Source organism: Mercenaria mercenaria, chromosome 14 (assembly GCF_021730395.1).
Source record: "Mercenaria mercenaria strain notata chromosome 14, MADL_Memer_1, whole genome shotgun sequence".
Taxonomy (NCBI): domain Eukaryota; kingdom Metazoa; phylum Mollusca; class Bivalvia; order Venerida; family Veneridae; genus Mercenaria; species Mercenaria mercenaria.
In genome coordinates this window covers 31817309-31961487 of record NC_069374.1, presented here as the reverse complement: position 1 = coordinate 31961487, position 144179 = coordinate 31817309, and the positions used below count along the sequence as shown (strand labels likewise).

Here is a 144179-nt window from a genome sequence, read left to right as displayed (position 1 = left end):
GACGACCTTTCCACCAGTATATTACATTTGGCATTTGAATATAGATAAGTGTTAGTAAAACGGCAAAAAATTTTGACAAAAAACGAACGAAATGTCAGTTGGACAGATGTGCAAAAATCTTTTGTCATATTGACAGATGCTTGATTATCTAAGCAATTTACTTGCAAAATTCATGTCTACGCTGATCATTGTGACTGAACCTATCGGGCTTTGGGAAAGTCTTATCAGAATGAATTCTGCGGCACACAAAAACAACTCCAACAAATGTATTTCACAGGCAATATATATTTACTTTTGCTACGTAAATTTTCAATATTTATTTACAACATGTGTAACATTCAAATGCGTTTATATTCTATTTCATTGCGTTTAAGATTATATATCGACTTTGCATATTGATTTTTGCAAATTTTAGCTGACGAATGTATGGTCATTTAAATCGACTAAAAGTACAAGGATATAACGAAAATGTTTTATCCACAACAATCTCCGTGGAAACGGTAAATTTGATTCACCGATAAAATGCTTCAACATAACATTTGTTTATTGAAAGGTATACCTATCAACATGAATATAATAACCATAAATAATTAATGAAATATATGTGCAGATCGCCGTTTCTTCTGCAAAAATATATGCTTCACTGAATAAAGTTTGTCTGGCGTTTCTCTGCATAGTAAATTGATTCACCGTCTGTTTCATGTTTCTGAAAAGGGTACATATATATAGATCTTACGCAATAAAGTTCTACGAATGAGTGAAATTATGAAAGTAAACCCCCCCAAAAAAAACAACCTTGTGAAAAAATGCTACGCTCAAACATAACGAACAGCATATCTTAGTGGCATTTTACCCGTATAATCAAGTCATAGTTTCGTTAAATGCAATATTTAGTAATTTGTTCATTACTAATAATGTTCATTGACAGTATGACCGCACGTAGAATATACTGTTCCATATTAGATATCAATGTATGTAAGGTAAGTCGAAAAAATCTGTTAACTGGGCTCCTTAACAGTATCAAGACAACAAGCCCCTACCACTTCTACAAACAAACCAATTTTATGATCAGGGTTTATTGTGAACCTAACGCGACGGCCTTTCCACCAGTATATTACATTTGGCATTTGAATATGGATAAGTGATAGTAAAACGGCAACAAATTGTGATAGAAACGAGTGAAATGTCAGTTGGGCAGATGTGCAAGAATCTTTTGTCATATTGACAGATGCTTGAATATCTAAGCAAGTTTCTTGCAAAATACATGTCTACGCTGATCATTGTGACTGAACATATCGGGCTTGGGTTAAGCCGTATCAGAATGAATTCTTTGGCAGACAAAAACAACTCCAACAAATGTATTTCACAGGCAATATATATTTACTTTTACTACGTAAAATTTCAATTTTCATTTTACAACATGTGTAACATTCAAATGCGTTTGTGTTCTCTTTGACTGCGTTTAAGATTATATACGGACTTTGCAGACTGATTTTTGCAAATTTTAGCTGACGAATGTATGGTCATTTAAATCGACTAAAAGTACAAGGATATAACGTAAATGTTTTAGCCACAACAATCTCAGCGGAAACGGTTAATTTGATTCACCGATACAATGCTTCAACATAACATTTGTTCATCGAAAGGAATACCTATAAACATGAATATAATAACCATAAATAACTAATAAAATATATGCGAAGATCGCCGTTTCAGCTGCAAAATATATGCTTCACTGAATAAAGTTTGTCTTGCGTTTCTCTGCATAGTAAATTGAATCACCGTCAGTTTCGCGTTTCTGAAAAGGGTATATAGACCTTTCGCAGTAAAGTTCTACAAATGAGAGAAATTATGGAAATAAACCAAAAGAAACCCTGTGTTAAAATGCTACGCTTATACATAACGGACAGCATATCTTAGTGTTATATTACCTGTATAATCAAGTGGTAGTATCGTCAAATGCAATTTTTAGTAATTTGTTCATTACCAATAATGTTCACTAACAGTATGACCGCACTTGGATTTAACTGTTCCACATTAAATATCAATGTATGTATGGTAAGTCGAAAAATATCTGTTAACTGTGCTCCTTAACAGTGTCATGACAACAAGCCCCTGCCACTTCTACAAACAAACCAGTTTTATGACCAGGTTGTCATTGTGAACCTAAAGTGACGGCCTTTCCACCAGTATATTACATTTGGCATTTGAATACAGATAAGCGATAGTAAAACGGCAACAAATTATGATGAAAACGAATGAAATGTCAGTTGGACAGATGTGCAAGAATCTTTTGTCATATTGACAAATGCTTGAATATCTAAGCAAGTTACTTGCAAAATTCATATCTACACTGATCATTGTGACTGAACATATCGGGCTTGGGGAAAGCCGTATCAGAATGAATTCTCCGGCAGACAAATACAACCTCAACAAATGTATTTCACAGGCAATATATATTTACTTTTGTTACGCCAAATATATGCATCACTGAATAAAGTTTGTCTTGCGTTTCTCTGCATAGTAAATTGATTCACTGTCAGTTTCTTGTTTCTAAAAGGGGTATATAGATCTTTCGCTGTAAAGTTCTACAAATGAGTGAAATTATGGAAAGTAAAACAAAAGAAACCCTGTGTTAAAATGCTACGCTTATACATAACGAACAGCATATCTTAGTGGTATATTACCTGTATTATCAAGTCAAAGTATCGTTAAATGCAAGATTTAGTAATTTGATCATTACAAATAAGGGTCACTAACAGTATGACCGCACATGAAATGTACTGTTTCATATTAAATATCAATGTATGTAAGGTAAGTCGAAAAAATCTGTTAACTGGGCTCCTTAACAGTGTCATGACAACAAGCCCCTACCACTTCTACAAACAAACCAGTTTTATGACCAGGGTGTCATTGTGAACCTAAAGTGACGGCCGTTCCACCAGTATATTACATTTGGCATTTGAATACAGATAAGCGATAGTAAAACGGCAACAAATTTTGATAAAAACGAGTGAAATGTCAGTTGGACAGATGTGCAAGAATCTTATGTCATATTGACAAATGCTTGAATATCTAAGCAAGTTACTTGCAAAATTCATGTCTACGCTGATCATTGTGACTGAACATATCGGGCTTGGGGAAAGCCGTATCAGAATGAATTCTGCGGCAGACAAAAACAACTCCAACAAATGTATTTCACAGGCAATATATATTTACTTTTGCTACGTAAAATTTCAATTTTTATTTACAACATGTGTAACATTCAAATGCCTTTATGTTCTATTTCATTGCGGTTAAGAATATATATCGACTTTGCAGATTGATTTTTACAAAATTTAGCTGACGAATGTATGGTCATTTAAATAGACTAAAAGTAGAAGGATATTACGTAAATGTTTTAGCCACAACAATCTCAGCGGAACCGGTAAACTTGATTCACCGAAACAATGCTTCAACATAACATTTGTTCATCGAAAGGAATACCTATAAACATGAATATAATAGCCATAAACAACTAATAAAATATATGCGCACATCGCCGTTTCAGCTGCAAAAATATATGCTTCACTGAATAAAGTTTGTCTTGCGTTTCTCTGCATAGTAAATTGATTCACCGTCAGTTTCATGTTTCTGAAAGGGGAATATAGATCTTACGCAGTAAAGTTCTACAAATGAGTGAAATTATGAAAAGTAAACCAAAAGAAACATGATGTTAAGTTGCTACGCTTATTCATAACAAACAGGTTATCTAAGTGGTATATTACCCGTTAAACAAGTCATAGTATCGTTAAATGCAAGATTTAGTAATTTGTTCATTACCAGTAATGTTCACTAACAGTATGACCGCACATGAAATGTACTGTTCCATTTTAAATATCAATGTATGTTAGGTTAGTGGAAACAAAATTTGTAAACTGGGCTCCTGAAAAAGTGTCATGACAGCAAGCCCCTACCACTTCTACAAACAAACCAGTTTTATGATCAGGGTGTCATTGTGAAGATGAAGTGACGGCCGTTCCACCAGTATATTACATTTGGCATTTGAATACAGATAAGCGATAGTAAAACGGCAACAAATTTTGATAGAAACGAATAATGGTAAGTTGGACAGATGTGCAAGAATCTTATGTCATATTGACAGATGCTTGAATATCTAAGCAAGTTACTTGCAAATTTCATGTCTACGCTGATCATTGTGACTGAACATATCGGGCTTGGGGAAAGCCGTATCAGAATGAATTCTGCGGCAGACAAAAACAACTCTAACAAATTTATTTCACTGGCAATATATATTTACTTTTGCTACGTAAAATTCCAATTTTTATTTACAACAGGTGTAACATTCAAATGCGTTTATTTTCTATATCATTGCGGTTAAGAATATATATCGATTTTGCATATTGATTTTTACAAAATTTAGCTGACGAATGTATGGTCATTTAAATCGACTAAAGGTACAAAGATATTACGTATATGTTTTAGCCACAACAATCTCAGAGGAACCGGTAAACTTGATTCACCGAAACTATGGTTCAACATAACATTTATTCATCGAAAGGAATACCTATAAACATGAATATAATCACCATAAACAACTAATAAAATATATGCGCACATCGCCGTTTCAGCTGCAAAAAAATATGCTTCACTGAATAAAGTTTGTCTTGCATTTCTCTGCATAGTAAATTGATTCACCGTCAGTTTCATGTTTCTGAAAGGGGTATATAGATCTTACGCAGTAAAGTTCTACAAATGAGTGAAATTATGAAAAGTAAACCAAAAGAAACATGATGTTAAGATGCTACGCTTATTCATAACGAACAGATTATCTGAGTGGTATATTACCCGTATAAACAAGTCATAATATCGTTAAATGCAAGATTGAGTAATTTGTTCATTAACAGTAATGTTCACTAACAGTATGACCGCACATGAAATGTACTGTTCCATATTAAATATCAATGTATGTAAGGTAAGTCGAAAAAATCTGTTAACTGGGCTCCTGAAAAGTGTCATGACAGCAAGCCCCTACCACTTCTACAAACAAACCAGTTTTATGATCAGGGTGTCATTGTGAAGATGAAGTGACGACCTTTCCACCAGTATATTACATTTGGCATTTGAGTACAGATAAGCGATAGTAAAACGGCAACAAATTTTGATAAAAACGATTGAAATGTCAGTTGGACAGATGTGCAAGAATCTTTTGTCACATTGACAAATCTAAGCAAGTTACTTGCAAAATACATGTCTACGCTGATCATTGTGACTGAACATATCGGGCTTGGGGAAAGCCTTATCAGAATGAATTCTTCGGCAGACAAAAACAACTCCAACAAATGCATTTCACAGGCAATTTATATTTACTTCCGCTACGTAAAATTTCAATGTTTATTTACAACATGTGTAACATTCAAGTGCCTTTATGTTCTATTTCCTTGCGTTTAAGATTATATATCGACTTTGCAGATTGATTTTTACAAATTTTAGCTGACGAATGTATGGTCATTTAAATCGACTAAAAGTACAAGGATATTACGTATATGTTTTAGCCACAACAATCTCAGCGGAACGGTAAATTTGATTCACCGATACAATGCTTCAACATAACATTTATTAATCCAAAGAAATACATATAAACATGAATATAATAACTATAAATAACTAATATAATATATGCGCACATCGCCGTTTTACCTGCAAAAATATATGCTTCACTGAATAAAGTTTGTCTTGCATTTCTCTGCATAGTACATTGATTCACCGTCACTTTCATGTTTCTGAAAGGGTTATATAGATCTTGCGCAATAAAGTTCTACAAATGAGAGAAATTATGGAAAGTAAACCAAAAGAAACCCTGTGTTAAAATTCTACGCTTATTCATAACGAACATCATATCTCAGTGGTATATTACCCTTATAATCAAGTCATAGTATCGTTAAATGCAAAATTCAGTAATTTGTTTATTACCAATAATGTTCACTAACAGTATGACCGCACGTGGAATGTACTGTTCCATATTAAATGTCAATGTATGTAAGGTAAGTCGAAAAAATCTGTTAAATGTGCTCCTGAACAGTGTCATGACAAAAAGGCCCTACCACTTCTACAAACAAACCAGTTTTATGACCAGGGTGTCATTGTGAACCTAAAGTGACGACCTTTCCACCAGTATATTACATTTGGCATTTGAATACAGATAAGGAATAGTAAAACGGCAACAAAATTTGATAGAAACGAATGAAATGTCAGTTGGACAGATGTGCAAGAATCTTTTGTCACATTGACAAATGCTTGAATATCGGGCTTGGGGAAAGCCGTATCAGAATGAATTCTTCGGCAGACAAAAATAACTCCAAGAAATGTATTTCACAGGCAATATATATTTACTTTTGCTACGTAAAATTTCAATTTTTATTTACAGCATGTGTAACATTCAAATGCGTTTATGTTCTATTTCCTTGCGTTTAAGATTATATATCGACTTTGCAGACTGATTATTTTTGCAAATTTTAGCTGACGAGTATATGGTCGTTTAAATCAACTAAAAGTACAAGGATATTACGTAAATATTTTAGCCGCAACAATCTCAGCGGAACCGGTAAATTTGATTCGGGTCTTCCTCCACCATTAAAGCTGGAAAGTCGCCATATGACCTAAAATTGTGTCGGTGCGACAATAAACCCAACAAAAATAAATAAAAATTTGATTCACCGATACAATGCTTCAACATAACATTTGTTCATCGAAAGGAATACCTTTCAACATGAATATTATAATCATAAACAACTAATAAAATATATGCGCAGATCGCCGTTTCAGCTGCAAAAATATATGCTTCACTGAATAAAGTTTGTCTTGTGTTTCTCTGAATAGTAAATTGATTCACCGTCAGTTTCGTGTGTCTTAAAGGGATATATAGATCTTGCGCAATTAAGTTCTACAGATGAGTGAAATTATGGAAAGTAAAAAAAACAAACCCTGCGTTAAAATGCTACGCTTATACATAATGAACAGCATGTCTTAGTGATATATTATCCGCAAAATCAAGTCATAGTATCGTCGTTAAATGCAAGATTTAATAATTTGTTCATTACCAATAATGTTGACTAACAGTTTGACCACGCTTGGAATGTACTGTTCCATATTAAATATCAATGTAGACGTAGAAACCTGTTAAATCCTTTATCGTTTTCACTTAGGTTCTGCATACGTCTATGCCTACTCACAAGCGGCGTATTAAGTAAGCAGCGTTGATATGCAGTAATCTCTGATAAACTTTTGACACATAACACCTTTAAGTGATTTTGCATATTTGAAACAAATATTTTTGTACAGCGTAGAATTTGGTAAACCATATTTTTTTCAAAGCACCAGAAAGAAATTTAGCCAAAAATGTTAGGGTCATGGGCTAAAGGTTTTTTTTATATACCTTTATTGTTATGATAATCTAATAAAATTGTCTTTGATGCTCTTAATTAAATGCTTAATGTATTCAAATGTCACATGTCTCGAAAAATAGTGAAATGTCAGGACATATAGATATAAATACCGTAGATAATGTAGAAAATGACACGACACATTTTATCCGTCTGATTCAATAAAAATAAAGTGATGACATGGTCATAACTTTATCCTTCCCCTGTTTCTGAAGTCGAAACATATCAGCTACAAAACATGCTAGGATTCACGGCTCGAGCAGATGTATTAAGCACTTATGGATTTATTTTTACAAATCAAATATTGTGAATATATTAGTAAATAGCCATTAAATAATCTCTTGTGTAATCTACTAATTATATCAAATTTTAACGAAGATCTGTCGGAAATTACTGACAGACTATATGGAAACACATGAGAACTAGTAGTTTTTACTAATTTTTACATCGGAAATTGAAAAGCGTTTGTAATGCTTCACTCAAGGTAAACTTCTCTAATTATAAATATCTATATTTATCGTTTTTAACGTATTCTTCAATTGCGTATGGGTCAAGACCGCCGGAAAGTTTTTATTGCTGTGGGTTCGATTCCCGACTCGGGCATTTTTTTCTTGATTTGGCATTTTTAAGATAGTTTAGAAACAAAAACTCATGTTCTTATATCCATAATATGATCACATTTTAAAGAAATATTATTTTACCCAAAATCTGGAGGTCAGTGTTTTATTAAGGCGGTCTGTGAGCTATTGATGCGGTCTATTTGTCGGAAGATATGATTTTAACATGTGCAGCTAAACTTTTGTTTTCCATGTAAAATATTGATATATTAATTAGAAACAAACACTATTGTATTAAAACTAGCAGTTACAAAGGTTAGCCCAGACTGCAAACATAAAGAGATTAAGGCATTCAAACGGGCGTACACTTGTTATCCAAACTGTTGCACTTGTGTTTCACTAAGCTATACGTTTCGTGCCCTTTTGAATCTTAAGGTATTCTGTACATATAAATATTTTGATTATATAAATAATAAAAATGAAAGTTCGGAACATCTCATTTACATTGTAAAACTTAACAATTTCTATGCATTCAGAAGATATATCTACTAAATACCATTCGGATCGCCATGACAATGTGGTGATTACTTCTTTCGACATGGTTATGCTTGCTGAACCCAGTTTAGTATAAAAACCTGAAAAGAGGCAGGAAATATTTTCAAGAATTTGCAAGATATTTCATTATGTTTTGATTTGAGCAACCATATTGGACTGATCAAAACACATGGCTTCCTGTGTATCTACCAAACAGTGAATTTAGTTATGTTGTAACAAGATAGCTAAACGTAATCTGTATCAATGAGAATTTCCAGAATATTTATGTGACGTTTTATTAAATAGTGGCATGTGTGAATGTTTCATATTAATGCAGTCTATCTTAAGTATTTTTCTTTCAAGTTTACATTACAAGCATTTGATTGAGATGCTGCAATGGTATATATCATTCTATGACAGCAATGTAGCTGCATAACATTTCAATTAACTAACTATAAGAGCTACACATGTTTCTTTTCAACAGTAATGTGAAGGTAGTAGAAACAAATATAGAGCTGCAGACAATTAAAACAATTACATTTTGTAAGTAGTACAATATCTGGCATGCTTAAAAATCTGTTATGGATGTTGTATGAAAAAAAAAAGATCAGAAAGTTTTATTTGGAAAATACGATTGTGGTATTAAGTATTTAGGGTACTGTTTATTATACTTTTGCTCACTCGTTCAGTGTCAAATTTCAAAAGGCTTAGTGTATTGTAAATGGTATGTGCCAAACCACAAAATGATAGCTTTTATCTGTTTTTTTCTGGTTAATGTTAGTAAGTCGTTGGTTTGTTAGGACCATCCCAGGGTTCATTGCAAAGAAAGATTACGTGTTCGAATTAGGGTAAGAACCGTAATTGTCTATGCACGTATGTATATAGTAATGTATAGGAAATGCCCATTTTGGCATTATATTTAGCGTATTGCTGCTCCCCTATTCAATGTCATTTCAAAAATCATTGTATCGGTGCAAAGTGTGTGTGCAAAGCTACAAGGTGATACCTTTCTATTCGGATCAAAAGTAAATACTTCGTCCTCTAGGCTCCATGAATTGCTGGCCGTTTCAAAGCGTATTGTTTAAAGTAGAACAGAGCTTGGTCATTTAGTATCCAGGTCGGGACTTGTGAAAAAATCGAGTTCGGGGTTAATGTTTCATTCAAGTTTAGAGTTGATGCTTGGCACCCGGATATTTTGCAAGCAATTCATGCTAGGAAGAGCCTAGATGACAAGCAGTTACTTACTTTAAAAAATACGGCCCGGAACTTGACCCTTAATATCGTTTTTTTTCTACCTGTGAAAAATACGAGTTTTGGGGTGCTTTTTGGGGCATGCAATTCATGCCTTGATGGTTCTAGATGCCCAAGCATTTACCTACTTCAAAAAATACGACCCGAAACAGCCGGAATAGACCTTAAAATTGTCATTTCTCTCCAGGCGGACTGTCAAAATCGGTTTTCTGGTTGAATTTGCACCGTATTATTCATTTCATGGTAAGGAAGAAAGTTGGAATGAAAATCTTAATCAGAATTAAGTTGGCTGTAGAAAATGGTCTCTAAATTATATGCTACATCAGTCTATTTGCAAATTGCTAACAGACATAAAGAAGTTGTTGTTTTCATTATCTGTATAGCTTGGAAATACCATGCCATGAAAGAACTGAATAACAACACCAACACATCCTGTTTACTTGAGGCGCAATAAATACCAGTTAAATACCAATTTATTATAAATTGACAATTCGATTAAACAACCGAACGACATTGTCTTATCTGGCACCGCTCTGTTTATTTGGTGTTTTCTTTTTAATATTCAAGTGTATGACTAAATGGCTGAAGAACAGTCCATTTGCTTCTTGGGGCGCAAGTGTAACTGCATAGGGCAAAGAACCTATCGCAAGTCAAAATAAAATATTTAGTGTCTATATACAACGTTATTGTTGAATGAGAAAGCAAACAAATATACAGAAAGACAGTTAAACTTTATAGATGCATTATAAACAAAGATATAATGTATAAATATTTAGTAATCTGAAAACCCCTTTTTATACCCTAAAGTTAGATTAATCTCAAAATGATAAAACAAAACAAAACAAAACGATCAAAGAAAATGACAGTCTATTATGCCAATGCAGTATCCGCTGAATAATCAAAAGAATGTTTTCGACTATGTATGACTGTATAGAAACCTTTGGTACATGTACATGATTCCTCTTCTTTTGAGAATTATTAATCTTAAAAGTCACCTTTCGCCATTCAATCAGTATCTTTTTGGTAAGAACCCCTTTTAACAGTTTATGGTACTCTCCAAATTGAAAGATAGATACATTCATTATAGAAATTTAGCAGGGTAAGGATAAAGATTAGGGAACAGCAAATCATCGTGTATATATTGGAAGGTTCAATTTAGTTCGACTGGAGTACTACCATTTTGAGATTTTGACAAGTAGACGTTTTATAGATATGCAAACGATGGTTAATCGTGCACAAATTTCTTTATTAAGCATGTAAGAATGAGTTCATAATTTAAATCATTTAAAATCACTGGTACATGAATTATTAAGGCGCGGTGGAATATACAGGTGTCACCAGCTCTGCGGTTTAACTAAGGATATTGAAATTATTTTTTCAACTAGTATAAGATAAATTAACTTTAGCGTCTGATCCTATTCATTAATTAAAATATTAAAAAAAGAAAGTACATGCCTCGGCCATGCGTAACCTACCTCGAGAATTTTTAAATTAAAGATAGAGACATAAAAGTCTTAACCGTTGCTTAAACATGCGGAACAAAATTAAGTTTCGGCAAGCCCATGTTCGGGCCCTATTTTTATTGCTTTTTGTTTTGTTGTTATTAGTTTGATGAAAATTGTTTTATAAACTTAAGGTAGTAGTGTTTAACCTTTAGTTTTCCTCCTGGTACATTTTAGGTAATGGCCTAGACATTCTATTCTTGACCATCTTCGTAATTAAGAATTATAGAACCGCTAGAGCATCTATTTGTACTTTTTCTTTGAATTTTCTAATAAATCCATATTTATAAGACAGTAATTTAATTTTCCTTGTAAAACTGTAGATGAACTGCCAAGACGACACATTACTGTATTAAGGATGTTCTTATAATTAATTTATTTTTCAGTATCGGAAAAAAACTTATTACCTGTTAAGTTCATGTCACAAAAATTATATTTCACATAGGAAAATAAAGCGACTCATTTGGGTATTAATAAGACCAATAAATTAAATATCATTTCATTATACTTCAAAAGTTTAATTAAATATTCGCACGCCATTTGCACAGAAATTGTATACTGCGTGGTGGTCTAAAAAAGACCTTTAGACAAAATATTGTTCAACAGCAGATTTATAGCATTTTCAAACGCTTGTGTACTATAGAAACTAAAGCATCAGGTTCCATCAATTCACGTTTCATCAAAGAATACACACAACAGACTAAACATTTCTTTTATCTGAGCAAATAATAAAACAGTTGTTAACATGAAAGTCAAACGTTGTCATTGCAAAAACTCTAGCTTAAAGCATTAAACCGATTATAATTGATAACATGCTATCTATTCAAAACACATTATTCAAGGCTTGCAAACGGAACCCTTTTATAAATGCTTTTTGATAATTTGACTCTCCATCTATTTTTTTTTCTAATTCTACACCTACCTGCAATTAAAGTGAATGAAAATTAAATAGTATACATCCTGAAACTTCCTGGCGTTTTGTGTGGTCTGAAGGCTAATATCAATGGTTTACTTCTGACATTTTTGTTTACATCAGGTAAGTTAAAGCTACTCGCCCACAGTTTTGGTGAAATATTCCAACATGTTCATTTCCACCAAGTTTGGCATAGAGTATTTATATGGCAAGGAGAAATATAATGTGGGTGAAAAGAAAAGTTAGATATAGGTAAAAATGCAAGAAAAATGTAAATTTTCTGCATTCTTTCAAAAACGTTCCAACGGTTTACTACATTCATGCACAATGTATTTTGGTTATTTATAAGAATATCTTGCAAACATCAATAAGTTTGTACCGCGTGTCACTTTTAGAGTACTCACTTTTTATGGATTTTCGAGAGCCTAAAATGTGTGGGTTAGTTCCTTTAATAGCTGAGCAGTAATTGATGCCTAGCAACTGTATGGAAACACGGGGAAAAGATTTAACAACATTACAAAGAATTGAGTACACATTTCAACTTCAATTAAAGGTTCATCCGTCTCAACTCATTCCAAGGCCCGAATCAAGTAATGAACTGACCTAGATTTTTGAATGCTAAATATTCCTTGTACTCTGTTGTTGTTACACATTTTACATAGGCTAAGTAATGTGATTTATTTTTTCACTTTCACATACATGTATATACAATTTATAATTAATCTGATGATTTATCACAGATTTCCGCGTAAACTTAAAATCATGAATGATTTATTTATTTCAAGCAAAATACCTGCATATACATTTAAAAACGTATCACCATACCAGAAACGATTATGACATTTCTAATGAAAGATACTGAAGTGAGAGAGGGTTGGTGGTTCTACCAAGGTGCATACATATTGCCAGGAGGGGATTTTGGGGTCATCCGCAGCCACAAAAGCAGGAAAATTGCCATATGATATAATGTTGGTGTGACCTGACAACAGAAATAAGCATGTATGATTATGAAAACACTGATACAAAGTACTAAAATCACGTGAGCACAAATGCCAATTTCAGAAAACCACATTTATTTAAGGTATCCATCCACTCATCTATACTTTTGACGAGTTTGATTATGTTTAATGTATGGACCTGAATAGTATACCAAAGACATTGAATCGTTTATTACCAATATCTGCAGTCGCCGTGGTTCTGCTGTCACATTTCATCAGAGCAAGTAGTCTGCCTTTGTATGACATGTCAACGACAATACTCCAATAAGTAGACACAAAGACGTAACTGTCACACGTTTTCTATAACAGATAGGCAGATCCTAAAGATTGTAACCACCGATGACAAGAGGTGTCGGGAGCAATACGTCTGCGTTTATAGATTTTATCGCTGTTGCGATTTCTCCTATGTCTATCGGTTGTCAAATCAGATCTCACTAAATATGCAGTGATACAAAACTGGACATCTGCTAAAAAGATATGCAAAACGGGAATCACATTCACTTACTAAACCAGTCATTGTGAAATATTAAATAATAAATGATACGATCTTTTCTCTTAGATCAGCAATATAAAATATTGTTATACATAGAAGAGTGCATTTTTACATACATTTCCATGCACTTTTCTGTGATTTATATACGTTTATTTCATTAATATTACGTGTGAAGGGTACTCATCTGACAGCGGTTAAATTGATTAGCACTGTTCTGTAACTTTGGAGATTAAGACTTAGGTTATATAAACTGTTTGCGCCGAAGGCCGTTCCAAGCCTGAGCCTCATTGTATTCGTTTTTGATCGTTTTGTTTCTTGGCATAATCATTTTTGTATCACTTTGTCTTTGTTCTTTGTTTCTGTATCAATTGTGTACAAATCCATGTACTAGGCATAGCAAATAGAGATCAAAATAATTGCACCTTTACTAATCCTACCTGTTTGTATTACTGAAGTGCTTCTTCTGTGACATTTTGATACAAGCAAAACTGTATTATCTGCACAATAAAGTACTTAATAGTATTCCATTTTATTATCGGCTTGTTAAAACTTAATTTGACAAAAGCATATGAAGCAATTTTAAAGGGTCAATCAAACACATATGAATAAATCCTAAATGTTTTTGTTGTGCAAATAGGTATGGTATTGTGTCTTAAACCGTACTCATTTCCCACTCAATAGTGTAATTGCAAGGGAAGAAAACTAATAGATATCTCTGCTTATAGGTACTGGCCTAAGACAAGAGTTGTCATTCTTTTTCGAGTCGCAGCTTTATATTAAATATAAACTTTTCTGTTATTGATATAATCATGACTATCATAAGTTTCACATTTGTAAAATCATTTTTGGTCATCTCAAGGACTTAGAAGTCAATGTCTAGACTTTATTTAATGTATTTTTATGATTGAAAATTTTATGTTCTATCTTTACATATACATACTACTGTAGGATATCCATTGTATATAAATCCATATAATACTACTGTGGGATATCCATTGTGTACAAATCCATATACATACTACTGTATGATATTCACTGCTTACAAGTCCATATACATACTGCTGTGGGATATCCATTGTGTACAAATCCATATACATACTACTGTGGGATACCCATTGTGTACAAATCCATATACATACAGCTGCAGGATATTCATTGTGTACAAATCCATATATATACTACTGTAGGATATCCATTGTGTACAAATCTATATACATCCCACTGTAGGATATACATCATGTACAAAGCCATGTAAACACTGCTGTAGGATATCCATTGTGTACAAATCCATATAAACAATACTGTACGATATCAACTCTGTACAAATCCATATACACACTACTGATGATATCCACTGTATACAAATCCATATACACACTACTGTAAGATATCTACTGTGTATAATCCATATACACACTACTGTAGGATATCTACTGTGTACAAAACCATATTCACACTACTGTGAGATATCTACTGTGTACAAATCCATATACACACTACTGTAGGATATTCATTGTGTACAAATCCATATACACACTACTGTATGATATTCATTGTGTACAAATCCATATACACACTACTGTAGGATATCCGTTGTGTACAAATCCATAAACACACTACTGTGAGATTTTCAGTCCTCAAAATTTTGTCTTTTTTAACACCAGATCCTAGGTAACTTAAAGATTACCTAGAAACACGCAGACAAATATTTAAATACATTGCGCTGACTGAGACTTATAGTTGAAGTGCAGATATACTTTCAGTCAGGACTGTCTATTATTTCGTTACTGATAGATTGTGGTTTGTAGTAAGATTGAAATATGCTGCGATCTACCTAAGTTGTTCACAGACATGATCGAGATTTTGCCGATGTTGTTTCACATTTAATGTCATACTACATAACAACATAGAGAAAAAGGCAATGAACTTGTATCGTATTTATTCGCGGGAAAAAATAAATATTAAAATTACTGAACAATTCATTAAGTTTGTTAGAACAACAGACGCCATGTAAATCGAAATAGTGGGTGCTTTATGTAGGATCTTAAAATACCTTCAGGCCATTGAAAATATTGATTTCATATTTTCCAAAGCTTGTAAACTTATATTTCATGTTTCATTATTCCACTTTTATCATTTAATGTAATTAAATGACGTCTTCACGTTTTATCTAACATGGTTGCTGCATTCTCGAGTTCGTTCCATTCATCCATATATTGTTTTAGACTAATTGCATACAACTTTAAACAGCAAGTTTACAACCTTTATCATTTGTAAAAAGTTTGCCATCCGAATAAAATATATTTGCTTCTACACTTCTCAATTTTAATTTTATAAAATGCAAAACATAAAATTAATGTTATTCTCATTAATCATACGATCTCTTGATGTTTTATTTGATTAGAAGTTTAATATCATTGGCATTAAATTTTAACAGTGTATTAGTTTGATTAAACTGATCAATATATGATCAACCGCCAATATGAAGTATATGGTCACAAGAATGACTTAAACAAAATTGTTACATAGATGAGAAGACAATTCAGCTTTGATTTAAGGTCAGTCTATCGTCAGGTTCCGCTAGCAGAATATTTGTGGATTTTAAATAGCAACGAAATAATTTAGATTTGGGATGACATTGGAGGCGCTTTTGGGTACTTGCGCACAATCACCGGCTTACTACAAACCACGTACCTATAGTCAAAGAAGTGTTGTATATACTTAATGCCATTTTCATACCACTCTTTATAGAAACATGATTTTTTTTATATCTGAGTTGTTCCATATGATTTGATGACTTGCTTCTTTTTTCGTTCTCATTATCTTTTATGGATTTCTATGCTTAAAATATGTCTTTTAAGAAATAGTATATAGTCCTTGTTTTAAAACAATAAAAATAATCAGGACCACTTCACAGAAACATGAAAGAAAACCATGTTTAAACTGATAAAACATATTAATTTTTAAACATGATGTACTACAGACTTTCAAGCTGTGTATTATGTCTAGAAAGTACTCCGCACCATTAAACAATACGTAACTGAACTAAATTTCTTGTCACTGTACAGTGAAATAATTGCCGAAGAGTGATTATATATAACTATTCACAGGCATTGAATAAAAACATTGCACATAACAATGATAAAGATTTTCAATTTACTTCAACGAAACCGTCCGTTACTGTGTAACAGTGTACATTGTAGGTCTCCCTGGGGAGCATACAGCATTTTTCAACCAACGTAATGTTTTAATGCATTAAGCCAATTTTCTCTTCTTTTAGAATCCAGTTCTGATCATGCCTAAACAACACGTAGAAGCTATGTATTCTGTTGCATTTTTGTTAACATCTGCTTCTTACAGCATTTTTATCTAACCTCTTTGTTGAGTTTGCGAAATTTCCGACGTTCCCCGTCTTCCGCCCGACGGTACCATACGACGTTAATGATACGATCTGAGACATTATGATGTGAATGTAATACGAATAAGTTATTATTTATTATTGTACAATTTTTCACCTTACATTTATGTTTAGAATACAACCGTTGTAACATGGATTTGTCGACAAAAGTGATTTGTATCAATAAAGTTTTGTTTTAGTTTTGTCTCTAGATTTGCTTTTCAGCCTCAGTATAAGGAAACATAATAATGACTAAATCTTTCGAATAAAATGAACGTACATCTGTTTGTAATACATGATAAAACCAAGATAAGTTTGAGTTCCCGGTCAGCGTTCAAGGTCATAGGTAAAAGTCCGATAATATTTGCAAAATGTTTTTTTTTTCCTGAAAATTTCATGCATGGATTTTAAACAGGAATTAATGTTGTTTCACCTCACGAGTAATACTGGCTGGTCCTAAGACTGAGCCAGTTTGTAGTATTGACAAAGATATCCTTATCAAGCACCTCTTCATATACATGCAAATATCGATTCTTGACAGCGAAGATCAGAATATGCTATACTAGTTATGGGTCAGTCACACTACACCGTATAGCGTTAATGGATGTCCAACGTATAACAAAATTTTCAATCCGTTCCTGTCCGTTCGCATGCGTTCCTTTTCCGTTTCTTATTCGGCGCCTGCGCTCCTTGTCTGGCGATGTTCGTTCAGTCTTGTTGAAGGTTTTGAGCATGTTCAAAATTAGAACATTGTTCGTCCTGTATATGTGCTTTGATCTTGCGGTCATTGTGCGTTTTATGCGCCCCATACACCGATAGCGAGAGCACCGAGCAGCAGCGGGGGATGCCTTTCGTCACCGGATAATTTTCTGCCGCAATTGTTCTATACGTTGGGCGTCCGTTAACGTTATACGGTGTAGTGTGACTGACCTATTATGTTTTTAATATACTTCAATTTACTCAGTGCCTCGTGTATTATAAGTTATAGCGCTACAAAGATACTTGTTAAAAGTTTAAAATTTTCAGATGTCTTTTATTAGTCCACTACAATTAATTAATGTTATAAATTGCCGTTAATCATCATTGAACAAATAGTAAATACTTGTAAACATACATTTTAACCGTGTTGAATTGCTGTCATTGTTTTTCTCAGCAAACACCCTTGCTGGGATAACTGCACAGCCTAACAAGAATGTCAGATGACAGCAACGTCGTCTTAACAAGCCTTGACATAGACATAAAAATCATACATGTATGGGCAAACATTTTTGCATCGTTGAACTTTCTCATGTTACGATGCTTAATGAGAAAACAGATTGGATTAATTATTTATGTTAAGGGGTATAACATCACAGATAACGAGTGCCATACGTTTCAATTACTTCAATCAAATGGGTACTTAGACACAAGCATGCAAAGAAAAAACCTAACCTGAAAAAGAGGCTAAAATGCAAAATAAAGTCAAGGGACTTGATCACTGTATGTCGGTTCATTACTGTAAATAAGTGAGTAAAGTTTCAATTCAGTACAATTTGTAAATACTGAGATGTCGGCTTACTTACAAAACGTAACTAAATTGGACGAAGATGCCTCCCCGATGCATAGACGGGTGCAATGTCTCTGCCCATTCTGCGGAAGTTTGACGCTAATAAAATTGAATCTAGTCAAAGCAATTCGATGAAAGTACTTCTGTCGATTTAATAGTGCTTATAATGGTAAAACACCCATCCTCAGTAATGTGTGTTCGGGTTTAACGTCTTTTTCAACAATGTTTCAGTCATATAAACGACGAAGTCTACTTGTAGCAGTGAGCACAATGCCCAACTTTATAGTGATGCCTCACTGGAATATCACGCCGTAGACACGTGGCATGATACCCCACCCAGTCACATTATACTGACACCGGGCTGACCAGTCCTAGCACTATCCCCTTAATGCTGAGCGCCAAGCGAAGAAGCTGCTAGTATCACTTTTTACGTCTTTGGTATGACGCGGCCGGGGATCGAACCCACGACCTCCCACACTCGAAGCGGACGCTCTACCACTAGGCTACCGAGGCGGTCCCATCCTCAGTAATACTTTGTAAAAATATAAGTACACATATTACAAATCCTGATGTTTTGTTCAATATTTAGTTTAATAGTAATGGGATTTAACTCCCCAACATTTCATTAGACTGTTCAAAAGGTGTGAGGTAATTGTTTCCTAGCATCCGTAGAGAGCTGAGGGCCAAACAGGTTTAAAAATAAATAAATAATTGACCAAATATTTCCACTTCAATTAAAGAACTGTCTCTCTTCTTGTATTTCAGGACCCGTTTCTTCCAACGTTGGAAGACAGAAATAAAGTTGCGTTCTGTCAAGTTAAATGCAATTAGCACGGATTCAGGCAAGCGTTCTGTCAAGTTAAATGCAATTAGCACGGATTCAGGCAATACATGACTTAAAGCAACGCGTCTACAATATTTTTCCATTACAGCTTCTTTTTGTTGTGGGCCTACTTTGCGATGCATGGCCCTATGGCTGTGTCAAGGGTGCTCTGTGCTTCCAGGAAATCTACCCTTACCTTTTATCTTTTAAGTTCAGTACATGTATGTTAACGGTGTTGGTTGCAAAAGTAGCTGTTTAAATCTGCCAAACAGATTTTGTAGTTCGTCACTGTGTATTGTGCCGTGACTGCACTTGAAAATATAGGATATTCCTTGTTACATTTGTATCGATGTGTCAGGAAAATGTAAGTAAATGTAATTACACATGTATAAGAAATTATAATCGACAAAATGCATCGTTCGATAGCTCAGTTTTACAAGTACAATCACATAGCATACAAACTAAACATATTGGTCCATGTTTCAAATCCAGTTCTGCTTGTTAGATTTTTAATATTTGTTTTGGATTTTGCACCAACTGGTTATGTTTTCGAAATGGCTTATAAGAAACTGATGTTGTTGTGTAGAAGAAACTGAAACTGGTTGAAAATATGCGCACTGTTGAAAACAACTACAACGTTGAAAATATTCCTTTTAGACCAAATTCAACAGACTGTGAACATAACTTTGAAAACTATTTGGAGACAAATACAGCAAGCAAAATCGAAATGTAGTCTCGAGAACAATCGGTCGTAATATAAAATGGATCTAGAAATGCCATCAATAAAGATTTTCTCAAAAGACAGAAAATATAAAAGTAATTCCAAACTATGAAGATTGAAAACGAAAATATACCGTATATTTGAAAGTACTGAAAAGAAAATAGAGTAAAATTCATCAATAAGGGATTCAAATCAGTTTTGTATATATCCGAAACCATATCATTTAACTTGCTGAGTTCCAGTAACTGCTTATTTTAAGGATACCGTGTTTTACATACAAAGTATGACAGTCAGTCCGAATATATGACTTTTCGTTCAAAATAAACTCGTCTAAAGGTCAAACTCAGAGGTCAGTGACGAACATTAAGTAAATGCTTTTTTCTCACCTAATTAAAGAAATATGACACAAAACAGCCCTGCACTACACCCTTAAAATTGTCATTTCTTTCCAGAGGGGAAAAATTTGAGTTTTGGAGTTAATTTTGGCACCGGAATATTATGCATGCAATTCATGCTAGGATGGTCCTAGATGACAAAGCATTGAACTTCTTTAAGAATACTTACTGTTGTATCTTATTGTAAGTAAGTCCTTGGTTTTTAGGACAATCTCAGTGTTGACTGCAATGAAAATATTCAAGAAAAGAAACATTGCTTTCTATGCACATATGTATTTAATTATGTATCAGAAATATCCGTTTTGGCAACACACAAGTTTTGATTGCAAGAAAACGTCCGGGTCCCGACTTGAGGTAAAAAAACCCAGATCGTTTTACGTACATATGCATATAATTATATATCAGAATTGACAGCATTTTGCAATATCTTTAGTGTAATGTTTAGTGTATACTGATGCTCACTCGTTCAGGGTCAAATTTCAAAAGGCTTAGTGTATTGCAAATGGTAAGTGTCAAGCCACAAAATGATATCTTTCATTTGTTTTTCTGCAAATAACAAGCTCCAAAAGACTTTGCTAAAGAATTGTCGGTACTATATTTATTTTTCTACAGCTTCCCCATTCAAAAGAGAAGGCGCTGGTTTTCTAGGACTATCCCAGCGTTCATTGCAAAGAAAACGTACGTGTCCTGAATTCAGGTCCATAACTTCCTATGTATGTCCGCCAATAACAAGGCCCAGGAGAACCGCATGCGTACAAAGAATTGAATTTATTGATTTTTTGGATTTTTTGTAAAAAAATTAATGCTAGGATGGTCCTAGGCGACCAAACACTGGTATATTTTAAAGAGTATATACCACTTCTGATTTATAAAATAACAAATAGAAAGTAATGATATTGTAGCTTGGGATATACATTAAGCAACAACACCAATACCTATGAGTTTTGACATTGAACGAGGGAGCTGCAGTGGATTATATATAATGCCAAAAGCGGACATTTTCTTAACAATTATATACATATATGCATAAAAAATTAGCTGTTTTCAACCCTTATTCTGAGTCCACAATATTTAATTGCGATGAACACTAGAATTATCCTAGAGGACCAAGTACTTACTTCCGTTCCGACCTGACAATATCAAGCCACTCCCCTGGGTGCTCCCATTTCTTCTGATAAAATTCAAACCTTGCTTGTATATTTCTTTGCTCATGGGCCTTGTAATTGGTGGAAATACAATAGAAAGGTATCATATTGTAGCTAGGCACACACACCGTGCACGAATATAATGACGTTTGAAATGAAACATTGAATCGAGGACCATCAGTTCTTTAAAAAGGAATCTCCTGTCCCGTCGTCCGTCCCACAAGGTCGTTGCCTCGGGAACCTCAGTCGGGTGGCTCCTGGAGGGGAACCGGTACCCCTCTGCTCGGACTGTCTCGGACTGAGAAGATTCGAGATCGCGCCGTGCGACCACCGCGCGTGTGGGTCGATGATGCCCATTAAGGGCAAAGATAACACAGGGTAGAAGCGGACTTTCAGAACTATTCAATATTGTCTTCCATATGTCTTGTCATTGCTGATCCAAGGGAAAAATCTTATCACATATGATTTAGTATTTCAAAATAGCTGGTATAGTAGGAGAATGTGATTCCTGTTTAGAATGTCTTACATCAGCGATATATTGTTCCCGACACCTCTTGTCATCAGTGGTTACAATCTTTGGGATCTGCATATTAGTTATAGAAGACCTGTGACAGTTACGTCTTTATTTCTACTTATTAGAGAACTGTCGTTGACTTTTCATACAAAGGCTGACTACTCGCTGTGATGAAATGTGACAACAGTACCACAGCGACTGCAGATATTGGTGATAAATATTTCAGTGTCCTTGGTATACTATTCCGGTCCAAGCATTAAACATAATCAAACTCATCAGAAGTATAGATGAGTGGATCGACACCTTAAATAAATGTGGTTTTCTGGAATTGGCATTTGTGCTCACATGATTATAGTACTTTCATCAGTGTGTCCATAATCAAACATGGTATAGGCTGCTTGTTTTTTTTTTTCTGTTCTCAGGTCACACCAACACAATGTCAGGTCATATGGCGACTTTCCTGCATTTAAAGGCTGCGGATGACCCCAAAATCCCCTCCTAGCAATATCCATGCACCTGGGTAAAACCACAAACCTTCAGTTTGTTAACCGCAAGTTAGTTTTCGGATCCTGCAAAGATCATATGATCTTGAAGACAGCGACTTTAACTTCTCGGCCATTAAGGCCCGACACTGATCTCTTGCAGTAACTATAATATCTTTCATTAGAAATATCATAATTGTTTTCTAGGATGGGATATGTAATTAAATGTAAATGCATGTATGGTATTTTTCTTGAAATAGATGAATACTAGTAATTTAAGATTTTTAGTTAACGTGGAAATTTGTGACAAATCATCAGATCAAATGCATATTGCATATATTTGAATTGAACAAAAACAACAGATTACTTAGCCGGTGTAAAATATGTAACAATAACAGAGTACAAGGACAATTTAGCATTTTAAAATCTAGGTCAGTCCATTACTTGATGCGGGCCTAAGAATGAAATGAGACAGATGGACCTTTAAGTTGAAAAAGTGTGCTCAGTTCTTTGTAATGTTGTTTAATCTCCACACTGGTGTTAGGCATAAATTACCGCTCAGCTATTAAAGGAACTAAGCCACATATGTTAGGCTCTCAAAAATCCATAAAAGTGAATGCTCTAAAAGAGACTAATGGTACAAACGTATTGACAGAATATTTTTTTTAAGATATTCTGATAAATAACCGAAATACATTGTGCAAAATGTAGTAAATTGTCGAAGTTAAACCATTAATATTAGCCTTTAGACCACACAAAATGCAGTAAGTTTCAGGATGTATACTATTTCATTTTCATTAACTTTAATTGCAGGTAGGTGTAGAATTGGAAAACAATAGATGGAGTGTCAAATTTAAAAAAAAAGAACATTTATGGTTCCGTTTGCAAGCCTTGAATAATGTGTTTTGAATAGATAGCATGTTATCAGTTGTAATCGGGTTAATTATTTAAGCTAGAGTGTTTGCAATGACAATGTTTGAGCACAGTTGACTTTCATGTTAACAAATGTTTTATCATTTGCTCAGATAAAAGAAATGTCAGTCGTATGTGTTCTTTGATGAACGTGAATTGATGGAACCTGATACTTCAGTTTCCCTAGAGTACACAAGCTTTTGAAAATGCAATATATCTACTGTCCAACAATATTTTATCTAAAGGTCTTTTTTAAACCATTACGCAGTAAACAAGTTCTTTGTAAATGGTGTGCGAATATTATATTTTAAACTTTTGAATTCTAATGAAATGGTATTTAATTTATTGGTTGTTTTAATACCCAAGCAAAAACAGGATACAAATTAGAGTGGAGATCATGGTCAGCCTGCATTTTTGTCGTGTTGAGCGAACTGTGGAGTTTCCACTTTTTTCTATTTGATGTCATGATCCCAAACTAGTCATTTTCTGACCACAGACAATTAACTAATATAGTTGTAAAATTTTCTGTAATTCATATGAATGTGATTCTCGATGTCAGTGTTTTCTTCGTCTATAACCTAACAACACTGCAAACGACAGGAGTCATTCACTGCCCATATGCAATCGTCCTATCTATTTTTTTATTTAGCGTAAACCGTTTTCAGCTACATTGACTTTTATGGTTAATAATTCTAAAAAGAATGGGAATCATGTACATGTACCAAAGGTTACTATACTATCAGAGACGAAAACATTATTTGATTATTCAGCGAAAAATGCATCTTATGTTTAGTAGGCAAAATAGATTGTCATTTTGTTTGATTGTTTTGTTTTGTTTTATCATTTTGAGACTAATCTAACTTAAGGATATAAAAGGGGTTTTAAGATTACTAAATATTGATACATTATATCTCTGTTTATAATGCAATTATACTATTTAAATGTCTCTTTCTGTTAATTTTCTTTGCATTCTTATTCAGCAATAACGTTGTGTATAGATATCAAGTATTTTACTTTGACTTGCAATAGGTCGTTTCTTCTATGAAGTTACACGTGCGCTTCTAGACTTCTTCAGCTATTTAGTCATACACTTATATATTTATAATAAATATTTTAAAAATCCACCAAATAAACAGAGCGTTGCCAGATGAGATAATTCCCTCATATTGAAGTCGAAATGTCTGCTAAATTATTTAATATTTTAGCCTTTGACATATATGGGTGCTAGATAAACAATTATCTCAACGTTATTGACCAATAAAGTGAAATCAACAAACTTTTAAAGTTTGCACCAATCAATATCTAACTTAAGATCAAACAAAACAGGATGTTGTATGATGTATGTGATAATACCATCATCTGCATTTTACTAAATTAGGATGGATGATAAGTGTAGAATCAATACTTCATGAAAAGCTCGATAATGGTCACGAAAGCATTTACATATTTATTTAACAAAATCAAAAAAAAATCATTTACATAATTAAGCGGAAATTCGAAACCATTCACATAAGTCAGCACAGTTTTAAAAGCATATAGATAAACATTGAGCCAAAAAAAGAGTCGGAAATGTCGAGTTCGCCTGAATCATTTTATAAGAATAGTTTAATTGTGTTAACCGGTGCAATTCCAAAACAATTTATTAAATCTCGTGCTTTTAATGAATGTCTGAACAAATGACACTATTAATATTATTTCTTGATTATTGACAGGTAGCAAGCATGTTTAACAAGTGTTTTAATATTTGCTTAGCTAAACATAAAGTCAATCAATGACATTCATTAATTAAAGTGGATTAATGAAACTTGATCTCAACCCTCCAAGTAGAGCACAAGCTTTTCATTAAATCATAGCTCTTTGATAAGGGTAATTTTAATTGCCCAACTTTTCAATTGATTCTGCCGCGTCTTTATGAATGTCGTTCGGTAGTTTAATTTTATTGTCAATTTGTAATAAATTGGTATTTAACTGGTATTTATTGCTCATGCAAGAAAACAGGATTCGTTGGTGTTGTTATTCAGTTCTTTTATGGCATAGCATTTCCAAGCTTTATAGATATTGAAAATGAAAACAATGCCTGAAAACAACAACTTCATTATGTCTGTTAGCAATTTGTAAATGGATTTATGTAGCATATAATAAAGAAACGATTTTCCACAGCCTACTTATAATTGATCAAGATTTTCATTCCAGCTTGTTTAATTTTAGCTTATTTTAACTTATTGCAAAAGTGCACCGGTACCCCTCCAAGAGAATCCAAGCCATTCATGACAAATAATGACCTTAAATTGGAACGTACGAAATAACTCAAATTTGGATATTGGTCAATGCATAGGTGAGTAAAACGACCTATGCAAACTAAATATTTTAGTATTATTATTTCATGATATTAAGTTTTTAATTGAAATAAAACCTTGAATTATATTTTGATAAATGCATCGTTTTAAACAATCTTTCTACAATGTAAATATACACCTTTTCGGAAAATATTTTCGCATCTGTATGGCAACTTGGTTCTCTCTACGGGTACGTCATTCATGTTTTGGTTATCCAGTGAGTTTTGTAACCAGAACTCCATTATAATAAATGTTTAACATACGCAATGATGACACCAAAAAGAAAATAGAGAAAATTTACAGCAGCATATTTTGCTTCTGAACAGTGTGAAGGAAAAGGAAAGTACCTACATATTGAAAAATAAACATAAGCTAAATCTTAAAGCAACAGCCGGTACATGTACATAGAGAAAGATAAAAAGAACAAAAATCGCCATCACTATACAAACCACTGCAAACGCGGATATTCATGAAACACGAGGCAGGCCATGTTTTCGAAGATTTTATTATAACAAATATAAATATAAATCAATCTGAGCTGCGGCTAGACTGGAGCAGGATATAATAAAAGCTTGTTTCATGAATATCCATACGAAAATGAATGTATTGACTGGTAATAACAAACCTATCAGCCAATTTTTTACCCTGAAATTATGCAAGTACATGGATGACAGTAATAACACTAATTTACTGTAAACATGTTATGATGTATTCATTAGATTATGTAAAGCATACGCAGGTGTTTCTTTTTCAATTCTTAGGGAGCTCTATCTACATGCATAATACGATCGTGGATCTGGTACAAGAAACTGCTAAATCAGAACCACTGCTGGGGTTAAGTGCCCACCTCTACAATGTGCAATCGGTCACAATAAATCAGGTGTGATCTATTTTATAACTAAATGATTAAATCAAATCAAATTTCTCCTTGTCTAAATAAAAACAATATGAAAACAAAGAAATCTAGAACGTTCAAAAAAACATTAGCATCACAATCCATTGTTCCCGTTGTGAATATCCTAATTTATCTGTCAAATATAACAATTGAAACTGTCCTGTAAAGTATGCAATATAAGCTTAATTAATATCTGAATGTCTTACAATTTCAATACATATTCCAAAATTTCAGATTCCATGATGGCCATGCTGAGAGTGTGCAATTTTCAAAGCAGTGTATTAACCACTGCCTTCAGCAACATCGTTATATGTCCTAGTTTATGCCCAAATCCCAACTCGCCATATAAAGATACTCACGTGTCACAAAGATGAAACAAGCCTTAAGACATATACCGGATTGGATACACTGATAACAACATGAAATAACTCAGATTTCGTCAACTGACAAACCACAGTCTTCATCGAGGCGAAGGGAAGGTACAGTCTGTGCATCATATGATCAAGAAAATGTGCCTCAACAGTGTCAAACTCGTGCAGATGGCATAACCTTTCAGACATTTTAGTAGTTCCATTGACTGATCCATCACACGCGTATTCTGTGATGGAAAATGTTTCAGACACAGACTTTGATGACTTTATTGCCACACTATCAGACTCACTCAACTTTACAGAACAGAGACAGTTCTGCAAAGTCTATGGCTTTTGTTAATGTGCACAATAGATAATTTGCGTGCAATTGCCGTTTAGCAAATCTGATATGACCATAGTCAGTTATAAGTGACAATTAACCACATAACTCAGTAGAAAAATGTACGTTCGGGAGAAGCGTCTATGTGATATTATCTAGAAACACTTTTAAATATTATTTCTTAACTTTAAATGTTTTTTATTTTTGTCTGTCAAATTTTCGTCCTACTATTGTGCCAAACAAGGAACTTTGAAATAATAAAGCAGTTTCTGAAGTAATGTAACCTGTTAAATAGGTATCTTGGAGGAAGTTTTGGCTCCAATTTCTGTGCCTATCCCATTAATGTTAGAAGGGAGATTGTGTTGATTAACAAACACAAATCTTGATACAGGTTGAGAAAATAGGATACAAACATCGTATTTTTTATAATATCGTGTACGTATAATACATTTTCATGCACCGGACACTTACTAGCCTGAAACAATTTTTATTACAATTCATAGTCCACATATTCTCAGATTAGAATTTTGAGATCCCTTCATTTTCACGATTTTGTAAGTATCATTGCAGGTAATCCAATATGGCAATTATTACTAATAGAACCATCCGTTTTGCAGATTTTCATATACATAATTATACGAAGTACAGTAAGTAACATATCAAAATGAGATATCATCATGTATCTAACTTCTAAAAGATTAACAAAATCTTTTTTAACTATTTGCTAAGATTTATCAACGTATGAATCACATCCAAATTGATATGAAATAGATATTCATATCTTACGATTTCAAAATATTTTTGAGACATTATCAAGGATCGTTCGTTTTTATAATGTATACATTTCCGGTCTTTGGAGACTAATTTTATATGTCTATCAGTAACGTAATTACCTACAATTCCTGCTAGAATCGTAAAATATATTGTTTAAAGTAAGACGATAAGGAGCTTGCATAAGGGAATTATTTAACACAAATCCGAGTTGCTTTAATTGGTTAGTTTTTTGTTTTCAATCGATCATTTTTTAAATTGTAGTCATTTACAAACGCATGTTTTAGCAGTTGATTTTGGGAAATCACCATGTCTGTGTTTGCTTGCATCGCTAAAATAAATATTTGTTTTGAAGGTTCCCCCCTTTTTCAGATGTCTGTGCTGAAAATTCAGTGATTGTTTTTGTAATATTTGAAACCGATACGCTATATTTTCGTGAAAATTTCAATCACTGTTTCTGCTACTGTTATCTACGACAAAAGTCAGTACTTAATACAACCGAGCTGCGGTGGCATAATGGAAGGTTCGATCCCTGTCAGAGGCGGGCTTTGTTACTGAAGAGAGGCCGTTGGTGACCCGCCAGCTAGTTGAGTAATAGTTACCGATTGCCTACCTGCCTGGTGCCTAGCATTAAAAAATAGGAATCGGGAAGTACTGCTGTTTAATGAATATAGGTGTCTCATAAGCCAACTTGGCCCTTTCATTAGGGGTGACACTATCATAAACAAACACTTTACTTTACTTTACAACATTTCGTATTTTCGAAATAAAACTTTATGATTTTTTTCATGAAACAATCAAATCAGAAAAATATCGTGCTTTTGCAAACATGCCAGATCCTTTTTATAATGCACTACTTACCAAACCTAATGATTTTAATGGTATGTAGCTCTATATTTGTTTCTATTACCTTCACATTATTGTTGAAAAGAAACGTGTGTAGCTCTTATAGTTAGTTAATTTAAATGTTATACGGCTACATCGCTGTCATAAAATGATATGTGACATTGCAGACTCTCAATCAAATGCTTATAATGTAAACTTGAAAGAAAAATACTTCAGACAGACTGCATTAATGTGGAACATTCACACATGTCACTATTTAATAAAACGTCACATAAATATTCTGGAAATTCTCATTGTTACAGATTACGTTTAGTTTTCTTGTTACAACATAACTAAATTCACTGTTAGGAAGCCATGTGTTTTGATGAGTCAAATATGGCTGCTCAAATCAAAACATAATGGAATATCGTGCAAGTTCCTGAATATATTTCCTACGTCTTTTTAAGGTTTTGTTGCCAAGCTGGGTTCAGCAAGCATGATAATGTCCAACGAAGTAATCGTCACATTGACATGGAGATCCGAATGTTATTTAGTACAAATATGTCTTCTAAATGCATAGAAATTGTTCAAATATGTGTCAGATGTTCCGAACTTTCATTTTTAAATCATTATTAATATAATCAAAATATTTCGACTTATTGGGTGTAAATATACATCAAAATTATCACTAGTGTAAATATTTATACAGTATGATATGTACAATAACTTAAGATTCAAAAGAACATGAAACGTATGGCATAGTGAAACACGCATGCAACGGTTTGGATAACAAGTGTACACCAATTTGGATGACTTAATCTCTTTTTGTTTGCAGTTTGGGCTAAACTTTGTTACTGCTAATTTTCATTCAATAATGCTTGTTTCTAAGTAATGTTTCAATAACTTTACGTGGAAAACAAATGGTTTTGCTGCACATGTTAAAATTACACCTTCCGACAAATAAATCGCATCAATAGCTCACAGACCGCCTTATTAAGGTATTGGACCCGTAATAGAGTATCTCCTTTTTGAAGAGTATTCAATTCCTACCATAAACCTACTTTGACTGCAATTTTCATGGGGGCGTAGGTTCAAACCCCACTGGGACCAAATTTTTTTCTCCATATTTTCATTTTTTTCTAGTAAGATTTTACTTCTTTCAAGACTAATTATGGATGAATTGTACAAAAGTGGATAATTTTCATTTTATAAGCGATTTTTGCTGTTAAATGTAAATTTACCACTGAATCAGGAGGGGTAGAGTTAGACATCTTTAAAAATACTGAGTTAAGTGTGGTAAAAGTTTTCTATTTTGCCTTCATTCGTTAGATTACATGTTGTGGAAGAAATGCAGGTAGGTTTTGATATTGCCCCAAGGTTATTTTTGAATAAAGTGAGCAAAATTCAAAACAGACCCACCGGATTCGACCTTAATTTTTCAATGTTGGAGTTAGAATTCTGTCTCATTAAATCTGTTTATTTGAGGCACCCTAGACTAAAATGATTTTTAATGTTTTATTTTGTGTTTTATAATTGTTTAACAATAGTTTGATGCACCTTTTATCAAAATTAATGTTGTAATGAATTCTCTGCAAGCGTTTTAGATAGTGGTCATCACATTGAATTTTGTCTCTTCTTGAGCGTGAGGAAATACCATATCTTATACAACTTTTACAAAAAACGGCACGGTGAAAGTTGTTTAAAATTTGCAACACAGTGTGAAACATGGTCAACTGTAAGAATATACCAAGCAAATGCCATTTTTAAATCATCACTATTACGGGTCCAATACCTTAAAGACACTGACCTCCAGATTTTGGGTAAAATGATATTTCTTTAAAATTGAAGTTTGATCATATTATGGACATAAGAACATAAGTTTCTGTTTCATGCTTTTCATGGAATTACACACTAATGTATCATTGAAGGTTCCATGTGCACCGCCGTGTCAAGACATCTGCGGATGTCTCTAGATTGTATTTGGTATTTGTAGCATTTGTAAATGTTGAGTTTTGCTCAACCCGAGGCTAAAGGGCATGAACCGTGGCATGCACTCCAACTACCGTCCATGAACAAGCTCAATCAAACGGAGAATGTAACATTTTCATTTTGTCGTGTTGAGCGACCTGTGGAGTTGCTACTTTTTCTATTTTGATGTCATGATCCCAAACTAGTGATTTCCTTCAAGTTTGGGTGATGTTGAGGACCGGAATAATGTGCATGCATGCTAGGATGGTCCTAGATGACCAAGCATTGAACTTCATTAAGAATACTCACAGAAACGGGCTTAATGTTGTATCTTATTAAGTATGTCCTTGGTTTTTCGGATAATCCCAGCGTTGATTGCAAGGAAATATTTAGGTAAAACCTGTTGCCTTCTATACACATATGTATTATATTATGTAGAAAATAAACAAGAACGGATTGAATTTAATAAAAAAAACTAGGAGCACCCTTAGGAGTGGCTTAATACTGTGATGTCGAAACGAAAGTAAATACTTGGTACTTCAGGACCATCCTAGTGTTATTCCCAATCAAATATTGCGGGCTCAGAATAAGTGTTGAAAACAGGTACTTTTTACGCATACATGCATATAATACACCGAAACGTATTATATTGCAGTTAGGCTAATACACTTTGCAACGACATTAAGACCTATGAAATGTGACATTCAACGGGGGAGCAGCAATACACCTCTCCTAGAGCTTGTACCTGGTAGAAATAAAAAGGAAAAATATCATACTGTGGCTTGGCACATGCACTTTTCGACGAGCCTAAGCCTTTTGGAATGTTATATTGAATGGGGCAGAACCTGTATACTAGAAATAGTGGACACTTTTATGCATAATCATAAACGTACGTAGAACGTGGCCGTTTATTCACCCGTAGATTTTGGGTGTTGTTTGGCACGCGGATATTATGTAAGCAATTCAGTCTAGGATAATCCTAGATGACTAAACAATTACGGATAACGGGTCTTTGTATGTACATGTGTATATAATAATGTATGGGAAATGTCCATTTTAGGACAATATTTAGGGTACTGCTGCTCCCCCATTTAGCTCTGTTTCAGGGCCTTCCTCTTTCAGTATTTAATTTTCTTTGGTAAAATTCCATCCGTGCTAGAATATTTCGGAATTCATCAATTCTCTCCAGGTCGAGACGTATAAAAAATTCGAGTTTTGGCTTGATGTTTGGCACCCGGATATTTTGTAAGCAATTCATGCTAGTATGGTCTTTAGTAACGCTTACTTTAAAAGATACGCATGAAACGGCCCGGAACTTGACCCTTAAAAATCATGTTTTTCTTTAGGTCGGGTCCTGTGACAAATTGGAGTGTTTGGGTGAATTTTTGCATACGAATATTATGTATGCCACGCATGCTAGGGATGAAAGGATGAAAGCTGGAACGAAAATCTTGATCAGATATAAGTAGGCTGTGAAAAATGGTCTCTAAATTATATGCTACATAAATCCATTTACAAATTGCTAACAGACATAACGAAGTTGTTGTTTTCAGACATTGTTTATATTTTCAATATCTGTAAAGCTTTGAAATGCCATGCCATAAAAGAACTGAATAACAACACCAACACATCCTGTTTAATTGCAGGAGCAATAAAGACCAGTTAAATACCAATTTATTATAAACTGACAATTCGATTAAACAATCGAACGACATTCATAAAGACGCTGCAGAATTAATAGCCCATTTTGGCAATTAAAATTACTCTTATCAAAGTGTTATTATTTAATGAAAAGCTTCATTAATCCACTTTTATTAATGAATGTCATTGATTGACTTTATGTTTAGCTAAACAAATATTAAAACACTTGTTAAACATGCTTCCTACCTGTCAATAATCAAGAAATAATATTAATAACTTTCAATAAAAGCACCAGTTTTAATAAATTGTTTTGGAATTGCACCGGTTATCACTTAAAACACAATTAAAATGATTCAGGCGTACTCGATATTTCCGACTCCTTTGTGCTCAATATTTATGTAAATGCTTTTGAAACTGTGATGACTTAGGTGAATGGTTTTGAATTAAAATGCAGATGGTGTTATTATCATATGCATCCTACAACATTCTGAAGTTTTGTTTGATCTTAAGTTAAATACTGAAATGGATAAGCACTATAGAAGTTTGTTAATTTCATTATATTGATCAATAAAGTTGAGATAATTGTTTATTAAGCACCGATATAGCGTCAAAGGCTAGAATATTAAAAAATAGACAGTTAGATTTCTTTGGGATCAATGAATCCATTCAACATATGTGTAAAATTTCCGACTAAGCCGGTGCAAAGGGACGTGAGAGATTTTGCACATTTCATTACCTCTCAAGAACAGACTCAATCAAACCGAGTCTGCTATTATTCTTCTTTGTTGCATTATTTGCTTCCAAGGATCTTTTTGCTGATTCTATTCAATATGATTGTCTCATCTGGCAACGCTCTGTTTATTGGTGGATGTTTAAAAATATATGTGTATGACTAAATAGCTGAAAAAGAGCCCATGTGCCTCTAGAAGCGTGCGTGTAACTTCATAGAAGAAACAACCTATTGCAAGTCAAAGCAAAATACTTAATATATATATATACAACATTATTGTTGAATGACAATGCAAAGAAAATATAGAGAAAGAGACAGTTAAACGGTATAGATGCTTTTTAAACAAAGATATAATGTATAAATATTTAGTAATCTTAAAACCCCTTTTATATCCTTAAGTTAGATTAGTCTCAAAATGATGAAACAAAACAAAACAATCAAACAAAGTGACAATTTATTATGCCCTCTAAGAATAAGATGCAGGTTCCGCTGAATAATCAAATAATGTTTTCGTCTATGACAGTATAGTAACCTTTAATACATATACATGATTCTTGTTCTTTTGAGAATTATTAACCGCAAAAGTCAATGTAGCTGAAAACGGTTTACGCTAAATAAATAAATAAATGAATAGGACGATTGCATATGGGCAGTGAATGACTCCTATTGTTTACAGTGTTGTTAGGTTACAGACGAAGAAAACACTGACATCGAGAATCACATTCATATAATTTACATACAAAATTAGTTAATTGTCTGTGGTTGGAAACTCCACATGTCGCTAAGCAAGACAAAAATGAAAATGTTGCAGGCTCAACATTTACAAATGTTGCAAAATTTAAATTTAATACCAAATACAATTTAGAGACATCCACAGATGTCTTCATACTACGGTGAACATGGAACTTTCAATGATAAACTAGTGTGTAATTCAATGAAATGCAGCGTATGGTTCCTTGTTAAAATAATGGGCTTGAAGTTATGTAAATAAAAAATAGAACTGAGGAGAATGTTTTGCGTACGGGCATTCTTTTAATTCTTTTAGCAATGTGGATCTGGTGTCGTCAAATCTATTTGCTATATCATGAGTCGCTTTAACCAAATTCTCCGTTTTTGCATCAAAGTGTATATTCAACTTGATCCGGTAATGGAGCAGAGTAAATTGATTAACTTCGTCTTTGGTGTTTAGAAAGTGCTGTATTGTGTTCGTACGTGTGATATGGATACAGAAAGATAGAAAGGTTGCCGCAAACATATTTTTTCGACGAATGCCGTACTAAGAACGAATTCATGACCTGGACCGACCCATGTCACGTGACTTATGTTTGCAAATCAGACTACTTCATAATGCATTATAGATATTTTATCAAAATGACAGATTTATGCAACACTCTGCCTGTTTGGAAGAGTGTCTATTTTTCCACTTTGCTGATTGTGCAACGCTGAGTGAAATGTCAGACAAAACGAATACCCTTAATGACGCTGTTTATACCTCCTTTCAGCATATTTCACAAGAATATTGATATATCTAAACAAGAGCACCGCCTACGGGTGCCATCGTTCGTCTGCAAGTGCTGGTCAGTATGTAAGTAAAGTGTTATAGTTCAGAATTTCTAGGTACAAAAGGGCCATGATTCTGACAAAATGCAGGTTAGAGTTATGGTTCTTGGCCTACAAAGTCAACTTATGATGATAAACAAATGTGCAAAGTTTCAAGCTGAAGCTCTTATAGTGTTTGAGAAAAGGTGGACCTAAACAAAAAATTTAACCAAGAAACTCAAATTTTCTAAGTACAAATAGGTCCATAATTCTGACAAAATGCATATCAGAGCTACGGTTTCTGGCCTACACAGTCACCTAATAATGACTAATAAGTATGCAAAGTTTCAAAGCTGTAGCTCTTATGGTTTTATCAGAAAACGTGGACCTAACCAACGCCGGCGCCGACGTGACGACAATACCTCGTAGGGTTTTTTCAAAAATCAGACGAGCTAAAATGATAAGTAAGTTTGATAATTAAGGTGGTTCGCGGGGTTCCTACCAAAATTTCGAAGTATGAGATATAAGACTGATATTAGGTATGTATGTACTAACATCTCCTGTCTTTCATTTGGAGGAAAAAGAAAATCGTTCCGAGTCCACATTTCCTTTGAAGAGCGCCACCTGGCGGCATATATATTTTTCAAGGGAAAACGCCGTTTTACTGTAATAATCTCATTAAAATTAATGTTATTACATTCTTTCAAACTCAGGAATATAGCTAAATTCAATGTTATTGTGTATATGTTGCGTTTTGTAAATTATTTCATTTGGAAAATGCTTAGATAAAGAGATATCCGTAGTACGGGTGGGGAAAAATAGCGAAAATATTCAATGTATTTCATGGCCGTTTAGCCGAAATAAAATAAAACGGAACGGTCAAAGTTCTTGATTTTTAAATATATTCTTCTTTAATCATTTCTGAACCAGAAAATAAAATAAAAATAGGGGGTTTCACGGCAGATTTTTTGTAAATTTACTTTTTATTTGTTTTGGTAATGTAAAATTTGTAACGTTGATACACAATGACGGCGTTTACGTCGCGCAAACGCTGATTTCATTATGTCTTTCATTGATATAAACAGGACCTTCAGAATTTACAAAAATCTTTAGAATCTTTTTTATTTGAATATATTCACATGATGCACATTGTTGCGTATTTTGCAGTCAAAGTATATTATCTAGGAATATATATCAGAGTCAGTTAAAGCTACTTGCCCACAGTTTCGGTGAAATTATTCAACATGTTCATGTTCACAAGTGGTTGAATTTTTTATGAAAATGTTTAATCTTGCATAACTCGCGTATCTGACTCCGTATTTAAGGGTTAGTGAAGTATTGGGGACGGGGGTGGAGGTGTAGAAAAAAATCTTATCAGTTTATCCGCTATGAATTAAAACGGAGTCACAATTCTTTATTTTCAAACATAGGTTTCTTTAATTATTCCTCGACAAGAAAATAGAAAAAAAAGTGTGATTTGCAAATTTACATTGAGCCGCGCCATGTGAAAACCAACATAGTGGCTTTGCGACCAGCATAGATCCGGACTCCAGGCTGTTCGCTTTCAAAGCCTATTGCAAATAGAGAAACTGTTAGCGAACAGCATGGATCCCGACCAGACTGCGCGGATGCAAAACCATTTTGTTGGTTTTCTCATGGCGCGGCTCATTTTACCTTTTGTATGAAATGTTTAAGTGCGAAATTGAACGACACTCCTTATTGTTTCAATATTTCAAGTGACTAGCTAACAACAAAGATACACGATACGAAATGTGGTGAAACTGTTTTCCAGACAAAAATGAAATACATTTTTAACGAAAAAGAACATTTTGAACGGTGGCTAAAACATCAATATGTTTCTTTTTTGTTATGATATGTAACTTTATTTAGAGGTTTTGATTTTCATTATAATTCTAATTGTGTATTATATTTATTGCTTTTAAAACCTATATTGAATATTTTCAATAAATAAAATCATGGAATCTTAAGCAGATGATGGATACATGAGATAATGCCTCTTACGGTAAAAATGTACTTCTGTCTGTGAACTTGAAACCGTTACTTGAATAAAGCTCATTTTGGTCAACGTGAATGCACAATGCAAACCGTATTGAGGGAAAACTTGCTTCAAAATGACACAACAAAAATTAAAACTCTAACTCATTTCGCTTCAAAACATTCAGAAAATAATATAAAACAGATACAGTCGACGCAGACGATATTTTAGGATGGAAAGATGGAAGAAGTGTGGTTTAACTGAGGCTGCTCTTGCGAAAGGTTTAGAGGCATGCGTTCATTGTTCAGACCCGCTGTTTCTGTCAGATGTTTTCAAGGAAACGCACATTCGACATGGTTCACTGTTGTACATACAAAAAGTTTCGATTATAGAATTTTGGCGGCAAATTGGGATCATTCTTATTTGATAAAGGTTTTATTCCAAAATCGAAGTATGGTATTCCAGTGCTGAATGTAATATCAAAAAAGTAACCACTATGATTTCATCTCGTGCATTTCTTTTGGTGTTTCAAAAATTTTAAAAGACGGATAAAACTTAGAAACAAATAAAACCACCATTTACATGTACTTTGAAATGTTATCGCCAGAATGCTGAAAACAACAAAATATTTGACTGGTATTTAGTGTAAAAGTGCATTTTGACGCAGATGCGAATAAATTCGGATATTTCAGGACTGCAACTCACTGCAACTGTAGACCTGGAACACCTGTATAAATTACAGACTCCGGTATATACCGGATTCAAGCAGTTTGAATGAAAATTATCTTTAATGTATATATTTTGTGACCATTGTAATACTAACCCTAACCTTTTGTCAGTATATTATACATATTATACACTAAATGCATGCTGTCGTACAATAATTTGCGTATTTTTGCCGTGCGCTCCGATTGATAATCAGTTCAGGACATGCGCAGAAGACCGCTCCAGCTGTGACAGACTGCAATGAGCAACACCGCATAAAGAATGTCCGTGACACTGAGCGCAAAGTGAACAGAAGTTACGATATGCAAGCATCAAATGGGGATTTTACATTTATGCGTTTTGAAGCGCCTTGTCAGATTTTTCTGTTGATTTTATTTTCACAGTTTTGCATATCATAGATCATAATTGTATCATAATTAAAATGATTATAGTGAAGTATACAAGCAACCACCGACTGGATATATTCCTTAATGAATTACTGTGATCATTGCGTGTGAGATCCATGGCTTAAAAATATACCATGAATTGATTGCAGTGAAGTCTTCATGCATTAAGTCAGCTCTAAAACTGTTTCAAAAATGGATAAAACAATTTAGCAGATGCGTATTGGTTGCACGCGATGTAATTACGACGTCAGTATTCAGAAATCTATGTGAATGTAGGCTCTGTTCTTTCAGACAGCTAGTCTAATAGAATTTGAGACGGGCTGGAATTTTAATACCCTGACAGAAACGGCAAGGGTGTCCGTGGTCATCATTTTTAAATGACATTTTACATAATAATATAAACAAAATAATTAACGTTTTTAAGGAAATTGTTGAACTGTCATGAAAGTATATTTCTAGATGATATACTTAAATTGTAAATTACCTAACACTGTGAATCTATTTAGTAAAAATATTTCATTTTTGTGTACTTTCATCATCCTGCGTATACAAAAATGTATCCTTAAAGGACATAATGAACAAAACGTTTGTGTGACGTTAACACCATAAAAGACGTATCAACGTCACAATATTTACATTACCAAAACAAATAAAAAAGTAAATTTACAAAAAATCTGCCGTGAAGACCCCCTTTTTTATTTTATCTTTTTGTTCAGAAATGATTAAAGAAGAATATATTTGAAAATCAAGAACTTTGACCGTTCCGTTTTAATTTATTTCGGCTAAACGGCCATGAAACACATTGAATATTTTCGCCATTTTTCCCCACCCGTACTACGGATATCTCTTTATTTAAGCATTTTCTAAATGAACTAATTTACAAAATGCAACTTCTAAACAATAACATTGAATTTAGCTATATTCTTGAGTTTGAAAAAATGTAATAACGTTAACTTTAATGCGATTATTACAGAAAAACGGCGTTTTCCCTTGAAAAATACATGTGCCGCTAGGTGGCGCTCTTCAAAGGAAATGTGGACTCGGAACGATATTCTTTTTTCTCCAAATGAAAGACAGGATTTGTTAGTACATACAGACTTAATATCAGTCTTATATCTATACTTCGAAATTTTGGTAGGAACCCCGCGAACCACCTTAAATATAATAAAAACCTGTTCAAATATCAACATATATCAATTTACAGAAGAGCCGAATGCGATCTTCGTATCATATGAATAAATGTGTGATTAGCTGATCGATTAAAGTCTTCTAGGTAGAGAAGTGTCTTCCAGACCACTGCTGTAATTATTCCCACAATTTTATATATTTTAGAAGTCACCGTAACAGTCAGTCAAATACACGATGATATCTCATTTTGATATCTTGCTTACTGTACTTTGTACATGTATATGAAAATCTGCAAGACGGTATGGTTCTATTTGTAAAACTGGCCATATTGGATTAGCTGCAATGATACTTATCAAATCGTGAAAATGAAGGGATCCCAAAATTATCATCTGAGAATATGTGGACTTTTTGAATTCTAATAGAAATTGTTTCAGGCTAGTTAGTGTCCGGTGTAAATGTAGTATACGTTCATAATATCCTGAGAATACAATTTTGTAATCTATTTGTTCAAGCTGTATCAAGATTTGTGTTTGTTAATCAACACTACCCGTTGTCACGCTATTGTGATACGCCACAACATTAACACAAAATTTCCTCCTAGATACTATGTACCCATATGACAGATTACATTACTTCAAAAAACAGTTTTATTATTTCAAAGTTCCTTTTCTAGCTAAATTGTAGGAAGAAGATTTGACAGATAAAAATAGTTTAAAAACCTAATAACTCGGGGAACAACCATAGGTAGTTCAATTTCAAACATGCGACAGCTGACAAATATTCATAAAAATAATATTGCAAAGTGCTTCTTGATATCACGTAGACGATTCTTAAGAATGCACTATTATTCTTCTGAATTATGTCGTTAATTGTCACTTGAGCATATTGGACAGTTATAACTGACTGTGGTCATATCTGATTTGCTAAACGGTAATTGCACGCACGTTGTCTATTGGACGCATTAACAGAAACCACTAAATATGCAGAACTGTCTCTGTTCTGTAAAGTTTAGCAAGTCTGGTAGTGTGGTAATAAAGTCTTCAAAGTCTGTGTCTTGAACATTTTCCAACCCAGAGCATACATGTGATAAATTAGTCAACAGAACTACTGAACTATCTAAACTTTTATGCCATCTGTACTGGTTTGACACTGTGAAGGCACATTTTCTTGATCATATGATGCACAGACTGTATCTACTCTTCGCCCCCATTAGGACTGGGGTTTGTTAGTTGGCGAATTGATTGTTTGTGGTCTGGCCATTTCATATTGTTATCAGTGTATCCAGTGTATTACTTAAGGCTTGTTTCATCCTTGACCCATGAACATGAATATATGGCGAGTTGGGATTTTGGCATATACAAGGACAAATACCGATGTTGCTGAAGGCAGTGGTTAGTACACTGTTTTGAAAATTGGCACTTTACCTCTCAGCATGACCATCATGGAACCTGAAATTTTGGAATATGTATTGAAATTGTAAGACGTTCAGATATTAATTAAGCTTGTACTTTACAGGACAGTTTAAATTGTTATATTTGACAGATAAATTAGGATATTCACAACGGAAACAATGGATTGTGATGCTAATGTTGAACGTTCTAGATTTCTTTGTTTTAATATTGTTTTTATTTAACAAGGAGAAATTTGATTTGATTTAATCATTTTGTTATGAAATAGATCATACCTGATTTATTGTGACCGATTGCGCCTCCTAGAATGGGCACTGAACCCCAGCAGAGATTCTGATTTAGCAGTTTCTTGTACCAGGTGCACGATCGTATTGGGCGTGTAGAGTTTCCTAAGAATTGAAAGAAACACCGGCTTTACATAATCTAATGAATACATCATAACATGTTTACAGTAAATTAGCGTTATTACTGTCATCCATGTACTTGCATACTTTCAGGATAAAAATTGGTTGATTGCATTGTTATGACCAGTCAATACATTCATTCTCGTACGGATATTCATGAAACAAGCTTTTACTTATATCCTGTTCCAGTCTAGCCGCAGCTCTGATTTATATTTATATTTGTTATTTGTCATGAACGGCTTGGATTTCTCTTAGAGGGGCACCGTTGCACTTTTGCAATTTATTAAAATTGAACAAGCTGGAATGAAAAAAAAATTGATCAGTTATAAGTAGGCAGCCTGTGGAAAATAGTCTCTTTATTATATGCTACATAATTCCATTTACAAATTGCTAACAGACAAAAAGAAGTTGTTGTTTTCAGACATTGTTTATATTTTCAATATCTGTAAAGCTTGGAAATGTCATGCCATAAAAGAACTGAGTAACAACACCAACACATCCTGTTTTCTTGCAGGAGCAATAAAGACCAGTTAAATACCAATTTATTTTAAACTGACAATTCGATTAAACAACTGAATGACATTCACAAAGACTCGGCATAATATATAGCCCATTTTGGCAATTAAAATTACTCTTATCAAAGAGTAATTATTTAATGAAAAGCTTGTGCTCTACTGCGAGTCTTGAGATCAAATTTCATTAATCCACATTTATTAATGAATGTCATTGATTGACTTTATGTTTAGCTAAGCAAATATTAAAACACTTGTTAAACATGCTTGCTACCTGTCAATAATCAAGATATAAATAAATATTAATAGCATCCTTTGTTCAGACTTTCATTAGAAGCACAAGTTTTAATGAATTGTTTTGGAATTGCACCGGTTATCACTTAAAACATAATTAAACTATTCTGATAAAATAATTCAGGCAAACTCGATATTTCCGACTCATTTTTTGTTCAATATTTATGTAAATGCTTTTGAAACTGTGTTGACGTATGTGAATGGTTTTGAACTTGTGCTGAATTATGTAAATGTTTTTGAGATTGTGTTCGATACTTCTGTTAATACTTTCAAAACTTTTATTGGACTTTTCATGAAGTATTGATTCTACACTTATCATCAATCCTAATTTAGTAAAATGCAGATGATGTTATTATCACATACATCCTACAACATTCTGAAGTTTTGTTTAATCTTAAGCTAGATATTGATCACAGGAAACTTAAAAAGTTTGCTAATTTCATTATACTGATTAATAACGTTGATAATAATGCTTAAGAGTCAAAACAGAACGGTCTTGATAAATATATCCAAATAAATTAAAGAAGCTATGTCATTAAGAAACGCAATTTTGAATTCCCAATAGAGTATACATAACTAATTACTCAGCCTCAGTTCCAGTTCATTGTGTGTGGGTTTTTTTTTTTGTGTTTTGTTGTATTTGTTCATTTGCCCTGTACATATTCACGTGATTATAATTACTATATATATTGTATGCAGACATCACAATGTAATTATGCATAAGTCTGGAATAAAATATTCTGTTCAAAAAGATAATTGTTTATCTAGCACACATATAGCATCAACGGCTAAAATTTAAATGATTAGCAGGCAGTTCGACTGCAATATGAAGGCGTTTTCTCATCTGGCAACGCTCTGTTTATTTGGTGGATTTTTAAAAATATTTAAGTGTATGACTAAATGGCTCAAGAAGAGCCCATGTACCTCTAGGAGAGCACGTAAAACTGCATAGAAGAAACGACCTATCGCAGTCAAAGTAAAATACTTAATATCTATCTACAACGTTATTGTTGAATGAGAATGCAAAGAAAATATACATAAAGAGACAGTTAAACATTATAAACAAAGATATAATGTATAAATATTTAGTAATCTTAAACTCCCTTTTATATCCTTAATTTAGATTCGTCTCAAAATGACAAAACAAAACAAAACAAACAAAATGACAATCAATTCTGTCCTCTAAGAATAAGAAGCAGTCTCCGCTGAATATTTAAAGAACGTTTTCGTCTATAAGAGAATAGTAACCTTTGGTACATGTACATGATTCCTGTTCTTTTGAGAATTATTAACCACAAAAGTCAATGTAGCTGAAAACGGTTTGCGCTAAATAAATAGATAGATAGGACGGTGAATGACTCCTATTGTTTACAGTATTGTTAGGTTATAGACGAAGAAAACACTGATATCGAGAATCACATTCATATAAATTACAGAATATTCTACAAAAATATTAATTAATTGTCTGCGGTCAGGAAATGACTAGTTTGGGATCACGACGTCAAAATACATGTAGAAAACGCGGAAACCTGCTCAACACGACAAAAATGAAAATGTTGCAGGCTCGGTTTGAGCCTGTTCATGGACGGTACTTGCATGCTACATGCTCTAGCCGAAATCAACATTTACACATACTACAAGTACAACTTAGAGACATCCGCAGATGTCTTCATACGGCGGTGCACATGGAACCTTCAATGGTACGCTAGGTAAAAATAATAAATAAAAATAAAAATGTGGTGTCTTAATCAATAAAAATAAAGTGGTGATGCGGTCATAACTTCATCCTTCCCCTGTTTCTAAAGTCAAAATATATCAGTTACAAAACATGCTAAGATCCCCAGCTCGAGCAGATATATAAAGCACTTATGGATTTATTTTACAAATCAAATATTGTAAATATACTTAGTAAATAGCCGTTAAATAATCGTTTGTGTAATCTATTAATTGTATCAACGTTTAACGAAGATCTATTGGGAATTACAACCATTTGAAATTTGACAAAGACATCGATTCTGACATAAATTCATGAAGACCTGAAAAAAATGTAGCCTTCATATTTATGGTAGCCATACTTTTTACAGATATCAACTTTGTAATGCCTGTTATAATGTCTATACTTCTATAAAACAGAGCGTGTGTTAAAGTACTTTCATTTGTGACATAATGAAAATATACAATGAAATAAAACTAAATAAAACTAGATATAAATCGATTTTTATACAATAGAACATATCGCCAATGATACTTCAGTAAAACAGAGGAAATGGTTGCTATCAACTTGCAAGGGAAATGAATAAAAATTAAATACCAATTGATCAAAGTTGACATGTCTGATTAACACCAGATACAAAAGACCAGTAGGCCGCAATGGATTTTCAAAAGATCTCTAGGCAAATAAAACATTGTTATTAAACAGTTATGTTTTATTAAAAGCTCCTGTACACTAGGGATACTGGGATAATCAACCATTATCGATGAATGCGATGACGTGGCTAAACGAATAGTAAAACATACAAAAAATACCACAGCTATTTATTTGTAAAGAGTATTCAATGTTAAATGATCGTTCTGTTCATTCTTGTTTAGTTTTATGTTACACTGGCACAATGTTAACTTTGAATGACGAGGACAAATCCAGATTTCCCATCCTTGTATAATTTAGACACGTATGTAGTAGCAGTGCTGTAAAAGTGTATTGTTTTGACTTAATAAATAGAAATTATAATTGATTCAAAGCAAAATAAAAGGTGAGAACAGAACAGAACAGAACAGAACAAAACACATACTTTATTCAGACTTGTACGTAGTACATCGACTACAATTCACATTATTCACATATATAATGTTTACTGTCAACGTGTAAATAAACATGAAATAAAGGACATATTTCAAACAATAATTATAAAATGAATACAAATAAATAAATACAATGTTGATTTGATGGAGTATGAATTTGAAAAAAAATAAAGTTCAACATTTACAAGTTCATTTTTAATAGTAAGTGGTTCTTTAAAATATCTGGCTAGCTGTAAAAGTTCTGCTTTGTTTTTAGGAGTTTATCATCAAAACACAGAAATATTTGATATGGAAACAACATCATTGCCAACAATATACCTGACCATTACATGTACTGCCATACTGTCCCGTACGATGGATACTTAACTTATTCTGAAAAAGTTGTCCCGCTTTAAAAATGACTGTAATTTTTAAAGAAATGAAAAGAAACAATTGCTGAAAACTACATTCCACCTAGTTATGTAAATGCATCAAAACGAACATATTTAACAGTTTTTTGAAAATGGTGAGTTTTTAAAGCGTTGAACTGTTCAAAAGTGTGGTCCTTTTATGCAGTTCTTTTCCAGAATTCAATGTATATATCAGTACACTGACAATTGTTCTGTACAGTAACATACATGTTTGTACGCTGTTCAATTTTCATGTGAAACAACCCTTTCTTTTTATGATTTGGTGGGGTTTTGAAATTGTTTTCTCGAAATGTAAGACTATACATTAACAGTTGTATGATATGTACTCGAGGATGTCTAATGTAATAAACTTTAAAATATTTCTTTTTTATATCGGCGTAACATCTTCAGATACAAATAAAATGGTATTCATCTTCAATGTCTTTCCTCGCGATAAGACTAGATTCCCTGACAATAACGTGCAGAGCAAACAGTCAGAGGCTAATATTTCAAAGTAAACCAACCATAAATAGAAACTGTAGTGGAGGGTTGCAAAAACAAATACATTTTAATCGTTTGAAAGGAATAGAAATAAGGATTTGGTAAAAAGAGGGAAGGATAAGAAAAAAAAGGGAGGGTAGCACCTCCAACATACAAAACAATATACAAATAAACACGGACAAAAAAGCAAGAAGAAAATAGGGACACGTTCTAGGAAAGGTCAGTAACCTTTGTAATGGAAACTCGGGATTAACAAGCGTTTGGCGCATGTGGAACCCATACCTATCCTATGTTTTACTAGTTTTAAGGCACAAAACACATTTACAACGTGTATGGAAAGTTTAGTCCAATCGGAGAAATCATTACCTATTCGTTGAAAGAACAAGGAAATTAAGACATATATATTTTTTTCAGACATAGTAGATGCTGATATGTTTGTTTAATTTCAGATTGTCTTATTTAAGAAAATACAATCTATTCTATCTACTAAATTTAGAAAATATTAAGTGCTGGAAATAAACAAAAGATAATAGGTAAGGGTAGATTTCTCGAAAGCATAGAGCACCACAAAACATTACTTCTTTAATTGATTCTTCCAACACCAATATTTTAAAAAGTAATGTAAAGTGTTTGTTTAATATAGTGTCGGCCAGCCAAGTTGGCTTATGAGACACCTAAATACATTGAACAGCATTTTATGTCAGATCTTTCAATATTCTACACTTTTCACAATACAAGCTCAACTGCTTTAATGTAAAACGAAACGAGTCATTTCTAAATATATTACAACTTTTTGTTAAGACTGCAAAAAAAAAACTTACTCCCAAGGACATTTAGTGAAAAATGACATTTTTCTACAACTTTGCATGAAAAAAGCAAACATCGAATTGTCACACATTCATCTGAATTTGTCCAGCTTTAAAACTCCAAAGCTTTCTTTTCACCTGATTAGATAATTATTTCATTTTCTAGTACAATTTTGAAATAATCAAACATACGAATGAAATGCTGAAAGTGATATTTCATCATGCATTTGACATAATAATTATACTACATGTATGATATCCTTTCAAATGTTATTTTAAGAGACATTGCTCCTTCTTGTCTGCTTTTCTCTCTATAAAATGCAAGGTTCGGGAATGTTGTTTACATAGTTTTGCAGGTTTTTTTTGTAATAACAATGCTTATATTGACGGTGTATGAATATAAATGAAATTCACTTGATTTACGTGATTCGTTTGAATCAGAGACAGATTAAGGAGAAATATAAGAAAAACAACATTCCTGATTTATGGAGCCAGAGAAACGGGCGACAAATACCATTACCATTTCCGCATGATTCATAACATAAAGTATTAATTCCGCAATTAAATAAGCAAAACTTTAGGACCAAAACAAGGAGATAAGCCATAGAATGGCCCTCTGGAGCCAGTAAAACGAACAAAACATATAATTTACTTTTTCACATGATTGAACTTGACTGAATTATTATTTTTTTACTTTTCGATCGTTACATCTGAAGAAAGATTTTCATAAGTTACGTTCAATGACTTTGACCTACTGCTCATATTTCAATTGCCCATCTATAAAAAGCATTATTTTTGATATACCACACCAGAAGCAAAACATTGACTGAATGTATTGATAATAATAATATACACTTATATCTCAGTCAGTAGTCAAAACTGCTGCCCAAGGTCCGGAAGACGGAGGTCAGAAGTTTTGACTATTGGCCGGCAAGACATTTAGTAGGTGTCTTATTACATGCCATCAGAAATTGATTTTCAGTTTTCCTTAAATTTTGAATTATTAGACCAGTTAAAATTTGTTGACTATAATAGGTCGGTCATCTAGCAAAGAATGGACCGGCAACGTGTGTAAAAAGGAATCATATAGATTCTTTCTATTCGAATTATTTATTTTGCTAGTATTGATATAATAAATTTTTGCTCATTACTTTCTTTTAAACTATTAAAGGTTCGAGCCTTACTCGGGGCGTTGAATTCTTCATGTGAGGACACCCTCCAACTGGCTTATGGAAGGTCGTTGGTTGTACCAAAGTGCCCGTTCATGTGGAATAATGAATAATGAATAATGATTATATGACCTATAAATGTGTCGGTGCGACGTTAAAACAAACATATCAAAAAATTTATACTGTGCGACAGTTTGAAATTCCATTGAAGGATAATGTGTGATGTAATCCTGAGCATAATACTTTTCGTCTTATCTCAAAACCACGGGAGAAATTTTCACACACTAGCATCGATGATATGATAGAGAAGTGTATTGATCTCGACTTTCCAGTATAAAAACTATTTCTTATCCGCTTATCCGTTGATGTATGAGTTTAAAAGGTAATATTATAGAATATATTTGCATACATTGATGTAAATACCTTTTTCAGTGTTACAAAAAACATAACTGAGACTGGATTAAAATACAAAGGACCGCCATGAAAACGTTTAAGATAGCAGACAATGAAGAATGTTTCAAAATTTTCAAGCAAAATGTGATTAGAATCTTACGTAACATTAAGTTTACCTCACAAGATCGAGATAACTCTAGTAACATTAAAACAAATAGGTTATGTATCAGTGATTATTCATAATAATTTATTAGGACATATTGAAGATGCTGAAATAAACAAGGATTTTGATGAAAAAAAAATCGTGTTTTAACGTGGTGCCCGACGCTTTCAGAAATTTCATTTGCTGAAATTAGCAAATGAAACTAGAAAGTAATCAACTATCAATTATTGATATTTCAAATGTTAATCTCGCGATTCATGATCACGAAGTCCAATATCTTACCATTAAGACTTTCAAACACTTTTTTTTTTTCAAACCAAGTAACTATGTATCATTGGTTTATATACAACCCCGCCTTGAGCTCTACCTACACAAAAAGTGTTAGGAACTAACAAAAGTTAACAACAGGACCATTTTTATAATATATTTGGATTATAAGTAATATTTGAATTTTTGATTTTGGTTTGAGAAATTAACAGCGAATTCAATTTTACGGTCGCTATAACTGTTTCTCTTTCTTGCTGCTTACATCATTTCTTTTCATTTACTGTAGGGATAAATTGTAACTTTATTTAAAAGCATGCTAAATCCAAGCATTCATCTATATATAGTATATTCTGACGTCTCGTACATTCTGCCGCCTCATATCATTATTAAGAAACCTTAAAGACAGAAATCAAGGAACAAAATACATTTCTGGTTAATGGTCATAAAGACCTTGTTAATTTTCAAAAAGATACGTCATCCTTTGAAAATGCATATTTCATATTATGTAGAAGCAGTACGTAAAAGGTTAAATAGTAATAATCTGATAAAAGCTGGTAGTTTTTTTTTCAGAAATGGCCAACCGGGTAGGAGTGTAGGAGTAGAAGAAAAATGTCTACCTCGGCCGTAATAGTTTATGATACATTCTGTCGCCTCTTATAATTATACCTGATACATTTTGCCGCCTCTTATAATTATATATGATATATTCTGTCGCCTTTTATAATTATATCTGATGCATTTTGTCGCCTCTTATGGTTATCCATGATACAACCAGCTGCTTTTATGATTATATGTGATATATTCAGTTGTCTCTTATATTTTTGTATTATAATTCTGTGTATTTTAGTATATTAATCTTAGATTTAAAATTTGAGACTTTAAACTACAGGAATCTATCCTCAACAGTAGTAACAAACCGAAATACAAGGACGGATGCATTTATGTTAAACTTCAATTTGCATATACGTAAAGATTAGACACATATAATAAGTTATGTTGCATAAAGCATATCTGATTCCTAGTCGTGTCTGAAAAGGAGCATTGAAGTAAACGTGTATGTACATACACATGTAGATAAGAGACACTCCTTGCAAAATATTTGGTAGTTAGCAGGAAATTTTAATGCTAAAGGTATGATATAACTTGCCTTTGTATCACTGACGCTAATGTTTCTTTGAACTTATCTACTGAGAATATTGATTTTTTTCTTCCGATTTTTTATCAATCACTGCAAAGGTGTGTCGGTTACATTATAGGAGCAGGTGTTCTAGTGAATCCTACTTTGGATTAGTTTGCGTGTAATTCGAGGGGTGAATGCGAATGATGTATAGGTGCTTCTTTATTGTTCGCATTCACTCATCGAGTTTTCAAATAAAATTTTCAAGACAAAAGTGTTGTGACAAAGATAATTTAGTTATTCAATTCAGTTATATTAAATATAACAAAACAGCTGCGCTAGATTATTAATTTACATATTACATTGAAATAAATTGCACACCTGTACCATTGTCTTAGGGCAAAATCCTCACAAAGAGAAACAGTAGATGTTAAAAGACTGACTATATCTACAAAAGAAATTGTATTACCTTTATATTATAACACGCTAAATTGTATATGGCACTGAGACTAGCCCAGAATGTTTGGTTTTCATAATCTTAGATAAACAATTTTTTAACATTACACCATTGAAAGGATCAGACAAGTTATAGAAAGAGCAGCATTATGACATAATTGTATCGGCGTGACGTTAAAACAACATGTCCTTCACATTTCGGTGTTCCCTACGTTCGAAGCAGTTAGAGTTTATAAAAATTGATCCCTGCATTTATCATAAGCCCTTCGAATGCCGTTTTACGGAATTTTGAGAGGTCTTAGAAATTTAAACGATTTGGATTTGTAACAAATTCTAGTAGGAAATAGAAACATAATACGCCTGCCTCTCATACCGGTATACTGTGACTGAATGTAGTTTGCCCATGCCGCCTAAGGTAGTTCTTTATGTTTGAGAAACAAATATTTTTCTGCAATTTTAGAATTTTAGTAAACTATAATATTTCAAGTCGTCATTGTATCCGAAGAAAATTTAGCCACTACAAATAGAGTTGTGTGCTTAATTTTGTGTTAGACAGATTTAAAAATGTTGATCTTCCAGTCAGTTTTCACAATAGGCTTCATCAGACCCTTTTATCTACCCCTTACCACCCAAGCCCCATTTTTCTGTATTTTGCATATATTTATATTAGATAATAATGTTCTTGTTGTTGGATTTTTGAAGCAACACATCTTCAATATTTTTCCGTTACAGCTTCTTTTTTGTTGTAGGCCTACACTGCGATGCATGGGTCTATGGCTGTGTTTGGGGTTCTATGTGCTTCCGGGAAATCTACCCTTACCTTTTATCTTCTAAGGGAAATTCGCATTTATAATGCCATTTTCGCATATAAGAAAACTTTCATAATAAGGTTCTAGATATACAGATTTTCAATCAAATGGCCAAATAAAATTCGTGTTCCAGTCTATCAATATTAATTGGAGTGCTTATTTTATGTGATCATTTTGAAACTATTTCACATCAAAACTCACCTATTATCAAAATTAATCCTAAAGTTTATGCAGCAGTTACCAAACAACACCTACACAACAAACTTTACTTCAAGTGCTGCTGGCTCATGAAATTGATTATAAGTAACTGCAGATTTTGGCCAACTGTGTAGGCTGCCGATACATTACCTTGCGAAACAAGTGTTTACTGATTGACGGTAATGATATGACAGGTTAATTTGCATTTTAACTATGACATACAGACACAGGTGTATATACCAGGATATTTATAGGCTTGTACAAAAACATAATCTAATGCACACTTCCGTGATATACGTTTCTCATGGTTCATTTCCGTCAAACTAAAGTTGAAACAAGTGCTTAAAATATTATTCGTTGAGAATATTATTCGATGACGCAGTTTCACTTCCTCATTTTGACATGTCACTTTCAATACTTTTGTAAAACTCATTCTCTTGCACTGACTGCCCGTCTGTTAATAATACCTGAAAAGGAAGTTAAACAGTAGCTGAAGATAGATAGATGAATGAATGAATGGATGGATGGATGACTGGCTGGATGAATGGATGGATAGATCGATCGGTAGAGACAGAAAGACTGACAGACAGACAGACTGTGTATTGATGCTAATGTTTCGTAATTATTACATATTTTTATTTGTTGCGATCTATGTGTGCAAAAAGGTAATTGTGCTAGACAATTCTGATTTGCTCTCAGTTATTAAGTTTTCATTTGACTATGAATTGAAATTTAATTATAAGTTTTATGTCGGTAAAAAGATGCTTTGAAAGCACAGAATATAAGTCATTCTTGTTGTCTGATAAGGCTCGTTCGATATTGTCTGCAACATTACGTTTAATAATACTTCAGATTTATATGCGTTGAAATGACTTTAAGTTTGTTCTTTGTCTTTTTTTTTGGTATTTATATCACTGTATGCAATGTTTACGTTGTGGAGGATATTAAATAAAAAATAATAATGATAAAATATATTAACGAATATCGGATACTCTTATTGTAGGTTTATACTGCATGCCTATTTAGTGATATATGCGTAATGGATATGTACAACAATACATTTATATATAAAATAAATAATTCATGAGGGGACAAAACAAACAAGAAACATAAGCATATACAGTTTGTATCTTTGTCATAGACAGTGGGTCAATCTATCAGAATCGTCAGAAGCAAAATGCCAGAAACATGTAAATCGGCTAAGAGTGATGACCTCAGTCCCTATCCTTATTTCATTTCAAAGTTACACAGCAGTGTAAATAAAAGTTACTCCCTTAAGATGATTTCAAGAACAATCTACAGTGATATCTCTTGGAAACATATACTGCCACCACATTGTGAAAAATGCAAAATTGCTCATGTAACAGACGTTTGGATCCTTTATAATGCACATTTTGCCATAACTCTGGTCTCTCTGAGTGAAATGCCAGCAAAATTCTAGTTACAAATTTTCAGATGCTGAATGATATAATTATGGCTGATAACCTAAAACCAAGTACTATTTGAGATATGCATGGCACGGACAGATCGATAACAGAGAAATTTTATCCCCCCCCCCCCCCCCCCCCCCCCCAAAAAAAAAAAAACATAGTTGGGCCAAAAATGTGGAACAACCATGGTAATCGGGAACGGCACATGATTAGCTTTGTGACAGAATCTTATACGCATTGTATGCAATGACTTTGCAGGTGACAGAACACCAAACGATATACCGAAAAATAGTTCGACGAAACAGTACGTGCGGCAATCATCGAGGCAACTCAGTCCCCGTGGGCTTAAATGACTGCCTATCAAAGAGTTTCGACATGTCCTGTCAGACACAAAGAAAGAAGAAAACGCAACGTCTGTCTTTTAAATGGTTGAATACAAATCATGCAATGTGTCTTTAAATGATCGGGACAGAAATATCATATTATTTTACATTGCTATGACCAAGAAGTTTACGATGATTTTAAATAAGTCAAGTAATGATATACCTTGCTTGTGTTATCTGCTACTTTTTCTAAAATCGATCTGAATTACGATGGTCCTGTTTGATAAAATATTTAGCACTCTTTAAGCCTTGTTAAAAGAGGTTTACGTTTATTAAATTCTACACCACGACTACATCAAGTTTAGTCGAATGTGGTTAAACAGGCATTAATGTTTAAACGCTTCAATGACATGAACATATTTCATTTACTGATAAGTGCCCTTAAACAGCTAACAACATTGTTTACCATACGAAACTCAGATTAGATCGTTGGCATATGTCTGCGACAATACTGAAATATTAAGAAATTGAGACATACTTGTCATATATGTTTTAGAAGAAGACACGCATCCCTAACAGACAGTAACCATTCATGAAGTTTTGTCTGGTTTAATAAAAGTATGGTCATTCACTTCTCTCTTATACATTTTTCTAAACAAAATATACAACCAACAACCATCATTATGTTTCCATAAATATCTGATTCTGGTGAAACAATGTTACTTGAAAGACAACATGAAGTTATCGCATATATAAAACAATATCGTTTAGAAGATTACCTCTAATTGTCTGTACAAAAGTGACATTTTAACGTTTTGCACAGGTGCACAGGTAAATTATCAACCCAACCTTAGTTTGATAGTCCCTAAATTCATATGCAAAAACAAATTGAACATAGATTGAAAGAAATGCCGATTAAATTTCCTCAAGATAGAAGCATAAATTATTGTAACAGTTGTTAAAGGTGGTTCAACTAATGTTTTGTTCTGATCATCTACACTTACTTGTGTTCAATGAGTTCTTAATACATGTTATATTTTCATTGGATGTATTTCTAAATTTGATTTTTTTATGATGGTTTTAGCATATTAAGTATAAATTTAATAAACATGTTTTCTAAGGAATTATATGATATAAGCACTGTTGTATTAAATCTGTCAAATATTTGCATTGACAAGTATTGGCAAAGTTCATTAGAAATGCAGGGTTATCAAATTATTATTATCTCTCTTTGTCTATCTCGGTTGCGCAACCATGATAGGATGAAAATAGAAAAAATCCGAAGCTACACCTGTTTGAAAAAAAACGTGCCTTTTGTTTCAGGTAGTTGAAATATCCTAATATTTATCAAATGCAAATGTAAAACTACAAAATTTTTAATTATACTGAAATCTAAAGACACAGTCCATTTTTAAATGTTTTTATATTAAAGGAAGGTATTTATAAGATTTCATGAAAAGTAATAGGATATGCATTTCCAGTATGGATCTAACTCTATGCAGTGTGTCTTTTTGCTCCTTAAATAAACCTCTGAGAGAGTAAAACTGAAACATGCCATACAATTTTGCTCAAATGTGATTTACCACTTTTAATGAACACAGTAGTTGTTTTTGTAAATGTTACTTGAAAACCACACAATTTTGCTCAGATGTGATTTACCACCTTTAATGAACACAGTAGTTGTTTTTGAAAATGTTACTTGAAAAGACTGACATAGGACACGTTGTATTTCAAACCAAATATTCAATGATTTATGTCATTAAAAAGAGGGGTTTTAGCGTACATTCTGCAAAACACAAAGAAGGAATCGTGATAAATGAAAAGACGTGTTATTTGCTGAATTGATTTCTGAAAATGTCTGACTGTGTTTGCTTACGTTTGTGAATAAATAACTCTACAGAAAATATCAAAGACAGATGCCATTTATATTTACATTCAGATCAAACAAAACAGCAGGAAAAAGTTTGAGGTACAATCCTCCCATTTAATAGTGTTGAAACTGGGGACTGGCATGTGTTCATTACCGGTTCATAACAAAATCTTAACAAAACCGCATTTTGATTTCCATGTACATTAAACAGCAGATACAAGTTGCAGCAATTTCGGTTTCCCCTCTTTAATCCTTTAAAAGGATAAAACATGTCTACATGACAACATTTAAACTGTTTTTTTTCTGCTTGTGCCTTTCATATTTACAACGGAATTCAATCTTGAGTATTGGAGTACAGTTTGAACGCCTGTTTGCAGTTAATCGTTACTATTTGTTTATATAACACCAAAGCCAATTAATTGCATTCATTAATAAAAAGCGGATTAACGAAACCTAAAACCATAGCCTTCCAAGAGAGCAATGTAATTAAATATAATATATCTCTTTCATAACAATGTTTGTAATTGCCTAGCACTCTATTGAATATCAACAGACGCCCTACTGGTTGTTTATTTACGACGTTCTTTTTATCAAACTTGTCAAATTGCATTAATTTGATAGTCAATAGTTCTATATTTTCCCGCCAAAAAAAAGAACATATGTATTATGAGTTTTGTTGTATTGAAGTATACTATAACGGTTAATATGATTTAGAGGTATACATGTATTAAGTTTTCAAAAGCAGGGATTGGAACGAGAAAGTCCGAGATAAATAAAAGCTAAAAGGAATCGTACAGCACCCACGATTTCATGTGTGCACAACATAACAAATATTGTTTTTACTGTACATCTAAACTTCAAAGTATATTTCATAGACTACCTAACGAATGTATACATATGCTTTTGTCATTTATTTGTAAGCATGGTGTGTTACTATAAGTATGAATCAGAGGGACTGTAACGTAGAAGGCTTTTCGTCGTAAACTGAATATAGAATTACGTCTCTACATTTACAGCATGTATAATATTAATGTTCTCAGCCGACTTTGTTATAAATGCCCTTAAAATAAAATGTATCACCTTTTATCATCAATTCCATATCCATAAAATATCTGCTTTGTATTGTACATAATTATGATAAGTGTGTTACTGAACTAAAAGAACACTTGCCGTAACATTACATTGTGGTGATCTCTTGAGACCCAATCTGATGAAACCATTTTGACAAGGCAAGAGGTCAAGGCAAATAGATATCGGGAATAGCAAGACAAACAATAATGAAGTTAAAATAAAATAAAGATTTATAGCACCATTGTCTGCTCAGACGAAAACATTGTTTGTTCAAATCAGCACACTATGTCTACATTAACCAACATTGTGATCAATACTATACCACTGCATAGTAAACCTTGTAAGTAAAATTTACAGATGTTTTTTGATAAACATGTTGAATAGTATTTGATTATTATAAAATATGTAACACCATTATCAATACACATATCAATCAAACGATCATTTTAATATCAAGTTATTAACAAGCACAATCCACTTTGATGTCTATCTTGTTCGAACTTGTTCGAAACGAAAAAGACAAGAAAGAAATGTGGGACCGCTGGCCCTGAGGGATAGTTAAGCTCGAACCCTTTCAGTCCGAGGTTGCCGTGGAATTTGTCTCTGTATTTTTCGATATGGGGAATCAGCTCAGCAGGTATCCCAAAACCAACGGTTCCAACAGTGAGTTATGTGTTACTCTGCTAAAAGTATTAGCAGAGTGGGTTTGTGGCAGTGAGTTTACAAACACAGTTTCCAGTTTCAATATTTCTATTTTGTTATAAATCCAAATTCTCAAAATGAAACAAAGTCCAAATACAAGTTAAAGTTATACTAGTAAGTAAAATCCAATGCTGACTGCCAAATTAAATATTTTCAGAACACATTGACAAAGATGTCTTTTCAGTCTCTTCTTTTTCTTAGTACTGACTTAATTTCTTAAAACATGTTCATTTTACAAAAAGAATCTACCAATGAAATTTATTTAGTAATTAATAGTTTTGACCAATAAAAATAATTGTAACAAATATGCAAATATTAAATTTCTAAGTATTTTCTCTAGTTATGACAGATTTTTGGCATCTCACTTAATCTAATCAGGAAATAATCACCTTTAATCAAATAAGAAAGCTGTTGAAACCCTTTTAGGAAATTGCTTTCTGTTCAATCGTTTGTCTAAATACTTTAACAAAAGATACGTCAAAATGTGAGAATGCTCTCAGCAATTACTTCAGACTAAATTCTAAAAATGTAAAGTAATGATATGATTTCAAATTATAGAAATTCTACAATAACTACAATAACAAAGATGATGTTGTAATACCGGTAGACTATTTCGACAGCGTCGCATTACGGTTAGACGTGTGAAAAGGAAAATGAATATCGTGTATACATATCGAGTTGAAAAGTCGTGGTACTTTATGGAATCGGTGTTGTTCGGGTTTCTTTATTAATCAATCGGAGTCGTTAGACGCTTGCTGTTTACGGATGATAAAAGCGTCTCGCCTACGGTTTTGAACATTGAATAAAAATGTAAATGAGCGTTGGACGATAAGAAATTAGCGCTAAATATTTTTTCTACGTAGAAAAAAAAACAACATTTTCAATGTGAAACGTTTTACGTCACACTGCCGTAACTGAAATTTATCATATAAACATATGTTTGTACTTATGACGTCATAGTTCCACTGTGGTCTAATGGTTGACGTGTTCGCTTTGCAATCCAGAGGTCGGGAGTTCGATCCTCACCATAACCAGACTTTTTTTATTTCTTTTTCTTATATATATATATATATATCACTAGCTCTTTTTTATTGTATTTATCATGAATTTAGAAAATATTGTAACAAAAGTCAATCATGTGAAAATTTGACAAGCGTTTTGTTTTGATGTCAGGTTCCAATGTACTGCCTGTACAGCAGATATAACTTTTTAAAAATGTTTTGGGGTCAAACAGGCATTGAACTTTGAAAAGCACATATTGCTCTTCTCCCCTTTCACATATATTTCATCCTCTAACTTAAAAATCACTGACCAGAGATTAACACTTGGAAAAAAGTATTGGCTATACAAAGTGATGAGAATTATCAATAAACATCAAAAAGTTTCCTACTACCACCCCTACCCTAAAAGATTAACCTTAAACAAGCCATAGACTGTGAACTTAGCAGTTCAGTAAATTTTATTTACACTATCTCTTATGTAATAATAGCTTCCAAACTTGCAAGATAATCTTAAGATATTATATTTTGATGAACACAATTGTTATAATGTCGTCCTCCGTGAAAAAGAATCTTAGGTTACGTTGACATATCGTACGTCGCTTGAAAATATACCAACTAATAAATGCGTTTCAATTTATTCAGTTTCGTATAATTTAACTCTATGCAAACTATTTATTGAGAAATAAAGATAGAATCAAGTGCCGCCGATGAACTAAAAGACACCTTTGAGCATTCTTTGTACCTAACGACAACAATGTTTAAATTTTACTTATAACATTGTAGCTAAAATGATCATTTAGCTAACAATAATCATCTTTAATTGTAACGTCTGTTTAATCTTATTTAATAAATTGATGCTTCATATTCTGCAAGAAAACAAGTCTTATAGTCTCAAAGGTATAATGATCTGTTTTAGAAACGCAAGAAATGGAAATCCTTGTTTAAAATAATTGATTAAAATAAATAATCTACAGAATATATATTAAAGATAAAATGTTTTATTATATTTTTACCAGATATCCAAATTTTACTGACTCCATAGTTCCAAATCATCATTTGAAGCTCCTTACTCTGATCTTGATGAATAGAAAGAAAAGTCAGTATGCAAATCTAAGTGAAGAGTATATTTTAAAACTTAGCGACCTTGTGGTACATTTTGTCCCATAATTAATTTACTCTGCTTCAAAATGCTGTAAAATAATGCAGGTTATGTTATAGAGGTTACATAATCGTCAAATGATAAGATATTTAAGATGTTGTTGTAGCAACATTCATGGTATGTTTGCTTAAAGTGGAATTTTGGACATGTTTCAAGTACAAATCCGCCTGAAATAGGTGTGTGTGTAAAAGGGGTTAAGGAAATTATAGCTTTTAACCCAATAAACCAAAATCTTCCTGTAACTAGTAAGAAATTATAACTTTCCAAATATGACTTTTCTTATTTTGACTGGGGCAGTCTTATTAAGAAAAGTCAAACTGCACGCAGGAGTTGCTTCCCTTCAACTTCAGAAATCTCTACCTATAGGTAAGGGAGATCACTGCGTAGAAGATTGAAGAAAAAGACCATTATTTTATCAGTCCAATTTCTAAAGTATCAACTTCAAATACTTATGCGACATCATCGTTAATTTAACACATTTAATTGCACAGCCACGGAAAATTGTTTTTATAAAACATTCATCAAAAACACACTATGTGCAGTAAGATGCGCATAATGCCACTTTAAATCTGTAGAATACATGTTAGAAAATTATTAATTAATGTAATCTGCAATAACATTCAGATACTAGTTAGGTATTCGAATTCCCATCACTCGCAATACTATTTGAATTTGCATTGAATTAAAATAAGATTGCAATTTATTCCAGTTTGTCAGATTCATCTTTTCCATAGAATTTTAAGATTAATTCAATTTCTTTTGTTTATATTTTTCTCCATAAAACGACGAATAAACAATATTTGACACTCGTACATAACTGACAAACTGAATGTTTGTTTTCTTTTTCGACTTGAATTATAAATATACTACCCAGTTGGTGTATCGTTTATTGTGTTTTTAAATTACTTTTATAGTTGCAATAGTTGTGTTGAGACATATAGCAGTAGAAAAATAGTTAAACATTTACAATCATAGTCTCTTAGTTTTCACTATGCACCTTTTAATTCCGCCAGTCACTGAAATTCTCCACAATTCTCCATATAGCAAAATTTGATGCAACTACAAATAAAATATGGAATGAATCACTATAATCAGCAAGTCATAAAAAATCAGGTAATGGGTGGGAAATACACACATATAACAAATATAATCAGATGGCATGTGAATACTGAAGTAAACTGTCAAACAGTGCATTAGAAAGTGATCGGTAAACCATGTAATAACTAGATTAATAGTTTTATCAGGGTTATCAGGGGAATAGCATTTGAACATGTCCATGTTGTAATATCGATCCTATGCTTTTTGTGCTTTTTTGCCTGTCATGGGGAATATGTACCGCAATGCATTGTTCTTATGTGACATTTATACGAACAAAATTGTGTGCACTTGCAATTGATATTCTTATGAATCATAAAAAAACTGAAATTAGGTTCATTATCTAGGTTTATGTCAACGCCTTGAAGTTTGAGTAAATATATAGGATGTGTGGTTCGTTTCCATGGTAACTATTATTAAGTTCACGATATCACTTTTCTTAATAAAACATAAACAAGTTTAATTAAGAATGTGTACACAAATAACAGAATATCAATCAATATATTATATGACAATGGCCTAGTTTATTTACTTCGGGCTTGCTTATCTTCCCATTAAAGTCTGTCGTCAGTGACGTACAAGCATTTTATACAGGATATACGCCATTTTGAAAAATATTTCTTTGAATATTTGCTTTCAAACAAACATTATGCAGAAAAAATGCTAAATCATAAAAATATGGCTAATAATGTGCCATTTAAACATACATATTCTATTTATTGCAAAAAAAAAATGACCCTTATATTTGGCGGAATTTGTCTTGATTTGATGTCAGATACAAAATGGGATAGGGGTCGGTATTCAAGTTAAAAAGGTCTGGTTCTGATATGTTTTCTAACTGAGATATATAGCAATAAGTTACAATTAAAATAAATATTTTAGCATAACACTTTATATTATCTAGAAAATATCATTCAACAAAACAAGAACTACAAATATCAAAATTCACCAGTTTTTGCAGTTTTTTTTTTCAAATATATTTCTTAGATGCACGGTGATCCCAACCGTTTTCTTTCCAATTTAAAGCTTATTTGTATGTCATTAAAACAGAAAAATATTTTTAAAATCTTAACTGTACAACTGTGCAGTTTTAAATGCGTTTTTCCATGACAAAGTTGATGTGGGTAATTCTGTCAACAGAGAGTTGTTAGTGACATTTATGCTCTTTATTTAATAATGTATTCATACTGAACTGTCAGATCTGAAGTCTTTATAACATCAAGTGGGACATTATGTGTTTTGAAAAGTAACTACATTTGATTTTCAGTTGTGCTTAATTTCAAAAAGCCTAAACAGTAGGTGAAGAAAACGCCCTCTGAAATAAGAATGAATGCGAGGACCTGTGCTTCGTTGCCCATATATGTCTCAAATACTAATGTTCTTGAAGCTTATAAAGTATGAAAAAATCCTTAAATGTAGAAAAAAATCTCATACTTCCTTAAATAAATAGTTCTTCCATTTCAAATGTCAATCCAATCACTGTACCTAAAAGATGTAACATTTTATTAAAACGGAAGATTCATTAAAATATTTCAGCAAATCATTCCTGTAGATTATTACTTAAAAAACAACGACTGTTCGAAATCACGTACTTCTACGATTAAAAATGCTGTTACAATTACGTGCGATTACCAACGCGTAACGTCATGACGTCATTTTAATGCAATAATGTTCTGCATTGTTCCTATGGTAACTTATATTTCTGCATTATTCATCCACCAAGCATCAAATCGCTGACAAGTTAACAAGATTGTCGAGTAAACAAGGCATATACAAACATATTTCGTGTATGGTTAATGTTGTCTTAAATTTTCTATATCTGTCTCCGGTTGCACATGTGCATATTCAAATTTAGATGTGAACTTCATCCTTAAATCTCTAAGCACGCATTTTAGCACAGTAGGTCAACGGAAAAACGGTTTTGTCTGAATTATTTACTTTGAACGGAATACAAGTTCTCCCTGATAACTAGTAAAGCTATTTCACCAAGTGATCTATAATTGAAAGCTTGAACAAATACAGTGCGTAAATATTAGTGTATGATATTGGGGGAATTGGGACAATAAACATGCATTTTTAACCATGTGTTTTACTATTTGCTTAACTAACAGAAAAGTCAATTAATCAATTAAAATGAACAAGTGTATTAATGAAGCTTCCCAAGAGACCACGGAACGTTAATGAAATATTACACTTTAATAACAATGTTTATAATTGCCAAGTTGTCGTTTAGGAAACCACATAGGGCATTCTGTTTGTAAATAACATTCGTATTTAATCAAACTTATAAATTTATATGTGTTACTGATTACCACCGCGTCATTATAGGGAATATGATGATTCATTCTCTGGGTTATCGGAAGTACAGGTCAATTATGTTTTATCGTTCTCGAGGTGATTATACCATAACTCTTCATCGACATATGAGCCGCACCATGAGAAAACCAACATAGTGCATTTGCGACCAGCATGGATCCAGATCTGCGCAGTCTGGTCAGGATCCATGCTGTTTGCTGACGGTTTCTCTAATTGCAATAGGCTTTGAAATCGAACAGTATGGATCCTGACCATATAGCGCGGATGCGCAGGCTGGTCTGGATCCATGCTGGCCGCAAATGCACTATGTTCAACTTGGTTTTCTCATGGTGCGGCTCAATTATAATGAACAATCTAGCCCTTGTAACGAACATTTCACTATGATAATTATTATTAATTTGTATGATGCTAAAAGACGTAGCATAAAATACTAGAAGAACTTGGAATGCCCTGTTCTTGCTAAAAAAAAAGTCAGAAAGGATAGAACCGACACGTACTTTTTTATGCGATCAGATAAAAAAATTAGATTAAATACTGGAAGACGACCTTCCAAACATAAGTCGTCAGGGTCATTCATAACACACTATTTCCACGTTGTATCGTAAGCTTTTTCTAAATACAAGATGTTCTTTTTTGACAAATGCAACATGTATAAAAAAAAGTTTCCAGTCTGACAAGATGGTCAGTTCTGCTACGATGTTTGCGAAATTTTAATTAGGCCTTAAGATTTTAGATACCAGTCTTATTTAGACTTTATCATACGATATAGTGTTTTACATACTAGTATTAGATACGAGAGGCTCCACTGAACAACAAAAATGCATTCATAAGAAGGTAAAATACTGCAAATGATAACTGAAGATGTAGTCGTTTATATAAAATAAAGAATGAAATTAATTAGTATGATGAGTGAGGGTAGGGAAGGTAGAGTAGGGTAGGGTTGGGTAGGTAGGTGTGTGTGTGTGTGTGTGTGTGTGTGTGTGTGTGTGTGGTGGGTAGGTAGGTAGGTAGGTAGGTAGGGTAGGGTAGGGTAGAGTAGGGTAGGGTAGGGTAGGTAGAGTTAGATCCGCTACATGAATGATCTGTATATTTTCTTGCCGAACCCCTAACGGCCGGGTCGAAATCTGAAAAATTGAGATACTGCTCCTTGGATAATCAAATGTACATATAAAATGCATTTATGTTGATGCTGTTACTCTTATGTACTTGGCAAAGCCTAAAATGTAATCACGTTTAATAGTTACAAAATTTGATATATATAGCTTATTGGCATATTTTGCCCTGATGGTTGATTCATTAGGAGCAATCATCGTTTGTACTTTCACTTGGTTTTATTTCATTTGTTCCTTGTATTCATTTTGAACATTATCTCACCTTGCCATTTGCCATAAAAGAATAGTTACATATTCTCACTAAAGTGTGTTTCAGTTTTTATATGACTGTGCTTACGAAGTTATGACGGGCAGATAAATATATAAAGACAGAAGTTTACTCGTGTGCTACTGTTAATAGTTATATTCCTCTGAAACGAGAATATTGTATTTCTCAATAATAGCGTTTGCGTTTGTCTTATAGCTACCTGCTGTCGGTAAGCTGCTGCTATATCTACGATGCTACCACATACCAGCTTTTTTCCACTTGAAAGTATTATTTTGTTCTCAAATATACAAAGTGTATGAAATTTTTAAACATTCAAAAGAAAATTCATTGAAATGCATTTAATTGTTGGTTTGAATTTTTAAACTAAATGTTAATCAAGTGTGGATTGTATCTTGCTTTGAAGGAACACCTTCATTGATAGCACACGGATGCAATTCAACATGTCGCAAAGATCACGATTATTTTGGCGGCAACTGGTTTTATTAGAGTCAATTATAAATATCGGCATTTTGCATTATGCACTTTAATTTTAAAAAGCCTTCTTGTCTTTATTGTTTCCCATTAAATGAAATAACGTTCATGCTAGTTAATATTTAGCGCCCAGCTGTCTCTTAAGAGAGTACGAATAATTTTATAAAAAGATTTCTTCATTGCCATATTCTAATATCTTAATAGAAGGGAAATAGTGCTGTGTTGCTGAATTTAAAGTATGTTTCTGTTTACAAAGAAAACTATTTAGATAATAGGAATTTTAATTAAAGTTGGATGGCGATTGTATTGCAAATTATATAAAATTAGTTTCAAAGTTTTAATGCTGTAATAGAAAATTCTTCATCTGGGGCCGTGTTCATAAAGCATCTTAAGTATAAGTTTTGACTTAAGTTTAAGATTTTACTTAAGTTGGTGGTGATTTCAGCTTAAGTCTAAGTAAACACTTAAGTCCTATTCATAAAACAGCTTAAACTTAAGATACGTAAGAAATGACTTAAGTCAGAAAACAAAATAGCGTCGTGAGTACGATTAAAGTGTTGTTTTTCATATAAAAGCACTTTAAACATAATTGTGCATGTTGTATCTGTCTGAAATTAATGCTGTTTTTTAAATGTTTTCGTCCACAATAAAAGCCAAGAATGACTTCCTAAATTGTTTTATGAATAACAAATATACTTAAGTAAAATAAATTTCTTACTTAAGTAATACTTAAGTAAATAATCAATTTCTCATACTTATACTTAAGATGCTTTATGAATACGGCCCCTGGTCTTTCATATTTCTTTCAAGAAAGGTTTATATGTTGTTTTACTTTTCTTTTTTTTTTTTTTTTTTTTTTTTTTTGGTAAATGTAACTGTTTTTATATTTGAAATCATGTAAACTGAGATTCTAATAATCCTATCTTATCTTGAGTATGAATGTTGTATGAACATTGTATTTCTCAGGCTAGAATTTTCATTGAAATTTATACCTTTGGATTTTTCACGGTAGATGACACTATAATGATATTATGTTTTAGCAATCTCGATTATAAAAATGCTCTAGAGAGAGGAATCTCATCGAAATACACTGTGGCGTCAGATACATTTTGTGACGGCGGGTTTTAACATAGGCCGTTTATATACAGGTTAGACGAAATGTACACACGACAAGTCTAGATGTAATGTATAAGGTTGGAGGACAGATATAAATGGCGAAACATGGATGCAATGTTAGTGACAGATATACACGGTTAAGCCTGGGTGTAATGTATAGGTTAGATGACAGATATACACGGCAAAACCTGGGTGAAATGTAGACAGATAAACAAGACAAAGTTTAGACGTATAGTATAGGTTAGAGGCAAAATATACACTACAAAGCCTATATGTTATGTATGTATGTAATGAAGGACAGATATACCTGACAAGCATACAAATACAGGTAAATACATAAGGTTATAGGACAGATATAAACGGATACGCCTTGATGCATTGTACAGGTATGAGAAAAATATACACGACAGAACCAGATATAACTTAGAGGCTTGACGACCAATATACACAATGAAGCCTGGATGTAATGTATTGTTAGGGGGCAAATGTACACGGCAAACCCACGATAAATGTATAGTCTAGAGGACCGATATACGCGACAAAGCTTGGATAATGTATAGGCTAGAGGACCGATATACACGACAAAGCCTGGATAATGTATAGGATGAAGGACTGATATACACGGATGTATAGGAAAATGAACTGATATACGGGAATGTCTGGATGTAATGCATAGGATAGAGGACTTATACACAAGGCAAAACCTAGATGCAGCGTGTAGGATAGAGGAGGTCAGACATACATGGCAAGCATAGATGCAATTGATAGGTTAGGGAACAGATAATTTCTATACACGAAAATGACACTCGTTTTAATTAAAATAGCGGGCGAAATAAATACAGGCTTGTTTCTGTTTATATTCATGTACGTATTGTTCTAACAAGGTTTATTATCAAGGTTTTAATCAAATAAGCTAACTGTAGGAAGGTTTATATAAAACATCAATTTTAAATCAACTTTAGTTTCTTAGCATTTTTAACAACCTTATACATGTCGTGTGTGACAATGTATTGACTTTACCTCATAAAGTCCCAATATAGTCTAGTCAACATGACCCACGCCCAGACATTTAGAAAGGGGAATAAATTACTTATGATTATCGTTCATCGGGCATGGATTCCTATTTGAAAGAGATTCAGTATTGGAAAATTTAAGAATAATGAAACATCGCTTCAACAGCTTCAAAACATGGGCCGTTCAATGACTTTGAAAGCGATTAGATTTCGATTGAATGTCGGAAAAGTTTAGATATGGCTACCAAGGGTCAAACAATTTCAAATCTGGATGTTGTCCTTATATCAGAAATATATAATATCAAAACATAAGAAAAAGGAGAAATCGAATAGAATTGGTGATAATTTGCAACATTCATGCACATATTTCTGACATATTTACTGACAATAAACCACCTTTACAGGGCGTTTTGCACTTTACTGTACATGTGTAGATGTTATGATAATATATATACATTTTGTTATCATTTTAATATGAATAATTGGCGCTCAGTTTAACAGGCGATGAGGTTTAGAAGTCCTTCTTAAGTGTATTTGAAAAAAAAGCTGTACGAAATATGGACAACGAAAATACTTAAATTAAACATTATTCAACGATGCTACAAAAAATTTAAACCACAGATGAACTGTTCTTTAAATGGTCACTTCTGCTCTTTAGGTCAAGAATACCAATTACCTACCGGTGAAGTGTCAAATCAAATTGGATGCCTCTATGGTCATAATTACAGTGTTAGAAATAGTCTGAAATAAATATCTGTTCTATCTTTTAGATCTAATCATTTTTCCTCTCAATATAAATGTCTTTTAATCTCTTTTACAGTACTTGAATGTAATACATATATGTTTAGGTCTTCAAGAATCGTAATGGGAACATTTCTAAGTCTTTAAGAATCATCTCTTTATTTTCGCTTGATATATTACATTATAATTGTCAGCAACTTGCGAAAATGAATGTCTCCACATTGTATATACAGTTAAAGGTTAAAGAAGCTCTGGTAATAATCAGAACAAGTATTTGATATTTGATTGCATCAAATATGCTACTTCATTCATACTTAAGGTTGTAGATTCGTAATGAAATTCAGAAAAGTACGAATTATCCGTATGCGACTCAGGCATTTCGTTTAGGTTTTTCTTTTTCTTTTTTAAAGTTATGTGCACATTGAGCTTTTTGCATCCAAAAAATAACTGCCGAATTACCTGACGAGAGTAATATAATCATATGCATACTGCTGAGTGTCATTACTGGTCCACAAACTTGATACATGTACTTCCGAATGTATAAAAAATGACGAGGTCTTCATGTCTTAGAAATAATGACCCCAGACTAGAAAAATTGATAACAGAAATGCTAGTCTCTCTTTTTGAAAAATATGATAGTCTCTTTATTATTAGATTGCTCTGATAATTACTACTGTTTGCAGATCAAATTGCCCCTTTAACTTGTTTGAAATCGATAGAGTTGCACGTTTACGTCACAAAAACGGTGAAGCTCAAGCTAGTTTTGGAGTAATCCTGACAGGTTAACACCGCCTCATCAAGAACAAAAAATTATTTATTCACCTTGTCGTGAAACTTTTTTTCTTTATTTTGACGTCACACAAAGCGTGCGCTCTGACTGTATCTTTGAAGTATCGCCGTACATGCATACATTGTAAAGTGCAATAAGGTGATAATAGATTATGTTGTTTTAAAAGTAGAATATAGAATATTTCAACTACGTTCAAATGAAAACAGCGTTTTTTGTGTTTGTTATGACACTTATTATCGACGAATTTCCAATCCCGCATGGTATACAATTTTTATAGAAAGGTATCATAGTTTTTTATTTCCTTTTTTTATGTGGGGTTTACGTGTAGGTGAATTTATCTAGATCTACTACCCGGTATTGCCCGCCCGCTTAGCTCAGTAGGTAAGAGCGTTGGTCTACGGATCGCGGGGTCGCGAGTTCGATCCTCGGGCGGGGCGTATGTTCTCCGTGACTATTTGATAAACGACATTGTGTCTGAAATCATTAGTCCTCCACCTCTGATAATTCATGTGGGGAAGTTGGCAGTTACTTGCGGAGAACAGGTTTGTACTGGTACAGAATCCAGGAACACTGGTTAGGTTAACTGCCCGCCGTTATATGACTGAAATACTGTTGAAAAACGGCGTTAAACCCAAAACAAACAAACAAACAAACTACCCGGTATTTATTTGAAGTCGTTTAAACACTTTTTCAGTTATCTACATACAGGCAGTTGATACGCCTTACATGTCTGCGTTCATGGAAAGAACCAGTTATAGACAAACATAAGGCAAATTAATTCGACGTTTAGTTCGTTTTATATTTGTCTACATAAAGGGGATATCGACCAGTCAAAAAATATAACGATATTCAACTCTTGAGTAGATTATTTGGACTACCTTTTGATACATGTAAGTTTTATTTGAATTTATCTACATATTCGCAACAAAATCATCATTCAAACCCAAATCTAGCGATGACAATTTCTTTCGAGTGGAGAAAATAACTCGTGGGATCGCGTCAAATTAGTTAGACTAAGACTCACATATTCCGTAAGAAATTGCCGACTTTTTTCAGCTAAAGAGGCATGGTCGGTTCCGGGGAATTATGCCCTTCAATCAATGGTGAGCGAATCCAACAACTCGAGTCAGTCGCGTTTTATAATTATTATGAAAACTAAACACGAGATACATTATTTAAAAGAAAAGTCTGCAGCAAAAGGTACTGAAATTTAGGCACAAAAAGGCCTGTAATGTATAAGAGGGTGTCTTTTTTTCACATCCACGCTACTAAAATGTAGTCTGCATTTTGGCAAGTTTCATTTAAATTTTAAATGATGAGTAGATCTAGTACATCTGTTACAATCCGGTTAAACATCCGTTCCAACAGTATTTAAATCAGCATTTCTCGGTCATGTACCCAATGTAACAAGTTCATTCGGTATTTTTTTTTACTCGTATCGGAAAGGCGGAGTTACCTGTATAGACGAGATCCAAAAATAGCTTCAGCATCGCTGCTTTTGTGACGTAAAGTTACAAGTCTATCGATTTAAAAAAAGGCGAAAGGGCAATTTGATCTGCAAACAGTAGTATGCTAAAAATGAACATAAAGACTACTTTTAGAAGTTGTGTTTGCTATCTTTGTATAGATTTTACCTGGCAGGGAATGATAATTATATTCAAACTACCTTTAATTTATGGCAAGTATGAGTGAGGTTTGTATAACCACTCTAATCTCCTCGGTGTTAGGACTTGCTCTAATCCTTTATTTGCTTGAATTCGATTTGTTTTTGCGTTGTCTATCTAATGTTTTTAGTAAATACACAACTTGCATGCATTATGTAGATCTATGTATTAAAGCTGAATGACGTCCCAGAAATGGTATATTATAAATCTATTTTATAGATCTTCCATGGGTGTAAAACAACAGTAGACAATTTCATGTTTCTGAAATAAGACCCCTGCAATAATAAATTGTAAATAAACTGTTTTTAATAAAATCTGTTAAAAGATCTTTTGGAAGCACAGAATGCAACCAAGCAAATTAATAGCACACTCGGATTTATGGAGTTTGTTCATGAGAGGTAATGAAATGTGCAACACCTCTCACACCCACTAGCACAGCCTTAAGCGGAATTCTTTTACACATCTATTGATTAGATTCCATAATCCCGAACGCCATAAAATAGAATAACACTTAATCCAAGTCATCCCGCTTAAGACAAAGTAATGCTGAAGGTGTCTTTGATCCAGAATACGGACGTTGCCGTTGCAGACTTGTAATGTCTCTTTATTTACTCAAAGCAACAGCCCATTGTTGTGTAGTTTTCTGTAGATAATATATTGGTGGTTGTAAGTTGTTTTCAGTATTAGCATGAAAAATACATGTTAAATTTTAACTTTTGGTCATTTTTTTCTTGACAATTAATGTAAAACCGTTGTTTTTGTGCGAATGTTTGGCCACCACTTTCCGCTGTTTTCTTGGCATTTGACTGCACAGAGGCATTGTATTACCATTGTTAATTTGATAAATTGATATCAATTTTACACCATTTGTATCAACAAATTAAGAACTATCACATAATTTTCCAGGGATATATGTTTTATAGGGTTTGTTTGTTTTATACAAATGTTGGTATTCTAGTTGAAAAATTCCACTAGTGTATATGCAAATCGATATAATTCATAAAATAATGACATTTTATTGTATCTACATATTCCCGAACGAAACTTATGCGCGAAAAAAGATATAGTGTTCCAAGGCATATAAACCAATTATCAACGTTTGTCAATGTTTTGTTCATTTCAATACACTTAATTCTCCCTGTCCAAATTTAAGCTATATGTAGTCTTAATCTATAAAACACCATATCACCAACAATTGCGTGAAAATTGAGTCCATCAAACTTTATATGTATATAATCATTATAATGTTTGCGTTACAATGAATACCACAGATGCATAATATTTCATAATTTGCATGCCGAAATGATTTCGTTCCATTTTTCGCTGCTACAGAGAAAACACCGTTGTCACACATTCTTTATCATAACTTAGTGGAAAACATTTAACATTTTACAAATTTCTCCTAGTTTACACATAATCTTAAACATTTTATAACAGAAGAGCCATTTCTTCACGGCTGTAACATTGTCAATATATCTACGCCACTTAAAGTGCTAAAGCTTTTAAGTTAAATAAATGTTTTTCACAAATTCTTGTCCAAACGAGGTCGCCGTTACTCTAGAGCATCTTTATTTTCTTTTCAAAATATTGATCCGTCGCCATCATATGAAACAAGTTCAATGCAACCGATTTTTATTGATGAAGATATTGGTATCACGCCCTTTATAGACCTCTATAGTACATTCTTGGTTCAACAAGCCCTTTGAAGACTCCTTATAAATCCTCAGTCCATAATGTGTGCTATATGAATATAGTTTAGTTTAGCTTAGATTTTCTTCCTTTAGAAACTTTAGGCCTTTATACATACTTGTATGTCAAAACTGTATGCCTAAAAGGGCCCAAAATTGGCGAATAATAGTTATTCTATTCTATTCTATTCTATGATCGGTCTGTATTTAACACATGCATATTGGGCTTATATCTCAAATATCTAAAAATAAAACTGAAAATCAATTTCTGATATAATGTAATAAAAAAACTCACAGAATGAGCTTGGACTCCGGGCAATAGTTTAGACTATTGACCGGAAGTTCATTCAATAACTGAATACTATCTTATATTTGTTGATTTTTATACTATTGTATTTTAAATGCATTGACTATGTAAAAAGCTGTGATTGTATGAAAGTAGTTTTCTTTTTAACATTTATTTAGCGTTGAATTTATGATATCAAACCCCCTCATTTATGTCCTAAAAATAACACTTGCAACACTTATGCGAACATTTTATATCAATAGATGTACATGTATCTAAAAATCATTCTCATATTTCTTTGATTCGAATAATCTAATGCATGATAATGCTTTACACAAACAAACAAAACATACCAAATACGCCCGAAACAAACTGATGGTGTATGACTAGGGTCCTATACGTTTTTAAGTTATACCCGGACATGAACGAAAATACCTCCTAAAAAATTGGTGCACCCAAATTTGAACGCATGTAAGCCTGGCCAATCTTATAATGAGAAATGGAAAGTATACATGTAGCTGTAAAATGAAAGTGATCTTGGAAGTCTGTTTACGAAGTCTTTATGATTTTTGTCCCATAATACCCCGATCGACGTAATATCTCGATACGAAGCTATAAAGGAATCGCCAGGAAGTTGTAGGTGTTCTATTACTTCAATATTATCAGTTTGGAAATAAAATAGTTAATAACAGACAATAAATCTCTTTGTACAATTAGTCTATTAGGCCTCCGGATCTGCTGGAACTGTTTGATAACATTATTCCGTTTTTTAAACTAAAGCTTTTTCAAAACGTAAATGGAAAATTAAACAAGTACAACGACTGTACACAGTTTTATGATCAATGGAAACTTGGGAAAATTCCCATGCATATTTACCATGTGGTATATGATTTGTTCAACCAACAAATAGGCCTTTCAATGAATAAAAGTTGATTAAGGATACCTGATACCTCAACGGAAATTTAATAAAATGGAATCTTAAGAACAATTACAATTGTCACGTCGTCGTTTTAAACACACATTCGGCCAACTGTTTGTATTTGCATTCGTTTTCAATTAAACTTATCAAAATTTGATGAATTCATATTGACTTTATCATCAGCAATGTAACCAATATTATCACACAACTTGATGATTCACCGAAATTGGTACTGTTTCCAGCAGTATTGGCCTAAACTGGATGTCTGGGGAGGTATATATAACACCTGCCTTGGGCTTTCTTCAGACTGCCGTTTCAGAAAGGAAATTAGCAAAACTACCGCTACAGTTTGCTTTAACCATTTTCTGTCGTGATCGTCTCGAACCCACAAAGCGGTAGCAATATTTCCGCTGTTTTAGCCAAACCGAGCTTGCAATATTTTATTTCTGTCGTGTTGGGCTTCTACTTTTCAATGTTATTAGCTACGTAAGCAAAGTTTTGGTATGATACGGTGATTAAGAACAACGACGCCCCAGTTCAAATGACAGCAAAGTCTCGTTCTGTTCACGTGACCATAAATTTGCATATTTGTATTCATACACTTGGTTATTTTAAATAAAACGCAGACTTCAGTGCATGTTGTTTAAGTTGCCGAATTAGCAATAAAATGTTTCTTAAGGAATGCCTGATGGCACTGCATATCTTCAGGTTGTGGAAATAAATGTCATGTCTTGTAGAAAGCCTGCAACTATCTTCATGGCAGTTGTAAGGATGGTTTTAAGAACTGATAGGTATATCAATATTAGTAGATTTTTGAAGCAACCCGTCTACTATATTTAAGAAATAATAAGTTCCCAATCGTGGCATTTCGTAGAATAACCCGTGTCTTGAGTTCTGATGCGTAAGAATATATTACGAAGGGCGTAGGCCTGAGTGATATATTGTTTCGCATAAGAACGAAATACTCGGGTTATTCTACGATAAATCACATTTGGGAACTTGTTATTTCGATTCTAACAGTATCAACAGAAAAAAAATCTGGATCCGGCCTGATATGTCTGGAGAATAGAAAAAAATGGAAACTACTTTTTACGACCATGCTACGCACTTGGATCGGATGACGTCATTGCACGCGCGTGGGTTATTGCAGAATAACCCGAGATAGATTTTGATCTACATGTATGTAGGTTATTTGCTAGTCGTGTTAGAATTTTCTGTTACAGCTTCTTCTGTTGTGGCCCTACTTTGCGATGCATGGGTCTATGGCCGAGTTTGGGGTGCTCTGTGCTTCCGGGAAATCTACCTTTTATCTTTTTATTTTTTATTATTTGACAATGGTAGCAGCAGCCACGAATAAATAAAGGCGCTAAGTTTCTTGTATACATAGCTAAATTTTGGTGTTTCAAATCTTTTATTCACTTATCGTAACCTTTTATTTTGCTACATCATTGTCAGTTTGTTTTACAGAGACGCTCGCACTATTGTTTTAAAACTCGGAATTAAGGAATGTAATAGCATACCTCCTTTTTGAAAAGTATTCAATTTCTACAAAAAAACCTAGGTTGACTTGAATTTTTTCAGGGGGCGTAGGTTCAAGCCCCACTGGGACCAATTTTTTTCCCTTATATTCCTTTTTCTTTTAAGGTTTTACCTTATTTCAAGATTTATTTATGTTATTGTACAAAAGTGAAAAATGTTCATTTGATAAGCGATTTCTTGCTGTACAAAGTGAATTTACCTCTGAAACAGAATGGGGTTGAGTTAGATATCTTTAAAATTACTATACTTAGATACATGCGGTAAAAGTTCTCTATTTTGCCTTTACTCTTAAGATTACGTATTGTGGAAGAAATGTAGGAAGGTTTTATTTCTGTCCCAATGTTATTTTTGAATGAAGTGTGCAAAATTTAAAACAGTCCCACAGGACTCAACGTTAATTTTTCAATGTTCGAGTTCTGTCTCATTAAATCCTTTTACTTGAGGCACCCTAGAAAAAAATGGTATTCACAGTTTTATTTTGTGTTTTATAATTGTTTACCAATAGCTTGACGTTTCTTTCATCAAAATTAACTGCATAATGAATTTTCTGCAAACGTTTTGGACAGTGGCGATCACTTCGAAATTTGTCCCTTCTTGAGCTTGAAGAAATATCATGAATTATAAACAATTTATAAAAAAAACGGCACAGTAAAAGTTGTTTAAATTTTGCATACAAGTCTCTTACTGGATACAGTATATTGCTGTAACATCGTTTTGAACATTTGAAATATTCACCATTACCTTAATTCTGTTGCAGTAGCAATTCTAATTACTGGCAACACACCTGTAAATGATAGAACTTCAAATGTGTATGTTATGTTTTTGATTTGCCAAGATCTATTGCACATCAAATGTTTAAATATATTTGAGCCGCACGCATGAGAAAACCAACATAGAGCATTTGCGACCAACATGAATCCAGACCTCAGGATCTATACTATTCGCTAACAGTTTCTCTAATTGCAATAGGGTTTAAAAGCGGGCAGTATGGATGCTGACCAGACTGCGCTGATGCGCAAGCTGTTCTGGATCCATGCTGGTCGCAAATGCACTATGTTGGTTTTCTCATGGTGCGGCTCATATTTTGTTTTCGACCGCTCCAAAGCGGTGCATTTCGTTCCTGAATGTTTGTTTTAGTCGTGTTGTTTGTCTATTTAGTTAGTTGTATATGTCTATTTAGTTAGGTGTTTATGTCTATTAAGTTATGTGTATATGTCTATTTAATCGGGTGCATATGTCTATCGCTTACACTGTTTTATGGAATGCTTCTGTGTGTGTGTATGTGTTCGGGTTTTAACGTCTTTTTCAACATTTTTTCAGTCATATAAACGACGGTGTCTACTTGTAGCAGTAAGCACTATGCCTAACTTTATAGTGCTGCTTCACTGGAATATCACACCGTAGACACGTGGCATGATACCCCACTAAGTCACATTATACTGATACCGGACGGACTAGTCCTAGCACTACCCCTTAATGCTGAGCGCCAAGCGAGGAAGCTACTAGTACCATTGTTTACGTCTTTGGTATGATGCGGCAAGGGATCGAACCCACGACATCCCGCACTCGAAGCGGGCGCTCTACCACTAGACTACCGAGGCGGTGGAATGCTTCTGGGAGGCAGCGTTCTTTCAACGTGACTAATCCAATTGGATCTTTGTCCTGTATTTTTTGTAATCTTGATTTAGTACCTAGTGGTAAACATACTTTGTCTTAACACCTTGTTTATTGAATACCCACGCAATGTTCAACAAGCTCTTTTGCGTAGTCTGTTTAAAATCTGACAAAACAGAGCAAGGGCAAATTCTGATCAAGTTTCCCATGAACATTTGCAAATTAATTAGAAAACACGATTAAATCGTTCATGTTTTACATATTAATAGTGCGTTTGATTTGTATTTCTTGCTACTGGTTTTGCTATGCTATTTAAAGTTATGGAAATAAAACTAGAAATTACTCTATAAACATTTGTTTGACACGCTGTCTCAGCAGACTAAGGTGTCATTTTTAGGAAACCTGACTTCTCTTCAGATTTTCGCTTTAATTTTGACTATCGGAACAGCTTGAAGACTACAGAAGGCAGTTCTTGAAGCCTTTTGAGACTGATATTCTTTGAAAGTCTGGCCTATTGATGAGCCTTTAATGATGTTTCTCTTACTGGTCTACCTGTTGCAAAGGCATTCAAAATGGCATTAAGTCCTTGAAGCTCGTTGTGATAGGTTTTTATGATTGTTATATGAGCCGTGCCATGAGAAAACCAACATAGTGGCTTTGCGACCAGCATGGATCCAGACCAGCCTGCGCATCCGCGCAGTCTGGTCAGGATCCATGCTGCTCGCTTTCAAAGCTTATTGCTATTAGAGAAAATGTTAGCGAAAAGCATGGATCCTGACCAGACTGCGCGGATGCGCAGGCTGGTCTGGATCCATGCTGGTCGCAAACCCACTATGTTGATTTTCTCATGGCGCGGCTAAATTATAATCTTGCCTTTTGTTACTTATTCATAAGTGATATTCCCATCTACATCTTCAGCCAATGACTATTTTAAGATTATGGTGTTTTCACAACTGACTGGTGTTTTCTCCACTAACTAAATCAAAATGCATCGCGGTATTCTTTGATCCTTTTATCTACATTATTGTTTACTTTGCTAATAAAAGTATGTATTTCTATGTAAATATCAATCATTTCCATATCAATACAATCATACCGTACTGGAGGTTATCGTTAGGGAGAGGCTTCGGTACTGGAAAGTGGCTATTCTTTTTTGAATATGTGCACTTGTTTTCAGTACCGTGTATCTTGTTACCATTATTTGTGTTATGAATTAACCTGGTGGGGATATCCTTTATTTACACTGTCATATAACTTTTGACCATGGTAGAGGTCAGACAGTAAGGTTTAAGCCCATTAAAACTCCACAGTGATGTTGCATCACTGACCGCTCCATGGCGTCGCTCCTCTATTTTCCTATATTCCTGCTGTCTTCGTTATCTACATGTTTTATGTTGTCTATGTATTTCTGTACATATTTTAAAACGCACACCTCCATACACACCTCCAGACATATCAGGCCCGGATCCAGACATATTTGATTGAGGGGGCACCAGTTTAGGACGAAGGCGTCACCGGCGAGGCGCATAGCACCCAGCAGAGGTATGCACGGGAGGGGACAATACGCTTGTGTTAAGATGGTCAGGGGGTCTCCCCTGAAATTTTTGAATTATAAGTGGCCTCTTCTGCTTTTTGTATCAAAATCTGAGGTATGGGAGGGGATACTTCCATTATTTTAGGGGGTCAGATGTCTCCCCTAGACATTTTTGAAATATAGGTAAAAATGGTGACCTCTGGTGCAATTTTCCCCCGAAAGATTTGAAAAACAGGTATGAAGTGGTGAACTCTGGTGCACTTTGGGATCTGAATTTTGAAACAATATTGTTTTTTTGCTAAAATAGTTGGGTGCAACTTTGACGAGTATAGGTCACTCCTCAGCCATCTGGGGGGTCACGGACCCCTAAGCCCGGCCTTGGATCCGGGCCTGCATATAATGCAGTAGAGATTTAATTTAGAGTTTGAATTTTCCTATTTGATATTCTTCCTGGTTTTCACAGATGTATGACGTAATAATACAATTACAGATAAATCAAATTCCTTCTATTGGATTAAAGAGGTTAATCCTTTTAAGATATTGTTATCAACTTCAGGATGACTGGGATCGTCGACGGAACGAGTGTCAATGTTTCAGGCTTAGGGTGGTGAACTATTATTTGAGGTAGACAGCTTCTTAAACCTTAGCTGATTTCCATTAGAATAAAGCAACAAACAGAAGTATTTTCCAGTTCTCTTGTTTATTAATTTAACACATGAAGAAAAATATGTCTTTTCAAAACAACAGCTTTCAAATTTAAAATAAACTTATTTTATAACCAATATCAGATTTCATTCCTAAAGCAAAAAAATGCATGACGACACAAAACACACAAACGCATTTCTTTATCAAACTAGTTGATAAAGTTTGCAAGTAATAAAACCCTACATCGGAACAGAATGACATTATCTACATATTGTTGGTGATACAAGTTCATGTAATTATCACTTTAGACATTAATCAAAAAGACAAGAAGTCGAAAAAGAAAGACGTAAGTCACACTTTGGTGATACAAACTCATACCACACTAGTTTATGAAGTGAGCCAGTAATAATTAAGGATTTGACATCGGAAAGAGAAATCTAAGCCACACTCGGGTGATACAATTATATTACGATACCACTTTATGAAGTAAATAAGCAATTAAATGTTTCTCGACACACTTGACGTCGGAAAAAGATGACCCAGGTTATATTTTTGTGATGATGTTCTAGGTAACAAAAATTTAATTTATCGCTAGTTTGTGAAATTGACCTTTGTAAGAGAAAGTAATAATTGTCATCTGAGTCTTATACACATATATCCGACTTTTTAATATATGCAAAGTATTATTTTGTATATAAATATGGAAAATGTTTCCTTCAACTTTGAATAAATCCTCTAAAGAAGAAAGAGTTGTAGCTAATTGTGAATTTGTTAACCACTGTTTAAGTATTATTTCAAAAGATACAATAATTTTGACGGTCGTTCCTGTTGTTTCCACTCATTTCTAATTTAATAACTATTAGTGTTACTGTGAAAACTGAATATTATACAATTTTACAAACTTGAGTTTCAATATTATACTTTTGTTGAAATGAATGATTCCTTTAATTGTAAATATATTCTCTTAAACGTCAAAATTCACACACAAAAAAAAAAACAAATCACAATAATCAATTCCATTATAACCTCTATGTTTTAGAATAATTGCAGCTCGCCGTAATTTGTTTTAATATGCAAATAATAAACACTCACTCATCAATTTAATCAGGTAAGATAATGAAAAATAACTCTAATAACTTCTAAATAGTAATTGTTGTTTTTAATGATGAAAGTCTAAAAATATTACATAGACATTTATCGAAATTCAATGTAGTCCTTAAAAGTTTTCAAGTGTCTTACCGTTCTGTGATCAGTCAGAATATTCGCACAGTGACAGATATATTAAAATTGTTTTTAGAAAATGAATACTTAGTTTAATACTGAAAAAAAATGAAATGATAACAATTTTGTTTCTTTTAAGTATTGCTTTACTGTTTAATATTGTAAGCTGCTTCTAGATTCTCAAATGATATGAATATATTGAATGAGCCATGCATAGTGTCAAACAGACGAGAGAGAAAATTGTCACAGTTCTTATAATGATGTCATCGTCACAGGTCTAGTAGTGACGTCATCATATTTTGGATGCTCTTTCTTCATTCGTCATCAATATATGCTCTAATTTTGTCTAAGCCACTTTCCTGAAAAGATTGAAATGTAAAAATAAATGTTAAAAAGTCATGTGAAATTTCGAAAAAAAACAAAAACACGCCAAAAATGGCATCCAAATACGAATCCAGACTGCGACAGCAAAGTAATAAATAACATATATCAGAAGTTGTAACGTAATCTACAGTTGAAATAGATATCCCATCATAAAAAAAATGACAAAATATATGTTCACCAGCTGACTATTGCCATACTGACTGAAAAATGTATTGTTTTGCTAATTCTATTCTTACCTCGGCACATTCGGTTATAACGATATCTTTGTAAACTTTCGTTTGTTCAACAAAGCCTGGACAGCATGTCTTCTCATTTCCACAAATTTCTATACTTCCTTTTCCTACTGTAAAGACTCTGCGAACACCCTCTTCACAACAGTAGGCAGACTTTGAACTATCTTCACCTGAACGCCCCATTCGCGGGAAGTAGAAACTCTGAAAAGAGTAACAATTTAACGTTCATTTATATGACGAACCTTTCACCGAGCCACCAAAACTGTAAAGTGTTAAATTAAATCTGACAAAACATGATTTTAAAGTTAGAAAATATTCATTTATATCTATAACTTGTATAAACAAATTCAGATACTGTATACCTATTCATGTCTGCATATTAAGATATCTTCAGTTTGTGTGTTGATTTACAAAACGCGCTTTCAGGTTCATAAAAGCAATGTATATACTGTTTTATATGTAAATAATGAATCAAAGTACGTAAGAATACAGTATAACCAGCCTTAATGGCTACCTGTATTAAGCAACCACTTGTGTTAAGCGTTCAGTCAGCTAACTTCTCAAAATAACTATTTGTTCTAATTTCAACTTGTCTAAAGCAGCCACCTGCCTTAAGCATTTTCTTTTATGACAGACTACAACTGTTTTACTGTTCATCAAAGGCACCGGCCTCCAGATCGTACAACAACAAAAAAAGTGAAAATTTTCAGGAATTTATGCTACATTTCTTAAGAAAGCTTTGAAACTTAATAACTGACATGAGAATTAGTTGTTTTACTATTTTTTACATTGAAAATTTAAAAGCGTTCGTAACGCTTTACTCAAGGTGAACTGTCGTGATTATAAATATCTATATTTAACAAACGTTATATACGTATTCCTCCGTGGTGTATAGGTAAAAACTGCTGGAACGAATTTTTTGCCGCGGTGGCACGGGTTCGATTCCCGACTCTAGCATTTTTTTTCTTGGTTAGGTATGTTTAGATAGTTTTGAAACAAAACCTCATATTCTTATATTCATAATATGACCAAACTTCAATTTTAAGGAAAGATCATTTTTAGCCAAATCTGGAGGTAAGTGCCTTTAAATTGATAAATATATACACACCATTGCTCGTCCTTGTCTTGGAAAGGCAAAATATGCCTGAAAAAAAACCACACATCTAATAACAATTATTCAATTATTTTTCAGTATGTTTAAACATTTATTCATAAATATTATAGTTAGTTATTTATTTTAATTTTCAACCTATTTGTCGGCTACACTATTTTTTAGAAACTGGAAACCATACTTTTTGCTGAAGAGTAACATAATAAGAGATTGTTAAGAAGTTACATAATTCAGTATTGAAATGTTAACAAAATAGTAATAAGTAATGAAATGTAATACAATAGTATACAAGGCTGAAAAAAAGATTATTAAATTAATGCCAGTTTTCACTGTTACAGCGATTCTCCCTATAAACGGGTAATGTCCTTTCCAAGATTGACCGGACCATGCATCAGTGAAGACACTAAAGTAGCACTGTTAACAAACAATTTTGATTTGTTGCTTTGCATGGATAGAATGATTTGTTTATTTTAAAAGCAACTACAGCTCAACTTCTGTTGGTAAATAATTAGATTATCAGGCAAAATATTTTATTATCATTTTTAATAACAACTAAAATCCTGCCTGTAAGAAAAGAACTGAAGGATTAAAATCCTTCTAATGACATCAATGAATTTATTATTCTAATATGATTTTTGAGACATTTTCTAGCAACGAAATCATAAGAACGTAGTAAGCGTTTTAAACATATGCAAAAGGCTTTGAAAATATTCAGCATCTATTTGTATGCCACCCTTTGTATCTGCACGTACAACTGCTTTCTCAAATTTCTGGAAGATATAAATCAATAGGTACACTGAAAAAATAGAATGGATATTAATATACAAGTTGTTTTAGAAAAGCCGTGCGTAAATTCGTACTGTAACCAACACCGAAGAGTGATACCTGGTTAAATAATAAAACTATATTTTAGATAGTACTTGTGAATCCTCCTGTAAATTCTTTTAACATTCTTTGACCGTCTACCAAACATGCTAAACTGTATATAAAATATATAAACATGTAATATGTAAAAATAGATGACTGATTTACATCTACAGTTGAATATAACTTACATACAAACATATGAATATAAAAACAACAGTGACACAGAACTGACTTTTTAACATCAGACAATAAACAGCTGTGACATAGAACTGATCTATTCATAATGTCATTCGCCATTTTAAAGAAAAAAAATCTAGCATATGCCTTAATCAGCAAGAGCACACTTCAACAAAGAAATGTGGTGGCAGAGACTTAACAATAGTTGCGTTGTGTTTTCCAGGAAAGGAGGTTTTAAGATATGTTATGATACTGACATCATATAACTCTCAAACGTATGCTTCTACGTGTTCATAAATAATAAAGTAAGATTACAATTGGTCTAATATTGGACTGACAATTTATACAACTAACACAATTAATGCATTTACACAAAGAGATTAGTTTTTAAAGACCAAGCGCTAAAATTCGAATGTATACGTTAGACTGATCACAACTAACGCTTTAAACACTTAGCTAATATCTCGTTATTATTTTTTCTGTGAAAGCTATTGGAAATACTTATATACACAAATCCTCCAATATTGTAATATGTTACATATCAAAATAGAAAAGTCGGAAAACCACAGATCGCCCAACACGACATAAATGAAAATGTTGCAGGCTCGATGTGATTGAACCATTTTCTAATGAAATCATTTCATAACCAAATAGTTTCAATATATACTTAGTACGTAATACTATAGTGTCCTCCTCAGTCAGCAATGGTTATATCTTTGTGTTGTGTTAAAAAGTCACTCAGCATAAATATATATTGACTATACTGGACAATGAAACCAACTGTATGAATGACATACAAACATGTTGTACCATCTTTTTTGAAAGTTACATGGTTTCTTACATTAGAACGATAAAGAGAAGAGGACATACAAATAAGGAATAGGTTTACATATATTTCATTTTCAGTGATAAGAAATGCATATAATTATGAGAACATTCATATTTTACATGCTGTAGAAGTTGAAATATATAGTTCTATATCGATTTTACGACGATAATCGTTCTGCGCATGCGTTGACTCACGTCGTCATCTACATCTTCCTGACTGCCATCCAATATATCCGGATGTCTTTCCATGTATTCTAATAATAAGTCTTTATTTGCCATGAGTAGTTGAAGTTCTTCAGGTGTTAGGCCGTTCGAGTTTTCCTGCATTGCACAAAAAAAACCATATCAGTTCACAAATGAATGACCACAATATGTGCACGTTGTAATGCAGAATATGGCGTACACCTTTAACCTCAGGTGTACTGTGCGAAAATATACTTGTTATGGTGTGATGCTGAGCAAACCTGTTTAGCGTTTCTGAGAACTTGGCTTTTTCATCTGGATACATATCCTTGTTCTCACTCTTAAAAAGGCAATATATCTAATGATACCTTTTGTCTGTAATGACAAAGATCAGTATAACAAAAATCTCACCATATAGTTCCTGTTAGGTCGCAGGAGAAAGAAATAACAATTAAATACCTATTCATTAAAACTGACAAGTTTGATTGAAAAGAACGCCGTTTATAACCGATCAGTAGGGTGTCTCTTGGTTTTCAAAAGAATGCTAGGCAAACAAAACTTTGTTATTTAAGAGATTATATCTTATTAAAGTGTATTGCTCTCTTGGGAAGCTGTAGTTTCAGGTTTTATTAGTCCACGTTTTGTTAACGAATGTAATGTATTGATGTTATTGTTACCCAACCAAATAGAAAAGGTTACTGTAAATACCCGTGTTAACTGTTCCCTAATAACAAAGGAAAATGTTTTCAATCGCGTAAACTGATGAGGACACTATTACAAGAAAAGCTTTAAAAGGTACCATAAAGAAATTCAATCCAGTCTGGAAACCTAATTTTCTGCCCCTTGTGTTTGTCATGTAAATATATTTTAAAGCTTTATTGTGGTGTTCGATATTTATTTTTTTTATCCATAATGATTTTCAGTTATCTTAAATGTCAGTCATATTCAGTTAAGGTTAATCCACCTACAACTTCATACATTTTTGTTTGATATAAAGTTTAATGTCAATAATATTAAAATTGACATTTTGTAGAGGAGTAATTGTTTATCTTACAAACGTAGCAGACACAATCTGGACATGTTCTGCATACAACTGGGGAGAGCCTTCAGCTTTCATTCAACAGCATTTTGTTTTTGTATTTTAGATGATGTTTAGGAAGTCTGACAGTAGATAAAATGTCTAGAAACATTCAAATAGCCCTGTGCATACTTCTACTATTAATATTATTTGTCTTTGTATTTTCGGTTGGGTTCTATAATATAAAAATAGTAATCTTTAAAACAAATTTCATTCACTGAGGTGCATGTTTCTAAGACTGTAGTGTTACTTGGCTCTGTCGATATTTGTGCGATTAGGTGTTCTTCTTTCCCAATGAACAAGAAGGAATAAAAGACGAATAGAATAGTATCCATTTTCTCTGACCAAAAATGGCTCATTTGCGTATATGACAGGAAAATGCATAAATAGTTTTCGCATAAACCTGATTTGAATCTTCCGCATTAATTAAAAGGCTTGCATAAGGCAAGCTTTGACTTACTGTACACGAACTTATATATTTTGCCACAGGAATAGTGTTCATTCAATGACTAAAACATGTAAAGCAATATTAGTTTGTCATTACCTTATCTATTTTGAAACCCGCAGATCAGAATATATTTTCCTGTTACTTTTAGAACTTATGAACAAATCAAGGGGGACCGAATTAATTTACTAGGCTCATGTTTTGGAGTGCGATAAGCACAAAGAGTTGGTTGCCGTTACCAGTGTGACCAAGCTTTCACATGTAGTTTGATATTGTACAGCTAAATATCAGACAGATATCTTTAAAGAAATGAGCGAAATCGTCTGTTTTATAAAATGGTGTCATCTTTTTATAAAAATATATACATTGATTTTATTGAACTTTGATTTTTTACATAACTATAATCATAAAGCAAATTAATATCTTTGCTAAACAAACGCTTTTCATTTTAAAAATAAATTGTACCTTGAATATAAATTGTACACCAAATAGGGCCACAACACAGACACCTTACCTTATTGAAGGCCCCTATTATACGTTTCCCTATTCGGAGTCCCTGTAATATGAATATTGCAAACTTATGTCTGTTGCGATATGCAGCAAAAGTCATTTAACTATTAAAGAAAAAAATGATTGTCGGCTTTTGTTCTATTGATATTACTATATTTAGAACATGTTTGAGCTATTTGCGGACTCGAAGCCGCCTCGGCACAGCGACTGCTCCTAGCTATGGCCATTCAAACCACGCTGCAAACTACGTTTTACCGCTACATCAACAAATTGTGATAATCGTGTAGCTTTCAGTTCGATCCACATGTCATAATAAACGTATAAATATATCTTGATAAATAAATATGTTTAAAGCAAAACGAAATTGTTAAATAAGTTAGAACATGCTGAAAACTGCAGGTACCAAGCATAAAAATAAGTAGCATACTTGTTGCAAGACACAACCCGTATGGTTCTTTAATACTGTCTTGATTAACAAAATTATTCAACAATTTCATTTCTTCTAGTTCGAAAGATTGGCCGATATTTCTGGACTAAGTTAGCAATATATATTTATTTTGCTGAAGTTTTGTAGAACTCTCCATAACTGTAAGTTCTTATGATGATTTAATTCAATCCAGAAATCTGATAAAGATAAAGCAAGCAGAAACTTTTGCAGTTTCACTATTAAAATATTTATGAATACAGGCTCTGTTAATATTTTACCAACGATGGATTCGAGCATTTTTATTGCCTATAAATTTTCACAGAGCACATAAAGACTTTCTGTCCTATATTATGTCACTTAACTACTGCAGTTATGTTTAATTAAACAATTTATGTCTACCACGATGCCTTTAGATATTGTCCCAGTAGGATAGAATTCTTTTGTGAGCTTACCCGTTTTCCCATGTCGCCGCCAGTATCAATTTCCACACCGGTCTTCCATAATTCATGAAAAACAGTGTTTATCATGTTAGAATCTACTGTAATACAATTCTGGAGAACATTATATGCTCTTAGAATGTCTTAATCTCTGGAGAATTTTGGAATTGATATGCTAATTAATTTTTCACTTGGAGAGAGATAAGCACAACAAACTGATTTGCGTTACCACATTGTCAAAGTTTTTATTTCTATGGTAATACATGTAAGAGAACCGAGAGAATATCGTTCACCTAAATATCGGAGAGATTTCTTAATCTCGCTCTGTAAATGACAATGTTATTAAATGAGGTCATCTATCCTATCTCCGAAATATATATATTGCTATCAATACTTTTATATGATCCAGCCTGATTAACAACATATCAATTATTTGTATGTCACTAAGTTTTATATGTAAAGTATTTGGTAACACCATGTATATGTCCATATTACTTAAAAATATTAAGAACAGCTTGTAAAGTGGTCGTTGTCTTGGAAACGTATATATTTTGCCGAATGAAATATTTTATTTGATTGCTCATGACATATTTCTTAGAAGACATCAAATTCTCGTTCAAATATATTTTGATCGTTTATATACAGTATGCTTATATAATATATTTAACAAGATACATACTTTGCGGAAAAGGTATCAAAACTGTTGTAACCACTGACAGTCAAAGAAGATGATTTTAACGACAAAAGTATTTGCAATACTCAGCCGGTGTTCGTTAGCTTTGTTGTACACATTGATAAACATGTTATAAATGACAAAGGTCAGGAATTAACATTTACGAAATAGTTATCTGAGGGGAGGGAGATAACAAACAGTTAATATGAATCCAAATGTTCTAAGAAATGATTGTTCTTCAACTTAATGCATTTTTTGGGTAAGGTAAATGTGTTGATTGGGTTATTGTTCTTCAATGATATGTAACTGATTGGCAATTTAAAGATGCAAAACAGGTGTATAAGACATGCCGTTGCTTTTTCAATAAATAAAATGTTGATTAGCAACTTGTATGATTTATACGAGAATCGCGAAAAAACCTATCAAATATAAATTGGAGCTTTGAGTTACAGTTACTGATTACATTGCTCGAACTGCAATAATCACTTTACGAATAAAGGTTTGTCTGAGATAAGACGACATTTTGATTTTATTTTCGACCTAGTAATATGTAGGTCTAAATTAATCAAGCATGTATACATTTATTGTGTTTGAAAATATCATACATAAAACTATGCAGAAATGTAAACATAAAATAAGTGACAGCGTTTAGTCGGAAGATACATTCATTTCGTAATATCTGTCAATGATTTTCAAACAAATTGTCAATTCATAGACAATATCATCTTCAAGCTTAACTGGATCATTTTACGTCATCATTCATTCAGAAGAAGAAATCAAGATATAAGTAAGCAGTAAGTACTCACCATAGAATTTTCATTACTTGAACCATCCGTCGTTTCTAAGGGGTCTTCATTTGTCATTTCATTTGAACGTCCGATTCTTAAAAATGTCTGCAATTCATATCAGTTATATACATTTAAAATCAAATAGACATATATCTATCTTCTAAATTTTCTTCTTTATTCATATCGTAACAATTTTCATCACTGTGCTCTTTGAATACATTTGCCATATCTATTTTAGCGAAGTTGAACGGAACAGTATCTTGTTTAACATCAGAGTTCCTTGAAGTGACGGTTAGAACCCATTGATAACATTTGCCCACCTTAATGTATATGAGCATCCAAAATTATTTATTTTTAACTTCAGTTTGAATGAATTTAAATATGAAGAAAGAATTTACGAGCTATAAGAATGTACACATTTTATTATTGATTCAATAATTATACATACTTTTAAAATTTTCAGATAAAAGGTATCGAAGTCAATGACAAGATGAAGGAACAAAACTTTAAACCTGACGTTAGTGATAAGCTTAAGTGCAATTTCAATAATGAACGATAGGTATTCTGTACGCGAGCTAGTTTGCAAAAAGATGCCATCACAAACTGGATTCATTAATATCTACATCTTTGAAATCCTCTTTACCTGGTCAGTTGGTGCTCTTCCAATTCTGAGAAAGGTCTGACGAAAGACAAAAAAAAAAACAGAAATAAGTAAAGATATGAAACAGTATATCATTACAGTATTATTCAGTGAATCCTTTTTAAACAACAGGAGAAAGTTTGAAGCACAAATATTCGATGCAAAATGCTTTGAGCTTTGATTACTATATCATTAATTTGGACAAAGAGATGACTGATACTTTTGATATATGCAAAGTAAACATCCTGCTTTGAGAGTGCACATGATGGTTAGACTAATTCTTCATAATATTGATAACATTGTGATCTTTGTGTTACTATTTTTATCACTGTGAAATTTGTATTCTGTACTGGAAATGGTCATACAGAAAAAAGACAAATACACCACCAAAATGACGAGGTATTTTATCAAAAGAGTTGTGTTATTACCTTATCAGGTCGTCCGATACGAAGGAAACCTCGCTTTGTAAAATAGGAAGAAAAACAACAAATTTTAGAGTAGAGTCTAACAGAGAAAAAGAGAAAATCTAGTTGCTTATCAGAAACTTTAGGTTGAAAGAAGTGACATGATCTGTTAAATTAGAAGGCATTAGACAAATCAGAATATTTTACGAAACACGGCTAAAATTATAGAGAAAGAAGCAGGTAAAAGAACATAAGGCCTTCGATTATAAGTAAATGTTGTACAAGACATAAAAATCATACCGTATGTTCTAAAAATGTATTGCTTTACCTTGTCAGAATTGCGTCCAATGCGAAGAAAACCCTTGGGAAAAGAAAAGAAAATACTGGTATTTTCAGTGTAGACTGTCACAGAAAAGCAGATAATATACAAGACTTAGTGTAGTATTTCTTTTGACAAGTTTGTTTGTTTGTTTTGGGTTTAACGCCGTTTTTCAACAGTATTTCAGTCATGTAACGGCGGGCAGTTAACCTAACCAGTGTTCCTGGATTCTGTACCAGTACAGACCTGTTATCCGTAAGTAACTGCCAACTTCCCCACATGAATCAGTGGTGGAGGACTAATGATTTCAGACAAAATGTCGTTTATCAAATAGTCACGTGGAACATACGCCCCGCCCGAGGATCGAACTCACGACCCCGCGATCCGTAGACCAATGCTCTACCGACTCAGCTAAGCAGGCGGGCTCTCTTTTGACAAGAATTAACCAAGGTCATTGCAGATAGACACTCCAGTTCTTTTAGCGTGCATGGTACACGTGGTACAGTTCTTTTAGCGTGCGCCTATACACGTGAAACCCTCTTTAGTGGGAAGAACAAGTACTGGTCACATAGTTAAGCAGTAGAGCATTTCAGAAATGCGCTATGTTTCGACAATGTTAACCATTGTCGAAGCATAGCGCATTTCTGAAATGCTCTACTGCTTAACTATGTGACCAGTACTTGTTCTTCCCACCATTGTCGAAACATAGCGCATTTCTGAAATGCTCTACGGCTTAACTATGTGACCAGTACTTGTTCTTCCCACGAAAGAGGGTTTCACGTGTATAGGCGCACGCTAAAAGAACTGTACCACGTGTACCAAGTACGCTAAAAGAACTGGAGTGTCTATCTACAATGACCTTGGTTAATTTAGCCGTACATAGCCATAACGAAATAATTTCTTTTCTCCCTGTTCTGAAGGATTTCTCTCGCTTTTCCCAATTTCATAAAAAAGAATTGAAATAAATTATAGTAGAACCATGTTTCAATATATTGAAATCCTTACAATCGGTTATATGCCACGTTTATAAATTCAGTGAAATTATGCCGCATGCGTATAGCCTTTCCTTCGTGTTTAAATATTTTAAAACATGGTTCTGCTTTATATTATTTTTGATACATTGCTATGAATATTAACTGCAAATATATTTTCATTAAACTGATTGTCTTAATGTCGCAATATTCGACATTATGCTTGAAACCTGATTTCCTGAAGTTTTGTAAATAGAATGTAATAAATATGCGTATTACCCTGTGCAAGTTTGATCGCGTTTATAATTCAGCTTGTATCCAAAAACAAAATTATAATTTTACAGTAACTTAATAACCACTATAATTACATGGTGTGATGAAAATCGCAATTTCACGTAGTAAAATCATATTATTAAGCAGATAATTGAATATAAACCGGGCTATGTAGATTTACTGAGCAATTGTGAGCGTTTTTACACTGATATAAACTTCATTTATTTTGAAATGTGCTTAAATGAAACGCATTTACTTTTTTAAACTTATTCCAAATACTCTTAGAAAAAGTATCTATTGTCATTAACCTTGTTTGCATTGATTGAAAAATTAAAGCATTTTAACAGGAAGCCGCACAATTAAATTCGAAGATACGGTGACGGCAATTGGTTTTATTAGGAACGATGACTTGCTGTCTTGCATAATGCGTTTATATAAAGCATTTTGTGCTTAATTAATTCGAATTAACCAAAATCACCCCCGTGTAAATCGGCCTTTATAGTTCCCCTGTGTTTCTAAGAGAATGATTATTTTCATAAAAATTCGAATATTTCTTCTTTGTATTCATTTGAAAAGAAAGATTTTCTTTGCGCTCTCTGGAGACGTCTTTGAAATGTGTAATACTTCGTGTTTTGTGTCACGTTTCGATTTAATCAGACTCATAAGAATTTTTATAATCCAATTGAGAACAAATTTTGATGTGAAATGTTATTAATTAATGTGGATAAAAGGAGTAAATGTACTTTTTCCCCCGCGTATTTGTATTTATTTACTCGTTTCAAGATTGTTTTACAAAGAACGTATGAAAGGAGTCAAAATGCTTGTGTTTTGGACGTTATAACTCCTGGAAGCTATAAAACATTACACCAGACAAATGAATTGACCGAGACTGTTTAAGACCCCACAATCAGTTGCTTTGATGATTAGGCAATATAAAGAGATTATTTGGGCTTAATTTGAATTTGATTGAGATCTGAACGGTAAGATTTCAGCTTTGGCTGTTTACCGAAAGTAATTGAAAAGAACTGTTGCGAATATATGTAGTATTGGTTGGCTGCATTACTACGACGTTTTCTAAATTTGCAAAACAAAATGCCTTACAAGAGCACAGAAAATTATTACACATTTGGTGGTACATGTAGTTTGAAGAAGCGGATTCCATTGGTGAGAAGAGATGATGATAAGAATTTTCAGAGATGTTCATGTTCATGTTTAAATAAATAATCAAAATAGTCACTGTAGATATTATCACACATCAATAGTTTGACACTGAATGAATTTTACTCTCACTTTCAGAAACCTGTGTCTATATGAGCCGCGCCATGAGAAAACCAACATAGTGGCTTTGCGACCAGCATGGATCCAGACCAGCGCAGGATCCATGCTTTTCGCTTTCATAGCCTATTGCTATCAGAGAAACTGTTAGCGAACAGCATGTATCTTGACCAGACTGCGCGGATGCGCAGGCTGGTCTGGATCCATGCTGGTCGCAAAGCCACTATGTTGGTTTTCTCATGGCGCGGCTCATGTGTGTTTTATGATAAAAACACTATATTTTGACTATTTTGTTTCATATTGTTATATTTATCTCAATCATTTTATACAATAAGAAGTTTTACCTATCAAGTCTCTTTTTGGAGCAATTCAAGTTAAGGATTTGGTGTATTCTGAAGAAAGCATATATTTGACGGTAAAGTTGGTAACTGTCTATGATAATTTTAAGACATTCTCATTATTCAGTGTCATTTGAAAGTGTGTTGTGCAAGCTTAAAGAAAAGGCGGAAAGAACAAAAATATGTTATGACAACCATATATTACCTGATCATTAGATCTTTTATCTGTATCCCTGTCGTGCTAAAATGCAAAGAAAAATGTGTGTACTAGCCGATGTCAATTTGAATGACTTTTGATATACTACAATATAGAAAGAGAATGTCTGCACTATTGCTAATTTATTCCTTCCATAGAAACGACTTAGATTTATTTAGTATTGCTTGAATGTGAAGTCCTTTCAATTTTTCTTACAGTGTTAAATGTCTCTCAGTTCTGATGGATTACCTAGTTAATACACATTTTCTGGGTTCCATCAGTGTGAGACAAAGCTTACATAAACGTCAAATTAACGCAGTACATATTTCAATCTTGTGCAACTCCTAAAGTGATCACATACATTTTGTCACTTGTATCAGATATTTGATTTCGTTACATTATCATTATTTACTCTGCTTAGTATACTTACGAATAATCTAAGGAAAGGGGACCTTCCAATGCGGAGAAACGGTGACCTCCCTATGCGTAGAAATGGTGACCGCCCTATGCGCAGAAATGGTGATCTCCCAATTCTGAGGAAAGGCGATCTCCCGATGCGGAGAAATGGTGCTCTTCCTATTCTTAGAAAACCCTGAAAATCAAAAATATGGAAATATATACCTTCGTAATCGGTTTTAACAAGATCAGTTTTAAAGTTAAATGTGGATTATGTAAATTTCGCTATGTACTGTTTTATCTTGAAAAGAATAATAAAATGTTGGGAATTGGTTGAAATGAAATCTTGATATAACGATACACAAACGAGAAAACACTTAAGAACTGTCTGGAGAATAAATCATGAATAACTTACTGAATCTGAAGGTGACCTTCCAATTCTCAAGAAAGTCTGACAAAAAAGAAATATGTACTCGTTTATTTGTTATTAAAAGTTTTTTTTCATGCTCTTATTGACAAGAAAATTGCCTGCAATAGTAGAGTTCTATACTCAATACAGACCAGTTTCATAGACTTAAAAGTTCATTTTATTTCTTAATTATAATCTTTATCAAACATATTTTAAAACAACGACTTTGTAGATATTATAGATCTTGTGAATGAAAATACAAAACTAACCAGTTATTTGCAATTATATGTTGTAGAGCCTGTGTAAGCAGTTTATATAACGATTGCATTGTAGACTTATTCCCATGTGGTTCTGGGACGATCTATGTATGAAAAGAATTAGAACCACTGCCTTACCCTTGCATGATCGTAAGAGGCGACTAATAGGGTCTTAACACTTGGTTTTGCTGTATCTCTGTGATTCCAGCAGGTATGCAAATTTTGATTCCATACCTCATGTTTTTATTTCGATGTAAATGAGATGTGAAACCAAACTTTGTAGTCCTGTTTGGCGCCACATAACCTTCACTGTGTTGGTGCGCCGTAAAACCCAAATAAATAAATAAATAAAAACCTACCTTATCTCCATGTGCTCTTTCCATACGAATATATGGCTGTAATGTAAAAATTAATCAAGGTAATAAAATCTGAAAAGTTTGAAATACATAATACACATATAGTTGAGATATAATCTGGTGCAATTTGAGAAGAAACCCGATTTTCTTAAGTTTTGTAATGGACCATGAATTCTAATGTAGAAATGTAAAAAAAAATCAAGAAGCTTGGGAACGTTAAAACCCCTTTGAGATGAGTCTTGCTTAATAAAGAGTGGTTATCTCGAACTGTGCTTATTTCGAACTGTCAAATTTGTGCAACCAGTTTATCAGTCCGCGGATCGTATACCGATAGACCATTTTGTATTCAAGTTCAGTGTGTCATACTTTAAAAACATAGCAGAAAATTGCATCTTGTCTCCATCCAGATCATTACAATAACTGTCCAAATATTTTATGTCCATTTTCACATTTCTCACTTGATTAATAGCTGCACTGATCTTTTTGGTTTTTATATCCTTTGCAATTATCTGTAACATTTGTTAGGTTGCATTTGATAAATTGCTACAATATGGTTATAATTGATACAGTTCTAGAATAGTTGGCATCTGATACGAGGAAATACAACCGAATTCAATTGCACGATCCCTGTAATTGTTTCTTTCACAAAATCTCATTTCATTCTGTTTCTCTCAGTCTCTTGGGACATCTGGTAATCATATTGAAGCTCTTTCAACATATTTAATTAATTTCAGAATAAAATATTATTTTTATGGAAAGACCAACGAATTTGTCGTGAAAGTGAGAAGTACGAACTATTAATGTCACATACAGGAATTAAAGTCAATCAAATGCATGTTTTAGCTTGTTGTAAAGATAAACTTTGCAGGGAAGATGCTGACGAATGAAATTGTTGACGTTGTCAAAGGCAGGTGTAATAGATCATAAGGTTATTCTTATTAATAAATACAGGGTGTGGTGATTTGCTCCAATAGTCAACTACAAAGGCCATCGTATTCATGAATGTGGCAATGGGCAGACTGACACCTTGTTAAGTAATTTAAAAAAAATATTCCTATCAGTATATAACATGTTTCTTTTTATTTGATTATTGGAAAGTATCAGTTTGTCAGTATTGTTGATAACATGGGAGAATTATACTCATCGCCAGAGTGTGCGGAATAAAAGCAGCTATCGCAATGTTATTTCTTTTAAGTTCTAGTAAAAACATACAAAGTAAAATCATATTACTTACATTTATTTTGTCTTCCTCGTCAAGTATCTGGTCTTCTTCTGGCACCTTGGTAAATTCAACATTTCGAGAACAATGAAATACACCGAAATTCTCAACAGAGTAATGAGTGTCGATTGTTTCTACTTTCTCGTTTGAGTATTATTATAATTATTTATAGTATATATATATGTGTATTGTTTAAAACAAGTTCTGATAACTATATTATGTCGTTTTACTATTAACGATATTAATTCTTTATTTAACTTTGAAGACAAAGAAATAATAACTAAACAAGGAAACAAAATCAAAAGGTAGAGAGATAACAAAAGACGTTAATTATTGATTACATAATGCATACATTTTCCTTTATATTCACAATAGCCAATGGATTACTTCTGGTGTCTTAGACCCAATTAGAACAGAATATGCTTTGCTCTGGGTTCAATTAGAACAGAACATGCTTTGCTTTGGACCCAATGAGGACAACAGACATTTATAAGTAAATTGAACTATAACAATTTATTGCCTGATTTAAATAATTAAGGCTTGTATCAAAAAGCTACGCATTTTACCCGCACTTGTTTTCATACATTTATCTCCATAGTTTTGAGCCAACGGAGAGATTTAAACTTACCCCATAAATTCGACTTAAGATATGATCAACTGTTTTCATTTTAAACAAAATACACAAGAAAGTTCAGTAATTTTTATCGCGTTTATGACTAATATTTTTCCAAACCTATAGTTTTTCATTTGCGTGCAATAAAAAAGGGCAGTCTGAGAGTAGTTTGAGTGTTAGCACTTTCTTGAAACCTTAACCACTTACTTGGATACACAAATACACAAAACTACAAATCTAACAGTAATTACAAAAACAAATTATATACTGTATTCATGAAGTGTTATAGGTATTATTCCGTATTGCTGATGGATTGGTTTATAGTATATTAGCATGATGATCATTTCTGTTTTTAGTTCAATTTAAACCTTCTTTAAAATATCAGTCAAAGAGATTGAAGTTTCAACTTTTTTGCGACTTTGTCTGACAATAATGCTTTATTAAGCCAGATTTAGTACGAGGGTTGATGTTCAGGTAGCGACGAGAATTTTAGAAAAATCCACCACACGATAGGTATTAATTTATAAATAATATGAAAGAATAGTTCAATGTGATTTAATTATATATCTTGCAAATATATGTCATTGTTAAAAGAGATATGATAAAAAAATGCACTAGAGATGCACGTGATGTAGTGCCTAAATGTTTGTATTCAAATATCTTTTCTTATTTTGCTAACTATTCCAGAGTGCATAAATTGTGTGTCCTGTAATGAGTTACAGTGAAAGCAATCAAAACAGAAATGTCTTCACCTGACACTTGAACGTTCATTACTATTCCTCCTTCAGAATGTTGCCCGCTCAATACTTCGGTCGTTTTTTTATTAAGTACAACTATAATATTTCTTATCTCTTTTACGAAAATGTTTTTCATTTATACAATTATACAAATTCTAATGCACTTTAATTATGACATCATAGCATGCGAGTCAAGAGATCACAACACATTCCGTCTCCATGGTTATACAAAGAATGTATGTATATTTTAGGTTTTGCGCATATAAATATGAGTAAATTATGTATGTTGGTACATATATTTATTACATATGACACAACTCGATTATATGTTCAGCATGCTGTTTTATACCGATTGTGTTTCTAGCGGCATAGATCTACCAATCCGCAGTCGAGACTGGAAAATAACATAAAAAACAAAAATAAATACAAACAATAGATAATTCTGAAAAGCAAAAGCTATAAATGAAACGTAATAAAAAAAGTTAAATCATTAATTGTAATAATAAAAGTGAACAAAATGTACATCAGCTGTCATAAGATAAACAAAATCCAATAGTTGTAAATTTAAATAAACTTCAATGAAAAAAGAAACAAATAAAGTTTGATTTACCGATTCCGTACCAGCTTTTACCATGAACCTTTTACTTATTCTTGCTAATTATGTAAAATCAAAATGTAAGTAATACATCTTTCTAAAGTTTTAAAGTAGGTAGTAAATGTTAGATGTATCTATTTGTGACATGTTATAAAATTTGTGTAAGTATTCGAATTTTTCCTTGTGTAAATTAAAGCTTGTGAGATTTTCAAAAGTTTAGCTCATTTTGATATGGACAATCTTTCAGGCTGAATTAAAATTTGATCTGAATCCTACAATTTCAGCCGCAAATGTAATTTTAAAAAGAACTTCTCTCAAAAGAGATGGCAATTTAAAAATAAAGCAATATCAACATGATTTTCAAGATATACTGAAAGACATATTCAGAATTATTTTAACTATCCTTTTAAGTTCTTCATCATGATCTTTAATATACAATATTATGATCAGATTGAAAACAGGAATTTACGAAATACATCTGTAACGGAATGGGTAAATCCAAGATTTAAATTTCGAAAGCATTACACACACAACATGCAGATTTGTAATCGGTGAAATGATTGACTAACAAGAAAAGACGTTTTCCTTTCAGGAAAAATGTGGTTTCCAATCTTAATGGAAGGCATATGTTTGTTTATGCATATGAGCCGCGTCATGAGAAAACCATCATAGTGGCTCTGCGACCAGCATGGATCCAGACCAGCCTGCGCATCCGCGCAGTCTGGTCAGGATCCATGCTGTTCGCTAACAGTTTCTCTAATTCCAATATAGGCTTTGAAAGCGAACAGCATGGATCCTGACCAGACTGCGCGGATGCGCAGGCTGGTCTGGATCCATGCTGGTCGCAAAGCCACTATGTTGGTTTTCTCATGGCACGGTTCATATATTTAAGGTAAATTAAAATTGCTAAAACGAAAAAGAGGCTGGTTCCCAGCAGACAAAGATATTATTGTCTGGTTCTGATATATAGCTGAAGTAAAAAGTATTCATACAGACAATAACCAAATTAATACAGAACAATAGAATGCTTTTAGGTCGTAAACTCCGTTTAATGGGCACGTAACAGGAGCCAGCTATTGCAAATTCAATTACATTTAATGGAACCCGGGACGCGATATCAGTCAATTACAATCCGCAATGATAGTGAGTTAACAATTCAATCCTTAAAAATTAAATACGAACGAGAGGAAATAAATTGAGCATGTTACAGGAGACATTGATGGTATAACACAATAAATACACCAACAAAAGGGAAATAGATGCTCATTTTACTGCATTGGCAAAGGTAAAATCAGATATCCGCCACAATGATGCATGCCATTTTCAAATAATGATGGCAAATGAAATCATTTCATCCACTTGTAAAAATGTGAAATGAAACTGCTGAAATGTAAATACGATACTTGCAGAAAATGAGGGAATTTTGAGTGATCGCTCAGTCATTTCCATATTATTTCAGTTAATATTTGTTGAAATATGCTTTCATTAGCCTTGCTTTAATAGCAGTGTTTTCAAATTTTGATATGACTATGTATATTTTTAAAAATTTCAGTTTCGTCCATACTGCTTATTTTTGTTCTGTTAAATTAAATGTTTGACATTGAAATCATGGTTTAATTTGGTAATAGAAATCTGCCAGTAATGACGTGCATTATATGTTCTATTTTCTTACAGTTAAGAAATGCAGCAACAAGTTCAGCAATCTCATATCAATTATTGTTGAAGTATTTCAATTTGTTTATTCATTCTATAATTCATAAAATAGGGTATCTCAGGAAATATCCGGCTCCATGGTAACTGTTTTGGTGATAAGAGCATCGTAAACGCTAAAACAGTAACCATTAACCAGGATATTCGCAACCTGTGACAAATTCTTATCATATTATCATGAAAGATTATTCAGTAAATGGTTACATAAATAAACATAAAATGGTATATTCATAAAATATCTGTTGTGTACATAAAGTTTTAGACACATGTATATCTAAGAACACACTATTAGTACACGTACATTTGCCATGTTTTGTATGATTGGAATTTGTCATGCCATATGTTTCGCTACATTGCTCTGAGGCCCCTTTTGATATTGGATAAAAGGTTTGATATACAAATTTGGATTACACTACCAGTAATTACATAACATGAAAGGGTAGGATTTGGAAGATAAACCACAATAAATTATATGAAAGAGTAGGATTCACCTGCACAACGCCACTAGCGTTTAGACATGACAAAATGTAGAGTCTTCAGTAATTATATACCACGAAAGGGTTTGATTTGGTGGACAAAGCCGCAATTAAATATTTATCATAAACATCGCGAATATCACATAAAGCTAGATTTGCCTGGATAACGCCACCAGTACATACCTATCAAGGAAGGATAGGATTCGATGGAAAAAGCAACAAGGTTTGGACATTGCAAACGGGTAGTATTTGCCTGGAAAAGTTACACTTAGCGGAAACAAAACAATTTAAACAGATGTAGTAAAACATTATTTTGAAACATTGTATTTTACCGAATCTTTTGCCAGGCCTTGGGGCTCTAAATATGTATTCATCATCTGTCTTATAAGTTGTTGAATTAGACAAAAATAGATATAAATATTGAACAATTGTTGAATTAGACATAAAAATGCCGGAAAGTAAAAGGCAATTTACTTAAGATAAAAAGATATTTAAATATTACTTATCTTCTAAAAAAGCATTATTTCAGGGATTTTTTTTAAAAAAATTCAGTTATTGTAACAATAAGGTGAGAAAATTTAAATTTTGAAATAGGAAGATATAAAAAGATATTTAAAATCAGTGTACCGCTTCATCTACCCGTTTTCCCCTTGGTGCAGCAAAATTTCTCTAAACAGAAATTTAAAAAAGTTTGTTAAAATCACGAAACTATGTGTAATTGTGTTAGTTTTATTTAACCTTTCATTAAATACCTTTAATGTTTGTGTTAAAACAAGACTGTCTATATCGAGAAAAACACTATTGTTGGTATTTACACGCACATCTGATTTTAATAGAGTGTTATTAATGATTTATAGTAAAAGTAAAATGTTCAGTATTAATAGCAAAATTTAAGTATCGTTCTTTGCAAATTAGCTTGAAAGTAAATGTGCAGAAGTCGAACCTGTTTGTAGGAAGGTCTTCGTCTTTTGGGTTGTGGATATAACACATAATTATAGTCCTTAAATAAATATAAAATAATTGAACAAAACCTTTTAAGTAAAATGAAATAATTATAAAGATGTTTAAAGCTACTCAAAACAACTATTATTTTTCCGTTGCGTATTTCATTAAAAAATGAATTCATATTTTGAAGGCAATTACCGGATGGTCTGTGGCAGCAGCAACTTTACATCTGAGTTGAAATTCGTATTTACTGTTCAACCATCATTATAGAACTGAGTATTGTACGCTTTCAGTAAATGTCTTTATACATCATATGGTTTGGAAATCAACAGAATTATGAGACAGTCACAAAAGAAAATGACGTTATGATATGTAAATTATATAAATACGAATGTCACCTCAGATTTAAGTTTTATGACGCAGTTTTATATTTATGGTTTGAAATTGGATTGAACCGTCGTTTTCACTGTTAATATTATACATAAGTATTTCTATATGTTTATATTTGTAATGTTCTCTAGTAGGTAGTATTTGCAAGTCTTTGCAACCGAAAAGAGTATATGCATGTCTATGTCAACGCTGACTGATGCATAAGGGGCATTAGATCAAACTTAAGCGTATACCAAAATACAGTAACCTCCCACCATGGTATTTACGGGTGTTTATGAATGCCATTCTCGTCAAAAGAATTACCCACCGTTAATGATCTTTTGTCCTCGATGAGTGCGTCATTCCATACTCCTTCCTGCAGTTTCACAAGTACAAAAATTGCAAATTAAAATACTTATAAAGTAAAAGAAATCACAAATGAAGATAACAAATTTAGAAAGATATTTAACTATTCAACATATGTAGAGTAATGAAAATGAAAATTTATTTCGTTTTCTTGGAGAATATGAATGTATGTATATAAAATGAACACAAGTTTTCCAATAAATAATAAAGCTATGTCTACAAAACAGAAATAATACCGTAAATTATATTTGAAATATAATTTGAATACTTTCAGTGAAGTTAAAAACGAAATACTTTAAACAAAAAATAATATTAAACGCAACATTTTACAGGCATGCATTATTTCGAAATGAAAATATAAGAAGCAAACGTAAATATATTTATTCCCTTTCATAAACACGTTTTAAAGTATTGCTTTATAATGTTTAAATAACTTTGAAGAAGTCTTGTGTTACATTTAAACTTTATTACTGAATCAAATACATGTACAATATTATATAGCACACATAATATTTTAGACATGCATAAATTGCATAACAACCCTTCACAATTCCGGGAGTTTATGTTGTACATTCAAAAGATCTCTGATATACAATGTACGTGTATTTTTAGATACATGTATATCTAAGAACACACTAATACTAGTAGTACACGTACATTCGACCTGTTTTGTTTGACTGGAATTGGTCATGCTATATTTTTCGCTACATTGCTCTGAGGTCCCTTTGGATATTGGAAAAAAAGGTTTGATAGCATGTACATATATACAAATTTACATAACATATACATACAGACAAACGAACAGATAGACCATAGATTACAGAACATTATAGATAGCCACAATGACAAAGATCAATATATCATGATGATATAATATACACGTTTGTTCGGACAGATAAGGATATATATTGCCGGTTGTTAAAGGGAAGACTGAAAGTTATTAAATGTTATATGGGATACTGAAAGATATAGAATGTGTGACACGTTTTTCTCATGCACAATACCGGATCATCGGATTCCTTTCCATATCCTATAGAAAAACCCTGTAAAAATGATAAAAATCATTGTATATGATATAAAACATATCAACAAATCAATTCAACCTTCTATTAATTAAGTTTTAATCGAAGTTGTATACTAATATATATTATGTACGACGACAACTTCAGAAGACTTCTCCTGTTGAAAACATCATCAGTTTCGAAATTCTGGACAAATTATTGTGCAACTATAACAATGAATTAATTACATTGTAATTAAAAAACAAGGTTTGGTACCAAAGTGAATTATGTAAAAACTCTTTATTCTAAGAGAAATCTTCTGAACTTGCAATGATACTAGCATCAGTGACATTTTACGTCAGGAAAACCCCAGATGGTTAACGTTAAACATATTTCCTGAAAAGAAATGGCGACAATTATAATTACGTTAAAGCTATAACAATAATGTCTGTGCTGTATGTACATTGTAGAACTAATACAAAAGAAAGGGTTTCAGGAGTTGCTATCTTTTGACCAATAAAACATTAATCAAGTGAGGCCTCGGTGGCAGTTTGAACTTAGCCATTGTGCTAGAACATATTGAAAACGCTTTTACCTGGCATGAATTCTAATTAAAGTAATAATCGAATTGCCGGTACTAAGTGTATCAACCTCTGTATTAATGTAAAAACTTTTGCTTTTGTGTATGTCAAAGAAGAAAAAGCATCCATTCTGTATAAATATTGATTTGTACACTGTATTAATTAGGGAATCCCTTGAATGAAGAACGCTGTTAATGACTATTGACAACTTTATTGACGTTACAACCTAACTCAGAAAAAAAGCTACTTAAATTTGACCGACCGTAAATTTCAAACGTTTAAATTATTAATGCGGTAATCATATATGGATAATAGATAGTTAAGTGTATGTAAATAACAGCTAATTTAATGATTCGACAATTACTGCAGAATGTTATAAAAGTGTTTTTTGTACTGTTTTATCCTTAAAAGCTCCGTGGGAAACCTCACAGTTGGCAAATGGCGTGGGCAATTTTTTTATACCAAGTCATAGTACCATTTAGAAATCCGTTCCAGTTTTACTGGTTATTTAGTTGAGAATAGGTGAAAACTAAACGTTCTAGATAACGTAATTAAAACAGGTCAGCAACATTTCCTGACGAATCATTATGTTCAAACGCCTACCCACGTCGGGGTTTCCTGTCCGTTGAAAAAAAATATTTTAAAAAGTGTTATAATACTAACACGCGAAGATAACAAATGCTTTATTTTCTAAAAGCTTAAAGTTACTTTAGCAAATTGACAGTTAGGAATATGAGGCGCTGGTCGTTTGCAAGGAGACAAGTATGTAGCTGTATAATTATCTAGCTAATTTCGGCTAATGGTAGAATGGAACAACGGAGAAAAACATAAGGTTAGAAATACGAGGCTGTTTTGTAAGAACGTGAGGTTGTAAAAGGCATATGATAACCTTGTAAAATAAAATTTGAGCAAAGGCTATTATCTTCTGCATGTCTTTAGCAAATTTCATTACCCGCAATCGCAGCACAAATGATATGAAAAAGAGGTTTCAGATTCTTAACAGAAAGTGAGATATGAAATGATTACGGACTGTCAGCGAAAAACGTTTATCTTAATATGTTTGCTGGTCAGATTGTATTTTAACAAGAAATATTTGACTTTACAACGGAATCTGTTGTTTTATGATATATTTTAGCAAAGAATTTTAAGAAACTGTTTCTTTTAAAAGGAGAAAATATCGCGTAGTTTTGTCATTGCTTATAAGAAAAGAGTTTAACAATGGATCTATGCAATTACAAAAACTTAGATACGCATCGTATTCTAAGATACAATTATACATTTCTGGCTTAGGCACTATGCTTCCGAGTGTATAGATTGGTCTCAAACACCTTACTCTCTTTATTAAATTTTTAGATTGTTCACAGAAACATGATAATTTCGGAAGTTCTGAGACCATATCCTTAGCTTCGTTTTATAATCTGGAACAAAGTCGGCCTTAAGTAACTGCTTCATAGTCTTCAGCGCAGGCTAATCTTATCATCATCATCTTTGGTAATCGTCTCACTCTAAAAGTCTACTCTCCCGATTTCAATCTGGACTAATATTTAAGAATGCAAAATATTTGACTTTCTGTTATAGTAAAATGTGCAACGTATAAATTTTGGTGAAATTTACCATAATTGTTTACAGTTCCAATAGTTACATTCGGCTAATTTTGAGTAGCTCAATTAATTATATATTTATATTCGATTAGCAACGGTTACCTGGATTTAGTAGTAATATGAATAGATATGTTTTATATGTAAGTATCGTGTTATTCTGATAAAAACGTTTATATACAATGTGCTGATAATACAAATTTTGTAATGACATTTTGCTGTTTAGACCGAAATAAATAATAGTATGAAAAGGTTAAGCAAATTATATGTCTTATTTTCTAATAATTGTCCGATTAGTGACATAATTGCTTTTAAATGGGCGTATAGACTTTATCGGATACGAATGTCACTTTTATGTAGGTGGTTTGATGGGGTTGTCAGAATATTCCCCAAAATGTCTCCAAAATTATATTTCCTATGAAAGGTGTCTGTCAATGTCTTCAAACAGTATGTCACTGTCATTTTCTAAATTCCATTATAATTTTGTAATTATTACCATAAAGTGCAGCTTAGTAGCAACAACAAAACCATCGCGTTATTATATAACAATAATTGCACATGACACCTTGCAGTAAATTGAAAACGTAAGCTGACAATAACGTGAGTTATATAAGTATATTAAGTATATATTCAAGAACTTTATCCATATGGGAGAACAGACAAATGCCATGACTGACTAAATGCTGATGGTGGGCACTATTTTATTTGAGAATCGATGGATGATAATTGTGATTAATAGCATATTTTGCCACCACAGAACAAAATAAGTGATAATTTGCATTGGCATAAGAGACAGTTAACCATCTTTTGTGATGAGATGACGCTATGTTACGAAATGAAACGGACGTTGTTTCACTGTCAATAGGGTTCAAACTACCAACGTCTGATTTTTACCTATGCAGTTATCTTGCAAAATGTATTGTGTTGATGTATCACCTACACCTTAATACACAAGAATTCCACCCTGGCATGTCCTTAGGCTTTCGGGCAAAACGAAACAAAAAAAACAGAAAGATAAATGATGAAAGTTACAACAATTGAACCAAAGATTGCTATCATTCTTCTTCATTTATAAGTCCATCAGCACACATTGTTCATGCTCACATATTTACTAGAAAAAATAACCAACATTTATACGTTTTAAGTTTATTTGCATTTCTTTGGGTCAATATGATATCTAAGAAACTTTTATATTAAAAGTAAATAACAGAAATGTATGTTAAACAGAATGTCTAATCAGTTTGTATTGTGCATGTCTGAATTATTGACATAGGCATCATGAAGTTACAAGACAGAACTATTTGAGAAGCGATTTGTCTGGCATTTCAATAACTACTGACAAATAAATTACAAAGCAGACATTACAGAAATTACATGAACATAAGACTAGCTCTCATATCATATAAATATTCCTACGATGCAAATACTGGTGTTGTTTAATAGTCTTTGATAAAAGGATGATTCGTTGAACAATCAAACTTTATAATCATTAGGAAATAAATAATCTTAGACTGGATGGACATTTCACTTCGGGTTATCTTTATATAATCTACACTTCAAAAAAAAGTATCCATTTATGGCACAGAACGAGGTGACCGATATTATTCATGGCACAACTTAAGTAGTTCATGAAAGACTTAATCGGATGCCCAAGTGATCGCCAATTCGCTGAAATGCAATACCTTCGCTTCACAATGAAGAAGCAAGTGCCAACACATGTCAGCGGAATACAAGGTTATGGACGTGTATTGATGTTTATACGATAATTCACGAGTCTGAAATTCAACGGAAGAATCTACGTAAGCTGTCCTTGCAGAACATAAAAATTTGCGCTGAAGGAACTCCCAGGGAAGGAGTATGATGAAAGCGGTGCCTGTCAAAATATTATTTTAAACATTTTAAAGATTAGAATTTCTGTAATTTTGAAAGCACAACGTAAAAACTAATGATTTAAAAACCCTAAACAAACATGCATTATCCTCTGGATAGCCATAAAATGTCCACTATACCATTTACATGACGAATATAAAGAGTCTGGTACCATAAAGAGCATCATCAAAAACTTTATACATTCTCTCTGCGTTTTTCTAAATGAAAATGACACGTTACGGCAGGTAGCTTGGTATTGGTTGGACAGATTTTGTTAAAAAAAACGTATTTGTACGAAACTTTTTATCGAATTATTCACAATTTTAGTTCACTACATTAGAGTTTTATTGATGGTATTTTTAAAATCTGACTTTCCTATCCTTGTTGTCCATCTTAGATAGGGTTATTTTAGCATATGTATAAATTTGATAAACATACTTTGCCTAAAGAATGATATAAATACAAAATCCGATTTGTACGATATTGGTCACAGTTTGTATTAAAAAACTATATATTTTGTTGACAATCATTAGAAATGCATGTTTGAACAAGCCATGTTTCCTTCCTTTGCCTCTTTGGTCATTTGCGCAAAGAACGAAGATGGATTGGAAATAAATTATTTCAAAAGAGCTCAGATTGCAGAACTGTCTTTATTCAGATTGCAGAACTATCTTTATTCAGATTGCAGAACTGTCTTTATTCAGATTGCAGAACTGTCTTTATTCAGATTGCGGAAATATCTCGTTTTCTACCAGATGTAGAAGTAGAAGTAGATATTAAATTAAAATAGAATAAATGAGCTTCTCAAATACTTCAGTATTAATTTAACGGAGAGTAAAATGTTGTTTAAATGTGATTTGCCATTTTTAACGACAGAACATTCAACTATATTTCAATATCAAAATCATAAAATGTTCTGATAGCTACTTTGTACTCGAATCCAAAGCTCTAATCAAATAAAACAAAAGAAAGTGGAAGCATAAATTGGTGCTGTTTCACATCTAAATTCTGCTTAATAATCTCTACGTCTTTGATCATACGCAATCAAAAAGTAGGTTAGACCTCATATTGTTGTTTAAAATTCTGATGAACCTAAGTTTGTCTGTCCGTTTAACCTTCGGATCCTTACCCTATCGGCACGTAATACCCAAGACCCATTATATTCTACAAAAGAAATTCAACTTAAATAGCAGTTTCCTGCTAAAATCAAGAGATTTCAATATTAGTTGTCTCACTTGTATTAATTATTTCAAACATATTACAAAAAAAAAGAAAAAAACTCCATCTTTTACAACTGCGACCTTAACAAAAAGAAGACCGTGTAAAACTTTTCCTATTTTCCTATTTTACTTGTTTCTTCATCACTGACATAAAAGGCTTTACATAATGTTCGCCGAACTATGTATCCCCATTTACAGCAGGCTTTGGTATATATTTTCCTACATTAAGAAAAAAACATAGGGACTTAATTCTTGACTGAATTTATACAATATTACCCTTGCATTTTTCATAGATAGATGTCCCAAAAGGTAAAAGCAGCACCAAATTAAGTACATGCTTGTTAAAGAAATCACCCCAAGGATTTAGTCTATCAATAAGCAAAGATCAGTCCTAATGCTCTATTAGAAGGCTGTGCAATTAGAAGACTGTGCAATTAGAAGACTGTGCATTTACTTCAATTACTACTGCATGATCCAAGTGTCCGGTAAGAAATTGTGTTGTGGAACATAACCCAATGGTTAATTCTCATTGACACCTTTCAACAGATTAATATTTTAAGTGTAAAACATTAGATTTACTACAGCCCCTACACGTATCGTTTATTTTGCACCATACATAAAGTTCGTTTAGCATACTCTGTAGGTCATCGATATTTTCAGCTAATAAAGCTATAGCGTCTGCACAAAAGTAAAATAGACAGAATCTGGATTTTAAGTTTTTACAACTTTTCCAAAGCACGAATGTCTGTTGTGTGTTAAAAAGCATTGGAGACAATGAACAGCCTGGTAGTATATTTTTTATTCTGTGATTATTTAGCTCAATATAATGCGTGCCATCTAAGGATGTCATTAAATCAAAGTTCAACATCAATTACAAAAATAAATTATATATCAAAATCACGCAATCATCCAATTACATAAAAGCCCCGACACTTAGGTAACGACTTTTGACTTTGATACAGTAAATGCTACTCCTTCGCAGATGGATTTAACATTTTCAGTATCATTATATAGGAAACAAAAGTGTACCTTACATGGAGACTCTGAACAGATAGAAATATACGTAGATACCAAAAGGTCGAATGAACATTTTCAATATTAATATCTAGTCATATTACGATACAAAAAAGGTGTATCTTACTTGAAGAATTAACACTAAACTCTGAACCGATAGAAATATACGTAGATACCAAAAGGTCGAATGAACATTTTCAATATTAATATCTAGTCATATTACGATACAAAAAAGGTGTATCTTACTTGAAGAATTAACACTAAACTCTGAACCGATAGAAATATACGTAGATACCAAAAGGTCGAATGAACATTTTCAATATTAATATCTAGTCATATTACGATACAAAAAAGGTGTATCTTACTTGAAGAATTAACACTAAACTCTGAACCGATAGAAATATACGTAGATACCATCTTACTTGAAGAATTAACACTAAACTCTGAACCGATAGAAATATACGTAGATACCAAAAGGTCGAATGAACATTTTCAATATTAATATCTAGTCATATTACGATACAAAAAAGGTGTATCTTACTTGAAGAATTAACACTAAACTCTGAACCGATAGAAATATACGTAGATACCAAAAGGTCGAATGAACATTTTCAATATTAATATCTAGTCATATTACGATACAAAAAAGGTGTATCTTACTTGAAGAATTAGCACTAAACTCTGAACCGATAGAAATATACGTAGATACCAAAAGGTCGAATGAACATTTTCAATATTAATATCTAGTCATATTACGATACAAAAAAGGTGTATCTTACTTGAAGAATTAACACTAAACTCTGAATTGATAAAAATAGTTACCAAAACGTAGAGAGAATATTTAATTCCATACCTGTCTTTCGATATTAAGAGGAAAACTAACTTTAAACGATTAAACCGGTAAATTATGTAAGTTTGAAAAGTTTATTCTGTCAGACCTATGAGAACATTGTGCTACGTAATATGAAGGCATATATAAACATATGTAGATATCCAAAGATAGAGTGAATAGTTTCTATATATCATTGTATACTCCTGCCTCAAGTAAAATGTCTCCTCCTTGGAAAATTAATGTAATGAATATGTAGATAGTCAACGATCCCATATTCAGTTTCAGTATGATTATATATCCATATTTCGGTGAAATTGTTTGCCGACCAAATCATTTCACAGAAAAATGATATAAATACGAGTAAACAGCCATATCAAATGTGTTGTTTTATTTCAGAACCCAACACAAAAACGTTGTATTGAATGTAAACTTTTTAAACCGCAGATTCCTGGGATATTTTGGAATTATTTATCAATTAATGTCGAAAAAGTTATAATTCACATGTTTCCAAAAATGTGAAAAGGACCAACTTTAAAACTGCTGTCCTATCTCAGACATATGAGCCGTGCCATGAGAAAACCAACATAGTGGGTGTGCGACCAGCATGGATCCAGACCAGCCTGCGCATCCGCGCAGTCTGGTCAGGCTCCATGCTGTTCGCTTTTAAAGCCTATTGGAATTGGAGAAACTGTTAGCGAACAGCATGGATCCTGACCAGACTGCGCGGATGCGCAGGCTGGTCTGGATCCATGCTGGTCGCACAAGCCACTATGTTGGTTTTCTCCATGGCACGGCTCAAATTCAGTGAAACCTAACAAATGGATCGTTTAATAACAGTGAATACACAGCGTAAAAATATAACATAATGATAAAAAATTACTCTTGAAATCAAAATATTTCTTGGCAGTGCACAACACACGATAAACAATATAACACCATAAATATAAAAATAAATTACCATTCTTTAAAAAGAAATGATATTTTTCGAATGCAAGAATATGATAATTTTGTTATTTTGTTTCATTACAGATCCCATATTCTTTCCAGATGGGATTTAAACAAATGTTTTAATATATGAATATCTGTACAACATTGTGTCGTGAGATAACAAAATGTCTTACTTTATCTATTTAACACTCTCACTCCTGTGCTAGTGAGCACGTGACTATTACGTAATCTTACTTCGTACATGAAAACGCATATACACAACAAAACTCATAGCCAATGCCGCCCAAAGTCATGTTTCATGTGTACCGATTCCATTTTTTGCATGTATTCTTTTCCAAATCTCATTATGTCCCGGAAAACAGATACAGCGTACAAACACATTATCCGTTAAGGCAAAGTTGTAAATTAATTTATCCATTTCAGTACGGATATAATGACATTACAACTGCTGATGGAGAAGATAATGTAATTCTAAAACAAGATAAGAGGATTTTATTATACCATTTACCATTAGTGAAAACATGTATTGCCTTGACTTTTTGGCACATTTCCAGTGTTCAAAATTTTATTCAAGATGTAATTTGTTGTTTTTAAGACTCACCTACAAAATCAAAACGTAAAGATAGAATCTCGGCAAACATCGAACTCACCAAAAGCTTCAAGAGCCGCACAGTTCAAGTAGAGCCTAATAGGTGTTGAAGTTGTAATGGCTTGTCTTTGATTTTTGTTGAGCATAGAGTCACATCGACGTAACATTTCAGTCATATGGCAACTTTTTTAGCTTCGGATAAAACAATACCACATGTGCCCCTCCGAGCATTGTTTAAGGCGTGGGTAGGCGCCGAGGGAATTCTACACCCAATGTGATGTTTTTGGTAAAGTATGCTCGAGGCTGAGAATGCATAGCACAGGATTGTTGAGCTGCAGTCATGCTCTTGATCGAAATGCATACAAATCGATGTGCCTTGTTTGCCAAAATTACGGAACATATTAGCAAAGTTATATAGTGGATTTTTATAGTATATGACGAAACAACAAAAACAGTATCTTGAAAAATGGTATCTTTACTTAACCGTTTACGAAATGTTTATAGATCAAAGAAAGTAACACAACTAAACCTGTCTTAGTGGCCACTCATGTTTAGCAGTCACTTGCCGCAAGCAGCTTGTCACCTGACTTCCTATTATTTTATAATTTCCACCTGTCGCAAGCAGCCGTCTGCCTTAAAAAGTCACATTGTGTCAATCGCTTGACTGACCGCTTAATACAGGTTTGACTGTATTTCTACTAAGCATGCATTTGTGTATGATATTTCTTATTACTGGTTTACATAAAAATATCTTATCTTGCAACGAAGTTTTCACGAAAACAAATCTTATACAGCAAATGATTCTTTTAATTGTTACTTTCAATAGGATATAAATATTTTAATGATGAAGATAAATATATGAACTATTATTTATTAAATGTCATTGCCTGTTATTTTCTACAGCATTGTAGTTTACAGCAGACATATAATAGGAACATAGTGCATTTTAATAGCACGTAAAGTTGTCCCATAGGAAATTACAGAATGTAATGCATCTTCCGTTTACAGTAAAAATGTAAGAAAACAAGCAAATACGTACAAAAACAACACTTTATGGCAGAATTATGATATTAATTTGGAATTCAATGCCTTGAGGCATTTCAAATGCGATATTAAATCTTGATTTCCAGGGAAATTTCTTTTTAATGTATATTGGCTTTTGTAATGAGTTATTTCCCACTACAACAAAGCATAAATAAATTTAAATCGATGTTTAGTTTTATGACACTGTACGTATAGGTATGCAATCAAAGTTCTTCCTTATGCCGTGGTAATTTCGTTGATCTGATGCTTGAGCTCATATTAAAATTTTGAGCCGCGCCATGAGAAAACCAACAAAGTGGCTTTGTGACCAGCATGGATCCAGTCTGGTCAGGATCCATGCTGTTCACTAACGGTTTCTCTAATAGTAATAGGCTTTGAAAGCGAACAGCATGGATCCTGACCAGACGCGCAGTCTGGTCTGGATCCATGCTGGGCGCAAAGCCACTATGTTGGTTTTCTCATGGCGTGGCTCAAGTCTTGAAATGCGTACCACACTATGTTCTTTTAATCTTTATTTATTTTAGAAAATCAAGCCTACAAATGAGATGATTACGGTTATTGCTAAGCAATGAAAAGTCAATTGGAATAATAAAGTGACTTTTAAGTGCGCAAATAAGCACAAATTCAACGGACTGCACTGTTTTCAAACAGCTATTACTGATATAAAACAAGAAAATTGTTTGTCTTTTGCAAAACTGTTGAAATTACAACGTGTGTCATTGACATGTCTTTTACAAATGTTTCGACCAAGATTATATTTTGTTCATATATTTGTTGTTCATATATTTGTTTATTTATTCTTACTATTATAACTGATGGCATTCCGTTCGATTCACTGTGTTGCTTTTCATCATTACAGTGCGTATTTGTTTATTTCAATTTATCACCAAGGAGTACTGAATAGAACAAAAATATGCGATGCAAAAGATTATCTATCTGCCTGTTTTTGTCGAACCCTTGCGGGGCCCTGTATCGCTTCAGCTTGCGCATATGCAGCCGTAATTCATATAACTTCTGATACAAAAGGTAAATAAACACAAACCTTATCAAAACACACGCAAACAATAATTGAAATATAAAACTTTTTAAACTTAAAGAATTAGCAATTATTGTTATTGAACTATTGTAATGGCATTTGGTTTTTGTTTGGCTACAGTAACAAATTACACCAATATTTTCATACCAGATATTGTTAAGTCGGTCCTCAATTGCAAGGAAAACAACAGAAGAAATTTACACAACTAATACTTCAAGATTGATTAAGAAGTATACTGACAGAAAGCAAATACATGTAGCGTAATTGCCTGATGTTTTCTCCACTGTTGCTATTTTAGTATTATGACTTCTTTTTGTTAAACACCTGTCACAAAAAAATAATAAAGCGGGTTATTGTCTCGTCACATGACAAATTATACGCCAAGTTGTTATTTGTAATTTTGTTGTATTTGTTGATACTTACAAGAAATGGTAAATTACTTTTTATCATAAACGTACAACCGATGTTAATAGAGAGTAATGTAATGGAACAAAATCAAATTAGTTTTTGCTTCAGTAAAAATGACAACAATAACTACAACGAACATCATTTAGTTCTCAATACAGATAACTGCTGACAATTACAAGATTGAAATTGATAAAAAAAAACATATGACAAAAAATAAATCATATAAATGGTCATATATTTTCCCTTCTACATAGGCAATATTAATTTCTAGATAACTGATATTTACTAGTCATTCAGGATAACGTGCCAGTTGTGCAGATCCGGTGGTCTAGTGGTAACACGTTTGACTGTCAATCCAGAGTTCTGGGGTTCCAATCCCGGTCCAGGCACTAGAAATTTCTGAGATGGCCTTGAGTGTCTCTCACCTAAGTATGAGGCCAGTACTGGTTCTTCCCAGGAAAGACGGCTTCGTGTGTATCGGTGTTATACACCGGGTAGGTTAAACTAGACTGTCTATTCGCAAATTCTAAGTTAGCCAGACAGGCCTGTATCTAAAAGATTTATACATCTCTCTCTTTCTCTCTCTCTCTCTTCTGGTGGCTTTTTCTCACTCTGTCCCTCTGGTCAGATATCTCTGTATCTGAACAAGTTGAAGATGACTTTGGCGCCCTAAATGACTGTCATGTAAAGCGCCTTTGAACGTGTTTATCATGAAAAGGGCGCTATATAAATCTGGTAAATCTGGTATAACAAACACGTCTTATCAAGAAATTATTAACATTTTCTTTAGAGGCAAATCACAGCCGTACGTTCACCCGTCCCAAATGTCAAATAATAAACATATTTATATTAATCTTCTCAAGTGACATGTTAGCCTAAGTGATTGGTAATTATTTGTACTTTGACGCTGTTTTTTCCAGGGATCAACATATTTCACTGACTAACCGTCTGCATTTTCAAAGTCCGCAGATGAAAAGACCTTCCATGTCATTTATTTCATTAACACCATTTAGTAAAGCTTCATCAAATGTTACAATCATGGATAATAGACTAAATTCAGTTCCATATTTGCTGTTATTCATTTGATCGATTGAATGTTTGTTTGAAGTATGAGAAAATAAAGTTCAGTTACAAGGTGATCTTGTCGGTACATTCACATGTCAGTGTTCATTATAGTAGGTTTTCTAAACATCCACAATATATTTCACGCACACAATTATATGGCAATAATTCTAGAATGTTAAATATGGCTCTAATTTACTAAACTTGTGTGTGCATATGGACTACAAATTCTTGTAATGGAATGATACAAATTGCCTACAATCCTGGCCTAGGAATATGTTTAACAAAAATGAATCTAACTGAATGCCTGACCGGTATTCATACAAGTTATTTCATCATTAAAATGATCCAATTTCTAGTATACCTTGTATACCTTTTCTACACTAAAAAATAAGAAAACAATATATGTTACGTTTAGACAAACATTAAATCATTCGTTGCTTTTTGTCCTGAACTGTCTGTTACAATAATGAAATACTGTGTTAACTGTTTGACAATGATTTTGAATGTTTTTACAATATAATGCGATATGATAATATCTTCAAACGCTACAGTAATAAATCTTGTTTAGACAGGAACTATTCATGATGGATGGATGGGGAAATAATTTAAATGTATTTTAAATTGCTTCTGCAATATCCCCACAGGGAGCTTAATGTTTGCGTCCAAGTCCTTGATATGTGTGTTTGTACAGGGTAAAGATCTACCACTCCTGAATAATTCATTTTAAACTAGAGCTATCAGTAATGCGATTAATAACCCCAGAATTGAAATTGAAATGTTGTGATCATTACTTGGTTATATAAAGCGGTTAAAAACAAATAGAGCGGACACGACGGACGGACGGACGGACAAACGAAAGGCCTAACTCCAATATGGTCCCCACAGACCTTGTATTTAAGAGCAAAATAATATATTTTGATAACAAAATTTTTTAGGTCTCCGTCTCGGTTCAACCAATGATAAAAAAACTGAAAGTGTATCTTTTAGCAAATTAGAGTCAATATATGTAGCCCATCTAGAAAGATTGATCTTATCTAAAAATCAAGCGTTAGAATTGAAAGTGGATTCAGAATAGTAAGGCCTTTGTATTTATACTGTGAAATCGTTTAATTTCGTGAGTATGAAATTACCTGGTTTTGGCCAAATCGGTTTTTTTTTTCATGGGGATTTGAAGCCATGGATTTCAAATTTTGAAAATAAAATGAATAGGTATTTTTATGTTCGCTGGATTTTGATGTCGTGAGTTGACACAAAATCCACGAAAATCAATTTATGGTTTTACACTATGCACAGTGCCAAGTCACGTAAGACAATTGTTACAATACAATTTTAAAGTCACTGGAAGAAAAGGGAAACCTTTGCACTCAAATGGTGAATGAAAGATGATATTTCTTTAAGTAAATGGCACAGTTAATGATTTAAGTTCAATGTGTGTTATTTTTATACTATATCACAATAAGAAGTATTATTTCAATATATTATTGTAAGAAAATATAAAGAAATTTATGATATATGAAGTGTTTCCTGTGGGAAATTATGGAAAGTAACGTTTCATACTTCTGAAGTTAAAACTATAAAATCCACAACTTAGTACAATAATGTTAACTTTACAAACTAATTGAGAAGGTATAAACTTGAGAATTGTTGCTTTGAGACATATAACACGCTATACTTAATCTAAACGTATGAGAACATATAGGAATAATAAAATGAAACCAGTGTTGCAATATATTTATGTAAAATCAAATTGTCTGCAGTCTGCTGTGGTAAATTTGGTTTATATGATATATTACAGAATGTTATATTTTGCATTGAGCAATAACATAAGTTCTGTTTTATTAGATTTATTTTTGTTTAAAGCATTCGATACAATTTATCTCGTTTGTACATATTTATTTCAATATTCTGAAAATGTATGTGATCTTATAATAGAATATAACTCACTTTACATTTCAGCTGTAGTACTTTATACTTTTTAAAGTACTTATATAAACAATTGAAATTCCAAGTTATAAAGATAAGCACGTGGTTTAGATTCTCTTTTTTTTGTGGTACAGAGTGTTCTATAAACTTAAGATACTGAGTTCTGCTAGAAGAAGGAATATATTTAAGAAATAATTTATAGCAAAAGAGTGTTTTATCACTATTTATGCACGATGGGCGGTTATACGTCGGGCGTAATAATTTCATTAGTGCGCAGCCCGAGTGAAATTATTTGTATGACTTATTACCACCCGAGTGTATAAATAATGTTAAAGCACTCGTTTGCTATAAACTATTTCGACTCTAATATGCCCTTAATCTAAAACAATAGTCTCTTTCTTGGTCGCAACAAAAACTGTGACGTCACCGCACGTTAACGTGACGTCATTCTAGCGTAAGCGTGTTTTAACAGAGACAAGCATATTAGAATAAAATGTAAAACATTACGAAATACACAGCCTTATATTAAGGTTTTTTATAAGAAAAAATAAGCGAAATCAACTGTTCTCAGATGCATAGATAAGAACGATGGTAATAGTAGTTCTTGCAGTAATTATGAAACATACAGCTAGAACTTGACAACTTTGGCTATTTCTATGTTGTTTTTGAACTTGTTTCTGTTTTATGTTGTAACATAGAAAACAATATTTTAAAAAAGAACGACAGACGCTTCAGAACAGTGACAGCTAAAGTTAGGACATCCATCTTGTTCTGCATAAACGTTTGAATAAGTGGTTGTTCCTTTTCTAGTTTATGAGGTTTCTGCTCAAACAGTTAATTAAATAATCAGTAAAACACTTTTACATTTTATCCAGTCCAATTATCTAAGTTCGGGTTCACTTACAAACAGCGTTAAACTAGCGTTAGAATAGCCTGTTTCCCAATGCTTTAAAAAGCAAAAAAAAAAAAAGAAGCTGTGATGTAACATTTTTGCATGTACTCTATGAGTACATTGTATTTTTCTTGTGCACTCTAGTCTTGACTTTCCTTGTCGCACCCATTAAGAAGCCGGAGTACAGTACGTGTCAATCAAACACATAATGGATATTGAATAAGACACTAATTGCAGATTCTTCCTTCCTTCCTCATGAAAATTAGTGTTTTAGTAGAAGCCTAAGACCTTTTGTATGCTTAGATTTTTATAGAGCAATCCTGTCAGTTCAAAGAGGGGAGACTGTTTTATTCTATAAGAAAACTGTCTTGTTCTTAACTTGAATGTTTGGTTATTTCTAATAGTTTCCTCAGAGAAATTAAGTTGCCATAACCTAAAAACCATGTTCTTATCCATTCGGTTAAAAATTGCATTAAACTGATAAAAGGATTCAATTGAGAAAAGCCAAAATTTCAAACTTAATACACTAATTATGTACATACAAGAAATCATAACATTAATTTTATAGAAATCCGAAATATAACTGAATCAACATTATAATAACACTGTAAAAATATTTCCAATGCATTAAACGTAAAAAGATACTGTTTCTTGACCAAATAGCTGTATGGATTCAACCTTGACTGTACTGTAAGAAAAAATAGGTTTTAGCTATAATTAATGACGTCAGATCCCGGAGAGGGTCGAGTTAACATTATTGCACCAATACCATTTATACGAAAATAAACGTATTTCTCTTTCTATACAAAATGCATTGAGAAAGTTAATATTTAACACAGAATCAATCATGTAGTTTGAAACACACGAAACAATTACCTAAGTCCAATGTAAGTTGAAAAGACACAAACCAGTTCGTTCTAACATACTACAAAAGATTTAAGCTTTGACCGATTCAGTCGAAATAACCTTCTCCCCATTGAAATCATCATATCACTTAACCCTTAGCATGCTAGATAAATTGTCGTCTGCTGGAAATGTCATCTGCTAAAATAGTAAAGTTCATTCAATTTGCTCTAGAATTGGAAGAAATATTGTCAGAGTAGCAAACAGCTTGGAACCTGATCAGACGCCGATTTAATCGGCGTCTGATCTGGTTCCAAGCTGTTTGCAAAGGCTGTTAAATTCGCCTGCAGCAGGCTAAGGGTAAACAGCCCATTCAAGTAACAAAGGCTTACTAATGTTTTAACTATGCATTGTATATTCAGGTATTGATTGAAAGCCAAACAGAAGCAGAAATTAGGTAATTAATATTTAACACAGTTATGAAAACAAGACATATAAATTATTTGTATTTATCACGAAAGCCATAACTAATAGAAACAAACACCTTTGATGATAGGTTATAGCCAAATAGAAGGTCGATTGAAAAAAAATCGCTGAGCTAAAGTCAAAATTTGAAGAAAACAATTATGAAAATATATTCCTGATGTCCTCCGGACCTCCGGCAATACATTTTTACTATCGACCGGCAAGCCATCCAGTAAGAATTAGTATATAATAGCAAAATATAGTAGACAAAATACCACCAAACACGAAAAACTATTACATTTTTTATATAATAGTACAGTAACTCTAATTGATGCCTTTCAAAGTTAGTTTTTAAACATCTTCCACACAATACTATCCACTTACTGCATTTTTACCGCTATACTATAACCAATTAAATTTCATTCTTTGTTTACTTTCATTCGTTTGATTGATTACCTGTTTTCTTGAAGCATTAACGATATGCGAGGCAATATTTTTGATTTATTCAAACTCCAAATTGCCAATGCGCCTTAAAATTAGACACCCACTATGACCGTCGTTCATTACAGCATTATATATCTACTTCGACCGAGTTGGTATTGAATGTACCGTGTAGGTATATCGTAAGCCTCTAAAACATTCAAGTAATGTTCGAAGTAGGTTTTTTTCATATATCTGAAATGTGTTGAAGAATCGGTGATACTTAAAGCATTAGTCCGTGTCTAAAATCGTCAAAATTTATTATAGTTATGTCATTATAGCAAACTAATTAGTGTTTTATTTGCGCTTTTTGTACAGTAACTGCTTACAAAATACCAAAGTACAACATCAGCTTACCTGACCATAGTTATTAAGACATGCATAAATTAAATAACTCAACCAAAAAGACAATTTTATTGGTATTCAGAAATGTTTACTTTACTGTTAAAAAGGGAAGTGGTGTATATTTACTGCTCTCTCTCAGAAAAAAGGTATATATAATTTTTTCTGTATATATTTAGACACTCTCCAAATAAATATTGGCAGTTGATAAAATTTTTTCCCAAACTGGATGTTGCAACATTTATAAATGTCTGAATAGCCGTTTATTTCGACATAAAAGACACAGAAAAGCCAGGACTAGACGATATCCAAACTATTTCTTCACATTTTGGGATTATGCCATTCATAATAAGCATTAACTGCAATTTAAAAGACATAACTGTATCGGACAATTTGCCGAAAAGTCATTGGTCTAGACCGTACAGACAAGACATAAATAAAGCATACGTGATGGATGGCCAACATTTTAATAGGGCTGCCACAAAAGCCCTATAGTTTGTTTATACATTTGGAAAGAATATTCCAAAATAAATTGTGCTTGTTTTGCAGGGTTCATCAACATTTCGGTCTGTAGGTAGTTAACCTTCCGCCATTCCTGGATTCAAAGCAGCACTAACATGTCCTGCCAAAGCAATCTAAATCTTCTTAATATAAAACACAGACCTTAAATGTATTATTCGTATTATTATGCGATCACGGGATTGCTATCTACGCCTTACATACTAGAAAAAGGACTTAGATCCACTAGAAAAAGCCGCATTTCTGAGGCGCAGATGATATGCCATGAACTTCAAATGTACTAAGCTTGATGACCATTGCCTAACTGGACCCGTGTTGTCACATATTCGAAACGTTAAAAGAATACACTTTTTTTCGGAAGCACATTTATGCCTACCTGAATCTTAAATATATCTATTGTGTTTAACCATTAATGCATTTAAACGTAACTTTCTTTTTTTTTTCAAGTGTAATAACATGCAGTTTTGAGACTGAAGCGCTAAGACCTGGAAGTTTTTGGTAACAAATGACTGTTGTACATGCTTTTTAGTTGTAAGGTGGTTCTGCGCGTTTGATTAACTAGAAGCGACAATGTAACGTCCTTTATCTGAAAATGATTTAACAAAAAGTCCAGCACACGACCCTTTCTTTTCTATCGGCCAAATTTTCTTCGGGTAAAAAATGATGCTTTAAACAAATACGGTTTGATAAAACTTCTACACCATTAAACAATATTTGTTTTAAACGTGCGGAACTATCTTAATAGGTATCTTCTACATTTTAAGTTAGTACCGAAAAATGAACTGTTTTTGTAAAATTTGCACACTGAATAAATCTAAACAAATTGAACATGCAAGACATATTGTTGATTACGAACTACTAAAATGTCGCTTACTAATGGATTATTTATTATCAGGCCATGAATTATATGCCTCTGGTAATCAAAATCGTTAAATTAGAATTGAAGTTGACAAAAGCAAACAAGGTTATCAATAACACATAAAGTGTCAACATGAAATGTGATAGGCAGGAATTACCAATTCATCTAATATGCAGTCATGCATAAAGATTACTAAGGTTTCAAATAACCGTTGGAAGATACAATGCGTTTTTGAGTCATTTAGTAGGCCATTCAATAAATACAAGAATAGGCTTGTCAAAATCCAATTTGAATGCGGAATGTTCATTATGGTATCGACACGTTACGGTTTTTGTTTAGGAAGCAATCTAACTCTGTATAGTGAATCCAAACAAATGGGAGTAAAATGAAGGCGAGTTAAATTTATAATGCAATATCCTCATTGTCGGGAAATAATGGTCTGAGCATTATTTAACTGTATGAGATTTTTAGATTGTTATCAGTGTTATCATTCCACAATCTTACTTGACATTTTTCAATAAAAATATATCCGTTGTGCTCTAGGACGACAAGTTAGAACGCCCATATGGTCTATTTCATTTATGTGAGTTACGGCATGAATAGCTGGCTTTGTTGTAGGCTGAACGAATGTTGCGTTGGTTTGTTTGTTATCAGCGATATACAATTCGGTATTCGTTAAGTAGTTCATGGTTTGGACCAAGGAGACCTACTCCCTAGGTATTCTGTAATGACGACAAGTATGACAGGTATGACATTAGTTACATATGACCTGTTTCGGTACAGTCCAAGAACAGTTTATACGAACTCAAATAAGTTTACACAAAATACAGATTATAAATTTAAAACAAAAATACAAACGAGCATTTTTAAAGCACGGTTTGAGGCCGACTAAAAATTCCACCACACCGTTCGAGATTCAATCACAAAGAAGCCAGAGTTTCTCAAGAGGATCACGTTCAACTGATTGCTACTAACCAACTTATCTGAAAGGTTCCGAATAATGCAATAATCGTCATAAACCGCTCTTCAAATGAGACGTAAACACGAGTTTTAGAGGGTCATTATTGCCATAGATACCGTTTCTATATTTGATGCTTTAAGCCGGAGAAAGTAGCATTTATAGGATAATAAAAAAACTCTCAAAATATTTTGGCTCCACAATCAGACAACTATGCTAATAAGTCCATTGAAAATGTTTCTCGGGTGTGCAGGAGTGATACAAATTTACTCACATGAATACTTATCTTAATTTAATTGCATTAATATGAATAGAAATAAAAGCTAAAACGGTACCAATATTGAATGAGGTACGTTCAGGTCATTTTCAAAATTTAACTACATAGCTATTTCTTTAATACAAACGATACTTTTTCGCATACCACTATTAGATTGCTGAACGAACTACTGACTAGTGTTAAATTTCAGACAGATCATTATTTTATATATATGTAATTCTTACGATCTTTATATAGTGAGCAGACTTCAACATTTTCTTATGCTCATCATTGTTTAAAAGGACTTTTTTTCAGTTTGTCATATACGGCTTGGCATTTACGTTTGTGTCAAGAACTGGCGTAATTCGTACTATTTTCAGCGTCAAATCTCGCTTAGAAGTTATAGGTGTGAGGTGTAAATGACGTAATAAACCATTAGAACAAGTCACACAAATAACCATTTTAAACGTTATCATTTTAATAACCATAAAGAGCTTTAATTAACATTAAAACTATTTTGCAACATAGGAATCCTCATATAGTTACTGACTGCAAATACAATTTATACGACCATTTGTCCCATACTGACATAGAACTTCTTTTCATGGTCTACATGGTATTATTTTATATCACAAAAAAATGTTATATTAAGCAGAACTGTAAGTATCCACTGTGAATATCAAATATAATATAACCGACATCTGTGACAATGAAAAATAATAAATTTGATGAAAACAAAAGTTAGATATTGATAAAAATACAAGAAGAATGTAAATTTTCTGTATTATTTCAAAAGCGTCGGAACGGTTTACTACCTTCTGCACAATATTTTTGGTTATTTATAAGAATATTTTACAAACATCTTATGTCAGTAAGTTTGTACCACTAGTCACTTTCAGAGTAATCATTCTTTATGGATTTTTTTAGAGAAACTATTTTTCACCAAAAATGTTTGGGCAAGTCCCTTTAACTGTTTATTTGAAAATAAGAGCCAAAATGTCAAACAAGCGAAATTTCCAAATTGTTATTGGCTCAGTCTATATTGATTGCACGTAACTGAAATTTAAAGGCATGATATCACGATTTTCAATATGTTGTCTAGACTGTCAATATATGAAGTGAATGAAGGATAAGTAACGGGTGCCCGAAACAAACGCTTCTTCTTTTCTTTGGTCCGCTATGCGATTTCTAAAACTTCTACATTATGAATATAAAATAATGCCTTTCTTGAGTACGCTTTAGAACTATTGTGACATGTAAACTTATGTTTCATGCGTTAAAAGATGTTACAAGCAAACAGTCACTTTATGGACTTATTGTTTGTTTCTTTTTATTCTTGTACAAAATATCTTAATATTTGATGCAGGTCAAATACTATTATCGGATCTGAAAACCTTTACGCGAAGTTTTACATGAGTGACAGAAATACTGGATAAACTAATGTTTACTGGAAATTAGAAATTGAACTGAAATGAAAATCTGAATTTGACTGTGTTAGTCCTTTTCGTATTTGTTCAGGGAATCAACCGAGTTTGATTGCTATACATAATACCTTTTAATAATATAACTAGTCCGAAATACCAATTTGTTAAATTCTTAGTTGGGTAAACGTTCAGAACCACTGACTGCGACTATGTCTAATGAATGTACAGTCTACAAATCGTCTGATAATAATGACCAAAAATAGCAATTATCGATGTACCACGTACCACAGTTTCAGATATTGTTTCCTAATATAGCAATAAATATTACTTGGCTTTCAGAAATTTTGGCAATCTGTACACTTGTCTGAAATACTGCTATCTCGTTTTACCATCATTTTATTTATGTATTGGCAGCCTAAGGGACCATTCATGAAAATAGAGTTAAGTTTACAAGTCGAAGTTTCCTTACACAAGGAATGTTGTTGTGACACGTTTCGTAGAAAAGAAAACAGTACACAATTGGAAAATTATTACTGTACATCAAGGTTGTTGAAACACTACATCAGGATAATAGCGCTTTACTGACACTACATGCAGTTTTGTAAAAACAAGACAGACGAATGCAATGTAATAGTTTTAGTTTCGTAGACATTCGAATATTTCAATAGATCACGAGACGAGCATAGTGAACATTTTACTCTTGCAAATATTACTATTGACCAACGACATTATTTTGTCCACAAGTCTAATAGAAGGAAATGAATCAATTACAATTATCGTGCGTAAATTCAAGACAATCACATGTATATAATAGTCTCTAGGCACTAGATGAAACGGTCTTAATGAATCTCATTTCTCTCTATTTAGTCTGCGAGTAAAACGGCAAAAGAAAACCGATTTGTGGAAGCTAACGTTCAAAATTGAGTTAACACCGGCCCAGCAGTTGAACTGAATGCTGTTAATAGGTGACAAAATAATCTATTTCCCTATTGCCTGTGAAAATACAGAATAATGTATATGATTAAATGTTCGATATAAAGACGGAATATTAAGGACTTAATTCTTTATCCACTCTAACGTTTAAATATTCCCGAGACATTTCTGATGTATTTCAATTTAGATCTAACATAGTGCAAACCTCATACCCTACCCCTGTATGTAACATACCGTTAAATTTCTGATTTAGATCTAACATAGTGCACACATCATACCCTACCCCTATAATGTAATACACCGATGCATTTCTTACTAAGTTTAGGTCTAACACAGTGCACATCTCATATATACAAGAGTAACAGTGGTTTTACTCTGAGAGTATATATTACATTTTCTGTACTTATAATATTAACATTGCATTTTACTTTGTGTATTTACTTTTTTCTTTTTGTTAACTGTATAGTATGTCAGAAAATATTGTCTGAAAGCGGCAAAGTAAAAAATGACAACATCACAACAGAATCAGAACAGACAAGAATATCTAAAACTTAAAGCTAGATCTGACTTGTTAAAACTCATGGTTATTACTGCTGAAACTTGTTGCATTCGATTAATCTTATTTTCAGAGACTCGATGTTATTTGGCTTCATTACAACATACAAGGGAGGCTTTCTTTACAGGAATTTCAATATATATATTTAACAAAACGATACCTGCCAATTGATCCGGAATGTTCCGAATAATGCAGTAGTCTTTGCAGACTACTTGTCAAAATGGACGTAAACGTGCATTTTAGAGTGCCATTATTGCGATAAACATCGTTTCTATAGTGATGTTTTCAGTCGGAGAAAGTGGTATTTATGAGTTAATGAACACTCTAAATGTATTGATTCTAAACTCCGATCTATCTTTTGGATTGTTTCTGGAAATGTTCCCGTGATATATTGGGGTGATAAATATTTACTCATGGGAGTTTTCTATCAATTAATTTAAATTGTCACAACAGTGGTTCATTTGTTCAATTGTTATATATTCATTTTAAAATCTGGTATGGCATTAACAGGGGTGCTTACAAATTTAATTGCATAAAATGGCAATGGAAGGCCAAAATCAGCAAAAAGGGAAAAAAATGGGTAAAGGTCTCCCGCTGAACATGAATAATTTTGACATGTTCCCCAGTCCATTTGTGAATGTTATTGTAAATTCCTACTGTAATTATATGTCTGGTATATAAAACATAAACAATTAATATTGGACTTGAAAGTTAACCTTTAGCCTGCTGGCGGCAAGTCATTTTGCCTTTGCGACCAGTGCAGACCAAGATAAGCCTGCACATCCGTGCAGGCTGATCATGGTCTACACTGTTCGTTATTCAGTCAGTAAATTTTCAGTGAACACCCTTTCGAATAATAAATGGTATTGCCCAAATTGAATGATGGATCAGATCATTTTAGAAATTTAGCAGGCTAAAGGTTAAACATACTCGAAAGGCTACTTCTAAAAAAAAGGCAAGATTGTGCATTGGGCAATAACAATAAAAGGCTGCTCTCTCACAGTTTGGGTGAAATAATTCAATGGCTCTTGCTACATTTGTTTTATTTTTAAAATATAATCCGTGCTTGACAATTGGAAATGGTGCAAGAAGTGGAAATTGGAAATAAACATTTCGATGTTGATTCTATTGCCCCTTTTTTGTATCTTACAGGCATATTTTGCAAACTACATTCATGCTCGACAAATGCTTTTGCTGATCGACAAACCACTGTGAACAACCGGTATCACATATTTACGGTAATAAAAGTAGCGCTAGATAGCTGTAAATAAAATGGCAGTCCGCGTGGAATGGGAGTCCGGTGAGAAATCTTTCCCTATATCGCAGCTATTTTACAGAATTATACGAGAAACCTATGTGCATAGAGAAAGGATAACACCGCCAACCTGTGTAGCTTTTGCCAATACCATTTACTGGCATTACCGGTTGAACACGATGATAACGAACTGCAACGCTATCCATGCGAACAAAATGGCTATAAATATACCGAATATGTGAAATATGAATTATTGAATATGCAACAAGTGAATTCCGTTAAAACACGTTAAACATAGGCATGGAGTGTACTTGTTAGAGCATCGTAACTTCAATATAGATATTTAATCATTTTATATCAAATCCCCATGTTTTGAACTACTGCTTTATTCAATTCTTTTTAATTCTTCACAAATAAAATATCGCCGAATGCTTGTTTTCAAATTTAATCCACAATGCTACTTTATTTAATATGCGTAAGCGGTTTTATCTTATATTTTTTGCCTTTAATAATTATATGACATACACCATGATCATATTAATCTAAGCGAAATTGCACAAAATTGGCATGTCTTTCTAAGTGAAAGCAAAAATGAAGATAAATAACTTTTCAGTTTCGGCTTGACTATTTTATACATTACTTATAATTAGCAACAAACTAGGACCAGTTTTCATTACATACTTCTATGAACTGTCGTTGTAAATGGATTTCTTTAGTCACAGTGTTCTGCATTTTCGATATACGCATGTTAGTTTATATTTTATTCAACACAAATTTAATTTTGATTAAAGCAATCAATAATTTCAGCGCATTTCAGTAATTGCGGTAAAATTGCTAAAGCGTTTGAAAGCCGTTAAATCTGTAAATATTTACTCAAAATGTTATTAAATCGAAATTACAGAAGAAAAGAAGCTCTATAAGGTGTTGAACACTACTCATTTTATGAACTTGCAATATACAATAAAATTCGGTAATTTTACAACTATTTGCAGTATGTTTTAAATTACGTTATTCTCCAACAAGAATGAAAAATAATAAAATGCGTAATTCAAAAGTGCTTATAAACTTTCAAAGTTCTATTTCTTACAATGTGGACCTGAAGAAAATTCAAAATATTCAAGTACGACAATATCTCATAGACAATTTTTTTTGAAAAATCAGATGGGCTAGAAATGATTAAGATAATACACAAAAAATGGATTAAAACATATTTATCGCATCAATACAAATTTGATATAAGCTGTCAGATTCATATTATCCGTTTAGTACATATAAAATGTGATGGTACCACTATAAGACATACTTATTATCTACAGTAAACTAAAACATTTCTATGTCTTAAAATGGTAAAGCAGGCTTGGCTGAAAACTTAGCTGTACAATGGTTTGCAAAGAGACTATATAGTTACGCATCATCAGACTGACTGTCAAAATTACTACCAATAATTCGGATAGATGCATACAATTCTTTCCTAAATTGCATATAGAGCGGACAGTGCAACAAGGCATGTTCTTCATCTTCAACAAGATTTATACAGTTAAAACATGTTCTTTTTTTTAGAAAAGTTTTCATTCCTCCCAGTTTCGAGTCTAATTGGTGTTACACCACCTAAATAAAGCCATCGTTCTACGATAACGAAATACTAAATGCTATTTAAATAATTTTCAGTCCCATTAAAAAGGACTTAAACAATCTGTAGGTTCGTAACTTATTTTTACCCTTTCCTCTAATTGAAGATACTCACTAATGATTGTTTCAAATGATTAATTTCTTTTCAACATCTGCCAACACTACATTTGCATTCACCCATATTCCATGAAAGTAATTGTGGTCTTTGGGGTTGAATAATATTAAGCATTTCCTTAATACGGTAAAAATGTTCCTATATTTGGTGCCTGATGCTGATTTAGACCAATTAAACACTTTACTTGCTAAATTGTTACTTAATCAATTATTTTGTCACTTTGTCAAGTTTCGGCACACATTTCCATTTTAATTTCATAAAAAAAGATTTAATGTACATACAGTCTGTAAATCATGTTTGATTTTAAAATTATACAACACGTCAGCAATATTTTGCTTGCACTTGTGAGCACGTTATTCAGCATCTGATATGTGTTCCATTAATTGCAACATAAACAAAGATAGCTTTGTTGTTGACAGTTCTATAATGTAACGGCAAAACGTTCAGTTACTTGGTGGGCGTGACAGTGTACCCTATCCTAGAGATTTTCAGCTGAAATTGTTGACCGCATTGGAATAAATATTTATCTTAAACCATTCTTTCCAATACACTTTTGTTTACCTAGCCTCTCATGTTTTTCTCAAAATTCAAAACACAGACGACATGTCAATTGAATTATTTTGGTAAGAGCCTTTTAAAACACCCATGTAATGAGATAACAGTTTACTCTCAGAGACATTTACATGTTCCAGAGCCAGTCTTCTTCAGCAATTATCGCTCCTAGCTATCATTTAAGATGGACAGCTGAAAACCGAAACATGACACCGCAATTGTACAAAATTGTTAATCAAAATCACCAATTTTAGATGAGAGAGAGAACTGAAGAACGCTTTCTGAATATGTTGCCTCTAAAATAGCTGTCTGGATATAACGCGCCTAACAGAAACATGGAGTCGATAAATCCGAAGCAGTTAAAGCGATCATTACCTTTTTGTAAGAGACATGCTTCAGATTGTTTTTCATTATGTAATTTCAAATTGTTATTTTTCTGTAAATATTGTTCTTCAAACAAAGTCAATGTATTTCAAATTCGAGACATATTTAAGAGATTGTCAGAAACATATTTAGAGGTCGAATCAAGAATATCGGTTAAGCGTGAGAGTTTCTAGGTGGGGTGGGGGATAGGGATTCAAGAAGAATGTTCCTCAAAAACATCTTGTCATGTATACCTCAACTGGTGGAATCTGCTGTATAGTTGACAAAGTTTCAGGAGTACTATTTGACTCAATGTCATCATTGTTTTTTGAAAAAGCATTTTAACCGAGTTAATAGATTTTTTAGCGAGACAAACACCTTAACCAAAATGACTGATGTGTCAATTCTATGCTATCAAAATGTATGTTCGCAAAATCTATTTCTCAATTTAGGCTATCAAAAATGTATGCTGGCAAAATTATCTTATGAGGAGTGGTGCGTCGACTGCATTCACCCGCCATCTCCCTTCCTCCCTTTTACATTTGCCCTTACAGCATGGGATGAATTGGCAAAATTTAAGTGGTACGTAAAACATAGTTTACAAATCCCAAATTCTCCTTGAAAAGAATCACCTGTTTTTTTTTTGTTTTTTTTTTTTTTTTGTTATTCTTAATACATGTATTGCATTTGGTTAGTCGTGTCGTCTGCCCGAATTTCTTCCGTCATGTAATTCATGTATAAAACTCCCAGTCTGTTTCACTGCCTTTTGTCTTGTAGAAGCGACAATCTGTCGTGTCAATTCGTGCCAAAGGGTAGATGAGAATATCAAATTCACCTAATGAGCAAAAATAGTTCTGTAAGACTGCGTAATGATACAAAATTTTAATAATTAAGTTTCTTTGTGTATCTTTTAATTATTGTAGAGGAGATGCTATTGACAATCATTATTATGTTGGTTTCTGCTAATCTGAGAAAATTGATCAGACAATCTAGTTCTTTTTTCTCCATGAAAGTATTAGATAGTGTAATCGAAGAATCCAAAGCAGTCGTTGAACTTAATTTATTTGATTTCTTGACAACATGAGAGTCATATCATTTACCACATTTGTGACACAGCAATCAAATGAGTACATAATTGTCTATGTCTATTTTTGTGCCATTACTATAGCAGACAATTAACGTAACGCATAAGCAAAAAATTCATGCACAGTGTCGTTATTCAAACATTCTATTAGACAATAATTTTAAACAAAGGGAGGCGACTCCGGTACGTTTCCGTCACCGGAAATGGAATATTTGTTGAAAATCTAAAACCTCGTTTACATACTTGAACAAAAAGACCATGACAAGGCAAAAACATCCGATTATTCTTTTTTCCTCAGTTGTTGATGTTTTGGCTGATTAAAACATGTCAAATATTCCTGGTGCCAAAAGATAATGCACAAATAATGTTCATTTGGGTCTGCAGTCACTGCAAACAGTACTTCACTTGAAGTATTCTTGCGATATAGAGGGCATTTGTTTGTTTAGGTGTAAGAGAAACATATATTTCACCGAGTGAACACCATATACAATATTTTCACGACAGGCGCAGAATGTAAGATATGGTGTTCACGAGTGAAATATATTTCAATCTTACATGTAAAACAAACCAATTCACTTTTTACTTCATGGTTTGACTAAGTTTACCCATTTTATAGTTTCTTACCAGTGAAAAATATATTTGATGAAATACCCAGCCCAAGTAATCCCTTAAAAGTGTCAAAGCGTGCAGTACCTCTGAACGTATTATCCGATGAATTAAGTCATGCGCATACGAATTATTCCAAATGTCATTTTGTCTTGCTTTTTTTGAAGAAAGCTTTCTAAACAATGTGCGAAGTGGTATGATTCGTCTTTAACTAATTCAAACCGAAAAACAATACTAGCTTTAAAGACCAGAATCTAGTCCGTATGACAACTAATTTGTATTGATTCGGAGTCACTTGGTACTGTGATAACAACTTCCGGTTTCTGTCTGTCACATGTCAGTTGTACATGAAGGCAGAAATTCCTTGCTAATTGCCAAGGGCATGTAACTACGGGAACTTTCAATAGCTACATGAGCTGTAAAAGAACAGAGCGTGCACATTAAATGATGTATTTAGCCCGCAGTACAGCATAGCTGACTAAAATGCGAGGTCAGCAGACTGGATTTGGTAAGTCAGTCCCATAGCAACTATTACTACTCTAACCTAGTACAATTCATATCAATTAGTCTGAGAAATAATTCACTGACATGCAACTTTTGGAGATTTTCAAATGATTTAGTTGACATACACACGAGATATGAATCGCAGAATTCGTTTCACCGTTAATTTAAGTAGAGCTAATATGTCTATTTTATCCCAATTTGATTTATAATTACAGTTCCTTATTAAATCAAAACGTATATAACATTTGCAAGTAGCGTACCGTCATACTAAAGCCTTACACAAGAATGTTATGCGTTCTTGAAATGCTGATGTCCGCCAAGTACACTGTAGAATTGAAAGTAGCAACATTTATCATTTGAATCAAAACAAATTGTTGTTATTCAATGCTTTAAGATAGGCAGATGTGAATCAACTTTTGGTAATGTTAGTAAGTTAAGGTGGCATGCAGATGTAATATATATACATATATCTAACTGATACCGATTTATTAGTAACCGTTTCCCCCAAAATGTGTCTGTCTGGCTCTAGCTTTTATTAAATACAATGATTTAATATCTATCAAAAACATCGAATAAAAGCAATAAATAAATAGTAAGATAGCTAGGTATGTTGCGTATTTTGAACTGCTTGACATTAATTTTACTACGCATTGCTCGACATTTTACCGTTTCTGAAGAAAGATGAATCACTTAAAAAAATATTGATATTGAGTACTAGTAAAAAAGATGTGCAAAAATACCAGGAAAGATGAAGCACCCTGTTTAAGTTCACAGCTATTATGTCATCAATGGATTATTGTACAAAAACTCCAGGATTTTGTATTACCGATCGCCTGCCACGGACAGCTTTTATTCCATACCAACACTGGGAGCAAATATTATGTGATTTTTAGTGAGATTTATTGGAAACATATTTATACATTCTCGTATTGTAGAGAGCTAGTGAGCGACGTTAAAACAGCTCATTTCACTCTTACGTGCTGAAAATTGAAATCATCTTATTCAGCCACGAAGAAAGAAAACAATAGTTAAGTTAGAAATTGATATCACCATTTCGAAATAACTTTTTGGCCGTGAAAAGAAAACAAAATCGTGTTTCAGAAACTTCAATGGTTTTGCAAGGCTTTTGAAGTTTGATAGAAAAGCAACATTTACCATGTTACGTTATCTATTTATGTTTATGAAACGATTGTCCTTTCACAGATAAATGCCGTATTTACCGTTTTCGTTGCGTTATATGAGGTCCAAAAACGGTAGGATAGGCAAGGTTTGGGACAGTGTTAGAAATTAAATGTTTTAATTTTTTTATATAGGCCTATATTCGGTTATTGTAATTAAGTTTACTCCAGTTGAATTATACAAAGCACGCAATAAATGCACACGGATACATAAATATGACATCATAATCAGCACGTGGTACAGCTGACCTATCGATTCCTTAAAATTTAACCACCAAGCCATTGTAAACGTGCTAGAAGTACATAATCTTAAATCATATCGAACAATGAACTTTTTAACATAAAGTAACTAGTTCCTTCTCAAAGGAATGGAATAATAAAACTTCTAATCTTAGCGATTTTTCTAACCACATGGACTCGGCTTTGTTTATGCGTTGTTAGTCGGCTAATTCAATCTGACACTAATTGACAATAATGAACAGCTTCCATGAGTGGTCACAAAATTTCCTTGTATCGGATTTAAGACTTACTATGTTGTGACACGATCATTTAACATTCATTGCGCTGGACGCATTCATTCATTTGAATACCTGAAATCTTGCATCTTGCAGGACACATGATTGACTCACGGGAATTGTGTTATAGATTTACTACAAAGTGACACTGATGAAATATCAATACCATCCGAAGATCTTCAGTGGTGGAATTACAGACATATAAAAGTATATTATTATTGAGCGTATTCTAGCATAAAACTGCTGTTATTTTCATGTTAAATGGATGTTATAGTAGCAAAGTTAACACATGTTAAGGAGATCACGTGTTGTTACCACACTTTTTATATATTATATTATATGCTTTCAGTGGCCCAACAGCCCAATAACGCACAATTAAAACAACTCTTAAAGGAAATCGCTATAAGGGGAGCAGGTACCAACCACGTAGATTTTATATACCTAAAAAATTGCTCCTATATACATCTTTTTCTTAATTTCTCATTAGACCTAACTCAGCGACTAAGCATGGGAAGGCATTAGTAACCTACATTCTTTTACATCTATAATATATCATTTACAATCAATCTGTCATTAAATCTCCGTCAGCTACATCTTTTTCACAATTATACACCTATTTCCGTACACTAATGGTCGAACAATGGACACACTGATCTTAATTATATCAGTTTAGGTGATCTGTGAGACATAATCTATGGGAAAAATTATAACGTCTTGACACAAAATCAGGGAGCCATCATATGAGCAGGAATGGCACCTTGCGTGTCCGACAAATCACTTCAACTAAATGATTGATTCGATGAAGCAATTTGATTTATCACCGCGGCCGCGCTACATTAGTTTTGCATTATATTGCATAAACTGAAAGAATTAATGTGTTACAATGTCGTTTCAGCACTCTTATCAGGGCTGTATAGCATTTTATTAAAATCTAGCAATACTGAGAACAGTTGTTCACTTTTCATTCTGTAATAAATTTTCTCAATGTTTATCGGATGTAAAAGGTGACATCGCATAAATGTTTTCCCTGGAGCCCAATATCATGGTTTGTTTCTACATGTCCTGTTAAATTTACACGGAATTCCATTTTGCAAAATACAACTGACGAATAATTTATAGAGTCTGGGACAAAGGGAAAATGCGTTCAACTTGATATGGTACAGTTCTTCTTAATAGAGAGGAATAGCAAAGCCTCTAATCTTAGCAATTTGCCTCGGCTTTATTAAGCGCAGACAAAGAATGATGTGTGCCTCGTTCGTTAAAAGAGTGACAGAGACATTGAACAGTACTGAGAGAATAAAGTCCTATTTTATAAACCAAACATGCTGGCTATTAGTAGTTCATTTTTTTGCAATAAAGTCTGATATATTATAATAAATATAAATTTTCGCCTATAACTCGTCTTAATTTGTACAATTATTTCTTGGATTGATCGCGCTCTCGTTGCCATGACGTCACACAGTTTTTGTTTGCGTGATAAACTGGTCATATTCCAAACCAGCTTCTTAGAAATCTGTCTACACTAAAACGACTGTTATTATATTATAAGAATAAATAACTTTCCATGTGTTCATTAAAACGCACGAAGGCAAACTTAAAATGTATAAGCCTTTCAAAGACACTAACTTTTTATTACCAATTCGGTTGCTGTAAAAGTAAGAACAAAAAGTGCACGTCCAACATTTTAAAAGATGACAACTCTCAAAGAAAGGAAACGTTCCATTTCCCACTACTGCAATATTTTGGAGAAAGAAACCGCTTGAACGGAAGAATAACCTCAGCGGAAATATTTTGAAACTTGTATTTAAGAAATTTGAGTTCAGAAATCTTTATCAATGTTACTTTCAGCAATATTTGAAGTAGAACTATTGAAATGAGAAATTGGAACAGAAGTGTAAGTCCGTTTTTTATTTTACCACACAACAAACGGTACCTTAGAGGCACTGGAAATGGTTTTTATTCGTTTGTATGAAAACTTGTTTGTGAATAAATCTTTTAGTTTAGATACCAGATACAATAGTGTGCAGACTGTATAATGTACGCATTGATGTGCAGTTTCGGTGTCTCCTTGGCCACTAGCTAGCTGTCAATTGAACTAAAAGCTTTTTTGCATTTTTCACTTCAAGGGAAAAGTAACGCAGTGTCTGCGTCTGAATTTGCTGTCTGCTTGAATGTTGCATGTAAAAGTATTTAAGGAAAATGGACAAAGTTTGGTTGCTTATCGGGGAACCAGTATTTCAGGCAGTTCGACCAATGATATTATTTCTTGCTTTTTGTGCTGACAGAATTTCAACAACATTCACTGTCTGATGTAAGTCTCTTTAATACAATAATTTACTAGTATTTTGAAGCTGAATAATTCCATGCAAATAGAGTTTACTTAAATGATAAATTACAGAATACCAAAAGCTTAGCCCTACTGTAAGAATATTTCTGCGCAATTTGACGAGTTAACGGGAGTCATTTCATGCGTTTATTACTATCAAAGTGTCCGCTTTTTCAACAACAAAAAAAAACACATTATTTCTTATCTAACTTTCCGTTATGACAATGATGATGCGTTGCCAGTAGGTTTATCAGGCGACAATTTTATATATTATCGTAATACTGGTTTGCAATTTAATATAATGCCATGTGACTATTTCCGGACGTTGATATATATATTATTTTTTGAGGTAGGAATAAATCTAGTTCTTAATCTGGTATTTCCAGAACAAAATTTGATAGCTTTTTAGTTGAAACTTTTTCCTATGATATATGTAACTACACTTTGTATGTGATACAGTATTGATATATGACGCTGTTGTTTGATTCATTCAAATTCCAAGATCATTCTGCCACATTGGATTAATAGAGATGGATGATTGTGTTCGTAAAATGTGTAAAATATAACAAAAGACCCAACAGAATGCTTAAAATCTCTATCGGACAGAACAGATTCACGAAAATAAAGACCGGATTTTAATTTATAATAAACACGATGTGACTCCATTGCAATGAACGCAAACAAAGGAAAAATCTCTCCGTATATAATTGTGTTTTTGTAATTCTCCTTCTTATCAAATAGACATTTCCATACAGTCTGTAAATTAATCTGTGAATGTTTACACTTTCCGTAAAACCCGTGTCATGTCTGCAGTTGTATTTAGAGAGTAAATAATAGCGCTTCCTGAAACCCGGAAAATCGAATTTTTTCACTTTCGTCACCAATTTGCGTCGAACTCATTTTTTCGACGTTTAAATATTATATTGATAAATATAATATATGGCCAAATGAATCTTATAATGCGATTTGCCTAAAAATTGTAACTTGTAATGTTATAAAAAATCAAATACCTTATCAAGACATTTATGTATCCTGTAATACAGAAAATAATTTCCGTATTATCGTTCACAAATAAACTAATCTAATCTGTAATAAATTGTTAGAAAATAGTTGCGGCATTGTAAAACCTGTAAAAATTAAAATTCACATTAGTAAAACTGCAATTCAAATAACGATAAATATCAAAATACAATCCTACAATACAAAGATTTAAAAAATCTACATTGACATTGAACTAAACATTTCTTATTGTATGTCGGAAACGAACCCTATCTTACCTAAATTAAGATAAAACCTTACCTCTGAGTAGTTGAGCACAAGTATAACAATGAAGCAAACGCACAGTTGTCGTAAAAGAAGAGACATATTTTCGGATGTTTTCTCGACCGTTACTTGGTGCTTCCCAAATGAACGCCAAAGTCCTCTGTGATAATTCCGCACCTAGCGAGTTGCAACTGCAATTGTCCTCCTGTAAGTTTACCGCTCCCTTGTCCTCGTCCAAATACTTTAAGTTTAATAATGAGATTTCTATGCTAAAAAACTTTGTCAATAAATGATTTAATTTAAGAAAACAAACGTTTAATCAATTAACTGAACTGAGCTGCCTTAAGAATTATAGAATTTTTTTACAATATTGCCGTTTAAGAAAATTCTTTTGTTTTCAATTATCCAGAAACTTATCTGTCTAAAATCACATTTGTATTTTTTTTCAATGAAAATAATTTCTAAAAAACTGATTTTCGTGAGCACGATTTGTTCTGTAGAAAGTTTTAAAATGACAGATAGCTTCTTAATTTATCCTAATGGTTTGGCTGATGAAATTGGTTGGTTAAAATTCTCCTCGCGCGCTATCTGTATTGGTATGAAATGCTACAAGGCGATCAACAAGTTTTATAGCGTTGCTACTCCCACTTTTAGATAATTTGTGATCATGATATAGATTTATAGAAGGTGGTATTATTTGTGGGTTTGGCCTTCTGCTTCTGTATTTGCCATATCCTGTATCAGCTAGCCAAACATCGTAAAGTATACGTTTCATGTAATTCGTGAATTGTCTTGAAAAACTGTTTACAGTTTATATTTGTTTCTATTTTAGAAGTCACCTGAGCGCAAAATATATCTAGAATGATTTTTCATAGAAAAACTCTATATCAAGAAATAGAAAAGGAATGCTGACGAAACTAAAGGATCTAAGGTTTTAAAGCTGGGTTTGGGCACCTGTCTTGGAATGCGACATTGTCATTGGTCAATTTCAAAATGGTTTTCAAAAGCAACCAATCAGATGTTTGAATTTTGAGACTGGTCTCCAGACTCAGTTTTATAACTTTTGCTCTTAAGCTCACCCGCTGGAAAAATGCACCGAGTGTCCTAGCATGTAGCCGACCGTAAATCAAAGCGGCAATTTGAGCTTCAGATTATATTAAAACCACATGGACCAGACAGGGAGCTCTTTGTTTTAAATGGCATTATGTGATTAGGATTGTTGTTATTGCTGTAACAATGCAGAATTTACCCATGTGTATCGCATTAATTTCAGTATTTCTGATTAAAACCTATTTCATGTTTAACGGGAGCGACGTCAAACTGTCTGAAATAATGTGTAACCTAAAATTACGAGAGCTTATATGGGAAAAATGGGAAAATCTGACTTGTAATGTTATTGATAACGAAACGGGCAGAATACAGATTAAAATGCAAACTGCATTACAACCAGGAATTGATTAAGAGTCATACTTGGATACTATGATACAACAGTTTCCTATCATCGCACAGGTACCAGAGTTTCTAACTAAAATCGAACTACGGTTAGAAAATGTCAAAGCGGGCACCTGTTAACACTCGAATGATCAGAAGACGCCCAAGTACGTCACAGCTCTATTTTAGAACATCCATTAATTAAGGTGTAAAATTGCTTTTCTTTACAATTATTTGGTTGCCTATGTACCAAGCCATATATTAGAATGTGACACGGAATGATAGTATCTACAAACAATGTTATTAAACTAGATTGTTCATTATTGTTACGTAAATTTGGCTAGAACATGAATGTTTGCTTTTAGCTCAAAGCAAAATCATTATGCTTCAGTCCATTCCACGGTTATTTGCAAGAGCATGGATGTTTCTCCGGCATGTTCATGATTAAATAATTGTAAACTGATCGGTTGCTATTTGTCAGTAACTGAGCTGAAAGGTAAGTATAAAATATTCATAATGAGTTTGTAGGCACTATGAGAATTTCTGATGAATGGTTATCGTACGTTTATTCAATAAGTGTTCGAATATCATATTTTAATTGAATCATACCGGCAGAGCCTGTCTCTTGGGACATTCAGAACTTCCAGTATTTAAAATAATTGACGTTGTAAATGGAATATGTAAGACTAGAATATGATAACTGTGATACTATCTGTTTAAAAATCAAAAAGTCACGTTCCGTGATTCCAGGTCTTTGTTAAGGAATGCGTTTATTGGCAGATAACAAGTTACGTTGTAACGTATACTTTGATCAAATTCTTTGGGGTACTGTTTAGGATTGTCGGTAGTTGGCTCGCTTTTGTTCACATTATTACGTTCTTTAGAAACGGAAATACGATAAAAGGAAATCCAAGTGCGCAATATTTACCACGACTGAATGAGTATGCCCATAAAGAATAATAATTTGTGTGTGCATATAAATTCCAAAATACATATTTAAATTTTATATCTGGTGGGGATTCTGTTTAATGTTTTTGATTATTTCAAAGTGTATAATACAAACACGCATTTGTTTCAATATTGGCTGAATATGTTATCAGTCAATCATGATATATTTACACTGAGACTTTAACAGGAATATCAAATTAAAACAGTTATTGATCATAACAGGCGTTTTTCTTTTCACAAAATTCTGCATTACTATGCTATGTGTAGGTATAAGTTATGCATCATCCCAACGTTGCGTTTCTCAGTGTTAAAATCGTTCATTTTCGCATGTTGCTTTTTCTTCTAAACTTCACGTTGTTATAGGGAAATACATGTACTATAATTACTATAATTTTACTAAGATATACTGAAAGTTTAACAAATAAAGCCAATATTTAGATTCTGTGTATCCGCAATGGCTGAATTTCACGTAGAAAAACTACCTATGAAAAGTGTTTGAAGATTAATTTAAAAGTAACAAGATATTTTGAAAATTTTAAAAGGTTCTATATCTGCTCTCTGAAATCTTTAGAGTAATGTATATTATGTATGTACTTTTCCTGTTTCGAAGGAGTTACGAAAAATGGTGGCTCAAACGGCAGATTTGTTTTCTGATATATTCTTTAAAATTGATTTATGTCGAACAGTGGAAGCAAACTTATAAACCTTTGAAGATATTAATAGAAAGTGTTGTTTTTTTTTCACATTACAGATAAACAATAATGAAAATAATATTGTTTACTTTTTAAAATGGCATATATAATAATAATGACTTTTACAATAAAAATAAATAACAATGAACATCAATAAAAAACATACTTAAAGAGTAAAGAAATATACTTGTAGCATAACGATTAAGACTTAATAGTAAAAATAACGAAGTATCACAACAGTAATAAACATGCAAAAGCAATAACGAAATATAGAATAACGAAGCGTTTCATAACAATAATAAACACATTAAACATATCGAACTTTCTGTACTTTACGCGACTTCTGATAAGCCTTATTTGAAAAATCGATAATCTTGTAGCTTTGAACGTTATCTTTCGTAAATTTACGTCCATCTCCGAAATTCAGCGGGGGACCATAAACCATGTTTTCAATAAAATCGATATTTAAATTGCCTTAAGCTATATCTAATTAATGGTTCAATGGATAATCTTGTTTTTACTATGAAATGCTTATGGTGGTAGGAAAACGTCAGTAAATATCTAGGCAAAAGGATTTATAATTTTTTAACACTTGTTCAGAGTAACTAGATATTAACATTTCTTCTTCAAAATGCATGTTTAAAACGCGTTATCTACCTTCCTCTTTTTTCTTATTTGTAAAAAACGCATTCTCTTCTATCAAAACTTACGTTGAATAATTCTTCTTTTTCTGTTTTTAATTGATAAAAAGCACGTAAACTGTCAGCGTGAAAAAAATGAAGATTTATCACGTTTTAGATTTTGCATACAATAAAATAAGTTTCATCATTTATTGGTAATACTGTTGGTTTAAAACACACTTTCTTTTTCCTGTTTAATTAAAGTGTCCTACAATATTTGTATGCCGATAGATTTATTCTTTCCTTCCGCCTTCATTTCTATAACATAATAAGTGACGGTATGAGATAATTAGAATAGGACTGACATCCAGATCGTACGACAACAAAAAGAGAAACTTTTTACATATCAGAAAATTAATATTTTTTCTCAGTTTACTAAGTGAATGATTATAAGTTATGGATACACATACGAATAAATTGTTTTTACTATTTTTTTCCATTCAAAATTGAAACGCGTTTATTACGGGATACCAGAGGTAAACTGCCTAATTATATAGCTTTATATTTAACGATTTTTAGATACGTATTGGTCAAGACCGCACGATATTGTTTATTGCCGCGGCGACCCGGGTTCGATTCCCGACTTTTTTTTTATTTGGCACTAGCGAAATATAGAAAAACAGTTATATCCATTTTTACAAAATGAATAACGAAACATGTAAGAACAATAACAAAATATACAATAAGAATAAGAAAAGAAAAACTGAGTTACAATAAAACGTAATAATAGGAATAACGAAATATAGAATAAAATTTCGACTTTTACATTAATAAGAATAGCGAAATATCTCATAACAATAATAAACAAACAAAAGCAATAACGAAATATAGAATAAAAATAACAAATATACAATAAGAATTAGAAACACTGAATAACATAAGAATAACCGATAATACAGAACAAAATCACGACTTTAAGTTTACAGTATGAATAACGAAACATTGATTAGCAATAACAGCTTTTACAATATGAATAACAAATCAAAACAAGAACGAGCAATATAGGCTAATAACAAGCAACGTTAGAGTGGTAAACTGGACCGCAGTTTTGACTTTATTATCAATCTGACTGAAGTACTTGATCTTCTAAACGAAGATCTGAGAATGACCCATTCACATACGTCTTCTGTATATTTTGGATTTCCAGCATTGCTATTTTTACTTGTTAGAATGTCAAAGAGTAATAAAAATGTGCAGTTATTCCAGGGCTCGAACTCGGGACCCCTCGATTACTAAGCACGTGGCCTACCGACTGAGCTAACCGGCTCTCTGACATATCCCGACATAAGAATTGTAAATATCAAAAGACAAGGCTACAGGTAATTTGCTAAATTTTGTAAGTTATGCTCTGATTGGCTAGCGAAAGGGTCGTCAGAACGAGGCTATGAATAGGTCGTTCTCAGATCCTATGCGTAGCCAATCTGACTAAAGTACATCTCCTATTACGCTACGCATAGGATCTGAGAACGACCTATTCATAGCCTCGTTCTGACGACCCTTTCGCTAGCCAATCAGAGCTTAACTTACAAAATTTAGCAAATTACCTGTAGCCTTGTCTTTTGATATTTACAATTCTTATGTCGGAATATGTCAGATAGCCGGTTAGCTCAGTCAGTAGGCCACTTGCTTAGTAATCGAGGGGTCCCGAGTTCGAGCCCTGGAATAACTGCACATTTTTCTTACTCTTTGACATTCTAACAAGTCGTCTCATTGGTTAAAATAAAAATAGCAATGCTGGAAATCCAAAATATACAGAAGACATATGTGAATGGGTCGTTCTCAGATCTTCGTTTAGAAGATCAAGTACTTCAGTCAGATTGTATGCGTAGCGTAATAGGAGATGTACTTTAGTCAGATTGACTTTATTATATAACAGAATCTTGAAGTAGGACAGACCTGTAGAGAATACTTATATGAATATCAGGAAAATAGTGTATGGCGGTTGCCGCCTTTTACATGTAGGGTAATATGATACTTTTGAAAAAAAAAATCAAGTTATTTTTAATAATAAGTCGGAAATTCAAGGCTTGGGGGCATATTCTATGCTGACGTAACAACATTTGCGCGGAGACAAAAATCAAGCGATCTTGCTTTACTTATTTTATTACTTATTTGTATGCTTTTAGAATATTCGGTGATTAGCAATTAGTTATGTATATCAGAAGTGCATCGCTCTGAAATAAGCAGTTAAACAGCACCATGCACGTCTGACAGAAAAGTCGAGAAAATGTCTTCAATTCATTCAGCATTCTTTTCTTATCAACACGCCACCACAATTTAATGTTGACAATAAAAGAAAATCACTTGCCGGACAGGCGCAATCAGAAAAAATCATTAAATTACTAATTTGCCATGAATGATGCGAATTCATACATAGAATATGGCTTCATATTGACTTTCATATCGTAGATTACTCTTATAATGTGCGCGTCCCTTGGGGTAGCTATTTCCCTCAAGTCTCGCGGCACTCACGCGTTCATATTGACTACCATCACGTGACTTTATGGAACAATTGCGTGTCATATTAAATACCTATACCATACTATTGGTAATTATTAGACGTCCAATATTTATAGACCGATAATTGTCGTATTTGTTTGTGGTCATGTCACTCAGGTTTTATTAAAGGTTTTCCCAACGGTGCATTTGCGTGATCGTCACAACCAGGTTGGGGATGTGCAAATGCGGAACAGGGACGTGCGGAGCGAGAATTATTAATATTGTGTCTAAAATGGCAATTAATTTCACTAATTATTAGTGGCACTACTTGCAAGAATTGTCCAGTTTATTCATATAAACGTAAACAACACTAATAGAAATGTGACTGCTTGTGTGTTAAGTCTTATCTATTATCACGAAAATGGTGATGCCCTTTGAGTTTGCGATATAAACAGCGCTTTTTGGTTTTATAGAAAAAGGACAAGCATTGTTACATTTAAAGCACCAAAGGCGCCAAACTCTTATAATGTTTTAATCAATATCCATCACTCTTATTTCTTTTAAATATTGTTATATTTTCTAATGTATTTATTAAACAGTGTTTTATATAGTCAAGAATAAGTCATTGCCTGTTCACTTCAATCAGAAGAAATGCTTTAGATAAAGTTGGGATAAAACCATCAATTTTCAAAATACTAATTGGGAGATGAGGTAAATCAGTGGTAAATCACTAAGCACAAGGAAGTGGATCTCTTGAATGAATTGGACAAGGTAGTAGTAGTAGTAGTAGTAGCAGTAGCAGTAGCAGTAGCAGTAGTATTCTTGGATGAGTTCTAAAATATCTTGGAATATACATGGAATATAAAACAGTTAAGTCGACTACATGTTGGTTTGTAGACATTTTTATCATTATTGCTCAGTTGAGAAGGTAAAAGCACATTCAGTTTTGGTTCTAAACGTTTAATCGTATTTGGTCAATTAAGAAAGTTAAGGCACAATGGGTTCATAAACATTTAGTCACTATTTTCCATTTGAGAAAGTGAAGGCACGTTTGGTTTGTAGGAATTTAGTCGCTATTGCTCAATTTTGAAGATACATTTGGTTGATGAACATATAGTCACTACTGCTCACCTCTGAAGGTAAATGCACATATGCTCATTTGTGAAAGTGAAGGCACATTTTGATTTTTGATTTTAAAACATTCAGTAACTATTACTAACTTGTAAAGGTGAACGTATATTGGTTTGTGAGCATTTAGTCGTTGTCTCTCAATTGTGCACATCTGGTTTGTAAACATGTAGTCAACATTGCTCAGTTGTGAGGGACAAGCACATCTGGTTTGTAAATATTTAGTAATCATTGCTTCATTGTGAAGGTGATAACACATTTGGTTTATAAATGTTTAGTCATTGTTCCTCATTTGAGAAGGGGTGCCTCCATGACCGAGTGGTTAAGGTCGCTGGCTTCAAATCACTTACCCCTCATCGATGTGGGTTTGAGCCTCACACGAGGCGTTGAATTCTTCATGTAAAGAAGTCATCCAGCTGGCTTACGAAAGGTCGATGGTTCTACCCAGGTGCCTGCTCGTGATGAAATAATGCACGGGGTCTTCCTCCACCATCAAAGCTGGAATGTCGCCATATGACATATAATTGTATCGGTGCGACGTTAAACCTAACAAAATAAAATAAATAAATCATTTGAGAAGGGGAAAACATATTTGGTATTTAGACATTTAGTCATTATTGCTCAGTTGTAAAGAAACGTGTATGCTGGCTTTGGTCACTCACAAGTTCTCTTCCTACAACAATTATGTGTTTATAAAGGGGGTACGGCCGTGACATCTTTGCACGTCGGTTTAACGACCTCCGGGTTAGCGACCGATTTTTTAACCATAAAACCACCCATCCCCATTAAGTATTGTTATGGTGTGGGGTTGAAGCACAAATTTAGATATAAAAAACAAAGACAAATATCAAACAGGGAATGCCACGCACCAAAAACGCAGCTTCCCCAAAACGAAACCAACAGCACGCAGACGTGCACACCATCCGCACACACACACATACACGCGCACACACACAAGGCCAATACATCACAAACACACACACACACATACACGTGCACACACAAAGCCAACACATTAGGACAAAACGAACAAACAAAGGAACACAGTGGGGCACCGCCTTGGAACGGTCAGTGGCAAAAACACCACTGGGGAGCTTAAACCGGTTTATGGTGCGCACCCAACCTCACTCTTACCCCCCACCATGTTCCAAAGACACGGGACAGTGTAAATAAAAGTAATCCCCTCCAGATGAATCTCTAACACATGTAATGGAAACGAAAAGGCATGGCATGTAAAACACAAAAATGCTCGTGTATAAATATATAAAAAGCATACCTTTTGGACCAAAAACGTATGTACTCAATGCCTTTTCAGAAGACAGAGCAACAAGGGAAACACCCTTAAGGGCCCGACGAAACAGGCCAGAAGACAGATATCAAAACAGTTCAGTCCTGGTAGGATTTAAAAACTGCTTATCACAGAGTCCAGCGTAGTGTCCAATTGTAAACGGGTTGAACACTAAACATGCGGCATATCTCAAAACAGTTGGGTTGTAACCTCTTTTAAAGTCAAGCAAAGTTTATGCATCTGTATAACATATGTACAAATTTCAATACACTTTGTGTATCACAAGAAATTTGCATTAAGTTTGTTGAATTAACAGGGATATTTAACAATCAACATCCGAGTGTGTTAGAGTGTGTTAGAACCTTTTTGCACAGAGAGAGAGAGAGCGAGAGAGATAGAGAGACATCCAAGCAAAAAAGACTGCTTGAAGTCGTTTGAAGGTTTTTTGTCTTTTCCGTATTTGAGTGATGTTAGAAACATCTTATCGTGCCTGAAATACGCGAAACGTCCATTTAGAGATCAAAATTGCACATGAACATTGAAATAAATATCAAATACTTGATCTTTGATGGATTTGCCTTCAAAAGTAAATTACAACAAACGTCTATATGTAGTTTTATGTACATCAAAAACAAATACCGAATGTGCCCCTTATCTTGTCAAAATATATTTGAGTGAACATAAATGCAGTGTGAGTTTTGCAGAGCGTTTCTTGTTCTATAGAAATGTGTTGGATTTTCAAATAAGCATGCTTTGCACGAGAACCTGACCTTATTTTCCGAAATTACATTCTTGTGATATTAACAAGTTAGTTAAGAATTGAAAATGAGGTTTATTGACTTATGTCGACACAGTTTTTTGCTTAAAGCTACATAGAAAAAATAAATATCTTTAACTCCATTGCCATTAATAAAAAACGCATTTCTGTCTTTACAAAATAACAAGAAGTGAAAGCAAGATTCAAATATCAGTGTTTGTTGAACTGTAAATTTC

At 33.0% G+C, this 144179-nt stretch overlaps 1 protein-coding gene across 13 annotated transcripts; it reads right to left on the bottom strand.

Annotated features, from left to right (window-relative positions):
• Positions 1 to 77347: 77347 nt before the first annotated feature.
• Positions 77348 to 135230, bottom strand: LOC123527177 (FMRFamide neuropeptides-like). 13 transcript variants are annotated; one of them, XM_045306483.2, is made up of 22 exons: positions 134617 to 135230; positions 100540 to 100578; positions 99498 to 99545; positions 98799 to 98855; positions 98483 to 98524; positions 98188 to 98232; positions 95424 to 95468; positions 93740 to 93784; positions 92509 to 92544; positions 91899 to 91934; positions 91518 to 91679; positions 91097 to 91132; positions 88044 to 88076; positions 87740 to 87772; positions 87315 to 87350; positions 86690 to 86776; positions 85226 to 85267; positions 84351 to 84392; positions 82326 to 82451; positions 80256 to 80291; positions 79151 to 79348; positions 77348 to 78889 (listed from the first exon to the last, which is right to left on the bottom strand). In XM_045306483.2, the coding sequence occupies exons 1-22, from the start codon at positions 134680 to 134682 to the stop codon at positions 78845 to 78847; spliced, it is 1335 nt and encodes a 444-aa protein (XP_045162418.2). In that variant the 5' UTR covers positions 134683 to 135230; the 3' UTR covers positions 77348 to 78844. The 13 variants fall into 13 exon arrangements, with proteins under 13 accessions (XP_045162418.2, XP_053379153.1, XP_045162420.2 ...); XM_053523178.1 differs by lacking the exon at positions 85226 to 85267; XM_045306485.2 differs by lacking the exon at positions 84351 to 84392 and having other exon boundaries at positions 134617 to 135229.
• Between the last annotated feature and the right edge of the window lie 8949 nt (positions 135231 to 144179).

Excerpts from the sequence above, each read along its gene's own strand:
- LOC123527177 (XM_045306483.2), bottom strand. The coding sequence starts at position 134,682 with ATGTCTCTTCTTTTACGACAACTGTGCGTTTGCTTCATTGTTATACTT. Across the intron at positions 99,546-100,539 it reads GAAAGGAATCCGATGATCCG|GAAGGAGTATGGAATGACGC; the intron begins GTATTGTGCATG and ends GTGAAACTGCAG. Across the intron at positions 91,935-92,508 it reads AAAGAGCACATGGAGATAAG|ACTTTCTTGAGAATTGGAAG; the intron begins GTAGGTTTTTAT and ends CTTTTTTGTCAG.